Source organism: Schistocerca americana, chromosome X (genome assembly GCF_021461395.2).
Source record: "Schistocerca americana isolate TAMUIC-IGC-003095 chromosome X, iqSchAmer2.1, whole genome shotgun sequence".
Classification (NCBI taxonomy): Eukaryota; Metazoa; Arthropoda; class Insecta; order Orthoptera; family Acrididae; genus Schistocerca; species Schistocerca americana.
Window position 1 is genome coordinate 288,700,922 of NC_060130.1, and position 144,179 is coordinate 288,845,100.

Sequence of the window (144,179 nt, forward strand, 5' to 3'; positions counted from 1 at the left end):
AGATGAATTTTTCGTGAAAACGTTTGTTATATTTATTGCTTACATTAATGCATGAAATAAGGCAAAGAAAAGTAGATTACAGGGAACATTTACGAGTAAACTATGATTATATTTTATACCACCCTTTAGAAATGTTATTAATGTTTCGATATTTATTTCCGAAATATACATTGGTTTAAAGTCCACACCCGTAACTGATTGGTCAGCAAGTGTGACTGATGCAAGGAGAAGCCACTTTTGATCCATGATAAAGACAAGTATTTTTCCTCACTGACAGGACTAGGACTGAGGCTCGTTAGCATGGGATTAGCAGAGCGGTCTCAGGCGCTGCAGTCAGAGACTGTACGGCTGTTCCCGGCGGAGGTTCGTGTCCTCCCTCGGGCATGGGTGAGTGTGTTTGTCCTTAGGATAATTTAAGTTAAGTAGTGTGCAGGCTTGGGGACTGATGACCTTAGCAGTTAAGTCTCATAAGATTTCACACATATTTTTGAACTGAGGCTCGTGAGGACAACTAGGAAGCCACTTGCAGGAGACATAGTGGCTCCGGTCCCGTAAGAAAACATCAGATTACGAGAGACAGGTGGGCTGGCCACAGTTGCCATCAAATGAAGCAGACGCAGCATCGCGTTAAATCCTGTAGACTTGGTTGTCTTACATTTGTTAGCACCTTCTTTCCTAGATCGGACTGTTAAGATATTTGTGTTATATTTCCAAAAAGAAGGTCAGTACTACTATATTGTCAGAATGCGATATTATTCAGACAACGTTATGTAATACTTAATTGTTCGGCTCCTCCTTCCTTCTCATTAAAAAGTGACACTGACACCGAAAATTCAACTGTCCAGTAGTTATGAACGTAGTACAAGACAATTATACTAGATAACTCTGGGAAATACGGAAGCATGTCTACAAGAAAAAATTCTTCACAGAACAAGAAAATGAAATAAAAATTTGGTAATAAATAGTCATTCTCGGTAAGTGACCTGTTTAGCTTTACACAGCCACAAACGTTAAGGCGACGTCTTTATTGTCCAACCTACATCCGTAGTCCTGAAGCCACCATGCGGGGTTTGTCGGACTGTACTTGTAATACCAGCAAAAAAATGGTTCAAATGGCTCTGAGCACTATAGGACTTAACACCTGAGGTCATGCCCCCTAAACTTAGAACCACTTAAACCTAACTAACCTAAGGACATCACACACATCCATGCCCGAGGCAGGATTCGAACCTGCGACCGTAGCAGCAGCGCGGTTTCGGACTGAAGCGCCTAGAATCGCTCGGCCATAGCTGCCGGCGTAATACCAGCATACCTGTTCAAACAGCTGATGGTGTAATGGAAAATCGACAGTGGGTAAAACCCCGTATAGTTCAAATTTGTTTCGTTTCACTGTACTCGTTTCATGAGAGAAAGCAATATGTTGCCTGTCTCCGTGGAATGTATGCTCGCGAAATTTTAAGAGAAAACTTGTGCATCACGCACAACGCAAAATTCCTAGTAAATTGAGACACTGGTTCATGCTCCACTGAGCGACGTATAACGAATGTTGACATTGAAACCGAATAAACATCCACCACTGGTCTGTAACAGTGTGGAAATATCTCCGCCGATAACCAAAAAGAAACTACCAAAATATAGACAGTTACAACTGACCTATAGAATATAGAATGAGAGAGTAGGAAGTCTTAATTGCTAAAGATACTTCATCGCCACAAAACAGTTAATAGTTTACTCAGCACCAGTAATTTTGTCACTACCGTCTATTCCGTGTATTGTTAAAAAGAAGTAGAGGACTGCATTTTACGTAATGTAGCGAGAATGCAGAGGACGATTTTGAAGAATGAGATGATCCCTCAGACGATAAGCAACAAATAAGAGCTGTTGAGCATGTATTCGAAAATGCTTGGTTTGCTTGCTAGAGCTATGCATCACTTTCTACTTTATATTCAAGTGGACGATACGCTACTGTTTTGTGAGAGAGTTCTCTTCCATACGACGCCTTACAGGCAACACTAAAATTTCACCACACCAAAATTACTGCTCGGTAGTTTTGGTACAGTACATAAATATCGTAGTAAGTGGTTGGATTACCGGTAGTCTTGATAGTATTGATAGGGAAAGAAACATAAATGAATGTGTGGGAGAGGAACTGGGAACCGACTCATTTTTTTATTGTTTGCTTGTTTTGCACATAATTAAAACCACACATCGTTCGGTGTTAGCCCTAAGTGTATTTTATATCCTTGGACAATGTAAGTTTCATTTTGTACGTTATGAAAATTAGACGCTCGCGTAACTTCTGCGCTTTCATGTAACCAAGTAATTACTTTTGATGCAAGTACAGTTGAATGCGCAAACACGAAAGACGTCTATATAGTGGTTTTATTTTGTATTCAGTAGAACGTTCCTCATCTTCATCGAAGGATAGAGTTTCCGGTTGTCTTTGTTAAGTGAGAAAGTTGTCTAGCAATAACAAAAACATGTTTTATACAGTTCAACGAAATATCGAAGCGATGTCTTATCTGTTTTTGTTCTGAGTTTTTTTTTTTTAATTTTACCTTTTTTTGAGAAAATTGTGTTTTCTTTCGCCATTTGATAAATCTGTATTTCTTTTTATCCGTCTCTTACACGTCATAAATCAACAATTTTCGAATAAAGCCTTAACCAAACATTGACAGACTTCAATTTTGCTGTAAATGCTTTTATTTTTAAGTAACAGACAAGAGGATAACTATGTGGAACAAATATGTTCTGTAAGTTATGCGGGCCTTTATATATCCTCAATGTGCTCCTAGGCTGTTCATCATTCCGATTTCTAAGCGAATCTAGTAAGATACTGATTTCATGCCCAAAGAAAGCCATCAAAATGAGATAACGCAAGATACGTATGCAGCAAATGGTTCAAATGGCTCTGAGCACTATGGGGCTTAACACCTGAGTCATCAGTCCCCTAGAACTTAGAACTACTTAAACCTAACTAACCTAAGGGCATCACACACATCCATGCCCGAGGCGGGATTCGAACCTGCGACCGTAGCGGTCGTGCGGTTCCAGACTGTAGCGCCTAGAACCGCTCGGCCACCCCGGCCGGCGGTATGTAACATTCCTTCCGAACTGGTAAAGGAGTTATAATCCTACGTAACCAAAGCTATTAGGAGAACTACCAATGTCTACGCTTATTTACGATAGCCTACGGGAGTTTTACAACTATAGGCAAGACATATCTCGTTTTCCTGTTGCTGTTAATTTAGTAGCTAAGAATAACTATTACCCGTCTGTTGCAACTCAATATTGTTTTGTTTCTTAAGCAAAACGTACTGCTTGCATGATTTCTACATCGTCACTGGCCTACGAAATTAAATTGACTCTACTAAATATACAGGTTGTTTCATAGTAACTTCCAGGGGTTGAAGAGCTAGTTAGTAGATGAAGTTTTTATGAAAAACCTATGTCAGGAAATGTACCGTTCGGGTGGAAAATAATTATAAAAATCGGATCACTTTCAGATCTCCTGTTTCGTGGCACGCACACAGCTGACCTGTTCTCTCTACAGGAGCCCATGGCCTGGGCAATATTTCGAGTACTCGTAGTAGGGTTTTTTCCACGTGATGAAGAACGTCCAAAATGGTTCAAATGGCTCTGAGCACTATGGAACTTAACTTCTGAGGTCATCAGTCCCCTAGAACTTAGAACTACTTAAACCTAACTAACCTAAGGACATCACACACATCCATGCCCGAGGCAGGATTCGAACCTGCGACCGTAGCGGTCGCGCGGTTCCAGACTGAAGCGCCTAGAACCGCTCGGCCACTTCGCCCGCCTAACATTCCCTTCCATGCTCTCGCTACCCAAGGTACTGTGGAGAAGTTTGCAATGTAACACACGTTATTCGAATGTAAATGGTAATCTGTAAACGCATCCCACCATCGCACTCTACCTTGCTAACCAAACATTGGTGATGAAAATTTGTCACTTCCAGGATTCGAAGCGACTGCTTCTGGGTATGGAGACCAGATAGTAGTCTGTAAGTGCTTAAAACATGCTGGGTACCAAAAAATAATGAGCCTATGAACTCACATTAACATTGGCGCAACATACTTTGTTAGATGTCGATATAGCAACGCGGGAAGCCCCGCGGCAGTTGAGGCTCGCAAAGTTATAACTACTTGGCGCCACTGGCTATTCCGTAAAATAGTCACTAACTCCAGCCGCCTTTTCCCCAGCCAAGCGTGGTGTTGCTGGCTTTCAAGAGTAATAGTTACTATGCTAAGCGTTCACTGTACTCACGTGATGCTGCATACGCTCCCTTCGTTTTTGGAAGCGCTAACTTTTTTAAAAAAACAGAAAATTCATGGTGGCCAGTTTAGAACGGTTTTAAACTTATTTCATTTTTTTCTTGTTTTCCTTCCAGTATTTCTTTATTCGTTCACTGTCGCTTTTCGTGTTCTTCTGTCCACCGTGAATTTTGTCGAGTAGGCTTCTCCTTCAATTTATTTGTGAATTACAGTTCTAAGTTTAATTCTATCTTGAATGATTTCTTCATGAAAACCAGTTTCGCTTGGTCTTAATTAAAACTACTGTTAGGCATTTGGTGTGATTTTCCGTCGATAAGGGTAAGTTTGTAATTTTCTTTTTGAGACTGTTGGACGTTTCGTATACTGTATGCGACTGTAAAACTGCGACTGCGGTTTCCTATGGTATCTATGATTCGACAGCTCTCCTGTGATTTCTTTTCACTTTGTAATCCTAAATTTTTCTGAGGACTTTAATTTCACGTTTTGGAGTAAATTTTTATTGGGAACTGCAAACAGTTATCATGGTTTCAGATGCGTAATGAGCTTCTGTTTTAACAGCTGTGTTTTGATGTCGTAGTTTTCTCTCTGGTGATACAGAATTTTTGTTGTACCTGATCAAAATGAGTTGGTGTGCTGTAATTCGTTCATAAAAGAGTAACTGTGCTTGTTCCAGTACTTACTATTGTGTATGCCTGACGAGGAATGGAGTACGGTAGCGAAGTAATATAGCGGTAGTTAGCTTTCAAAAGGCCAACGTAGATGGCTTTTAGGTGCATCGTGGACGCTCCTGTTCAAGTGAGTAGCCTTGAACCTGAAGTCGGAGACGGAAACACGCAGATTTAAGAGACAAGTGGATTCCGTGGCACCAGTCTGGCAAGAAACCTTTTCATATCCATCGCTGTATTTTGGCCGTTTGTCTCTCAGTGGTCGACTCGAAGAAATCAAATGCTTTCGATAACGATCTTCTATGATCGTTTCCGTCGGTTTCAGAAGCTCTGAAAACCTTCCATTCCCAACGGCCAATCCGGTTGTAATATTTCTGGCTTTGCAGCCATTACGTTGAGGTACAAGAAGCTCTTCTTGGAGCAGTTTAGAAGGCAGAAGCAGTACGAAGACGTAATGTGGTGTGAGGTACCGATGACAGATGGCAGGGGTATCGTGAGACCGCCGTTATTGTGGTCCTCTCCGCGATTGGCTGCTGCGTTCAGAAGCTGCGCGCCAATAAGAAAAACTTATGTTATTGATATTAGACAAACTAAACAGCGTATTTACTTGCACTTCCATTATTTCTCAAGTATTAATAACCAGCAGAACGATAAACAAGTGCTAAACGAAAAAGGCAGACGAAGCAACTCGGTGATCTTCGGATCGCGTCTAACTTGGATGGCGGGCGAAGTGGTTCGGCTGTAAGATCAGAGATGGTTGGGAAGCATCGGAGGACAGACATGTTGTCTGCCGCGGTCCGTGTTAGTTAAGACTTTATTAGCAATGCATGGTTATTTGGAACATACAGTTGAGAACAGTGTGACTGAACTTTCGGAAATACGCAGTTCATTATTTTGTTAAAGAATAAATATTATTTGTATCTCTAAAGTGACATGTAATTGTGCAGTTTCTCGTGTTCTGCCTATGTAAAGCGAGTGGCATCCCGTATAAACAAACTGTTTGGAAATGTAATTATTTCTAAAATAACGTTTTGTTCCCTAAGAGTTTCTTACAGCCTCAAGATAGCGGATTCACTACCTACGTGCTGTTTTCTGCGCAGGGGACAACTACTATAGAAGACTACAGGTTGGTGAACATGTAGTACAAATGGGATCAGTGACACGTAATCTGTGATAACACAGAGGAGGTATGAAGGAGAGATGTTATCGAGGGAAGGGGTTTTTCGTACGCGTATATATATCACCCTCTCACTTCTTCTCTTGCTCTTTTTTTCAACTTGCCGTACAGGTCTTCGACGTGAGAATCGCCGTTCGTGAAGCGCTGAAACCATTCTCTTCACGTTATTTCGCTAATAGAAGCCTCAGAATATATCTTCTCCAAAATTTTTTGAGCCTCAGCCGCAGATCTCTTCATGTTAAAGCAGAAAATTAACTTCCTGGAAATGACGAGAATAGGGCTCGTAAGTTGACATTCTCAATCGACAATAAATTTATGATGCAGTCACAAGTAGACTAATATTTTGATGGCGTTATGTGTACAGATGGCTAAGCTTATTGATCCGACGTACTATTTTCACCACCACTTGCCACTACTGCCATGTTACGAAACGGCGGCAGCAAAGCTGTAGACATAAAACTAAACGGTTCTAAGCCATATAGTGACAACAACGACATCGAAACGGAAGCTGACATAGAGATGGACGAAACACTTCATTTCCCTGTCCAAAGTAGTTTCACTGAGGGAGATCGTAGTGATCTTCCTCCTTTAAGTCGCATATCGCATTACAAACACGAAAGTGGAAGATGTCGAAATAAGTGACTCAAGGGGGGGGGGGGGGGGGGGGGAGATGGCATAGAAAATGAACTAAAATCGTAACAGAGCATTTAGAATATGCGAAACAACTTGCTCTCTTTTAGCGGCAGTCTGCTGTACTTCGCTTGAGAAACGAAGCGTTGCAAGTCACTGGAAAAACACACAGCTCATTTACATTTTCAAACAGGGTCGTCGAGCTAACGTACTCAACTATACACTTGTATCGCTTTATGTTCTAGAATTTTGGAACACGTTTTATCTCGCACAACCTCGCTGGAGTCCTAAAACGTCGTCCGTAGAAATCAACACGGATTCTGCAAGAAACGATCGTGTAAAACCTAATCGGTCCACTTGTTCGAGGGACACAAAGGGCGGTAAATATCGATGCCAAGAGTAATGTTGTATTCCTAGGTTGCCGGCATTCGATACAGTTCCACACTGTCACCTAATGAACAAAAACGAGCGTAAGGAGTATCGCGCGATATTGGTGACGTGATTGAAGACTTTTATGCAAACTGAGCACAGTATGCCAATCTTGACAGAGAGAAACCTTCAGCAGAAAAAGTAATTTTGCATGTAACCCAAAGGAAAGTTATGACATTACTGTTCATGAAATACATGGTGATTTTTACACCGAGTACAAACTCCAGGGATTGATTGATGAGAGGATACGGAACAAAAAAGGTCTAATGAACTTATGGCCTGAAATGCATGATTTCTATACTAGAGACCATTTATTCAATCGTACAGTGTTACAAAGACTGCGGTCTAATACACACTGTACCATGCAGCCACAGTTACAGTGTGTGTTGAAAATGGTTTCCATGTGCCTCAAAGCATTCTTATACGCACCTTAGCTTGTTCTGTCTCACACTTTCTTTTCGGCCAGGCTGTATCCGAACAGTGTCAAAGGCAGCATGAATACGCTGCTCCAGTGTCTCCACATATGGAATGGGCTCTGCATACACTATGCTTTTGAGATGGTCCCCTAACCAGAAATTGTACGGGTTGAGATCCGGTGAACTACCAGCCCATGCAAATGGACCCCTTCGTCCGATCCATCGATAAGGGAAGACACGATTGAGATGCATCCGAACTTTAACGGCGAAGTGGGCTGGAGCACCAACATGTAGCAGCCACATAACCCTTCTAATCATCAGTGGCAGTTCTTCCAGCAGGGGAGACAATGTCACCCCCAAGAAACGCCGATAGTTCCAGACTGTTAGGTGACGTGGAAGGAAGATTGGTCCCAAAATAAGGTCGCTAACTATCCCGGCTCACACATTCCGGCTGCACCGATGCTGGTGATTCGCTGTCACCATACCAGGGGGCTCCGCATACCATCCCACAGAAGACTGTTATGAAATTTGAAGATATCACTCAGCGTAAAGGTGGCCTCGTCTGTGAATAGGATGGATGACACAAATCCTGGAATCGTGGTTGCCTGGTGAAGAAACGAGTGACAAAATTGCTCCCGATGTAGAAATCCTGTCGCCAGTAAACCCAGCACACGCTGTAAGTGATAAGGGTAGTAACAATTGCCTTGGAGAAAGTTCCGCCCGGTAGTCTGGCTTACCCTGTACTGGCGAGCCAACTGCCTGGTACTGACACGGCGGTCACCGTCCACAGCGTTAATCACATTTTTCTCCAAGTCTGGCGTCCGAACATTTCGGGTACGTCCTTCATGATTTCTTGCTTCCTGAAACGACCCTGTCTCAGACAAACGGCGAAACACTGTTGAACATTGAATGCTGTGCCTTTCCGTAAGTAATCACCATGTCGGCAAGCTCTCGATTCGAATACGTTGTACCACGTGTGTAACGCTGTACCACATCCACTACAATATGAGCCAGCAAGAGAAGTGAATCGCACACAACATTACCAATTACAATGGCAGGAGAGGGCGCTAGGGCATGACGTATGAGGAACAGTACCACCCTCTAGGAGGAAGCCATGCAGATTGTAACTATGGTTGCATAATACAGCGTGTAGTAGACCGCAGTCTCTGTAACGAAGTTTGAATAAACGGTCTCTAGCACGGAAACCCCATATTTCCGGACATAAGCTCATTAGACCTTTTTTCTTCCGGTATCCTCTCATCGATCAATCCCTAGAGTTTGTACACGGTAGAAGAAATCACCCTGTATAAAATGACCTACTGGTTAACTTCGGAAGCTCCATTAGGCCGTTCGCGAACGATGCTATTGTATACAGAGAAGTTGCAATGCTCGAAACTGTAGTGAAATGCGGGAAGACCTGAAGAGGATCGAAGCCTGGTGACGGAATTTTTAGTTGACCGTCAGCATTACCAAATGTAACGTATTGTTCGTTGTTGTTTTATGTTCACATATCCATTAAATATCTGATAAAATGCGCACCCAGCGATTTAAAGTGAAACTACTACGTCCGACTAATCACAGTAAAGGTAGATTGAGAAGGAAGGCGTGTTAGGGTTGTACGTGAAATTGTGCAAAGCCACTGTGCACCAGCCTAATGCCCAGGAGACTGTTTAGAATACGGGCCTTAGTACTACTTTTGATTCATCGTTTTAGTGTCTACACATACATCATAGATTTTTGAGACTTAAAAGGTTTCTGGCACCATATAGTTCCATTTGACTAAATTAGGGTACACTCGAATGTGAAAGTACCAAGAGCCTATGATCGCAGCATAGCTTCCGCCCTAATATCACACTAATCTGTCTTGAAACGACGACGTGCGATTCCAGCGGACCGGCCGTTTTCCCTCCAAGAGGATTTATGAACGAGTGCCCGGATTTGGCTAGTTCAAAACAACGCCCGGAATCTATTGGACATTTGAGTGCGCTCAACCAAATAACTCTGTGGGTGCGGAATAATTGTTGTACTTCTGGTCCACAGTCTTTTTCATTGGTTCAGCCCACTGTACAACTAATTCTAAGCCCTCCCCTCTTGAGACAGCTAATAAATGAGTATCCCACCACTTGTCCTGATAGGAATACCTTCTGAAAATCCATCTATACCTGCGCGTGACTCGCTGACTGCGGTAGTCTCCTGCACAGTAATTAGTGCACGTACATCTACTCTACGGATGTTATCACTCTTTAGGCAACCCGCCTCTACCGGCTTGTAAACAGTACGTTACACGGGTCGTCGGTAGGGAACCTTCATAAACAGAAGACAGGGACAAGGTCCAAAGAAAAACTGCGTGATTCGTGGTCTGTTTGTTTCCTCAGCGCAAGAGCGTCCCAGAAATATTTGGTACAATGAAAGAGTTGTGCTTCGCAGGGAGATTTTCTGTCAGAATTCCGGAGTCAAGAGAACGAGCTCCTCGTCCAGGCCGTGAATTCACAAAGGTTGTCTACCGGCCGCCGTGTCAGCCTCTGCCTTGCGATGTAATTCGGATGTGGAATGGAGTGGCATGTAATCAGCACACCGCTCTCCCTGACGTTTTAGATTATTTCCAGACCGTCAAAATAATAGCAGGTACTAATTTTCAGAAATTGGTCTTACAACAATTTAAATCTATGTCAGTACTGATAAAAACCAATTTTGACTCTTTCAAGGTCAGTTTTTCAATATGTTGCTTTCTCCAACAAACAGCTTCCATAATAACCTGAACAGAAAAATTTGTGAAATGTGTGCTTATTCAAGGGATCATCGACAGTTCTCCTTTCCTAGTTACAACCAGGGACAGATACGGAAAGGGGGAAATGATTCTGATAGCCGCCCGGTGTGGCCGAGCGGTTCTAGGCGCTTCAGTGTGGAACCGCGCGACCGCTACGGTCGGAGGTTCGAATCCTGCCTCGGGCATGGGTGTGTGTGATGTCCTTAGGTTAGTTAGGTTTAAGTAGTTCTAAGTCTAGGGGACTTACGACCTCAGATGTTAAGTCCCATAGTGCTCAGAGCCATTTGAACCTTTTTTTTTTTGGATTCTGATAGACTACGTGCTGTTTTCTTACGATGGCTTGCAGAGTACAGAGGCACAACAGCTCCCTCTCCTCTGATTATTCCTTTTGCGGGTATACATCAGAACAAAGCATATCTCTACGGTTCCGTTTAGGCTTAATATACCGTTATTAAGCGAAGGAAGGACTATTAGGGTTGAAACATCCAACCAGCGTCGAGGTCACTGGACACGAAACACAAACTCGAATAATTGAGGAGGGATGGCAAAGGTAATCGGCCGCGCCCTTTCAAAGGAACCATCACGAGAAACGTAAAACTTTATGGCCGGATGGGGATTTGAGCCGCTGTTCACTGTCCTGTCGTACCACTGCACTACCTGGCTCGATCGTTATTAAGTGACATGTTTAGGTGTAGTAGTATTCTCTTTCTCCTTTCCTTTCCAGTTGAATACCTCTGAGATGTTCGCTCACCGGGCCGTCGACACCGCAAATCTGTGATAAATTCTGCTGCATTTCTTCTCAAACTTCGCTGCCTCTTCCGATAGTAATTCGACGCTCGAGTACCGAAAAACAATACCAAAGAACTGACGGTGAATAGGTTCCATAGCTAACTACTTGGTGAGTTATTTATGCTTCCTTAGGATTCTTTCGACGAATCGAAGTCTCACAACCTATACCTCTGCACTTAGATTTACACAGTCTGATCAAAAGTATCCGGACACCTAGCAGAAGACATTAACATGCGGTGTGTCCATCCTTCCCATTTATGAAGGCTTGAACTGTGCTGGAGACGCTTTCATTGAGGTGTCTGAATGTCTGTGGAAGAATCGCAGCCCATTCTTCCTCAAGAGCCAAGGGCAAAGAAGGTAATGATATTGGATGTAGAGGTCTGGAGAGAAGTTGTCCTTCTGACTCATCCCAAAGATTTCCCACTGTATTCACGTCGGGACTTTGGGTAGACCAGTCACTTTCAGGAATGCTATCGTCCACAGACTATTGCCTCATAGACAATGCTTTATGACAGGTGCACTATTATGTGGTACAATCAATCGTCATCTCCGAACTGCTCTTCTACTGTATGTAGTATACAGTGCTGTAATGTGTGTTCATATTCTTCCGCATTTAGCGTTTTCTTAAGCACAATGAGAGGCCCAGAACTTAACAAAGCAAAACATCCCCTTACCGTAACACCACTTTCGCCATATTTACTGTTGGAACTACACATGATGGCAGCTGACGTTCCCCAAGCATTCACCAAACCCAAACCCTTCCATCGGATTGCCCTAGAGTATAGCGTGATTCATCACTACAAATCGTGCCTGGTCTTGCTTTAGCTGCGGTTGTCCCTTCACGTTTCCACTACGCTATCACATCACCAACAACTGATTTTGTATATACTCGAAACACCAATAACTAGTTTCGAACAAATCATCGGTAAATGGTTCAAATGGCTCTGAGCACTATTTGATTTAACATCTGAGGTCATAAGTCCCCTAGAACTTAGAACTACTTAAACCTAATTAACCTAAGGACATCACACACATCCATACCCGAGGCAGGATTCGAACTTGGGGCCGTAAGGTCGTGTGGTTCCAGACTGAAGCGCCTAGAACCGCTCGGCCACAACGACCGGCAGGCCCTGTCTCGTTTTTTATTTATTGCTTTCTTTGTTACTATGACATATATCTTTTTATACACAATGCTTAAAGCTCGTAAATAGATATGAAGCGTATCAAATGATGCAGTTCAACAATAATTCACTAATACAAGGGCTATTCGGAAAGTAATGATCTTTAGGTCGCGAAATGAAAACGACAGTGAAAATCGGATGGAGCTTTGCACAGATGTGTTGGACAGCGTCTGTAGTGTGCCTGTCGATCATGTCACGTCTTTCTTTCCAACTCTGAGCACACAGTGAGCACGTAAAGATTCCTGGAACAATAGTGCCTCCCGCCAAGTATGGGTGTCCGCTGCGAGGTTTCGCCTGATCTCATGCAACCCCACATAACATATCTGTCATGCATGTCCTTCATCATGACAATTCTCGACCGCACCCTGCAGGGGCAATGAGGATGGCCCCCACAGCGTTTTCGATGAGAAGTGTTTTGATTACCCCCCACACAGCCCAGACTTGCCTGCCTCTGACGTTCTGGCACAGACAACGAACTGCAGACCAGTTTCTTTGACGAGAGTGTTGGAAAGTTGGTACAACGTTACGGCAGATGTCTAAGTCGGAGCAGTGACTATGTAGAGATGTAGCTGGAAGGTGTAGCAAACTGTTGCAAATAGACTATTTATGTTTTTCACTGTGGTTTCCTTTTCGCGACCAATCGGACCTTAGCATCCGAATAGCCCGCGTAGTATTCAAATAAAATTGAACAAATCTCCGATTACATTTACATCTGTAATCCGCAAGCAATGTTCTGGTATGTGGAGGAGGATGCTTCATGTATTGTGTACAAAGCGAAGCTCTCAAACTGCGTTTCTTATTCGATTCACGAATGGTCCACGGGAAGGATGATGGTTAGTGAGCCTCTCTGTAAGCTCGAATCCGCCTAATCTTCCTTCACGGTCTTTTCTCAAGATAAGTGTGAGAGGGCGTAATATGTAGGTTGGCTGTTCCAGAAATGTAAACAACACCATGTTGCAAAGCGGTTCTCTTCTAGCGTTTGCTCTGGAATTGCATGAGCATATCTGCGCCCCCTTAGAGATTACTAAACGAAAATGTGACGAAACACTCTGGTCTTGTGTGGATCCTTTGTCATTTCTAACTATCAGACGATGGTTTTGTAAGCATTCTCCTCCATGGATGGACTACACATCCTTGGAATTATTTCGCGACAGAGTCCTTCAGACGAAACCGACAAAGTTGGTGCAGGCCATCCGGATTTATGCTGTGTGTGGTTCCCATAAAAAGCTTCACGAAAATGTCGGAACGATTCCTGTGAAAAAGATGCAGCCGATTTCCTTCTCTATTTCTCACAAATTCTTGGCTGTGTTCGATCTCTAATGTCTTCGTAGTCACGCAGTATGCTTAGATGTCGTTTGTGATGAATTGTGTCAAGAGCCTTCAGTAAATCTAGATATATGGAACCAATTTAAGACCACCTGTGAACAGCACTTTACTTAATGTGAATAGAGGGCTAGCTCTGTTTCACAATAACGATATTTTTTGAACCCGCTTTGGCTATTAGTCAACAAATCGTTTTCTTCGACGTAATTCATTACGTTCAATACAAAAAAAATGGCTCTGAGCACTATGGGACTCAACTGCTGAGATCATTAGTCCCCTAGAACTTAGAACTAGTTAAACCTAACTAACCTAAGGACATCACAAACAGCCATGCCCGAGGCAGGATTCGAACCTGCGACCGTAGCGGTCTTGCGGTTCCAGACTGCAGCGCCTTTAACCGCACGGCCACGTTCAATACAGTATGTGTTCCAAATCCTACAGCAAAGTCACGCTAGTGATATGGATCAGTAATTCAGGGGATTAGTACTATTTTCTTTTTTTGTTATTGGTGTGACTTGTGCAACTTTCCGGTCTTTAGGTACGGATCTTTCGTCAAGTGAGCGGTTGTATATGTTTGCTAAGTGTGGAGCCATTGTATCAGCATACTCTTCAGTGAACGTAATTGGTATACCTTCAGGACTGAAGACTTGCGCTTTTTAAGTACTTTAAGCTACTTCACTACGCCACCGATATCTGCTTCTAAGTTACTCGTGTTGCCTAACTGCTGTTATTGATCCGAATTCTGGACTATTTACTTCGTCGTCTTTGATGAAGAAATTGCTGAAAAAGGTATTTAGTGACATAGTTTTAGTGACACTCACATTGGCAATATTGCCATTGCTATCACGCAGTGACCGTATTTATTGTGTACGTTCATGTGCAGGAAAAACGGAACACCCTGAATGACTAAAGAGAGGATGTTCGTATTCACAGGCCATGTATATTAGTATGTTCTGCAGAAAATATTAGCATTTGAACCATGTCGGCTCGCGGGTTCACGCTCAAAAAACCATATCACGGCGCAACACCACCTACCGGTAAAATGTGACTGCAGCTCTCGTTGTAACTATAAACCGAAGCAAATGGATCAGTGTGACTTGAGCAGTCATTTAGGATGCCTCGCAGACATATGCGCGAACCGTACCGTCTAATCAGTGAGTTTGAAAGAGTGTCCACTAACGCCATGAGGAGAAACTACTGCTCGTGTAGGGCGAAGTGTTTCGACACCGCAAAGAGTGTTTGCGGAATGGTCATGGAAGGCCTGTAACACGACGAGATAGGTCGGGTCGCACCACCTAGACAATCCCCCGAGAAGATCGACACCTCATGCGAATGGCATTGCATGGCATATCTGCGTCGTCCTCGGCTCTGGTGCAACAGTGGCTCAGAGTAGCACATCGTATCAGGGGTGACATTAGTCGCCGTTTATTACGGCACGGGTTACCTGCCTGTCGTCCACTTCTCCACCTACCTTTGACAAATGAGCAGAAACATGCTAGGCGGCAAAGGTGTATGGAACGACATCAGTGGCGACAGGAATGGCATCAGAAAGTGTTTTCGGATGAATCCATTTTCTGTTTGCTTGAAAATGATGGCCGCACTTTGGTTCGCCACAGACAGGGGGAGGCAATCAGTGACTGCATTTGCACAAGACATACAGCGCCTCAGGGCCTTACAGTGTGGTGTGCTCTTGGGTACAGCCACAAATCACACTTGGCGTGTGTCCAGGGCACTGTGACACGTGTAACCTACGTAAATGACAACCTGCGACCCGTAGCCATACCCTTTCTGCACAACAACCCAGGTACCATTTTTCAACAAGACAATGCACGACCTCATGTTGCTGCTCGAACCGTGCCTTCTTGGTGTCATAGGATGTCAGCCTTTTATCCTGGCCCGCCAGATCACCAGACCTGTCACCAATGGAAAATGTGTGTGATATGGTGAAATGACGGTTGCAGCGCTGTGTCCCAATGCCAACCACCACAGTTGCATGCAGCATGGATGGCTATACAACACGACGCCTTTCGCGCCTTATACGCGTTGATGGAACAAGTGGTCAGGGCCCATGGCGGACCCTGTGCCTACTAGGCAACAGGACACATGCTGCACCGAGGTGATTGAAAAGCTAATCATTTCTGCAGAACACACTAATATACATGTCCTGTGAATATGAACCTCCCATCTGTAGCCATTCAAAGTGTTTAGCTTTTTCTGAGCACGAGTGTATATGTGATGTGTGTTCTTTTGGGCCCGCATCTCGTGGTCGTGCGGTAGCGTTCTCGCTTCCCACGCCCGGGTTCCCGGGTTCGATTCCCGGCGGGGTCAGGGATTTTCTCTGCCTCGTGATGGCTGGGTGTTGTGTGCTGACCTTAGGTTAGTTAGGTTTAAGTAGTTCTGAGTTCTAGGGGACTGATGACCATAGATGTTAAGTCCCATAGTGCTCAGAGCCATTTGAACCATTTTTTTTTTTTTTTTTTGTTCTTTTGGTCATGTCCGAAAGCACAGACACTAATTCATCCTGCAGGCAGTATCAGTTAAGACACAGACAAAGACAATACCTGCCAGTGGGCATTGATTTATGTCAATGGGGCAGATTGAAAATTTGTGCCAAACTGGGATTCGAACCCGGGTCTTCTGTCTACTAGGCTGTTGTGCTGACCACTATGCCACCGAGACACAGTGATCACCGCAGCCACATGGACTATCACAGGACGCCTCCCATCAGACTGAAAATCTCAGTGTACACCACACACTACTGATGTAATGCCCCTGCTCATTAGACTCATTACTCGCGGCATCTTGCTGATTCCCGTAGGAGTTCGAGCTTGGTGTTCATCCACACTGTATGTGATGTCTTTAGTTTGGGACATATATGTAATTAAGGTGATAAACAGTGATCGCCTCAGTGCAGATGCACACCAAGATGGAACTCTTGCAGAATCGGCGAGATGCCGCGAGTAATGAGGCTAAAGAGCAGGGGCATTACATCAGTAATGTGTGGTATAAGTTGAGAATTTGGATCTGACAGGATGCGTATTAGGGTAGTCCGTGCGGTTGTGATGACCACTGTGTCCGAAAGGTGTTTAGCTAGCAGGATACCTGGTTTCGAATCCTGGTGTGGCACAGATTTCCAGTTTCCCCATTGATATAAATGAGTGCCCATTGGCAACTAATGTGTTTAATTCCTTGGCTCCTCTATTTATTGTCTCTCGCGGCTGGTGTACTTTACAAATGACCAAAATCTCTTTGGATCTTCTCCCAGAGACAGGTTCGCTGCGCAGACTATTAATAGCATCTCTCACTGAAGTCTAGCTTCAGTAAAACACTGTAAGCCTTACAGATTTTGCCTTCTTTAAAATTTGTATGCTTTTAGTTGCTCCTACAACACTTTTCCGAGCTGTTTCGTTTACCGTGGTAGATCAGTACCGTTCATTATTAATTTATTTGGCATATATCTCTCATCTGCCGTCGATACTACTACTTTGAATTTAAGCCACATGTGGTGTACTCTAAGACTGGGAAGAGTGGAGACTGTCTCTCAGGAAGGCATCAAGCGAATTTTCATGTGTTTATTTTTGGTGGATTTGGATGTTACGGTGTTCCGTCTTGCTATAGTGACCTTCTGGTCACTAATGCTGCCTATTTGTTCATGATTATTTATTTCTAAAGAGTCGAGTATGTTTTCGCAGCCATTTACACTTCGAATGGGCTCCTGAACCAATTTTCCAAAATAATTTTCGAAGAAAGCACTCAGTACGATTTCGGGTGACGTTTTATGCTTATGCTACGCGCTGTAAATATGTATTTCCGCCAACATATCGAGGGTAGATTAAAATCACCAACTACGAGGCGTATTCCGAAATAGATCGCCAAATAGAAACCACAGTGAAAATCGGATAAATCTTTGCATAGGTGTGTTGCACTGTGTGTCTAGTATGCCTGTTGATCGCGTCACGACTGTTTTTTCAGTTATGAGTGCACAATGAGCACGTAAAGATGCCTAGAAAGCAGCGTCTTCCGGCAAGTATGAGTGCCCGCAATAGATTTCTCCTATTTTATGCAGCCCACACGACATAACTGTCATGCGTTTCCTTCTTCATGACAGTTTTGGGCCGCACTCTGCAGGGGCAATGAGGACGCCCCTACAGCATTTTCGATGGGAAGTGTTCGATCGCCCTCCATACAGTCCGGACTTTGCTCTGTCTCTGCTGACATGAACCGCCGGCTATGAAGTCAACGTTTCGGCAAAGACAACGAACTGCAGACCAGCGCAGAGGATCGCTGAAAAGTGCAGGCGGCTGCATTCTTTGACGAGGTTATTGGAAAGTTTGTACAACGATACGACAAATGTTTCAAACGGAGCGGCGACTATCTAGAGACATTGCGAGAAGGTGTGGCTAGCTATTCCAAACAAAATACTGGGTGATCAAAAAGTCTGTATAAATTGGAAAACTGAATATATCACGGAATAATGTAGATAGAGAGCTACAAATTGACACGCATGCTTGGAATGACATGGGGTTTTATTAGAACCAAAAAAATACAAACGTTCAAAAAATGTCCAACAGTGGCGCTTCATCTGATCAGAATAGCAATAATTAGCATAACAAAGTAAGACAAAGCAAAGATGATGTTCTTTACAGGAAATGCTCAATATGTCCACCTTCATCCCTCAACAATAGCTGTAGTCGAGGAATAATGTTGGGAACAGCACTGTAAAGCATATCCGGAGTTAAGGTGAGGCATTGGCGTCGGATGTTGTCTTTCAGCATCCCTAGCGATGTCGGCCCATCACGATACGCTTGCGACTTCAGGTAACCCCAAAGCCAATAATCACACGGACTGAGGTCTGTGGACCTGGGAGGCCAAGCATGACGAAAGTGGCGGCTGAGCACACGATCATCACCAAACGACATGCGCAAGAGATCTTTCACGCGTCTAGCAATATGGGGTGGTTCTAACAAAACCCCATGTCATTCCAACCATGTGTGTCAATTTTTACCTCCCTATCTACATTATTCCATAGTTTATTAAGTTTTCAAATTTATACTGACTTTTTGATCACCCGGTACTTGTATTTTCACTGTGGTTTCCATTGCGCGACCGATCGGACCTTACTTCCTGAATACGCCTAGTGTAATTGTATTAGTGGGGCACCTATCTGAACCTATTTGAAGCTTTTATTTGAACTGTTCAGCAACTGTATCATCTGAGTCGGGGAGGGGGGGGGGGACGGAGAGTGTTGGTAATAGGAATCAATTATTAATTTATTCATATTGTTAATCATAACCTCTACCTATAGTAACTCTTAGGAACTATCTATTTCGTTTCCACTACAAGGAAAACAACTTCTATTGGCAATGGACACTATATTACTACCCTTTCTGAACACTGTTTGGTCCACTGTAATGAAATTCGGCCGAAGCTTTAGCTAGATTTCAGTACATATAACGATTTAAATTTCAATGCTTTCTGTTAGCGCTCGGACCTCTGGTTCTTTATCAACAGAGCTACGACAATTTACAAGTACAGTACTGGTTGTTGGTAGGTCTACCCTCGTCCTGTGTTTTCCCTGCACTGTTATAGACTGATGCTCGTTCTATAATTTCCTGAGACCGTCTAACCTAAAAAGCCTCCCAGTCCATTCCACACGGCCCCTGCAATCCGTGTAGTCGCCTACTGTGTGTAGTGGGCTCCTTACCTATTAAACGGAAACCGAAACACCACCATCCTACTGCGCAGGTCAAAAATCTGCAACCTGCAATGTAGCAGAACTGTCTGAGCCTCTGATGCATACTCTCCACTCAACTCTGCACCAAAGGTCCGCAGTCGGCCATGTCGACGATGACGCAGATGGTGAGCTCTCTGCCTTCATCTGGCGAGCAAGACAGGCAGTCTTTACCATCTGAGATAGCCACCCGAAAACAGGGAGAATCTCTTTTGATCCAAAGCGGCGCACAACGGTAGTACCGACAGGAGCCACTTCATGCAGGTGGCTGCGCCCTGCGCTCTTAGCGGCACCCGGAAGCATCCGTTCTACTTCTGGTATGACTCCCACGGTACGCAGACAGAGCGCACACTAGACTTCTTCCCCTCCTCCTTCTCAGCTTATGGCACGTGCGGAAGAAGCGCATTTCTGGAACGCTCGTGTCCAGTGCCGTACGAGGCGCGCAGATTGGTTTCGGTGTCGTGTGAGCAGGTGTCGCGTGGTGGCGCCTTCGTGCGCGCTCGGCGCTGCTCGGGCGCGCTCGGTGGTCGCAGCCGGCACGCGTCGCCGCGCCAGCGTTAGTCCGACGGCCGCGCCCGGCGTGAATCGCGCGCGAGTCAGTCCCACGTCCCGCGTCTCGCCCGCCACCGCTGCGCACCGGTCAGTACGCAGGCGACTGCCCGCATTGCTCTCTCTATCTCTTTCTCCCTTCTACTAACACTACCTCCATATATTTCTCTACTTTTTCTTATCTTTTTTGGTTCCGACAATACTCCGCCCGCCAGTTAAGGCAGACAGAAATCATACCACTAAGAGAAAAATTTCTCAAAAAAGCTGGCAGTTATTTGACAAAAAAAAGAAAACAAAAGGCCAGTGTAAGCTACTGTTCGTACTATCTAGCGAAATAAACATGTTCTCAAAATTTTAAAATCCTTTTCATTAGGGTGAAAGTACTTTCGGCCTCTATGTATCAAAAACAACTGTGGTCGGTCGCCGTCAAAGCACGTAATTTTGTCGAAATATCTTGTTGTACTTTATACCAAATTTTTTTGGAATTTTTGTTATAAATTGTTTGCCGATCACGAAGGTGATCACTTAATAGCTCAATTGGGCAGACTGTAGCACTTTGTAAATGTACACAAATAATTCGTCATATTTTAAATACTGACTCGTCTTGTAAGCCTACTCAATAATTAGAAAAGTGTACATGACACTGGAAATTTTTAAAATCGTCGGACCAAATAATTAATGTCAAAAAAAGGCAAATTATTTCGTTTGTTGTGGTATCGAGTAATTTATTACTTACAAAGACGCTCTTGTCGTATCATTCGCATTTGTGTGACTACTCTTAAAACATTTATTTTTCGGTTTGCTTCATTGAGAGTGTACTCGTCCCTGTACCTTAGTTCTCAGCTTGGTGCAGCTTGGCGCCCTGGGAAGAGGGACAGTGCCGTACTGAGCGGCCGCTCATAAGCGGTCGGCTAAGGAGGCGGGCAAGTGAGGCGCGCTTTGACGGCTCTCGACACGGGGGGGGGGGGGGGGGGGGGGCAATTTCCTGGCGCGGGAGCAGTGCGGAACGCAGATGTCAAAGACTAGCGTTGGCTCTTATCGGCTTTACGCGACCCCCTCATCTGCAGAGTTTGGCGCCCTGGAAACACGACCCTGTCGTCCTTCCTTCCGGCTCCTTTTCTTTCTGGCTTCTCCGATTATCGGACCGTTCACCGCTGTTCCTGCAACGGAAGTAGTAGCACAGGGAGCTGCTTGTGACAGATTTCTCATTACGACCTACAACACATCCAAGGCAAAGTTATCAGTGTCAGAGTCTCTCCATCCTTCATTCACTCTTCCGACGTCTGACTGCCCGTTAATCGGAGTACTTGATTAAATTCTAAAATGTGAATTTCTCAAAGTATTTGCGTTAATAACCGTGTATAACTCGATGTTCAGTTTTACAGATACTGTAATTCTTATATTTCTACAGTATATGTTTTATTAGCAAAACTGCGCCAGTTTGTATTTCTGTTTTTACTGGACCTACAAGTATTTCAGAGCGAATGTTCCATCATGTAAGGTCCACAGCTTTTAATGAATGTCTGGTGAAGCAGCCAAACCCGAGTGGGCCATGTTAATAGATAAATAACAGTTTATTGTGACAACGTATGTGTACTAAAGGTGAATACAAATACAAAAAGGAAGCAGTCAGTCTCATAATAGTGTTTAATGGTATTGTAGTATATTTTTCATAATTATATTCCTAGCTTTTATTTGTCGACGTAATCTCTCTTACATTTTACTGCTTCACCATGCTATTACGATGGAGAGGCTCAAAATCCGTGAAACATGAAGGTGAAGCATTCGCTCTGACACACGTACATTTTTTAAAAAGCTGAATTGCAGATGATTAACGTTGTTTCACAAATATAAACACAAGGTCAGCCGGATGTTAGCCAAGTGAAACCAATATGTATTCTTCAAAGAAAAGAAAAAAAGAAAGAAAAAGGCAGTTCTCCCTTACTCCGGATATTTTCTAGTTGATCGATAAAATTTACGAATATCGCATTTTGACCAGCCTGTGAGTTTACTGAGGAATAACGATACGAAAACATCGTCGATAAGAATTTCCCAGTAGCCCCCTTCCCGTCAATTTTAATAACTTTCTGGCTCTGGAAGATTCAAATAACACAAATTCTACAAATGTATAGCACCAAACAAAATGCAGTGTTGCTAATCTAGTTTAAGATGAGACGATGTTTTTTTTTGTTTTTTTTTTTTGTTTTTTTTTTTTTTTAATGGGAGGTGTACTGAAAACGTACTGGTATCAAAGGAGTGATATAAGTGAAAAAATTGTAGAAAAAATTTGTGTTATTGATTTTTAGTTTCTATTTGCTAAAACAGCCTGCGTAAAGAAAGCACACCCTGTTTAACTAAAAGCATGCTTAAATACAATTTGGCTTGGAATAGAAGTTTCTGCTTTGTCGTAGTGTACAGATTTAATTAAATGTAACCAAAATCTATGTAATATGAATCAGCAGAATATTTTTGTATGTATTTTTAAGTGTAATCAGGTTACCTGTAATGTAGTAGCGGTAAAGTAATATGAAGCTAAATGGCAGTGAAAATAAAGTTTAAACTTTTTGGTCCTGCCAAAACTGTAGGAGAGTTCCGTATAGAGTATGAAGACTGAAGTCTGTACAGAACCACTATATTTTCTGAGCGATATGTCGGTATATAGTGCCAGAACAAATATTTTCGAGAAACTTATAAGCTGTAGGATATAACTATGTTTTCTGTCAGTTTGAAAGTAAATAAGGCCGTCTATGGGAACCACTAAGGATTTTCGAAGCAATTTGCAAGATTTAGCTTCACTCCGCAATGATTTGCAACATAGTTTGTGGATGTCTTGAAGTCATAATTGTTTTTCGTTTCGGTGTAAACATAAACGAGGCCGCTGGCTAAGGTATTATTTAATCAGATATAAAATTATTAGTACCTAAAACTTTCTATAAAGCTTTTTAAAATTTTCACTAATTTTCTGTATATTGTTCCCTCGCATTTAACATTAATTTTTTTCATTTTACAAACAAAGCGATGACCAGTTTAGGTAGCTTAAATACCATCTTCAGATCTGAGAACAGACAAGCCAAAAGAAAAATTTTCTTAAGTAACAACTTAAGAAAAAATTACTGTTGACTTACTTTTAAAAATCTACAGGGAAATAACATATGTAGTATTATAAACTCAAGTAGTAGCGTACATCACCGTTGCATCGCGCAGAACATTCTAATATAAAATCATCAGGTAGAATCTCTCATGTATAGCCGAAAACGAACCTAAGGGCAAATATATTATATTATGGCACATAATTAAGAATAAGACATAATTATTTAGACGAAAGAGCAATTCGCTGAATGTACCACGCTGTCTGTGACAGCAATAAAACAAAGAGCAAGTGCAGCGTCGTAAATTTTGTATACACTGAAACGCATGTGTAGTTATTATCGTTACGGCCAGTAATTGCAAACAGAGATTTGCCTAAGAAAAAGAACTGAGTAAAAAATACTTGCTTTTAGGTACCTGAGTGCAAAAGTAATGTGATTATTCAGCATAGCAAAATTTTAATAGTGAATCACACCATATACACTTCGGTTACACGATAAGTCAGTCAGATCTAAAGGCCGTAAATTCAACTAAATACCTACGAATTACAATTACAAACAACTTAAATTGGAAGAACATACACAAAATGTTGTGGGGAAGGCAAACCATAGACTGCGGTTTATTAGCAAAACACTTAGAAAATGCAACAGACCTACTAAAGAGACGGCCTACACTAAGATCGTCCGCCCTCTTTTTGCAGTACTGATTACCAGATAGGATTAACCGAGTACATTGAGAAAGTTCAAAGAGCAGCAGCGCGTTTTGTATTTTCGCGAAATATGGGAAAGAGTGACATTGATATGATACCGCATTTGGGGTTGACATCATTAAAGCAAAGGCATTTTTCGTTGCGGCGGAATATTCTCACGAAATTTCAATCACCAACTTTCTCCTCCGACTGCAAAAATGTTTTGTTCACGCCCTCCTACGTAGGGAGAAACGATAATCGTAAAAATAAGGGGAAGGGTGTTCGTTTTTTCCACGCGCTTTTCGCGATTCGAATAATAAAAAATTATTGTAGAGGTACTTCGATGAACCCTCTGCCAGGTGTGATTTGTGGAGTATCCATGAAGATGTAGATGTACTTGAAGTTCAAATGGCTCTGAGCACTATGGGACTTAACATCGATGGTCATCAGTCTCCCAGAACTTAGAACTACTTAAACCTAACTAACCTAAGGACATCACACACATCCATGCCCGAGGCAGGATTCGAACCTGCGACCGTAGCAGTCGCGCGGCTCCGGACTGAGCGCCTAGAACCGCTAGACCACCGCGGCCGGCCTGTACTTGAAGTCAGAAGTGAAATATGAAATACATCGTCACACTTGGTAACTTGTCCAAACAGTAAAGGTGTATGTATACTGGGTAACACACGACCCACACGTACTCACGGTTACAATTGTAATGACATGAAACTGGCACGTTAACAATTACGGGAAGTGCTCGTAGTTGGCGTTATGGCATGTAAGCGATGAGTGTGAGAAAAGATTTTTCGTTTCCTTCTGTTTTAAAACAAAGTAATTAAATTATAATTATTTTAAAGCATACTGCAAAGGATAAAGAATACAGAACTACATCACAAGATTTGCGCTTAATCAAGTATATAAATTTCGTGTAAATAAAATAGACGAAGTAAACACGGGCTATAATTTACCCGCACTTCGAGCAACTTTTAACTTGCCATTTTCATGTAAACACAACGTTCAGTATTGTTGTAACTATGAGTTAGTGGGGGTCCTGTGTCACCCAGCGTGCATAATTATATCTTTACTGTTTTGACAAGTTAACCAATGTGATGACGTTGTGTATATATTTTGTGTTTTAGTTTTGACTTCAAGTACAGCTTACATGGCATTTCCACTACGAATATTTTACTAATTTGAATAATCATGTTACTTTTATGCCCTGTTAACTCAAAGCAAACAGTTAGTTGCTTCTTCTTTTTCATAGACAAACCTCTGTTTGCAGTTACTGACTGTAACGAAAATAATTACATAGGCGTTCCGATTTATAAAATTTTTACGATCTTGTACTGGGTCTTTGTTCCAATTGTTGTCATAGTTATAGCGTGGTACGTTCAACGAACTAGTTTTTCTTCTAAATAGGTATTGCTTATTCTTATTTTTTCCAGTACACAATATATTTGCCTATATGTTCGTTTTAGGCTGTAATAAGATATTTTGCCAATGATTTTAAATAAGATGTTCTGAACGATGCAAAAGTGTTGTACGCTGCTAGTTGCACTTACGATACCACATGTGGTATGTTAATACAATGTAAAATTTTAAAAGTAAACCGATATCAACGTTTACATAACTTGTTACATTAGGCATTTTTTTCTTTTTGTTTGCCGTTCTGAGATCTAAAGATGGTAGTTAAGCTACCTACACGGGTCATCAATTTACAAAAAAAAATTAATTTTAAATGCGATTGAGACAATATATAGAAAACGTGTGAAAATTTTAAAACGTTTTGTAGAAGGTCTTCAAAATTTTTATAATTTTGTATTTCATTATCTGCTTAAGATCGCCTCCTCCTGCTCTAACAATGTCAAATATATTCTTTATTAAGGTGTTAGTGTCGAGTCGTCATTATTAAGTGCCATCGGAAAACTAGGGTACTGTATTTGTAGATACTCGTGTGCCTGGAAGAGTCAAAGCGGAGGAATTTATATGAGGGCGATCTGAAGAGTAATGCCTCAGAATTTTTGTCTGAAAACTCTTAGAGTTTTTCAAATAAAATAAATGTTACTATCATTTTACATTTTTATTTTTGATATCTAGATATTTATTTCTCAACATAGCGTGGCGACGAACAAATTTCTCCCAACGAGATATCGTCTCTGTAGAATGTATGAATTTGTTGACGGAGCCACAACCTTACCTCTGACTGTACCGTTTCGACACTATCCAAGTGAAATCCTCGAAGATGTTCTTTAAGTTTTGGAAACAGACGAAAATTGGGTGGGGATAGGTCGGGACTGTATGGAGAATGACCAATGATAGTGAATCCAACGCGTCGGACTGTTGCAGACGACGCAGCGCTCAGGTGTGGTCTGACATTGACATGCTGAAGGACAGCGTGTTTCATGTGGACGAACTCTTCGAATTCGAAATTCGATTACAGCACGCTGTTTGCACGCACAGACATAGTACGTTACAAGCAGCTATGTAGTACGGTACAATTCGGAGCACTCTACCGGCACAGAGCTGCAAATCTGTAGATTTGAAGAATAAACATGTAGAACATTGGTAACGTTGTTATATCTAAAGAGATTTACGAGTTTTCACACACAGAATTCGGAGGCATCATTATTTTTTCAGCATGCCCTCGTACAAATCGCCAGTTCTACGCAGTTCGTGCCGTATACTGTCCAAGTGATTTACACAACTCCTGAAAGCTGATACATATCACGGTGACATTTAAGACCAGACAGAGCTGATTTCCCAAAAGTAAAATAGTTGTGAAATAGCGGTTACACATTTGCAACAGGGAAGGTAGTGCACAGCTTGACTCCTGCGAGTATGGAGAAAAAAAAAGCCGTTTGAGAGCCTGACCGAAGACTACAGCATGCTAATTCGTACATAGAGGGCATGCGGCGCTTTGAGCTGCGCATTTCTCTTTGATGTAGCATTAGGCTGCCTGTGACCCAAGCGCAACGCGGTCCGCGCCACGTAGCAGACATGTGTCAAAACCCGGTAAGCTTAAGGAGCTCTCACCGAAACAACTCACTCACAGTGCCGTACGTTCGTAGCCTGATGTTGCTGTGTTTCATAATGTATTAAACCGATGCGATCATCCGTTGTACAACTGAAATTCGTGACATACATTTTCGCCAGATATTTTTCTATTTCAACTCTGAAAACAGTCAGCAGCGACTCTGAATTTCACTGTATTCCACAAATTGCCTATTGGCTCCCGTCTCAGGTTCCTCCACGCAAGTTTAATTGACAATTTTTCCGACGTTCGATCAGCGCGACTGACGGGCATTGTCAAAGCTTCATCCTCCATTACTAGTGGTGGGCTGGAGTCGAGCCCGTGGCCGCAGATTACGTGCACCTGTAGCGCTAATGCCAGCTGGAAAGTCTAGCGAAATACACGTTGCTTTCCGAATACGGACTGTAACCGCACGGGCAGATGAAATAGACGTAATTTGATACTAGGTCACCGACTACTACCCATTGGAATGAAAATGTGGTCCTAAAATGAAGATGTGCCCCCCTGTCCCATCTAATTAAGAAAACAGCTCATAGGAATGATCAATTTTTTAAACAAATCTTCCTGTATATTGCTGTTAATTTAGTTTTCACATTTGCTTTTGATCAACGTTCAGGAAATGACACCCATCTTCTGCAAACCTCCCATCATGTTCAGTAAATCAGGTAAAATGGACTGTTCTTGTGATAAGGCTTTGGAATCGTCTGTTTTATAAAAGATAGATATCATTCACGTTCTGTACGTCAGGTCCCTCATAAAATCAGTGGCAAGCAACCATTAGGTGAAAATTCTTCAGCTTGTCAAACGCACTTTTAAATTAAAGAAGTCGAGAAAATTACTCATGATACTGGCAGGTGCTTGACTATTATTTAGAAATTGAGCTACATTCTGCTGTGGACAAAGTAATTCAAACTTGACTTAGACACAAAAAGAAAGCCCTGACTGCGAAGTAAACGCGAAGAACGTCACAGGAAGATAACGAACGTGCTCATATCACACAATGTGCAATCCAAACGGCAATGCTACATTATTTTAAGTTGGGTATTAACTACAAATTAAAATACATGATCTCTTCTCGAGCGTCGTAGTTAGTTTCCGAATATAAGTTGCGACGACATATATTAAATGGTATACAGAATTTCACTGCAACTCCACATATTGGAGATTACTGTAGAAAGTAAATTTTTGTATGCTTGTGAGATATCTATTGATTATCTGTTCAATGATATATATGAATCTGCAACGTTCTGAAAAAGTTAACAAATTGCATTGAAATAAGAGCCGCCTAATCTAAGAGTGATGGAAAAAAATAATTTTCGGCCAAACAACCTGTTACACGCGCAGGTGACAAAAGTCATGTGATAACGATATGCACAGAAAACGATGGCGGTAATATTACTTACACGGTTTGTAAAGGGGCAGTGCATTGTCAGAGCTCTCATTTCCACTCAGGTGATTCATTTGAAAGGTTTCCGACGTGATTATGGCCGCACGCCGGTAATTGACAGACAACGAACGCGGGATGGTAGTTGTAGCTAGGCCCAATATTGTGCCGAGCGGTAGCTGGCACCACGTCATATTAAGAAAGTGCACCGTCTGTCTGTGTTTGCATTTCAGAACACAATATATGTGTCGTCATTTCAATGGCTCTGGGCTGTAGATGCGGCGTTTGTGTCTGTATTACAACGCTATAGCATGGGACATATCATTTCGGATATCTTTAGGGAGCGTCACGATTGTGCCGAGAGTATCAAATTTCATGCATTACCTCTCACCACGGACAACGCAGTGGTCGACTGGTTTCACTTAACGACCGAGAGCAGCGGCGTTAGCGTAGAGTAGTCAGTGCTAACAGACAAGCAGAACTGCACGAAACCCCGCAGAAATCAATATGTGACGTACGATGAACGTATCTATTAGACCAGTGCGGTGAAATTACTAACAGCAAGACATAGCCTGCAGCTCCTCTCCTGGGCTCGTGACCGTACCTGTTGGACCCAAGTGAACTGGATAACCGTGGCCTGCTCAGATGAGTCCTTGTTTCAGTTGGTAAGAGATGATGGTAGGGCAGACCACACGAAGACATGGATCCAAGTTGTGAACACGGTACTGTGCAAGCTGGTGGTAGCTCCGTAGCTGTGAGGGCTGTTTTTGCATGGAATGGACGGGGTCCTGGCTACTTTCAGCCACTTGGAGACCGTTTTCAGCCCAAAGAAATATGAAATTTTTATGGATGACAGTGCCCATGTCGCCAGGCGACAGTTGATCGTCATTGGTCTGAAGAACATTCTGGTCATTTCGAGAGCATGATTTCGTCACCAAGATCGTCCAACATGGATGCCATCGAACATTTATGGGACGTAATCGAGAGGTCAGTTTGTGCACAACATCCTGCACTGGAAACACTTACGCATTTATGGACGGCTGTGGAGGCAGCGTGGCTCAATATTTCTGCAGGTGACTTTGAGCGACTTGTTGAGTCCATGCCATGCCATGCCATGCCATGTCGAGTTGCTGAACTACGGGGGGCAAAATGAGATCCGACACGATACTGGAAGTTGTCCAATGATTTTCATCACCTCAGTGTATAGGGATAAGTATTTGGCAACACCTAGTGACCAATACAGCCAGTAGAGAAGCTCTAACGCCAGGGTTGTGTGGGGTGAGGAAGAGATCTGTTTGAAAGATGTTCAACAACAGAAAAATGTTACAATGTACATCTTATTGTTGGAGGACGAAATCCACGAACAGTTAGTCATTCATATGAACCGTCCAGTCACCGCTAATAGAGTTGTGTGTCATGGAGTGGTTTCGTGTATGTTGTGGCTCAAATGGCTCTGAGCACTATGGGACTTAACTTCTAAGGTCATCAGTCCCCTAGAACTTAGAACTACTTAAACCTAACTAACCTAAGGACATCACACACATCCCTGCTCGAGGCAGGATTCGAACCTGCGACCGTAGCGGTCGCGCGGTTCCAGACTGTAGCGCCTAGAACCGCTCGGCCACCCCGGCCGGCGTATGTTGTGCTTAGAGCAGCACAGTATTTTGGCACCACAACATATTAAGAAAGTACACCGTCTATCTTGCTCTCTCTCTGTGTTTTCATTTCAGAACACAATACATGCGTCGTCATTTCAATTTCTCTGGGCAGTATGTGCGGCGTTTGTGTCTTATTACAACGCTTTGGCATTATTTTACTTGTCATCAGGTTGCAGGAGTAACCACGCATTGTCTTCTCTGCTGAGGTACTCTTCAGCCTTAATGCAATAGGTTTCGAGTTGCAAAGCTAGCGCAACAGTCGCTAACTAGGCCTACATCTGGGTCACTTGTCACACATTCGTTTTAGATTAGGTGACACCAAGGCGACAGCTGAAGGAAAATCCGCTGCCTCTTTTGATGAACTGATAAACAATAAATTAACCCTATTTTAAAGCAAGATAGAGTTCATCTGTCTTAAAACACGCATGGCCGGCCGGAGTGGCCGAGCGGTTCTAGGCGCTACAGTCTGGAACCGCACGACCACTATGGTCGCAGGTTCGAATCCTGCCTCGGGCATGGATGTGTGTGATGTCCTTAAGTTAGTTAGGTTTAAGTAGTTCTAAGTTCTAGGGGACTGATGACCTCAGCAGTTAAGTCCCATAGTGCTCAGAGCCATTTGAACCATTTGAACACGCTTAAGTTTCTACACATCCTGTAAACTATTGCTAAGCATTCCCTCAACTCCCGTGTCTGGTGTTCGTTGTTTCTAACAAGTTCATTTTCGCAAGTTCATATCCTGTTAGCGAGTAGGTGTACTTTGATGTTAAGTGTAAGAGTCCCCTCGCTCGGTATACACCGGCCGAAGTGAGCTTCGTGAGATAACATAACGTATGGCGCAGATATATTACTTTGAGCCTAAAAATATTGTGTGTGTCTGAAATGATCTTCTCCATTGTATTATCTCATAGGACATCAAGGAACCACAACACGTAATCAAAGAAACACAGGCATCTTCTTTCTGCATATTCTGCATTCTCGCCTCTGTGATAGCGGTCCCAGGGTGGAAGTACCTGGGAAAAAAAGTTTCGTTTTAGTAAACACAGTTTAAGATTTAAACGTAATGAAGTCGATCTGCTAGTAGCTGAATACAAGCGGGACGGAACAGCGTCGTCTTCACTGGCAAACTCTTTCACGAACGTTCAAAGATGTAATATTCGTGACAAGAGAAAAGTGTGATGGGACCTGGTTTTCGTTTATATTAGTACTATTTCCGTTAAGCTATACGAGCACCCTGCTCATTATTTCCACTTGCCTTTAGCGGGGGCCACCTCTTTCAGTCTCTTCTGCTAACCGACTGCAAAAGACAGTGTCTGCGTTCAGTTTTCGCTCATGCAAGCAGATATAAATTATCACGAATCTTGCACGCAGAGAACATCCTGATAGCAAATAAGAATCTAAATCCCTTACGCTAGTGGATAAACTGAAATTGCAGAAAAATTCATCTGTAGGAAACTCTACCCTCATATTCTATCGCGCTACACCTGTAACCTTCGCACTCGTGCTGAACTCGTTGGCCGAGGTGTCAGATTGACTAACAACTAACTTAAATTAACGACATCTTTTTGTTTGTTTGTTGTATGGTCATTGCCGCACTATTCAGTAAAATACAGAGTACGAATGTAAGATATCACCACAATGAATATCCAATTTTAAAATATAATTGACAGATGTCTCATTTGTCACGAGGAAGCCCACAGATCACCAGAACATGATGTTACACAGCACTCCTCTACAATATGTTTGATGTTCTGGTTTGCAGCGCCACATCCGCCACCCCGTCCCCTCCGCAATTCGAGACATAAATAAAGAACTTGTCCAACAGATGCGGTGTCATGCATCTAACACGTCTCACAATTAAACGTAAAGGGGGTTAAATTTATAAACGTGAATGACGTTTGCTTTAATGGAAGCACACATCGCTGGTGTATCTGCGATATTACTCGCAGTTCTCTTCAGTGTGCGCGCTTGGGATGCCTTGGTAATTATTATCAGAAGGGCAATTAAACAGTGATACAGTGCTTGGATGGCTACTGATAACTTACTGTTTACAAAAAATGAAGGCTAGAGTTATCAGATATAAAAAATGGAAGTGTTTAGAACATAATTTTTCTATTATGGACAGCTCATTTTCGGTTTAATTTATCTTCTCGCATGCTTTTACAGAGTTACGTGACACTATTAAACACTGGAATCAGTTTTTCGTGGGAGAAACGATAACAGCGTACGGAAAGTTACTTTTTCTAAAATATCTCCAATGTTTGGATTTACGGCCATCGATTTGGTAGGCCGCCAAATTGTGAACTGGACCGACACAGAGTTCGCAGTATAAACGCTGCATCCGCTGTTGTAAATCAAATATGCATTCAGTATTTCTTTTCCACAGTCTACCGCGTTCATTGGGGCCCATGACGGCTGGTCACTACAACCTAAAAATTCGATTTTTTTTTTCACAAGTTACAGAGACGTGGAACCAAAAGCAGTTCGTGATTAATTTTTTCATAAGCTAGATTAGCCCTAAAGTGTAAATCAAACTCTGCCAGGTATCTGTCAGAGTGTAGCCATTCTCTTCCGGGCCAATGAGCAATTCTAGAAACCAACTGAGACCGGACTTGAGGCTGTGTTTGTGACACCTGGCATAATCTGTCAGCCCGCGACAGCTCAAGCGAACAATGCATGTTAGTGTAACGAATCCTCTTAACGAGGGCTGTTAGCGCTTGCTAGTAACGCAGAAACCAGTAAGCAGCCCCTCATTTAGCCGTTACACTGCAGTGAACACCGCATCAACAGCCTTGTAGCGTCGTAGTAATCTCAGTTCACCTCTGACCTTTTGGAAATGGTGCATGGTTATGCTCCTGATCTGATTCTCGCAGATGTTTTTGGTTTGGTTTTTAACGCTCGAGAACAAGCGCTGTTCCCAGATTAAGCTGCACGCTTTTAACGGCTTAGTGCTGTGTGTCGCAGCGAGGCGTTTGACGATGCATAGAAAAACACTGTGGCGCCGAGCCTCTAGGAAAGTGTTTGGCGCCTGCCGCTATTCCTCCTTGAATTTTTGTTCGATCCTCGTGAAAGAAATGAAGGCTAGCAGGACTGATCCCGAGCTATTTGTCGTCGCGTATTAGTGTGCAAATGTTCTTCAACCTCGAACTGTGTACTTAATTTGGAACAGATCATGTCAAAATCTATCAACTACGTGGGGCTTAACTACAGATTTGTTTGTGCAGTACGGCGAAAAATATCGTGTACTAGCTCAGAGAAAGCGAGACGCACGCTTCAGATAGATGCAGTTGTTAAATTCATTGATGAGCCTAAAAATTAATGCATAAGAGCATGTCGGTCCATCTATGCAAAGCAGTACAACAGCCGTTTTCGTGGCACTGATGCGAAAGCAAAGCGACCTTCACTGCAAGTTTAAACGTAGCCGTAAACTCACAAACATAACTGAACGAAGCCACAATTAGCTTAAGGAGATCCATGCGTGAAGCGGTGAAATAATTCTAAAGTGAAATTCTGTCTATCAGCTTCACAGTAGATCCTGCGGATTTTGTCAAAACTAGACCTATTCGTCTTCGCTGAATTATTGCGATCGTTACTTATGAAAAAGTGTCCAATTTCAAGCTCCGGATTGCTTTTCTGTATTTCAGTACGACCGGTTTCGGGCCAGCTGGTCATCTTCAGATCTGTATTTTTTATAATCCCAATTGGTTCAAATTACAAATGGTTTATAATTTAAGTTTGCAAATTTTAGCCGGCCGGGGTGGCCGATCGGTTCTAGGCGTTTTAGTCTGTTTGAAAGATGTTCAACAACAGAAAAATGTTACAATGTACATCTTATTGTTGGAGGACGGAATCCACGAACAGTTAGTCATTCATATGAACCGTCCAGTCACCGCTAATAGAGTTGTGTGTCATGGAGTGGTTTCGTGTATGTTGTGGCTCAAATGGCTCTAAGCACTATAGGACTTAACATCTGAGGACATCAGTCCCCTAGAACTTAGAACTACTTAAACCTAACTAACCTAAGGACATCACACACATCCATGCCCGTGGCAGGATTCGAACCTGAGACAGTAGCGGTCGCGCGGTTCCAGACTGTAGCGCCTAGGAACCGCTCGGTCACAGCGGCCGGCGTTAACGTATCAATTCAGAGCAAGATACTAGTCTCTTCTTACAGAGTACAACTGAAGATGAACATACGTGTAGAGTTCTGTCTAACACAAGTATCGCACTGCTGGCTCGTTAGAGACGATGCTGTCGTCGTGGCCGAGCACTCAGACGTAAGCAGGCATGCTAATGCGGTGGCGTATATAAACTTATGGGCGTCTCTCCGCTTATTCGTCGCTTTGTCTGGCAGCTACCATGCTTACTGGTGGTTTTTGAACAGGATTTCGAACCCATGTGAAAGATAGAAAGCATGAGGTTAGCGCAATAAGAGAGCAATTGAAAGTGCTACACAGAGCCGAGAAGAAGTTTTTATTTGAATTTGTTGGAGGAACTAGAATTTTAGGCCCACCAAGTGAGAGACCGAGAGAAACTACTTAACGAGCAAAGTGACTTCAGGCATAATAACTACGACGAAATTTTCAAAGAGTTGCTGTTGCCTTCCTTTGGGATGAGGTGGGATGCTTTACCAATCATCAGCTTTAGCGGCCGTCATCACAATGGCAAATTGAAAACGGCGAAGGGAAGTTCAGCGTGGCCTAATGTTCTGCTGGAGCAGTGGTAACTCTACGACCACCACATTAGAGAAAGCGAAGAGAACTTTGGGACTTTCTGTGCTTCTTTTAAAGTTTTAATGATATTAAAATTCAGTCCGAAGAGGCGTCGAAAGGTCCAACGGTACCGACCGACCGCCGCGTAATCCTATGCTGATTCGGTTATGGAGGGGCAAGTTGTCAGCACACTGCAGTCCGGGCCGTTGTCCGATTTGGTGACCGGATTAATGATACTAAAGCCCTGATTTTATGTATGTTATGTACGGGAACTTGTTATGTATGAATTATTGCAGTGCATAGAGGGGCCTCTTGAGCATTAAAAGTTCTGCGATCACCAAATGAAAGCAGGAGAAGATTTTTTTGGAACGTTTTAAAGCACCTTTAAAGTTTTTAATATTAATAATGTCCTCATCGGTGATTCATTTGTTACATTTAGAAACATCTCTTATGTATTTCATCAGTTCACAGAGGCTACTTTCGAGCGCTTCAAACTTTTCACCAGTTAGAATTCTTATATGATAATATTTTATAAATTTTGGATAAATGTTTTCTAAAGCCCTACTAAAAGATGTCAGAGCCATTAAATTTCATATCAGTATTTCGTGCTGCTCTTAGGACCATCTCTTACGATTGCTACAAATACAGGGTGTTACAAAAAGGTACGGCCTAACTTTCAGGAAACATTCCTCACACACAAATAAAGAAAATATATTATGTGGACATGTGTCCGGAAACGCTTAATTTCCATGTTAGAGCTCATTTTAGTTTCGTCAGTATGTACTGTACATCCTCGACTCACCGCCAGTTGGCCCAATTGAAGGAAGGTAATGTTGACTTCGGTGCTTGTGTTGACATGCGACTCATTGCTCTACAGTACTAGCATCAAGCACATCAGTACGTAGCATCAACAGGCTAGTGTTTATCACGAACGTGGTTTTGCAGTCAGTGTAATGTTTACAAATGCGGAGTTGGCAGATGCCCATTTGATGTATGGATTAGCACGGGTCAATAGCCGTGGCGCGGTACGTTTGTATCGAGACAGATTTCCAGAACGAAGGTGTCCCGACAGGAAGACGTTCGAAGCAATTGATCGGCGTCTTAGGGAGCACGGAACATTCCAGCCTATGACTCGCTACTGGGGAAGACCTAGAACGACGAGGACACATGCAATGGACGAGGCAATTCTTCGTGCAGTTGACGATAACCTAATGTCAGCGTCAGAGAAGTTGCTGCTGTACAAGGTAACGTTGACCACGTCACTGTATGGAGAGTGCTACGGGAGAACCAGTTGTTTCCGTACCGTGTACAGCGTGTGCAGGCACTATCAGCAGCTGATTGGCCTCCACAGGTACACTTCTGCGAATGGTTCATCCAACAATGTGTCAATCCTCATTTCAGTGCAAATGTTCTCTTTACGGATGAGGCTTCATTCCAACGTGATCAAATTGTAAATTTTCACAATCAACATGTGTGGGCTGACGAGAATCCGCACGCAATTGTGCAATCACGTCATCAACACAGATTTTCTGTGAACGTTTGGGCAGGCATTGTTGGTGATGTCTCGATTGGGCCCCATGTTCTTACACCTACGCTCAATGGAGCACGTTATCATGATTTCATACGGGATACTCTACCTGTGTTGCTAGAACATGTGCCTTTACAAGTACGACACAACATGTGGTTCACGCACGATGGAGCTCCTGCACATTTCAGTCGAAGTGTTCGTGCGTTTCTCAACAACAGGTTCGATGACCGATGGATTGGTAGAGGCGGACCAATTCCATGTCCTCCACGCTCTCCTGACCTCAACCCTCTTGACTTTCATTTATGGGGGCATTTGGAAGCTCTTGTCTACGCAACCCCGGTACCAAATGTAGAGACTCTTCGTGCTCGTATTGTGGACGGCTGTGATACAACACGCCGTTCTCCAGGGCTGCATCAGCGCATGGGGGATTCCATGCGACGGAGGGTCGATGCATGTATCCTCGCTAACGGAGGACATTTTGAACATTTCCTGCAACAAAGTGTTTGAAGTCACGCTGGTACGTTCTGTTGCTGTGTGTTTCCAGTCCATGATTAATGTGATTTGAAGAGAAGTAATAAAATGATCTCTAACATGGAAAGTAAGCGTTTCCGGACACATGTCCACATAACATATTTTCTTTCTTTGTGTGTGAGGAATGTTTCCTGAAAGTTTGGCCGTACCTTTTTGTAATACCTTCAAAATTTATTAGTAAAGCCACAGCAAGCTGGGATATAGCTAGTTACGACAGTGATCCGTAGACGTGCAACGCGTTTCGTTAGAAGTTCATTTAGTAAGCACGAAAACGTCATGGATATTATCAGCTAACTCCAGTGGTAGACGCTGCAAAAAGGCGTTCTAAATCACTGTGTGGTTTACTGTTCCGAGAGCGTACGTTCCTAAAACAGTCAACAGATATATAGTTTCCTCCTGCAATTATCTCGCGAAAAGACAATGAATGTAATATTAGAGAAATTAGAGGCTTACAAACATCGGTTTTTCCCGAGGATTATTAGCAACTGGAATCGGAAAGCGTGGAAGCGACAGTGGTACTCTAAGTATCCTCCTCTGCACACCGCAAGGTGGCCTGCGGCGTACAGACGTAGGTATAAACAAGTACACGGTGAGTTCCCAGAGTAGTGTTGCTCCAAATGTCTACGCACTGGTAACTCAATTCTGTAAATTACAAGTCGATGGTATGTGGGCGCCCGATAGCGCCCCAAATTTTCGTCCATCAGGTTAAGATGAGACTAATTTTGTGGCCGAAACATAAACGTGAGTACGATATCATACCCTGAGGGGTAGCACAACTCGAACTTCATGACACTGGCGGTTATTCTGACGGAAGATGTCATCGTCGTTGCGGAAGACACGAAGCCAGAAGAAATTCAGGTGCTCCGCTGAAATGTAGTCCACAACTGCTGTAGTGCTTTGGATTCCTACCGCCAGATCCTATGGAAACCCAAGTGAATGTCTCCCATAGCATTATACCGGCTCCATCGATCTGCGCCCGTGGCCCAGTGCCTGTTTCGGGCGTTCGGCGGAATGACGGCGTATCCGGACCGACCATCGTCTGAATGTTACATGAAATGTGTTTCATCCCACCTGGCGATTCCTTACAATTCGCCCACCGTCCAGTGATCATGTGTCCACTGCAGTCTCATGTGACGATGCCGTTAGGTCATCATGGAAACACGTAGGGCCTTCTGCTACGGAGACCCAACTTTAATAACGAGCATTCAACCAGAGCTGTACTCTGACGTCAAATCAGCCACAGATCGCCACCCATCTACATCTGTACTCCGCAAGCCACCTTCCGGTGTGTGCTAGAGGGTACTTCTGTACCATTGTCACCTCTCCCCTTTCCAGTTCCAGTCGCGAATGGTTAGCTGGAAGAACGATTGCCGGTAAGCCTCCATTTGGGTTCGAATCTCTTTAGTTTTATATTCATGGCCTTTTCGCGATATATACGTAGGAGGATATTTGTTTATTCTTCAAGAAACTTACACTCTCAGAACTTTTAACAAAAATCCACACGTTCATGCAGAACGCCTCTCTTGCAGCGTTTGCCAATGGAGTTGGTTTATTATTTCCGTCCGCTTATTCTCTAAGTAAATGAACCTGTGACGAAACGCGCCGGACTTCTTTCGATCTTTTCTATTTCCTCTATCAATCCTATCTGGTACTGACCACTTACTGACCACTTACTGACGAGCAATATTCAAGTATTTGCGGAACGAGATTTTTTGTAGTCTACCTCCTTTTTTGACAGACTACATTTCCTTGAGATTCTTGCCGTGAATATCGATCTAGCATCTGCCTTTCCTGCTACTAGTTTCATTTGACCGTTCCACTTTATATCCCTCCGTACATGTGGAATGGAAATGAAGTCACATGCTTCTTGACAGAGCGTAGGGGAACGATGCGGGAGACCCGCATCCCCGTACTAGGCAACATCCTAATGGAGGTGGTTTTCCGTATCCTTCCTCCGACCGTAATGGGGATGAATGATGATGATGAAGACGACACAACACCACTCAGTCATCTCGGGGTAGGTGAAAATCCGTGACCCCACTGGGAATCGAACCCGGGACCCCGTGCTAGGGAAGCGAGAAAGCTTCCGTACACATATTACTAAATATTTTATGGAGAAACTGTTTAAATGAGAGTTCTGCAATCGTATAATCATACAATCATCTGTTTTGTCTATGTGTACGCGTCACGTTAAATTTATTGATGTTGAGGTTCAATTGTTACTCTCTGCACCAGGCATAGACCCTCTGCAGGTCTTCTTGGATGTCGCTATAATTTTTTAGCTTTCTTCTTCTCTCTATACAGCACCAGCGTCATACAACTTCGGACGGTGTTTCCTACGTCTTTTATGTTGTAAAAAGTAATGGACCTATAACACTCGCTTGTGGTTCGCCCGAAGTTACTTTTACATCTGACGATTTATCTCGGTTGAGAATCACATGCTGTGTTCTGTTTGCTGGAAACTCTTCAGTCCAATCACACAGTTGGTCTGATATTCCGTACACTCTTATTTTGTTCATTGGGCAGCAGTGTGGAACTGTATCGAACGCCTTACGGAGGTCAAGCAACTCGCCGTTTTCAAGCGATCGCTGTTTTTGGAATAGTTGGTTGGTTGATTTAGGGGACGTGACCAAATAGCGAGGTCATCGGTCACATCGCATTAGGGAAAGATGAAGAAGGACGTAGGCCTTGCCTTTTCAAAGGAACGACCCCGGCATTTGCCTGAAGCGATTTAGGGAAATCACTGAAAACCTAAATCAGTAAGACCGGACGCAGGTTTGAACCGTCGTCCTCCGGAATGCGAGTTCAGTGTGCAAACCACTGTGCCACCTCGCACAGTGTTTTTGAAACCCCTGTTGATTTCTGAAGAGGAGATTTTCGGTTTCCAGAACTGTCGTAATATGCGAGCAAGAAACATGTTCGAAAACTTTATAATATAGTAACGTTGTAGATGTAGGCCCATGATTTTTTGCGTCTGTTCAACGACCCTCCTTGAAATGGAGATGATCTTGCTTTTTTTCCAATCATCAGGAACAGTTAACTCCTCCAGGAACCTAAGATACACTCCTGCTTGAAGAGGGGCAAGTTCCTTCTCATACTCTATGTAGAATCGTGTTAGTATCCGGTTATTTCCAGTCCTCACTTTGTTGAACAGTTTCATTTATTTTTCTATCCCATCGTCACTTATTTCGATACCAGCAGTTTGGTAGCTCGTGTGACGACGGAAGGGAGGTACTATAGTGTGAGCGTCTTTTATCGAACGATTGTTGAAAAAGACGGTTAGTATTAGTTTCATTGCCAGTATGGTAACAGATTGTCTGGGCAGTTGGCTCCGATATTGTTGTACCGGGTGAATGGCTCTGAGCACTATGGGACTTAACAACTGTGGTCATCAGACCCCTAGAACTTAGAACTACTTAAACCTAACTAACCTAAGGACATCACACACATCCATGCCCGTGGCAGGATTCGAACCTGCGTCCGTAGCGGTCACGCGGTTCCAGACTGAAGCGCCTAGAACCGCACGGCCACACCGGCCGGCCTGTACCGGGTGAAATAGCAACCGTTGGTACACTGGTGGACTCACAGCTTTACTCCTGGAGGAACCGAGTTAAACTTGAACAACATGAAACACTTAAATTTGCAACAATTCATTTCCACAGATATTTCGTGAGTGTTTGTTAGTGTCACTGACCGATAAAGTATCAATTCAGAACAAGACACTAGTCTCTTCTTACAGAGTACAACTGACGATAAACATACGTGTAGAGTTCTGTCTAACACAAGTATCGCACTGCTGGCTCGTTAGAGACGATGCTGTCGTCGTGGCCGTGCACTCAGACGTAAGCAGGCATGCTAATGCGGTGGCGTATATAAACTTCTGGGCGTCTCTCCGCTTATTCGTCGCTGTGTCTGGCAGCTACCATGCTTACTGGTGGTTTCGACACCGTAGATCCGTTTACCGATTTAACGTAACATCAAGAGATCTTAGTGACATTCTGCCCCGTCGGTAGACATAATTTTACTTCTAAATTCGTTACACGCTTCACGCGTGGCGCTCCTTACGCTAACTTTGGTTTAGTTGAGTAGTGGTATGTTTTCTTTTTTTTTCTTTGCAAAAAAGGGTCTGGCTGCATTTAAATTTGCAGTGAAGCGCTCCTTGGTTCAGCAGTAGCCTGCTAGCATGACTGTCGAACCACGGCGGGTCTTTTCCATTCGTCAGAACTTTGCTCGGCACATAACTTTCTAAAGCGTATTATATAATGTTCGTAAAATTTATACATTGATACTCATTATTGTTAGTGCTGGAGAGTAAATAATCATGCCTTGAGCTCAGGTAACCTGAAATTCGTTTCTTGTGGCTCTCACTAAGCAGGAATGTCTTTCTACCACCGAGCGAGGTGCCGCAGTGTTTAGCACACTGCACTCGCATTCGGGAAGTCGACGGTTCAAACCCGCGTCCGGCCATCCTGATTTAGGTTTTCCGTGATATTCCTAAATCACTTCAGTCAATTTCCGGGATGGATCCGTTGAAAGGACTCGGCTGACTTTCTTCCTCATCCTTCCGTAATCCGATGGCACCGATGCCCACACTGTTTGGGCCCCTCCCCCGAATCAAATGGTTCAAATGGCTCTGAGCACTATGCGACTTAACTTCTGAGGTCATCAGTCGCCTATAAATTAGAACTAATTAAACCTAACTAACCTAAGGACATCACACACATCCATGCCCGAGGCAGGATTCGAACCTGCGACCGCAGCGGTCGCTAGGCTCCAGACTGTAGCGCCTAGAACCGCACGGCCACTCCGGCCAGCTCCCCCGAATCAACTAACCGACCAATCTTTCAACCCTTCCTTTTATTTCTGTTTACAGTCGTATTCAGTGATGCGATAACAACCGTATGATAATTAATTCCCTGTTTTTTGCCGTGTCGAACAGTTCGAGTATGTTGGTAACCAGCAGTTCTAAGATATTACCTTCGCTAGTGGGTTCTCTGATTAATACCTCTAGATAATTTTCGGATGAAGCATTTTGAACAATTTCACACGATTCCCTGTCCCTATTACCCACTCTAATCACTTGAGTCTCTCAACCTATAGCTGGTAAGTTGAAATCGCCACGTAATGCTACAGCATAACTTGGAAAACTAATCTGAATTTTCTCCACGTTTATCTTAAATGTTCCGCCACTACTACTCCTGAGGCAGGGGTCAATAAAAGCATCTCATGACAATGTTTGCTCTAGCTTTAACACTTGTATTCACCCAAATTATGTCGCGTACTGAATGTGTCCTAGTTACACAAGGGCAAACTACCGTACTTTTATGGGTACAAACACGCATCCACCAGCAACGTTCACCCTATCTTTGAGATATACATTCGAAGCAGAATTTAGAATTTCACTGCTTTCAACAAACAGCTTCTGCCAGATTTCTGTTCCTAGTGCTGAGTGGGCATTGTTTCATTTATAAGCGAGACCCGTTCCCGGACCTTCCCATAGAACTTCTGCAGTAACAGATACTGTATTAACATTTTTCTTCTCCGAAATGCTCCGACGAATGCTACCCTGTCTAAGTTCATAATGTATTTTGTGGAGGGATTTCACTACCCTAAAAAACGCACACGTGCACACCATACATGATCCGTTCTCTAGTAGTCGCTTCCTGTGGGTAGTGCAGGCTTGACGTATTATGGTGATTGGGGGGAGAGGGGGGGGGGCGCCTGCTACAATACTCCAGCAGACAACGGAGGGCGATAAATCCGCATCCAAGATCGTAAACTTCGGCTGAGCATTTGGTCTAAGCCTTCCTCTTGGCTTCAAAGAAGAGGCCCGCGATCGGTTTTGGGAAAGATGTTACAAAATGGTAGCTCTGCTTCCAACCCTCGGGATAGGCCAGCTATCTTCACTAAAGCATCCAGCCCCCTGTAGGAACCGAGGACAGCTTCTGAACCCAGGCGGGAGGCGTCGTTCGTGCTGACACGAGCCGCGATTTGCAGCCGGGTGCACCCAGTGCCTCAGTACTGTCGACAGAGTCTTCTCCATGCCTCGGATGAGACCCACAGGTAGGCTAACAGAGTGGGTAGAGCAGACTTGACGTATTATGGTGATTGGGGGGGGGGGGGGGGTACCAAAGCTTCATCTCAGTTGCCCCGATGCCACCATAGCCCAGGGCACCAGCCTGAAGCCTGTCGACCGCAGTCAACACAGTTTCCAGCTGTTTACGGAAAGTGGTCAATTCCTCTCGGAACCATACACAACTGCCACAGTTCTTGTCTATTTTTAATCAAATTTTTTTTGTACTCCAAGTAACGTAACATTAACCCAAGAAGTTGCTGTGTGTAATAAAAGTTGTGCTACTACGCTACTTCTGATTTTTATTTCATGTTATTGATTTACTACCCTCCAGCGTCATCTCACACGAAACCAATGTACATAAATTTACGAAAAAACGTCGAGTAAGTTATAAATCACTAGTGTGCACAACAAAATATGCTTATAGAAGTCACTTTTTTGCAGAAGAGCTTGATAAAAGGAAACTAAACTAAATACTGTGTACATTGTGTATCATAACAGTTCTGGGAACCGAAAATCTATGTGAGAATCAACATGGGTTCAAAAAACAACGATCATATGAAACCGGCGCCCAGATAGATGTCGTGGTGCTCGACTTCCGTAAGGCGTTCAGTACAGTTCCACACTGCCGCCTAATGAGCAAAATACGAGCACACGGAATATCAGCTGCTACTCCGAGTATACAAGCGTTGTATCCAACGGTTACGAGACTTTGCTTCACAGAACAGGCAAGCCGCTAACCTCCACCTTCTGTGACGAAGCGTTGACGTCAACACTGAGGCGCCTATTCGTGGCCTCACCGTCCTTCAAGCACTAACCACAGATACTCGGACACTAGCACGCGAAAAGCCGACCAGATTTGCCGTTTGCGAGGTTCTTTTTCTCACTCACCGGGCCATAACAGTCTACCTTTTATCAGCGTTACGGCCTGTGTCGTCGCTAGAATGATTCCGTATTCGTCTCTAGTCCCTACCCACCACTTTCCTTATCTCATTTTGTGTCCACAACACAACCAGGCGGCATTCATTCTCGCGGTGGACACTTTTCGTATTGTTTTGGCTGATGAGTGGATGCTTAATTGTTAAAGTCTCCTCAAAATAGGACCCCTTTTTTGTGTTGTCAAAAATCTTTACTAATCAGTAACGATTGAGTAGACTTTTAGCGTGTGTCCTCTGGCAGAACGAGAGCAACGAGAGATGATGTAGAAAAATCAGGAAACAATGATTGTATCTTGTATTGGAGGCGAAAAATCTTATTTTATTGTGCTTATCGAACTGCGTTAGTCGGTCGCTGATGGTGTTACTTCATGAGCTACACTGATCAGCCAGAATATTAGACCACCTACCTAATGGCTGGTATGTCCACGGGTGGCAGCGGCGACGCATCGTGGCATGGAAACAATGAGGCCTTGGAAAGTCGCTGGAGGGAGTTGTAACCACATCTGCACACACAAGTCACTTCACTCCCGTTAATTCCGGGGAGGGTAGCGGTGAGCCCTGACGGCACGTTCACTCTTTTTCCAGATGTGTTCGATCAGATTCAGATCTAGCGAGCTGGGCAGCCAGCACGTCAATTTGAATTCGCCACAGTGTCCCTCGAACCACTCCATCACACTCCTGGCCTTGTGACGTGGGGTATTATCTTGCTGAAAAACGTCAATGCCGTCGGGAAACATGATCGTCATGAAAGGGTGTACGTGGAATACAACCAGTGTCCGATACGCTTTAGCCGTCATGGTGACTTGTACGAGCTGCACTGGACTCGTGTATGCCCACGTGAATGCTCCGCAGAGCTTAATGGAGCCGCCACCAGCTTGTGTCCGTACGCAGCACGGGAGTCAAGGCGCTGTTCCCCTGCAAGACGTCCGATTAGCGTCCTCCCATCGGCATGATGAGGGAGGTATCGTCATTCATCAGACCGTGCAACGCTCTACCACTGCGCCAACTTTCAGTGCCGACGGTCACGTACCCACGTGGATACTGATGTCGCGGTGTTAACATTGCCACATGGTGAGTCGTCAGGGCCGGCCGTAGTGGCCGTGCGGTTCTAGGCGCTGCAGTCTGGAGCCGAGCGACTGCTACGGTCGCAGGTTCGAATCCTGCCTCGGGCATGGATGTGTGTGATGTCCTTAGGTTAGTTAGGTTTAGGTAGTTCTAAGTTATAGGGGTCTGATGACCACAGTAGTTATGTCCCATAGCGCTCAGAGCCATTTTTTTCAACGCGGTTCCAGACTCTAGCGCCTAGAACCGCTCCGTCACCGCGGTCGGCATCCGGTAACATTGATTTCTGTAAACATTGCGGTCGATTAGCAGTTCAATTAACGATATATGTGGGGTGCAGTAAATCAGTTAACGCTTTGTGAAATCACACAAAAAACGCCCGGAGGGAATTTTTCACGCCACCTGGTACCATCTCGGAAAAATACACGAACGCTGTATTTTCATATATAAGCTGCGAATCACCATAAACCCTGTAATAGAAAGTAGTTGGTGTTGTAGCAAGTTTCAGAGTTTCTACGTGTACCATTCACGGATGGAGCGCGGCGCTAATTATTCCTTTTAAGCGTGAGCTGTTTTTGGTTTAATTTTGTTTTCTTGATCTTTTCAGGATCGATACTTATGGGACTGAAAATAGCGTTAGCTTTCGCAATTCCTGGTGTTAACTGACTCAACTGCAGCAATAGGATCGCTCGTGAGCTTTTGTGCTCCTGAATCTGTTGATTCCGTTAGAAGACTTAAACAGTGAAATCTGACGTTGTCAGGGAGAAAACGGTTGTCTTAATGTAATTTGTTAAATAAAAAAAATTTAATGTAACAATCACTTTTTATACCTAGACCGCAATTCTCGTATACAATTAAAGCACGATGACTAGTTTCCATTGCTTTCTACAACCGTCTTCAGATCGTTCAAATCCTAAAAAGCTGTGAACATACTTACAAAAGCATTCACATTAGCTGTAGTCATACAACGAAACGCTTTCTTATTATGGACCAACAAACTATGACACTATGTAGTTAAAAATTCATCATGAGCCAGCCTGGGCGCTGGGGATTGTGGAAGTGTTTAAAATGTTGTTTTAAGATCATGCTTTTCCTTTCGTATTTGTTGAAACGTATGAGGAAGTCTTTACAGTTGTGGATTAATCTGGAAATTGTTCTCACCTCCAATAACGTTGGGACCTCAGTTTCTTTTGCGACAAATGTTGCATGGGAGGCCATAATATGACGTTGGTTTTTTGTCGCTAGGCGGGATCGCGTCAGAGATGTGAAGGTCAACTTTTTTTTTAATGTAATGATATACTTTGGTACTTATTGTCTGATAGCTGCTACCGAGACGAATCCATTGATGTGTAACAGTAAGGTCTTTGAAGGTCAAAAAGGTGGTATGAACGTCCATTTACAGAAGGTGTTCGACGTGATGGCTATTGGTATCAATGCAGTGCTGCAATCTTCGTGTCATGGATGAGTGGTATTCGCCGGCCGGTGTGGCCGTGCGGTTAAAGGCGCTTCAGTCTGGAACCGCGTGACCGCTACGGTCGCAGGTTCGAATCCTGCCTCGGGCATGGATGTGTGTGATGTCCTTAGGTTAGTTAGGTTTAAGTAGTTCTAAGTTCTAGGGGACTGATGACCACAGCAGTTAAGTCCCATAGTGCTCAGAGCCATTTTTGAGTGGTATTCCTTATCACTTCGGCACTTACGGAAGCACATGCTCTGACAATTATCTCTCGTATATCGTGCAAGTAGTAAATACTCCGAGAACGCGACGTATCCATCTAGCGTGCCATTGACATGTAAACACCACTCGATGGTTTCGCAATACAACACTAATAGCACCGGTAAGACTAGTATCGTCGAATGAAGTGAATGTGAATGATGTATTACTTCGAAGAACAAGTCGACATGCTTCTCATTTACGGAGAGTCCCAACGAAATTCAGTGAGAGCTAGAGAATTATACACTGAAAGATATCCTCAACGTACTCAACCGACACGTCGTACATTTAAATATGTGTATGATAAATTGAGAATAACTGGATCTTTAACGCATCGTAAACACATCCGGCAAAGAAAAGTTAGTAACGAGGAAACGGAAATTGGTACTCTTGCCCCTGTGATTCTAGATCCTTATGTAAGTTCGCGTCAAACCGCAAGGGAATCTAGCATGACCCAGAGTAATGTTGCTCGTGTTCTGCGATGCCATAAACATCATCCTTACCATATCAGTCTCCACCAAGAATTTACTGGTACGGATTGTATGCGTCACACTGAATTCTACCGATGGGCTCAACTTCAGATTCAAAGGGATAACGCATTTATTAATTTGATTTTATTTACTGACGAGGCTACATTCACGAACCATGGAAATGTTAATTTGCATAATATGCATTATTGGACAACTGAAAATCCATGTTGGCTGCGGCATGTTGCACACCAAAAACCGTGGTTGGTGAATGTATGGTGTGGGATTCTGGAGGACAGAATTTAGGCCCCTATTTCAACGTAGGAAATCTTAATGGTAGGAAGTACACCACATTCCTGCAAGAAACATTAGTTCTGTTAATGGAAGAAATACCTTTAGGAACAAGGAACAGAACGTGGTATCTGCACGATGGGTGTGCGGCACATTTTTTTGTTGATGGGTAGAAATAAGTTCAGAGACATTTCCCAAATTGTTGGATTGGACGCGAAGGAGATGTGTCGTGGCTGACTCGTTCGCGACACTTGATTTGGATTTTTCTTGTGGGGATTGGTAAAAGACATTGTTTATAAAGACGTTCCAACTAAACTTGAAGAGATGCTAGAGAGAATTGTAAGAGCATGTGCTTCGATAAGTGCCGATGTGATAAGGAATACCACTCAATCCCTAAGAAGAAGATTGCAGCACTGCATTGATACCATTGTTCATCACTTCGAATACCTTGTGTAAATGGACGTTCATGCCCCCTTTTTGATCTTCGTTGACCTGTCGCACATAATTGGATTCGTCTCGATAGCCGCTATCAGAAAATAAGTACCAAACTACAGCATCCCATTAAAAAAAAAAAGTTGACCTTCATATCTCTGAAGCGACCCCACTAGCAACAAAAAACTAACGTCATACTATGGCCCCCGTTGTCCCATGCAACTTTGTCCCACAAACTTTTCAGCTCCTATCATACTCTAGGAGTTATTCTTGGTAGTAACTGTTAGTGACTCATCCTGTATATATAAACTCTTAACAGCGGGTTAGTTAGGATTATTATAAAAAGAGATGAGATTTTAAGTAATGTATCAATAAAATATATTTCTGACCAGGAAGATCACAGATTGCTAATAACTAGCGAAAGATCGGTCTCACAGTCGAAATAAATGCTGCAGACAAAATGTGGAAATGAAAAATGGTGGGAGATTATGCGTTTTACGCCAGTTCGACGGCGGAGTACTGCACAGGGGAAGTACACACAGTGTATATAAGTTACCATGACGAAATTCAAGTGTTGTGGGGATAAATGAATAAGTAGGAACTCGTTTCCGTGGTTCAAGAACGAACAAGTAATACAATGTAGGTCACTCTGGCGTATTGACTAACTGGGGAAGAATACTCAATATTACCCGCTTCCGCTGTGACCACATTAGTTAGTATTAACTATCATATGCATCGTTGTTAAATACCAATCTCTCACCAAACAGACGTGGAAGTCGGAAACACATAAGGGGCAGTCAAAGAAGACGAGAGAGATGGGTGATGAAGTAAGTAAACTCTTTCTTATTTCAAAAGTTATCGCTGTAGCTGTTATTACGTTTATCCCACTGCGAGGCAAGACGGCCAATGCCTTCATGGAAAATTGTTTTCGGTTGCCTACGAAAACGTGATTGTACCCATGTGTGCACCTCTTCGTCCGAAGCAAACGAAGGCCACGAAAAATATGGATATCGAGTGGAGAGAGATTGGGACTGTACAGAGGATGTGTAAGGGCTTCCCAGTGAAACTTCTGCAGCGAACCCGAAACAACCTTGGCAACATGTGGCAGTATTTTTGGAGCCGTGAAGAAAGTCATTAGTGGCCGTCGATTTGCTTCGACAAAAAATCAAAGGTTCAAATGGCTCTGAGCACTATGGGACTTAACATCTATGGTCATCAGTCCCCTAGAACTTAGAACTATTTAAACCTAACTAACCTAAGGACATCACACAACATCCAGTCATCACGAGGCAGAGAAAATCCCTAACCCCGCCGGGAATCGAACCCGGGAACCGGGCGTGGGAAGCGAGAACGCTACCGCACGACCACGAGCTGCGGACTGCTTCGGACAATCCTGATTCCGTAGGCAACCGGAAACATTTTCCCTGAAAGCTTTCACCGTCATGTCTCATAGTGGGATAAATGTATTAACAGTTGTCACGATTATTTTTGAAATAATAAGCAGTTTACTTACTTTTTCCATTTGTCTCGCTTTAATTTGACTGTCCCTTATATTTCATTTATTAAATTTGTTCATATGAACTGTACACTCCCAGGTACGATTTCCTATTTGTAATGACATCTACTGTATCCCAGCGACAAGTCGTCGTATTATCGACTGAGAGTTTAGAAATATATGTTTGGGGATATACCGTTCGCGAGCAATGGACTCCCCAATCATCCTGAATGCGTCGAATAGTTTCATAGTGATGAGATAGAAAAATTGTATCGAAAAGAGTGCTGAAACTGAAATATCACCATCATATACCACCAAAAGTAGGCATCTTTAAAAAAATTCTCCCGTGAATTAACACTTTTTGTCATCTGAAAGAATGACGTAATAAGTTTTAAAAAATTCTGTGTCTAGTAAAAGATGTATTATTGACGCTATCTTAACCCCGCAAGGAAAAGTTCCCACATTCTAAATGCTAACGGTGCCCTTACAAGAACAGCTGATCCACAAGAACATTATTTCTGCATGTAACACAATATATTTTAAATTGGTAGTACAATCTTTACACACAGGAAAAAGCTTTCAATGCAATTAGAATGTTCCTTTTAAACAAGTTGGGGTCAGGGAAAAATTAAAATCACGAATGACTGATAAGGAGAACGGCCAGGATAAGACCTTAGATTACCGTTCGGTTCCGTTATGACCCTATCGATAGATATTTGTCGCTAAAATTGAGACACATGTTCGGTGAATTTGTGTGTGTAGTCGCGGTTGGCAGATAATTGTTGCCAGTGTAATTGAGCAGGCTGTTAGCGGGCAGGAAGGCGCAGCGGCGGCAGCGGCATCTGCTGGATACGCGAGGTACGGCTATCCGGCCACCAGCAGTCCAGTTGTGGCACAATCTGCGCTCTCGAACCCAGGACACGTACGGAGGCGAGTCTCTGCTGATGACGCTGCGCTCCGCCGGAGTTTCACAACGGTTGCGGTCAGGCGTATCTTCTCCCATGCTTGGCTGCTGCCCGTATTGAATGGCGCGTTGTTTCCGAGAACTGCCCGCCAGGCCAATGCGTCTTACTGCCGCAGCTCTCCCTCTGAGAACATTTCGTTTCCTCTGCTCAAGTCGATTACGCATACTTCTCTTTCTTTTGCCAGTATCGAAAACATCCGTCTCTGAGACTGCTCGCATGACTTCCGGGTGGAGTGTAATAGTGCCTGTCGGTGAAAGACTACGTTTTTGAGCAAATGTTGTCGCAGTTGCGAGTGTTTTTGACATCATTTATATTACGCGTGGAAATCATACCCACTAAAGACACATGAAAATTTCTGTCGGACCAGGACTCGAAACCGAAATTTATGGTTCAAATGGCTCCGAGCACTATGGTACTTAACTTCTGAGGCCATCAGTCCCCTACAACTTAGAACTACTTAAACCTAACTAATCTAAGGACATTACACACATCCATGCCCGAGGCAGGATTCGAACCTACGACCGTAGCGGTCGCGCGTTTCCAGGCTGTAGCGCCTAGAACCGCTCGGCCACCCCGGCCGGCACCAAATTTTAGTCGGGAACAGACGTAATAATAAACACTACAGTCTAGAAGGGCAAAATGGGGAGAATACAAATTCTGAATACCTTTGTTTCATTAACTTTGTTGCGGGAATCCATTAAGTTGTGAGCAGTGGGGGCCTAAACACTGGCATATGAAGGTTTGGATTTGTGCCCAGATTTTAGGCAGGAACAGACATTGTCATAATAAATATTACATCCTAGACGGACAGAACGACGATAGTACAAATGTCCTGGGAGCGTGCACGGATAGCAGTTGTCGCGATAAACAGAAAATCCAGGTTTGAGTCTCGGTCCGGTCATGTCATTCATAGGTAGCATATCTATATCTAACACGGCTGACGCAAGATATTCGCAATTAAGTTATTAAATCATATGCCCGGACCAAAGCGCTGAATTAAATACCACTGATCATCGCTGGATGGATTTGTATTACAGGTTAATTACCCGCCAATCTATATCCACATTTATGCTCTGCAAGCATTATACCAATGCGAAATATACGATCGACTATCGGTTCTCTAAATTTAACCAGCAGGGTTTCGCGAAAACAACACTAGCATTATTCAAAAGATAAAGATTTAATTTATCTCTGTGAAACCTCCATTTCGCTATACCAATCTGGCACGATCGTAACAGTGCGTCACTTATTTTTGTTTAACGGTTGTTGTCTGAAATATTGCATATGGACACCGAAAACACTAGAGCAGGTGGCGTTTCCGTCTTGCTTGTGGCTTCCTAAACAGGTGTACTACACTGCCTTCGAATACACCCAACAAATCACGCTCTCCATTCATCTCTTCTACTGCTGGTTTCATGTGCTCGTTCATTCTCATCTCACTTTTGAGTATTAGTTCTAGTTACTTAAAAGATAATGAATTGGCTACTGTCGGAGTTTTTCCCCATATAATTATTCTAGTTTATAGATCGCGCCATGTTGTAAATCGAGGAACCGTTGTTGTAAGTGGCTTTCACTGGGGTATGTAATTGTTTCTCTTGTTTATGGGCATTATGTTGCAGCTATCCACATTTAGAAAGAGGTATCATGCACTAAAAACCGGTCATAACCGAAAGGGGCTACAGAATGTTTCTTTTATTTTATTTTTCAATTGCTTATCGATATTTGGTCACATAGCCAGCACGTCTTTGAGAATACTCTTTACGTATTACATTATATTTAGAAAGTTTTTCGATTCAATGATACAGACGAAAAAGCTGCCCAGCGTTTAACGGGAGAAACAAAAATTCTTTATTATCAAGGAGCTGCTTAAAATTATATTTTTAATAGTTTAGAGAAAAAAATATTTTTTTCCTTCCAGTTCTTATATGAAAGAAAAGTTATTGGACACGCTAACAGTAAAAATTCGGGTTTTTTTAAAGCGAGAAATAATCTCCATTTTTACCGTCCTTAGGAGGGCTGGTAAAAGGTTATAAAGTATTGTCCATCGTCCGACTGACGTCGAAGTCATTCGAGACGGCTAAACGCCATGATTGGTCAAAGTTTTGGGATGACGACCAGCCGTGTTCCTTCCAAAGGAACAGTCCCTGCGTTTGCCTTAAATTGTTTAGGGAATTCACAGTAAACTCAGATTGGATGCACAGACATGAATTTGACCCCGATCATCCCCCATGCGAGTCTGTAGCCTTATCTGTTGCGCTACCTCGTTCAGTTACAAATGCTTCAACTCTTATAGTTAGATGAAGAAAGAGCTTACATAACTTTTGAATATGATAAATTCCGTTAATGGCTATCAAAAAGTTTCAGTGCTTGCAATTACTATTTCACCTAATTAACATTACCAAACGTACATAATAGTTTCTACAGCAGTTTAATTAAATACAGGGGACGAGTCCTAGTCTGTGGATGTTAGTATATGAATGACTGACGAAAATAACATCTCAATTTTGCAAGTCATAGTGTCTTTGATACCTTCCCGCAAAATATAAAACCAAGAAAAGTTAAGCCCACCGCCCCTTCTCCCATCTCCTCTCACGTTTCTTTTCTTGTTCATCGACCGGAAAAAATTCATTTCCACGTACTATGCGCAACAAGGGAACAATGAGCAAGGGATACCATTTTCATGATAGGAAAAAGTTATTTTCTACTACTTTGGAAACTAAGAGATTAACTATTAAATGAAAATTATAAATATTTTAGCATTAAATTGGAAATAATGCATTTACTTGAAATAGTAGTTGTAAGAACGTTTTTCTTCACAGTAACATTAAAAATTAATTTTTGAGCACATTCATTATCGTGCAAAATGTTTTATTTTCTTGAGCGTTGCTCAACACGTCAGTGTCAAAATAATTATATTCATTTCATTGAACCTATGCATATGATACCCTGAACACGCTACTACACTAATCACCGTATCATTGGATATTTTGTAGTAAAACTCATCTCCTTCAGTTTCTAACAGATAATATGCGCCTTGAGGTTCACTGTTCCTTTCTTGCTTCAGTACTTCATCCAAAACATCATTTTGTCAGGAAAAAGTCGTTAATATCGCTTTCTAGAAAAAGATTTGGAACCTCAGATATGATGGACTACAGAAATTTCGTTTTAAATTTCTACTAAGTATAAAATAAAATGACAACGTCAGTGTTATACCGTACTGTTTCTCTGGTCACAGTGTTTGTTCTACTAATTTCAAGAATACCATTTAGGTTATAGACCCGTTTCATGACCATGAGCCTACAGCTCCTTCTACATCACGCAGCCAGAAGAGTAAGTAAATAAAAGTTTCTGTCGCCCTGTGTTGGTTTCCTCGCCATTTTGCTTTCACGTAAACGAAATCCTCTGAATCTTTTTCACGTCAAATTCCCCACCCCTTTGCAGTGACACTGTATTAAAGCTTACGTGCCATGTGTCGCAAGAGATATATATCCCAAATACGGTGCGTCGTTTATCACGCCACGGAATGAGCTAGCTCCACCCGCGTGGTAATATTTCTTTTTCAGAAGCAATTCATCTGTCTCGAAGTTTCACAATATCCGATAAGGAAACGTCGAGTCTAAACCTAGAATCACAGAAAAATGTCCAAAATTTACCCGTCATTCTCGTTGTCTTATTTGAAATTTACTAAAGATATCTCCATTTTGTCTTGCCGAAGATATTCTTTGTTCCCCAGTTTGGGAGGTAGGAGATGAGGTACTGGCGGAAGTAAAACTGTGGGGTGGGGTCGTAAGTTACGGGTGGGTAGCCAAGTCGGCAGATCACTTGCCCGCAAAAGGCAAAGGTCCCGGGTTCGAGCCTCTGCGCGGTACACAGTTTTAATCTGCCAGCAAGTTTCATACCAGGATCATTCTTTCTGTAATTACTCAGTCGATTTAGTCATTCAGATTTGCTTAAGCCGTAATGATTATTTTGTTGTCTGGGGTAAAATTGTACACGTCCTCCCTTTCTGACTTCAGAGAATTGTACGTGATGTTTTTGTGGATGTTATCGGCAGTATTAGTACAAACGAAATTGCTTTAAAGGTATAGCTCATGCATCTAAACAGGATGCAAGGCATTAAGTCATTAGGAGAAAGCTTGAGCGGTCAAAACCATATGACAGACATCGGAAGACGTTCTAGCTCAGCTATTTTTGTTGTAAAAATGATTTTCAACTTCGGAATCAATCAATCATTCAATTGACTTACTTTCATTTATCATTGTCCTACGGAATAATGTGTTGTGATAACTCCTCACTTAGGCAAAAAACTGTAGTATTCGTAATTATGTGTGAGGTTTCAAGGTGCATTTCATAGGTATTTGTTTTAACAAATGGGAATATTAACTGTGGCCCTACACATTTATTAACCGATGAATTTTATTTTCGGCAAGCCATTTGAGTTTGTGGGTAAAATAAATATCCCCAATAGCAGTAAAGTTACGCGTTCTGGCCCTAGACGGGGCGATCGGGGCCGACCGACCGCCGTATTATCCTATGCCAATGGCACCATCGGAGTCAGTGACATCAAGGGGTCGGCAACCGATTCCCCAGTTGTCGTCGACTTTCTTGAACTTGGAAAAGCTAATACTCGATCGAGTAGCTCTTCAGTCGGCCTTAACGAGGCTCAGTGCATTACGTATCAGTCCTCCCACCAAGGAAATATCGGACCCGGTTCCCCTGCATGGCAATCATCCGCGCTGTTTACTCAGCTGTGGAGGCGAAAGTCACCAACCCAATATTAAGAGGAATAATTGTCAAATGCTCTAGTCAGCTTCTCCTGAAGAATACGATGGAGGTAATCTTCGAAAGCTTGATGTTTCTCGCAGAAGTGACACGGCCAGAAGAACAAAAATGTTTTACTCAAGTATGTTGTGTTATACAAGGAAAAATGATCTACGATACCGTCTCGCGACCAACTGTGGCAACGAAAGGAGTGAAGTGTACAGTTGTAAAGCTTTTAGGCACACTATCAACGTAAATAAATTTTATGACGGCTAGAAAAAGTATTTTCAAGTGTAGGTTGCAGCTGTTCACACCGAACGATTACTTTTATACTCGAGAGAAATTCCTGAACAGAGAAAAAGGACAACTGCAGATATGTTAAAGGCCATCGTATAACCTTATAAACACTTATTTTTAAGTATTATGTGCAATTTCGAGGCCGGCCGAAGTGGCCGTGCGGTTAAAGGCGCTGCAGTCTGGAACCGCAAGACCGCTACGGTCGCAGGTTCGAATCCTGCCTCGGGCATGGATGTTTGTGATGTCCTTAGGTTAGTTAGGTTTAACTAGTTCTAAGTTCTAGGGGACTAATGACCTCAGCAGTTGAGTCCCATAGTGCTCAGAGCCATTTTTTTGCAATTTCGACTGACCTGACATGTTCCAATTACGTTATTCGCGGATATCACGTATGGAACACAAAAGTAACAAGGGACCACGGGTACTCGTCATCACCGATTTTGTGCAAGGTTATGATGTACGTTGTGCTTGGCCAGAAGTGAAAGTGACAGAAACTGGAATTCCAGATGGTAAAACCTTTAAAAAAAATTAGCCTTCTTGGCTCGAGTGAGGCAAGGAAGGAGCCGTTCATTTTAGCGTAGTTTTCAGGGAGTTGTTCGCGCAGCGGAAAGAGTGCAGAACGGTAGTCCGAAGGTAGTGGGGACAACTCCCTACGCAGATACTTCTTTTTTATTTCCAATTTTTACGTTACTTACATTGCAGATAAACCGGAGTAATGCTCAATATATTGTATTTATTAATATTTACACAAATCGGTGAAAAGGAAAGGCGAAGGAAACTTTGGAATTGCAAATAACTTTCCAAGGAAGTACTTAACAGTGTCCACGAAGACTCTGCAGGACTTCGTATCCCGTTAGTTTCGTTTTGACCTGCCGGCAGCCCTCGGCAGTTTCACGCAAACAGCTACGAAGCTTATTCGCTTGCTAATTCTAAGCCGAGTGACGTCAATTTTTCGGCAGTATTCTATTTCTATAGAAACATTAAAACAACCATCTAACATTTTTTAATTATTTCGTGATGCCTTCAGCTGTCATTCTCTTTATTTCATGTACGATTGTACATGAGTAGCGTGCTCCTAAAACAGCGAAAAGTTTTTCTAATTTATTTTATGACAGTTACATGCAGTCATGGGAACAAGTACGTACATGGCATGATATAAATCATTCAAAGAACTCACCGCAGTTGCAGACCCTATCTCACTGAAAACTATAGAGCCATCTAACTATAAAAAAGCGGTGAGATACTGATAAAGTTACTGTTTCCCCTGTTTTTTGACAAATATCACCGCAGCACATACAAATCATCGACTGTAAAATAATGAAATATCTAGTTTTATATACGAAATTGTCTTTGACACTTTACCATCGCTTCCTGGAAATTTATTTACAATCCCAAATTTCTTTTGCTTTCCATTAATAACTTTTATGGAAATATTAATAAATTACAATATATTTAACATTATTTTGGTTTCTTTACTGTGTAAGTAACGTAAAAATAGCAAATAAAAATAAGTTTCCTTGTAGGGACTTGTCCACACTACATTCGGAATACAGTTCTGTACTGCTTCCGCTGCACCAACCGCTACCTGGAAACTACGCTAAAATAAATGCTTCTTGCCTCACCCGACTAGCGCCAAAAAGACTAATTTTTCATAAAGACTTGGCGATCAAGAGTTCACGCTACTATCATTTTCGTTTCAAGCCATAAATTTGGACGGAATCGGTGACGAGTGGACGCAGTCCCTTTGTAAGAGCAATGTGTGTAACCATTGAAGATAATTTTATATATAGATTCGCGATGTGTCAGCGTGAATTTGTTTGTTGGCGGAACGTTTAATTCGTTCTGTTAGGAACAGTGGGATGAATTAGCTGTAGAAGTCTGTTACCATTTTGTCTGTCTTCCCACCATGAACGTTAAAACAAATAAATATATTACAGTATCCGCTACAACTTATAATTTATTGATACCCTGATTAACTTTTTATTTTGGCAACATATTGCGAGGTGCAGACCTTATCATCAGGAAACTATGACAATACAAAAATATTTTTGCTGCACATAGAATGATTATTCCATGGTATTATTTTCACGGCGGTTGCCACGGAATACTTTGTCGGATTAGAATGTCATATAGAGTAACGGGAAAAGGTAGTTCACACGAGGAAACAGCTGAACCTGACAAAACATAGAATTTCACAGTACATGCCAGGGCAGTAATATCACGGAAATATGATTTTACAATTCGCATAAATGTTTTTGTTTCCTCGTAATTGCCTCCGCATGAGGTTTACATATCGAAATATGTTTGCAATACAACATTCGAGTCTCTTTACCTCGCTACGTGGCTCAAAATTCTTAAAGAGAACATCAATCTCGCGTAGCAGTAAGAATGAAGACATAAATCACAACAGGTTCCATACCTAAAATTTCAACTAATACGGCTATAATGGGTGGAAAAATACAGTCCATTGGGTGGAGAACGATACAGTGCTCCGTAACTTGCATCAAGTTCGAATTCGAGAACACCAGACGTAATCTAAATCTGTCAGTGTGAAACTGAGAGTGTGCTTAAAGCCAGAGCCCGAGTTCGAATACTGGTGTGGAGCAGAGTTTTAGTCTGTCACCAAGATTGACTTAAGATTATTCTATCAGAGTGCATTCCATTGTGGTTCATGAAAATATGCTTAAAAATTTCTTCTACGAAGTCGTTCCGATCGCTCAGTATTCGTAACGGTGATAATTGTCAATCTGACGTGTTCAAATGGCTCTGAGCACTGTGGGACTTAGCATCTGAGGTCATCAGTCCCCCAGAACTTAGAGCTACTTAAACCCAACTAACCTAAGGACAGCACACACATCTGTGCCCGAGGCAGGATTCGAACCTGCGACCGTAGCAGTCGCGCGGTTCCAGGCTGAAGCGCTTAGAACCGCTCGGCCACGCCGTCAAGCCAACAGCAATACGCACATAGTGTACACACTCACTCTCTCTCTCTCTCTCTCTCTCTCTCTCTCTCTCTCTCTCTCTCTCTCTCTGTACTTGCGTAATAGGAGACTAAAGTGTCTCGATACTAATCGCGTTTCGACTGTTCGCGATAACATATTAAAGAATCTGTATTCGATCAGAACCTAACAATACATCTGGTTAATGGGCAACGCCAATCGCTTTCCAACTGTATTGGATGACGTCTGCGTAATCTATCCCTAATTATTTCATCATCGACAGAACCAAAGATCAGGCGAAAAAAGTAAAGGTTGTAAATAATTACAGCTCAGATTTCACTGACGGTTGTACACCCGTTAAGCTAATTGTTTGATACAAGGCTTTGTATGTACGGGAGTTCATTATTATATCAGTATATTATGGCACATTCAGGACAGTATCGGTTTATAGGATACAAGTAAGCTGCCATTATATCAAACTAGTGCACGCCCGCTCGTGATTGTGTGTGAATGGTGGTGGAGGAGGAGGGGACACGTAACCAGCGTTTTGTAATTGCACCATATTGCTACGACATCGTCTCTGATGCAGTTTTTCATAACGAAGGACTTAAGATTAAAGTGCTATGGGCTGGTGCATTTCCATTATATAGGGACAGGGTGGCATTTAATTTTGAGAGAAACTCTTTTGTTACAAAAAAAATCTCGTCCAGTAATCCAATTAACGTCGTGCGTATATAGCGTCCGTTGAGATAATGTTCCAGGCCTCTGTCGAGGGTTAAAGGAGTAATATCACTATTATGCGACTTTCTCGTATGCAAGTAGAAAATTTGCTAGTGATGTGACGTGAACTGAAAGACAAAAAGGCTCATTTATAGTTTTTCACTCGTGTTTTAGAAATATACTGACCCATCGATGTTGTTATTAATATTACCAAAACGCTGTTTCCTAATGCGCTTAGCTGCTAAAGAGGCTGTTCCATTTTCCATCACCTGTCTTTTCACTCTTTCCTCTTTAACCCCGAAAGAACACATTCATACACGCGAAGTTACAACTGAAACTATTTTCGTACAGGCCGGCAGACACATTAGCTCTACTTTCTGTTTGAAAATCAAAACCTGGTCATACTAGTAATGCAAGGTTAAAAGCAAACAATAAAAATAATAGTTTTGGGGTCAGAGATGCACTTGTTCTGCTATACAGTCCCCTTGTAGCTCAGTCTACTGAGCAGGTTACATTCGGGAGGTGCGATTGTGGTGCGTCTTGAGAATACCAGACTACGGTATCTGTATGCTCTCCAGCGGACTCGAAAATGCTATAGCCGTAGGAACATTTGAAAATCAGAGTGTATCAAATTTGATGAACTGGGAAAGTGCACCAACAGTTCATATTTAATATTTCTCAGATTTCCAGTCGACAAGCATCTTCGTGGCAGGTGTATGGTACTGATATGATGGATTCTTTTTCTTTCTAAATCAAGCCAAACTTTTCTTGACTCAGTGGGCCTGCTCTAGTTGCTCTGATTGCTGTTTAGTTTCTGCTGTGAATTGGACCGGCACACGTCGCATTCTGAGTGTTCGTTTTCTATGAACTACAGAAAAAAAAGAAAGAAGTGGCTGTACAGTATTACAGGTAATGCAGCAGAACAAGACACTTGCGACAATTTTAAAATACTGTATAAACTAAACAATTCCGCAGATAAACGTGAAATTTGACGTACGTCATTTTGAAACCTGTAATAACATGTCCGATATCTTCTTTAACGACGTGTAGAAGGGCTCTGGGATGTACAGCGCTCATTGCTGTTTCTATGTATTGCCCCTTGATTTCTGTTTCACACCAGCAGTAGTACACCCGACACTGGTCCATAATGTCCTTCAGAAGTTAATACATACCGGCTACATGTCTGTATAGAAGAACCTCGTAGCTAACAGGCTAGAAACTTTCAACATTCCTCTCTCATTTAATGGCTTGATGTGTGACCACGTCGCAGCTTGACAGGGAGGTGGGCTGAGGGAGACGGGACCTCTAAGCACATATTTTCTGTTGTATTGTAGTTACATTAGTTGTAAAAGCCACTTTTAGTCAGCTCACAATTTTTTGAGAGTAACAAACATCTTATGCCGATCTGATACCTTTCAGATTGCGAATACATAGAAGGAACGCTCCTTTATTGTATGATTATATGATAGCGGAACAAACACTGGTAGCAGTTACTTCTGTAAAATATCTGGGAGTATGCGTGCGGAACGATTTGAAGTGGAATGATCATATAAAATTAATTGTTGGTAAGGCGGGTGCCAGGTTGAGATTCATTGGGAGAGTCCTTAGAAAATGTAGTCCATCAACAATGGAGGTGGCTTACAACACACTCGTTCGACCTATACTTGAGTATTGCTCATCAGTGTGTGATCCTTACCAGGTCGGGTTGACAGAGGAGATAGAGAAGATCCAAAGAAGAGCGGTGCGTTTCGTCACAGGGTTATTTGGTAAGCGTGATAGCGCTACGGAGATGTTTAGCAATCTCAAGTGGCAGACTCTGCAAGAGAGGCGCTCTGCATCGCGGTGTAGCTTGCTGTCCAGGTTTCGAGAGGGTGAGTTTCTGGATGAGGTATCGAATATATTGCTTCCCCCTACTTATACCTCCCGAGGAGATCACGAATGTAAAATTAGAGAGATTCGAGCGCGCACGGAGGTTTTCCGGCAGTCGTTCTTCCCACGAACCATACACGACTAGAACATGGAAGGGAGGTGATGACAGTGGCACGTAAAGTGCCCTTCGCCACACAGCGTTGGGTGGCTTGCGGAGTATAAATGTAGATGTAGATGTTGGTAAATTTGTTCCGTTGTCCAATCTGTATATCCCCCAAAATTTTCTATGTCATATTGTCAACACTACTTTTCTTTACATAACGCTGCTATTGCCGATCACCGATGTTAACACAAGGTAGCAAAACAAAACTGGCCCAGAATATACACGGTGGTGAGAAAAGTCGTGGAATAGCGATATATACAACGCAGATGGTGGCAGTATCGCGTACAAAACGTATAAAAGAGTTGTGCACTAGCGGAGCTGTCATTTGTACTCAGGTGATTCATGTGAAAATGTTTCATGCGTGATTATGGCTGCACGACGGCTATTAACAGACTTTAAACGCGGAATGGCAGTTGGAGCTAGACGCATAGGACATTCCATTTCGGAAATCGTTAGGGAAATCAATTTTCCTAAATTCACATTGTGAAGAGTGTGCCGAGAATACCAGATTTCAGGCGTTACTTCTCACTCCGGGCAACGCAGTGGTCACGGCCTTCACTTAACGACCGAGAGCAGAGGCGCTAGCGTAGAGTTGTCAGTGCCAACAGACAAGCAGCATTGCATCAAATAACCGCAGAAATCAGTGTATCCGTTAGGATAATGCGGCAAAATTTGGCGTTAATGGCATATGTCAGCAGACGCCCAACGCGAGTTCCTTTGCTAACATCGCGACACCGCCTGCAGCGCCTATACTTGATTCGTGATCATATCGATTGAACTCTAGACGACTGGAAAACCGTGGCCTGGTCAACCGAGTCTCGATTTCAGTTGGTAAGAGCTAATGGTAGGGTTCGAGTGTGACCCAGACACAATGAAGCCATGGACCCAAATTGTCAACAAGCAGCTATGCAAGCTTATGGTAGCTCCATAATGATTTGGGCTGTGTTTACGTGGAATGGACTGGGTCCGCTTGCCCAACTGTACCTATTATTGACTGAAAATCGTTATGTTCAGCTACTTACAGACAATTTTCAGCTGTTCACGTACTTAATGTTCCCAAACGACGATGGAGTTTTTATGGATGACAATGCGCCACGTCACCCGGCCGTAATTGTTCGCGACTGGTTGGACAGATCGAGCGAATGACTTGGTCACCCATCGAAAATTTATGGGACAAAATCGAGAGATCAGTTCGTGCACAATATCTTTCATTGGCAATACTTTCGCAGTTATCGACGACTATAGAGGCAATATGGCTCATAATTTCTGCGGGACTTTCAGCAACGCGTTGAGTCCATGCCATGTCTAGTTGCTGCACTACGTCGGGTAAAAGGAGTTATGACATGGTATTAGGAGGTATCCCATGACTTTCGTCACCTCAGTGTATTCAGTACAGCATTTTCTGGTGTTCAAACTCCTTTTTTAGGTGTTTACGGTTTTTATTCTGTCACTAAACTTTTCTTTTCAGATTTTGCTGGAGGTTTTGCCGAAACACTTCCAGTCTTAAACTCCCGTGAACACAGTTGCACACAGGGTACCCACTAACTGAGCTTCGCAAATAACACTCCAAAATGGACAGGCACTTTTTATCGTGAGCAGCAGTTTATGTTGCATTCAGCTGGTCACTAAACACGTCTGCTGCTCTCACTCACTCAAAACTAACGACACAGTGAAGTACTCAAGAAAGAGCATGCGGGAGATGTACATGCGCAGAAATATGACATTAACCGATTTGTGCACCGAACTCAGGGTTTCCGGCATTCTCTGTGATGGGTAGTTCTCCTGTTCATTAAAACCTTAATTTCGTGTCAGTCTCATAAATATTTTCAGAGCCAGTTTTATTTGGCCCACCCTGTACAAAATGCCGTCATGTCATTAGCGTCAGCAACAAGTAAAGATAATGATTTTATCTTACCTGGCTCGCTATTGCAGCTTGTTTTCGTAACACTGTAACCTAGTAGAGGAGATGAATTAGCCAGTAGCAAAGTTTCTGTAAGGTAGTTTGCAGACTCATGGGTGCCTGAACAGAAGTGCTCCGACCACTGGCTGAGTTTAAACGACCGCCGGAATCGCCTTGGGTGGCCAAGGCATTAGCAGACGGCTAACTCGTCGCCTGCAGCGGAAGGACGCGCTTCGCACCAACTCCTGTGGCTGTGTTTAACCCAACACACTAAATTCAGGCTACACATTCTTAACTGGACATAAGTGATTTTCACTACTTAGCTCAGACATTAAAACAAAAGCTATATACTTGAGTATTCAGAGGAAGTCTGTCTCTCTCTCTCTCTCTCTCTCTCTCTCTCTCTCTCTCTCTCTCTCTCATTTAAATCAGTCACGTACAACCCATTAAGCCTCTTCCTACTACGAAACACCAGCGTTAACATACAACCACATTCTGTGCTAGAAGTATTGCTGGGTTCACGAATCCAAGTTGCGCTCTTCCCACCCTTAAGAAAACGCGTTATGAATGAAAGAAACTGTGAACACCACTAGATGATATCGATAAGTAATGCCGTGTATCGGAATACTTTTTATTTCATTTCGTTACTGGATTTTTTTTCATTTGCTAAACCGCTTTCATCCAGTTGCTAATCACGAGCTCCCAATGACTTGCGTCGTTATTGTCATCAAGTGTAAGAAAGCTGACTGTCAAGTTGTGAATACACTGAAAGACATGGTCCAATAACTATGAAGACGTTAAGTTCAACGGTATAATGGGAAATTACCATAGACTGGATGATTCCGAAATTTCGTTGCATATTTTCTAGTATAATTGGAAAGTAACGACGTAACAGTTGTGTTGTAGCTGTCTGACAGTAATATTTGTGCAGCGTCAGTGTGTTAACGTGTTTAAAAACCAAGCTCAGTATTCTAGTCACCATTAAATCATTTAACGATAAATAAATATATCCAAAAACGGCAGTTTTGCTACGATATGTCAAAGACATGAGTGTTTGCATTTGACCAGAACAATGCTCTTTTCAGACTCCGTTTCTTCACCTAAAATCTTTTCGTATCACATGATCACATGGGATTAATGAAGAAAGAAGAGCTTGAAATTTTATTTCTGTGTCCGAAATGTGATATCAATTATGTGAATAATATATTGCTTTATCAACACTAAGACACTGATTTGCCCAGCAAAACTCCAATATGAGGCTCTACCATACAAGCATTACTTTAGCGGTGACATGTCTACTTCCTGCAAGATCTCATGAAAAGATTACGAGACTAGTATAGAAACTACACTGCAGGTTACCGACAACCTTCCCGCGAACTATTTCCGAATGGAACAGGAGGGGGGAGTATTGAGATTCATGGTACATCGCGTAACCTCCGTCATACACCATTTGTTGATGTGGGATACAGTGGAAGGTAACATGGTGTAACAAAAATGTACGACACAAATTGCAGGACACATTCCTCATACAGAGACGAAGAAATTATGTTATATGAAATAGCATGAAAATAGGAAGGAGGTGTACTGAACTGTGAAAAACGAAGCAGAATAGAAACAGTGAACGATCCAAGCTCAAGATGTGTACCATCGATCGAATTACAAGAACCATGCCGTCGTGGTTGTGTGGTCACGGTGTCGGACTGCGAAGGGGGTTATCCGTGTTCAAACCAAACTTTTTTCCGTAAAATTATGAACTTTCCGTCTGGTCATTTGACATGTTTGTTTTCCCCTCTGTAATCTTGTCAGTTATCAAATAGGGGTAATGTGGGTAATGCCAGCCATGGACGGATGGATTCCCAGACTAGCAGTTCACAATATTTCTTCAGTGCAAGGAACTTTACTTTCAATGTATTGACCCGAAATGGGACTACGCCGCCAAAAATAAGTACATTTTCAACTTATAAAGGCAGTCTTTCATTGCCTGGTTTATAACGTTTCGTCTTGTTTCGTAGTATGAAGAACAGAGAGAGAAAGGTAGGGAGAGAGAGAGAGAGAGAGAGAGAGAGAGAGAGAGAGAGAGAGATCTGTAGGCTGAAGAGCAAACCGTCACTTTGTGTAGGCTACAGCCAGCGAAAATAGGTGAATTTTGGAAAATATATTCACAGACTACATGTATGAATGAGTGCATGAGTGAACTTGTCCTGCTGCCAAGGTCGGTTATGCTGTCTTGTACGTTGGCACTCGACACAAAGCTATCTTTAGTACTCGTTGGCAGAAAAAAAATCTGATAGGTTAAGGATGAGAGACTATGGTGTATACGACCTGACTACCAGTCTCTGCACCAATATCCTCTGTTAAGTGGTCTCGTCCCTACTTTATTTCATTGACTGAGGGCTTACTCGTCTGTCAGTGGCCATCCCATTGGATGGATTTGGCCAACTCCCAGAACTTATTGTTTAACGTATTGGGGCTAGCTTCCCTTAATTCAGTGACACAATGTAGTCGCTGCGCGAGTGTGATAGGTATTGCCATATGGATAAATGTTTTAGTACGTAATATACAAATTTTCGCTAGTAACAATCTCGCAAGTATTTCATTCATTACTCTGATTCGAGTTATTTGACAGCGACAACTCTTCGGATATGTGACTATATGGTTTTTAATGTGACTGTCATTTACTCTGCACTTCATAATGGCCAAGGAGGACGAAACTGGTTATGCTCAAATGAAATAAGGGTGTTTCCTCAGAATGTCTTTCATGAAATTCATTAAAGCTATTAGCGACTTCTGTCACGGAAATTTCACTTATTCATTAAACTTACGAATTTAATGTGTTGTTACCAATAAAGCTAAAGTAAGAAACGAGAAATGGACAGTAACGTGCTATTGGAATAGGTAAATTCAGTGAGAAACAGTCTGTATAAATCTGATAAGAAACATTATTTACTCTAACAGATTTCTGTTGATAACGAGATCGTACTGAAATGGCAATTATTGATGAGTATGCACAGCCAGCTTCGTGTGTTTCTCTTTTACTCAGTGGTACTTCGTCATGCCTACGTTTTTGTTTGGCTCAGACGAATTCGAGAAATAAGGGCTCTGACGGGGGCTTTTAGACAGTCGTTTTTGCCTCGCTCTGAATGCGAGTGGAACAGGAAAGGAAGTGCCTAGTTGTGGTAAAAGGTGGCCTCCGCCATGCACTGTGCGGTGGTTTTCGGAATGTGAATGTAGTTGTAGGTGTAGATGTAGTAGTGCCTTTAATGACGTGTTCGTTAGTTTCAGTTACCAATTTCCAATCAACCTCCAATTACCGTAATCATAACCTGTGTTTTCGCGCAGTAAATGTTCTCATGTAACGGCGCTGAATGTGATGGACCCATTTAATGTCGTAGCATCATTGTACGCTGAAACAGAGCTTCACTAAATGTGTAGCAGTAACACAAACTGTTCAGACAAGACTTTTTTTTTCAGGTACCAAAAATTGTAGATTTGACAGTGAAAATGATTTTCTCCTTCGACAATACTTTCTTTGTTTTAAGTGTACCGCCTTATTTCAAGCTGTACTGTAGGTCCCCCTAAAATAGGTTACGTGCACTGGAGCTCAGGTCAGACGCATGCCACGATGTCCATTCGTCCTTCTAAATCCCTTTGTATAGTTAAGGACAATTATGTTAAAACTAGCTTTCCAGTTGACTACAGCTTTACTGTATTTCCATACATCTGCTTCGAAGATATATAATGAAATCGTGTTTCGACGTTTAGAGTAGCTAGCCACGAGAAATGCTGACACGTGTTCTACCTCTATTTTAGCTTCTGCATCCTCGATAGTTTCTCTATGGCAGCAGGCAGTTTTCAGTTTTCATCACGTGAATTTTACCGATGAATTGTGCACAACACGACAATAATTTTTTCAGCATTTTTAAAGAAACAAAGCTGTTGTAAATTAATCATCCAGTCAGTGCGAAATAAAACAGGAAATGAACGACAGAATCATTTTCCCACACAGCAAGCGTTATTGACGTACTGCCAGTCGGCTATACAGGGTACAGAAACCTAATTTTATATATTTGGCTGGTTTATTAGCTACATCACCTAATCATACAGATATACCTAAGGAAAATGCCAAGGAAACACGTAAGATTTCTCTTGTAGGCGTAGTTCTAAGCAGTCTTTATTTCCATATTTGATCCTAGTAAACAATTCTCTGTAGTAATACGAGAGATGTTTGGCTCAAACCAAAACTGGGGAGACAGTACAAGACTTCGCAGTCTCGCGTTCCATGGGCTTTCGAAATCTTCAGCTACCTGACATACATCCATGGTCAAGTTCGACTGACCCTTCTCAGCAGATATACAGGGCTATTACAAATGATTGAAGCGATTTCATAAATTCACTGTAGCTCCATTCATTGACATATGGTCACGACACACTACAGATACGTAGAAAAACTCATAAAGTTTTGTTCGGCTGAAGCCGCACTTCAGGTTTCTGCCGCCAGCGCGCTCGAGAGCGCAGTGAGACAAAATGGCGACAGGAGCCGAGAAAGCGTATGTCGTGCTTGAAATGCACTCGCATCAGTCAGTCATAACAGTGCAACGACACTTCAGGACGAAGTTCAACAAAGATCCACCAACTGCTAACTCCATTCGGCGATGGTATGCGCAGTTTAAAGCTTCTGGATGCCTCTGTAAGGGGAAATCAACGGGTCGGCCTGCAGTGAGCGAAGAAACAGTCGAACGCGTGCGGGCAAGTTACACGCTTAGCCCACGGAAGTCGACGAATAAAGCAAGCAGGGAGCTAAACGTACCACAGCCGACGGTTTGGAAAATCTCAGGGAAAAGGCTAAAGCAGAAGCCTTACCGTTTACAATTGCTACAAGCCCTGACACCCGATGACAAAGTCAAACGCTTTGAATTTTCGGTACGGTTGCAACAGCTCATGGAAGAGGATGCGTTCAGTGCGAAACTTGTTTTCTGTGATGAAGCAACATTTTTTCTTAATGTTGAAGTGAACAGACACAATGTGCGAATCTGGGCGGTAGAGAATCCTCACGCATTCGTGCAGCAGATTCGCAATTCACCAAAAGTTAACGTGTTTTGTGCAATCTCACGGTTTAAAGTTTACGGCCCCTTTTTCTTCTGTGAAAAAATCGTTACAGGACACGTGTATCTGGACATTCTGGAAAATTGGCTCATGCCACAACTGGAGACCGACAGCGCCGACTTCATCTTTCAACAGGATGGTGCTCCACCGCACTTCCGTCATGATGTTCGGCATTTCTTAAACAGGAGATTGGAAAACCGATGGATCGGTCGTGGTGGAGATCATGATCAGCAATTCATGTCATGGCCTCCACGCTCTCCCGACTTAACCCCATGCGATTTCTTTCTGTGGCGTTATGTGAAAGATTCAGCGTTTAAACCTCCTCTACCAAGAAACGTGCCAGAACTGTGAGCTCGCATCAACCATGCTTTCGAACTCATTGATGGGGACATGCTGCGCCGAGTGTGGGAGGAACTTGATTATCGGCTTGATGTCTGCCGAATCACTAAAGGGGCACATATCGAACATTTGTGAATGCCTAAAAAAGCTTTTTGAGTTTTTGTATGTGTGTGCAAAGCATTGTGAAAATATCTCAAATAATAAAGTTATTGCAGAGCTGTGAAATCGCTTCAATCATTTGTAATAACCTTGTACTTCCTGCTGAGTAAGTGAAAGTGTAAATATTGTGCCCAGCCTACAGTAAAAATGGGTCAGTAATAAATATGACTCAAAATGTAACGCTTCGTGTTATTATTTCACATTGCTCTATCACTTCGACTTGTGGGTTCCTAACGAAAAATCTAGTTGTTTTCGAACCTTAATTTCTTACTCGAATTGTTTTCATGCGCTTTATGGCACATAAAAGCTCTGTACCCTGTAGAAGCCCATGAGAGCTGCACCCGTAAATCCATGTTCACTGAAAGATGAGGAAGATTCTTGCGTGAAGATCTGGGTCTGTCTGCGATGCAGTCTATTATAAATACAATAGGGAAGGTATTGCGTTAAAGAAGCAAGGAAACAGGTACCGACTTGGATTAGTAGCGTGTAGTTCAACCCAGCACACAAATTGCTGTGCATAGTAAGTTTTATTCCGGATTCATATCTCCTATGGCCGCCTTAAATCGTCTCGGACGAGTGATGAGATGTAGCCTTCTAATATATTACCTAATCAGTGCTGAACAAGGCAAGAGACAGTGACGTCAGTATGACAACTCAGCCAGATGCTTCATTTGCTTACGGAAAATTTTCTTGCTCTGAGGGGGGAAAATGGAATATCAGCTCCAGTGTAAAGTTGTTCTTCCGAGTACTTCATTCACAGAAAAAGTACAAGTAAGAGCCGATAAGGTGCTGTACCTTCAGTGTGTGAGATGTTACAGCTGTAGCGAGCACGAGGTATCTCTTAGCACGTCTGTCCTTATCTCGGCACCAGACGCTGAGCGTGTTACTCAAACCACTTAACGCTGTGAAGGACGACAGCATCTTCATGTTCACTCGTATCGCTGGTCCGCCTCTATCAGGTGCACGTCGCAGTGTAAATCTGAAAACTGTGTTTTGCATTCGTGAAGAACAAGTGCCCAGTACCAACTTGGTTGAATTGGTGTTTAGAGTACACTGTGTGTGTGTGTGTGTGTGTGTGTGTGTGTGTGTGAAAGCGATATGTACGTACATCCATTAACTGTGGCCGTTTTAATTATCCAGAATTTGCGGTTGGTTGCTGCATCCTGTGAGTTTGTTTTATTATACTGTATGTCATTAGTCTGTACGACAGTTTCCATTGTGCACACCGTGAAATTGTAGTATTTAGCTGTGTAGCAAGCGTTAATGACATATAGCTCGCATGGGAATTTTTATTCATTTGTTACTGAAAGATTACTTATGAAAGAACTTCCATAGAACTTAATAAGCAAAAACTTCGTCAAGGAAGACGTCAGTTAAATAGAGTGCATTCGCGAGACGACAGCAAAACTACAGTATGTCGGCAAGACATCGATTAAATTATGGAGAGTGTAGATAATTAACAGCGAAAGCCTGAAAAGGCTGAAAATATACGATCAGAGAAGCAAAAGCAATAAATATGGAGCTGCAAAGGATCCTTCTGCTTTATAATTGTGAATGTGTGCCACTGACTTCAGTATAGCCGGCCGGGGTGACCGAGCGGTTCTAGACTCTACAGTCAGGAACCACGGGACCGCTACGGTCGCAGGTTCGAATCCTGCCTCGGGCATGGATGTGTGTGCCGTCCTTAGGTTAATTAGGTTTAAGTAGTTCTAAGTTCTAGGGGACTGATGACCTTAGAAGTTAAGTCCCATAGTGCTCAGAGCCATTTGAACCATTTGAACTTCAGTGTGACACAGCGTACAAATGTATTTGAAACCTAAACTAGTTAGGTCCCAGTTTCACTCATTGCGTACCTCAAGAATAAATACTACTTCAGCGCACTCGCGTTACAGATGCACGGTACACTCTCACCAGTGAATGAGATTTCCACACAAGTAAGAGAGCATTTCGATGCTATACTGCACTCGTCTCTGCGGTGATTTAAGAAATATTTGAAACACCCTCCAATTAAATCATGAATTTTGACAAGACTGCACAAATTGCTGCTACAGTTCTGGAACCTTATCAACGAGAGTTTTGACGCGTTAAACGTCGTCTTCCTTCAACAGAAAAATGTGCCGGGACCCCACTATGCATGTATCACATTGCTAACCATGGGCCGTGGGTGAAATTTGAGCCAAATTCTGCGGGACTTAATGTAACCGTTGACTTTTCAAATTCCTTTATACTACCTGGGTTACTACTTCATACTGAAGTCAGTTGCAGCTCATATACACACATTCGCGATTATTCCTCGTTCAGCTAGTTTGCGGCCTGGTGTATACTGGGGTGTTTTTGCTTCTGTTGCCGCTTTAGTGTGTAACGCTGTCAAATAACCTGAGTACGAATAATGACGAGGCATGAGCGAGATCAGCTTCCTTAGCTCAACTATAAAATTTGATTTGTATATCTAGCCTGCTATACTGGTGTTAAACAGGGTGTTACAAAACTCCTACTACAGCCTTCTATCACTTGCAGAGGGGACTTACCCGGACTTAGAAAAGACACCAGCTGTTAAACCACGCTCATGCACACTGCGACAGTGACTGCGTGTAGCAGTGTAAGTTTAATGATGCACGTTACCGTATAATGCGTAGTAAACTGCGTCATCGATGCGCTGACTGACTTTTAATTACGTTCCCAGAACGTCGTGGCGGTGTCGTTAAGCATACTGAAAGGTAGCCTTCAGCCGTATTAACGATGTGTTTATATTCTTTTTTGACGATTGTTATCCGATCTATTTGCTAGTTGTATTAACTCCCCTTGTAGTTTATTTAGATGCTAGCTCCTTATGTAAGGTCAAAGTTTGGTATTTTTTCGATTTTTTTTTTTTTTTTTTTTTTTTTTTACGTGTAGTAAGTTCCTATGGGACCAAACTGCTGAGGTCATCGGTCCCTAGGCTTACATACGACTTAATCTAGCTTAAACTAACTTACGGTAAGAACAACACACACACACACACACACACACACACACACACACACACACACACACACATGCCCGAGGGAGGACTCGAACCCTGGCGTGGGGAGCCGCGCGAACCGTGGCAAGGTGCCGTAAACCATGCGGCTAGGTTTGGTATTAAAAACCCTTGCACCACCTTCACCATCACTAGCTGAGAGGTGGTTACGGATCCTAGTCAACAAATTAAAACGAAGAGGGCTCTGTTTTATGTAAAATGCCCTAAAAAGCCACAGATAAGTGATATGGATATTGGAAAAATGTATAGAGTACGATATACCTCGTCTGTTAAAAAAGTTCGTGAGGGGAGTTCTAATTGTGATAAGGGCGGAAAACCCACCAAAACTGGTGAAAATTTATGTTACTGAAATTTCTAATCATGTGATGATACATATGTACACTCCTGGAAATTGAAATAAGAACACCGTGAATTCATTGTCCCAGGAAGGGGAAACTTTATTGACACATTCCTGGGGTCAGATACATCACATGATCACACTGACAGAACCACAGGCACATAGACACAGGCAACAGAGCATGCACAATGTCGGCGCTAGTACAGTGTATATCCACCTTTCGCAGCAATGCAGGCTGCTATTCTCCCATGGAGACGATCGTAGAGATGCTGGATGTAGTCCTGTGGAACGGCTTGCCATGCCATTTCCACCTGGCGCCTCAGTTGGACCAGCGTTCGTGCTGGACGTGCAGACCGCGTGAGACGACGCTTCATCCAGTCCCAAACATGCTCAATGGGGGACAGATCCGGAGATCTTGCTGGCCAGGGTAGTTGACTTACACCTTCTAGAGCACGTTGGGTGGCACGGGATACATGAGGACGTGCATTGTCCTGTTGGAACAGCAAGTTCCCTTGCCGGTCTAGGAATGGTAGAACGATGGGTTCGATGACGGTTTGGATGTACCGTGTACTATTCAGTGTCCCCTCGACGATCACCAGTGGTGTACGGCCAGTGTAGGAGATCGCTCCCCACACCATGATGCCGGGTGTTGGCCCTGTGTGCCTCGGTCGTATGCAGTCCTGATTGTGGCGCTCACCTGCACGGCGCCAAACATGCATACGACCGTCATTGGCACCAAGGCAGAAGCGACTCTCATCGCTGAAGACGACACGTCTCCATTCGTCCCTCCATTCACGCCTGTCGCGACACCACTGGAGGCGGGCTGCACGATGTTGGGGCGTGAGCGGAAGACGGCCTAACGGTGTGCGGGACCGTAGCCCAGCTTCATGGAGACGGTTGCGAATGGTCCTCGCCGATACCCCAGGAGCAACAGTGTCCCTAATTTGCTGGGAAGTGGCGGTGCGGTCCCCTACGGCACTGCGTAGGATCCTACGGTCTTGGCGTGCATCCGTGCGTCGCTGCGGTCCGGTCCCAGGTCGACGGGCACGTGCACCTTCCGCCGACCACTGGCGACAACATCGATGTACTGTGGAGACCTCACGCCCCACGTGTTGAACAATTCGGCGGTACGTCCACCCGGCCTCCCGCATGCCCACTATACGCCCTCGCTCAAAGTCCGTCAACTGCACATACGGTTCACGTCCACGCTGTCGCGGCATGCTACCAGTGTTAAAGACTGCGATGGAGCTCCGTATGCCACGGCAAACTGGCTGACACTGACGGCGGCGGTGCACAAATGCTGCGCAGCTAGCGCCATTCGACGGCCAACACCGCGGTTCCTGGTGTGTCCGCTGTGCCGTGCGTGTGATCATTGCTTGTACAGCCCTCTCGCAGTGTCCGGAGCAAGTATGGTGGGTCTGACACACCGGTGTCAATGTGTTCTTTTTTCCATTTCCAGGAGTGTAAAAACTTCCAGATTAAAATTTTCACTCTGCAGCAGTGTGCGCGCTGATACGAATCTTCCTGGCAGATTTAAACTGTGTGTCAGACCGAGACTTGAACTCGGGACCTTTGTCTTTCGCAGGTAATTGCTCTAGAAACTGAGCTACCCAAACACAACTCAGAACCCGTCCTCACAGCTTTCCTTCCGCAATAATTCATCTGCTACCTTCCAAGGAAGTTCCGAATGTAAATACTGTTTTGAGAAACAGTGCTTTCCGTACACCATCCACGATGAAAGGGCGGGAATTTTTCAAAGAGCAAAATGAATTTTATATGGAGTTCAAGCAACATATCAATGTAATTTTTTTCCAGGTATGCATATAGCTCACGCATGATACCTACCTAATTTTAGTCCCCTTCTTTTAGTCAGAGTTACATGATTTCAAAACGGAGAGGTCTTTTAAGACTCATTAACATCGGTTGATAGAGAGATCTCTCGTTGTCTTATTGATCCAATGTTTATCGTGTTGTTCAGTTTCCTTGAGGAGGGTGCATGGAGAGGATACGAACAGGCAAACGCTCACAAATTGCACACCGACTCGCTAGCCCCGTCCGAGTCATGCAATCAGACAATGACAGAAACCTTGCTTAGATGAAGTGTGCTACCAACATTCTAATTTTGGCTTCTTTCTCATTAGAAAGGTATGAAGAGTCAAAATTTACAATTATTTCATAGAGCATACGACAGAGAAGAATTTTCGCATAACACTACATGAAATGCATATAAACGCATTTGTGTTGACAATAATGGAGAACTTGCCATTATGTACGCATATAGTACTTAAAATATGGGGCAGGGATCAGATTTATCACCTAAAAGTAATAAGTAAAATCAAAATTAGTTGCGCCCGTGAATGCTCAGTATGGAAGTTATCAAACCGCGACTCATAGTATGTAAGTTAAGACATCTGTGCATTGCACTTATCATGTAATGTATGTTATTTTAGGAGTGAGTGACAACATCCTACACAAAATATTAAAAGTGCCCATTTTTCACCGGAATACGTGTCTCAGCTCGCCGCCGCAATGGGTTCCGATTAGCCTGAAGTCTTCTCACCATGGCGCGTACTCTCTCATGCTCTGCCAACTTGTACAATAATGGCTGCATCATCACATACAAAAGTTTACTTTGCCATCAACGTAACACACGCTACACACGAAGTGTATTGTGCTTACAGTAGATGGTCAGCTCGCCTCGTACCATACGTTATGTATAGCCCTCTGATACCTACCTATCTTCAAAAAATTCAGGTCTCGAATTCTTACGATATAGTCAAAACACGCATAGAAATGAGAAAACGTAGCCGTACTTCACTGTTTCGCAGCTCGAAAACTGAATGTTTCTAGCTAGAACCATACCAATAAAACTGTTCTTACTTTCACGTAAGGAATCCGATCCTTAAAAATTGTCCACTGTTTTAGGTACCCTTAATATATTTAACAGCAAACGCTACCTCAGCTTCAAGACACGAGCGGTATAAGTGAATTACTGTTGTTTTATGCGGGGATGCCATTCTGTCACGTTCGTCGCCACTGCTCTGTTATGTTTTTGCTAATTTCGATTCCTTGCTCCTTGGTAATAAGTACAGCACTGCTTTAGGAGCGTATTTCTATTTAGTGCTGTGAAATGTAATATCATTAGTGTGTACATCTACATTTACAATTGCAAGCCGCAGACCATCGCTAGAATTATAGAGCAAGTGGAGGCGATCCAAAGACGAACAGCGCGTTTCGTCACAGGTTCATTTACTGAGACCGAAAGCTTTACGGAGACGGATCATTCATCTCCAGATTCAGACACTACAAGCGAGACGTTCATAATGATATGATCTAGTACTACATATCTTCCTCCTACTTGTCTCTCTCCGAAAAGACTGCGAACGCAAAATTAGAGAGACTCGAGCTCACACGGAGGGATACCAACAATTGTTCTTTCCGCGTACTGCAGGAATGGTAGGAAGTGGCAGTGGTATTTAAAGTACCCTCCGCCATAATATGATGAATGTAGATGTAGACGATATGTGACAGAGAGTACTTGTATTCCAGTTGATATCCGTAACACTAACGGGTAAGCCTGAACTAACATGTTCGTATTCGAAGCCTTAGTGCCTTACATAAACATTACCGATAGTTAGATTCATCTACTGGTACCTTCTTAAACAACTACTTGAGTTATCTATTAATTTTTTGGCTAAAGAAGTGGAGAGTAAAGTCGCATCATATGTGGCGATGTCTAACAATATAAAATCTGGTTCATTAGAATTCGGGCGTGCATCTTCAGAAGCTCGGTTCCTTCAGTTGATATTTCTGCCGAAAAACTATACGATCGAAATATCAGTTCAAGAAATGGAGTTTCTGAGGCTGCACATTGAAATCTATTGAGTAAATCAGTACTCAGTAAAAATATGAAGATGCATGTCAGTATAAAATGCTTTTGAATATTTACACTCGTTGGTAAATTTGCTTTCATTGAGTAAGTCGGCTGTCAATCTTCGCACGAAGCGCTGGAAACACTGTATACGTTGTTCAGCATATGTTTAGACGCTTTCGTACAACTTAGTCCTGTCAGAAATAGCGTTGCTTAATCGTTTCCATCCACATGTAAACAATCTATACAATACGGTGACTGGTCACTCGCAGTATGCATAAACACTATCATTTTATTCGTATACACATACGCCTTTGCGTGAAACAAAGCCGGGAAACAAGCGAATGTTGAAAACAGTGACTGTTACTGTCACGATGTTCTACTTGCTTAAAGACATCATTGTCTAAAATTACGGGTAAACTTACCTGTCGGTCCAGTGACTTGGGTGCATGTTACTGCTGACAGACTTCGTCTTAATGCTTATGTCGAACGCAGTGCCTTCTGTACAAAGTTGTTCGTTTGCTGAGCCGAACAGTCGATTTTTCTGCGTAATTATATCGGCTTATTGTCCCACATGTAGCATGTTCATGGAAACTAATCGTTTCATAACTCTGAAAATATAAGCATCAAGGTACTCGCGTTGCAGTGCTGTTGTCTGCTAATTACGACCAATAGATTCACAATCATCATAAACGAGGTATTATTTGGTATTTGCAAGACAAAATATATCTTTACACACGCAGTAATTACACATTTATATTTCCAAAAATAGAACTGACTGTGTTGTTGTATGTTCTTACCTTCTTGGTCAGAAGAGCTGATGTGGAGTTTTGATATAGCGATTAAATTATAGGGGGTGGAACAACATGGGTACATCAATTTCGGTGTATACGCACACCACTGGTCTAATAAGAAAAGCTATTGTCATCACATTATCCAAATCTTTTTCACCAACTATTCTATTCCACTGCGTTTCAATCTCTTAAAACTTTATCTCTCCTCTTACATCTACATATGCATGATCGCTATGATGATGTTCATACTCAAGTGTTTTGGCAGACGATTCATGTGGAAAAAATGAAGACCTAGCTCTTTCCATGCGAGCTCTTATTTTTCTTATTTCATTATGACGGTTATTTCTCCCTCTGTAGGATGGAGTCAGCCAAATATATATATACATTCATAGGAAAAAGTTGGTGATTGAAATTATGTTAAAATATCTAGCTCTACGACATTTTTTTCAATGATTATTACCACAACTCGTTTATCATATTCGTGACACTTTCTCCCCTGTTTCACGATAAGACAAAACGACTTTCCCTTCTTTGAACTTTGTCGATGTCCTCCGGAAGTCCTGTTAGATAAAAATCCCACACCGCGCAGCAATACTTCAGAAGATGACGCTTAAGTTTATTATAGGAAGTTTGTTTTACTCGGTTTGCTGCACCCTGTTAGTGTTCTGCCAGTAAAAAGCAGTCTTTGATTCTTCTTCCCTACAACACTTTATTTGTGATGGATCCAATTTAAGACTTTTGTAATTGTCATCCCTAGGTATTTAGATGAACCGATAATGTGTTTCGTTAATCGTCGTTTAACCGAAACATAATGTAATTTTTAGCGCTCGTGCGGAAGACGTCATGATTTTTCGGTCAACTGAAAATTTTCGCACCGTATAGAAATCTTGTCTTAATCGTCCTCTAATTCGTTTTGATTCTGATGACTTTTCTAGACGATAAGATGCAGCATCATCTGCAAACAATCTAAGACAGCAGCTCCGATTGTCTCCTAAATTTTTCATATACAAGGGCTTTTCGTTTATTTAGGCCCCGTCGGTCGCAAAATGGAAACCACAGTGAAAATAAAAAATGTGTTAGTTTCAGCAGTTAACTACCCTTTCCAGCTACCTGTCTACACACTCGCCGCTCCGAGTTAGACATTTTTCGTAGCGATGTACCAAATCTCCAATACCTTCGTCATAGAAGGCAGCCGCCTGTACAAGCCGCCAATTCATTGCGCTGGTTTGTAATTCGTTGTCTGCGCGAAAACATTGTCTTCATAGCCAGCGGTTCATGTTAGCAGAGATGAAACTGAGAGGGAACAAAGTATGGTGGTTATCAAATACTTTCCATCGAAAACGCTGCAGGAACGTTTTCGTTGCCCCTGCAGGGTGCGGCTAAGAATTGTCATGAAGAAGGTAATGCGTGACGTTACGTTATGTGGGCTGCATGAAATCAGTAGGAATCTCGTAGCACGCCCTCACACTTTGTGGGAGGCACTGTTTTCTAGACATCTTTACATGCTCACCGTATGCTCAGAACTGAAAAGAGTGACATGACGCAATCGGCAGGTATATTAAAGGTATTATCCAACATAACAGTGCAAAGCTTCGTGGTATTTTCGCAGTGGTTTCCATTTCGCAATAAACGAATAGCCCTTGTGGATTAAGAACAGGAGAGGGTCTATAACGCTTCCTTGGCGGACCTCCAATACAACTTCAGCTTCACATGCCTTCCTGTCAGTCATTACGAGCTGTGACCGTTCTGACACGAAGCTAATTGTGTAGCCTTGTAGCTGTGAAACGTCCCCTTAGAAAAATTATACATGACTGTGCTTAAACTGACACACAATATTTTTAGCGCAACGCAATCTGACTTTTAATAATCCCTACAAGAGAATGGCCCTGACTAACAATAACCTATACCTTTCACAAATCACTTACCTCACAAAAATCTTCGTTGCTCAAACTACTGCAATACAGCGAGCGCCAATACTGCCAACTTAATAGTGTTCAAAAGTCATAATATATATAGCAGTTCATGACATCCATTCTTACAAATGTACTGTTTCTGATGGGCAGACGTCCAGATCATCCGCTCTCAAAATTCCGCCATTTCTCTCCCCGCATCCACCACTGCTGGCGGCTCACCTCCAACTGCGCAACGATACGCGCTGTTAACAGCCAACTGCCCAACAGTACAATAGCAAATTCCAACAATGCCACCCAGCCACAGACTGCACACAGCACAGCCAGTGATTTTCATACAGAGCGTTAGGTGGCGGTGGCGTTACCAATATAAGAACCTAAACAGCCTACTTACAGCTGTTCTATGTGTACGAGGAGCCAATGCATGTCCACCCGCTTTTTCTTTGGGGTTGTAAGGGGCTTCCTTAAATGACTTCAGGAGAATTCCCGGACAGGCCCTTAAATGAGGCAGCGGCCCTTTCCTTCCCACATCCATGTCCAACTTCCATTAACGGTATCTGCTTTAGTGTGGGCGCCTCATTCTAGAGCAAGGTACGTAATTCGAAACATTTCTTCGTCGGTAATAGTATTATTCAGATATAACTGTCAATAGCTGTTACTCGATTATCCTTGCAAGGCGCACACCTGAAAAGTATTTCCCGTTCCGGAAAAGTGTTTTACCGACTAGAGCCAACGCTACATTTTTGTATTTGTGATGTCTTTGTTACATGTTCTAACATATTACGGTTTCAAACAGCTCAGAGTAATGGAGGAAGAAGAGGAGGACGTTACAGTGCAGTCGCGAGCGAGGCAAGAGATCATCAGTGCTTCGAGCCGCTCGACTTCCAGCACAGAGAGGGGGGAGACAGAAGCAGCGACACTGACATCGACCATCAGCGTGCAGTCGTCTAGCCAGGCCAGCATTAGACAGCACGGCGTGATTATTACTCAGCAGCAACCCTCCGATGACGATTCCGATACAGTAGGGAACGCTAGCGACGGCGACGAAGGCGCCGCCGCACTGCCGGAATTCGAACCCGACACCGACGTCGCTTCCTTCTTGGGAGCGCGTCAGTCTCGCACCACATCCACCAAAAGCTCGCTATACTCCTCGAAATCGACCGAAAATGTGGTGTCGTGGAAGACATCCACTCAGCTGACGTCGTCATCCAAATCCTTCCTGATGTCTCACGCTAAATCCGAAGAAACTAGTCCGAACGCCTCACCGACGAGGGCTCCAGGGGGCGCTTACAAGCCGGGCGGCGGCACCATCTACAGCGCCCGCTCGACCGAGAACGTGGCCAGCTGGAAGGAGACGCAGCAGTTGGCCGTCCGCTCCAGCTCGTCCAAGGGGTCGTCCCTGTCGTCACAGGAGGAAGCGTCGCCGCCGCGCGGCCTGACGCAGGCGCACTCCGTCGAGACTTCGAGCGTCGGCCAGGAAGGCCGCCAATGGCTGTCGGCGGCGGCGAGCCGCGCGGAATTGGCGCGCTCCATGGAGAGCCTGCGCACCGCCGTCACCCAGCAGCAGTCCGGCAAGCTGCAGGCGCACCACCACCACCGCCAGAGCTTCCTCACGTCTTCGGAGCGGGACATGAGGCGCGTCGTCGCCACGTCGGTGGAGGCGCGCTCGCTCGAGTCCCTGGAGCGCGAGATCCGACTGAAGCGGCGCGCCGTGTCGGGGGAGGAGCCACCGTCGGCGTCTGGGGGCGAGGAGCCGCTGTCGGCGGAGCGGCGGCGCGGCCTGTACGCGGTGGGCGGCGAGCGGCGCGCAGCCGTGCCTTCGCACCTCTCTCTGCTCACCACCCCGGTACCGCAGGACCGTCGCCTCACCATTCTGTCGCCGCACTCACCCATGGCGCCCCCGGACCTGCTGCAGCTCGCCTCGCTCAAGAACCGCCGCAAGAAGGCCGTCGTGCTGCCCAAGCTCATTCTGCCGCGCAGCGAGAGCGACGTCTTCATGGAGTGAGTAGAGTGACTCCTTCCTGTCGCTACACGGGGTTTTACACTTCGTGTTACACACGGGTAGAGATTGTACAGGCGACACGCTAGATAGAGTTTTACATAGAAACCCTTGTCCGGAACCGTCATTCAGCGACGCTACAGAGTGTCAAAGTTATGGCCACCAGCGCCGTGATTATGTTAAAGACTGTCAAGAATATTGGAGAAGGATAAATGTATCAATATTAGGTAACTGTTCCTGTACTAGAAACGAAGGAGTCGAAAGTTATAAACGAAAATCGTTCTGATACTTCTGATATTGGAATAGAGGAAAGGTGCCTATTATGAGACACACTTTTGTAAACCAATTTGAAAGACCTAAAAGTAAGTGCAATTGTATTTTTTATGATGGTAATAAGATCTTGCATTATTTAATTTTATCATACAATTATCGTAGTTGCAGTAATAAACAATCTTTTAGAGTAGTTATTAGATCTTCACAGACAAGGCATTTCGTAGAATTCCCAATATGAGACAGTAATAATATTTTGCTTTAATTATTTTATTACATAATGACATATGAATATACAACTTTTACATGTTCATTCATTTCTGTTATCCTTCACTCATTTCACACTACTTAGGTTTATATTTACGACATCCGGGGCAAACAAAATTGTCTTCTGTGACACCGCAATCTTCATGAGCCCTGCGATAACATTTCTTGCACTGTGCCCATTTCTCCCCGTGTTTGCCTTCAGAAGAGCGCCCAGTACAGAACAGACACACTGCGTCATCGTCATCACTGCTGTCTGAATCCCCACTGTCATCAAGATAGACATCGGATTCCGAGTCACTACACGATTCTTCTGCTTTAGGGCTACGATTGGAAGATTTTCCACTCTTCTCCCCAAATAACTTTCTCGCTGCTTTCTTAGCTTCAGCCTCTGATTTCTTCTGTTTAGATTCTTGCAACTGCTTCACATAATGAGTTGAAGTTAGTAACGCAGCAGAGTACTAACGCGATGTTTGACCTATTTGTCTAACTCCAGCTGGTTTTGCGATGTGTGGGAGAGGTCTGATGTCTGCTGGGCTGACAGCTTGACCATCACCATCAGTAGTTTCATTTTCGTTTTTGGCACCACTTTCTTGAAGAGCGTAAGCATGGCGATGAATTAAAAATTCATGTTCCCTAAAGATGTTTCTGTTGCATGGGATGACACCTGTTTTTCTGAAGGCAATCACAGATGCTTCGATTGTTGCTGCTTGGTTGTAAGCTGCCCCAAATAACTTGGCTATTAATAATGGGGTGATAACACGACCTGGGTTACTTGCCAACCACGTTTCTATCTCTTGGGCGTAGGTTTTCAAAGGCCCCAGAAATCCGACGTCAAGTGGCTGCATTTTATGTATGGAGTGAGGTGGCAAACATACAATATGAACATTGTTTTAACGTGCTTTATCTAACACATTGAGATTCTTTGTGTGGGAATAATGTCCATCAAGAATCAAAATGACAGGGTCATTTGAAGATGGCTTTACATGACTCACAAAATGACCAAACCACTGAGTAAAAATGTGAGTTTGTATCCAGCCACTTGGATGTCAAGCTGATATTGATCATGCAGGTGCACCGTCCATCAAGTTCCAGAAAACATTCCAATTTCTGATCATAAGACTAGTCAAAGTAATCCCTCTTTATGATAATTTAATCGAATTAAAATAAACGCAGTTGCCAAAATTTTACTACAATAAGTGATGAAATATTGTTATCTCATGATAATATTGCGTAAATTACATATAAAAAATCGTGAGAGAACGAGTTACCCCAATATGCGATAGGTATCGTAATATGCGACACTGTCACGTATTTTGATCCCCATACTATCGCATATTAGGAATTTCGCCATCTTACACAAAGAGTCACGCACTTGCTAACAACGTTTGTTGGAAAATGAACCTAATTGTCAATAATTATAGGTAATACCATTACAAATAACAACAATAAAAGAGTACAGTAATATCCACTCACCTTTAGGCTGAAATATTGTCTCAGCACCGATGTCGCAAAAACTCCAAACACAAGAAATTTTGTATCAACCTCTACGTGCTGTGTCCAGCTCAACTACGGCGTCCTACTCGCTTTGTCGTCGTCTGGCACGCAATAGACGTGTTTAAGAAACTATCCGCCAGATTTCAATCCGTAACATGAGCACAGTTGGGGTGTCTCATATTAGGGAACTATCGCATAATAGGCACCTTTCCTCTACATGTACCGGTACTGTTGTTGCTAAGATTGTAGGGTGGGAAACTTTCAGAGGTGGTAATATGCTTCGAGACAAGAAAAAATGTCCAGTAAACATGGGCTCCAAAATGCTTACTTGAGGAGCTATGAGCGCTTGTTCATCTTAGCTACTGTGAAACACATCTCTGTGGAAGAAGCTGTCATAGTTGCAAATGCATGCATTTTAGATCTCGTATTTACCGGACACTTTTTTCCTTGTTTTGGTCCATACAACCACCTTTAAAAGTTGCATACCCTACAATCTTAACAACAACAGTAACAGTAGATATTCCACTGTCAGAGGTATCAGAACGATTTTCGCTTACACCTTTCGACTCGTTCGTTTCCAGGACAGGGACCCCAACCTCAAACTGATACATTTAGTCTTCTTCATCATCCTAGAAAGTTTGAGACATCATCAAGGAATCACCCTGTATGTACGCACATTTACAGGCGACGGCGCCTATAACTTCGACGCTCTGTAGCGTCGTCGGATGCCGTTTTCGGACATGTGTTCCTATGTATAACTTGATCTACTAAGTCCCTTCTACAACCTCTAGAAGTGTGTAATACGATTTGTGAAACACCCCGTATGTCACCCAACAGATCCTCCAGTCGACACCTCTAGTTTCGCTAGGAAACGCAGTAAAGACGCCCCTAGGTGCGAAATGACATACTGCTATCAATGATCTACATTAACATTCTTACGATGTTAGAATAATCTCAATCTAAAAAAATCTTTCTAAAATACACTCCTGGAAATTGAAATAAGAACACCGTGAATTCATTGTCCCAGGAAGGGGAAACTTTATTGACACATTCCTGGGGTCAGATACATCACATGATCACACTGACAGAACCACAGGCACATAGACACAGGCAACAGAGCATGCACAATGTCGGCACTAGTACAGTGTATATCCACCTTTCGCAGCAATGCAGGCTGCTATTCTTCCATGGAGACGATCGTAGAGATGCTGGATGTAGTCCTGTGGAACGGCTTGCCATGCCATTTCCACCTGGCGCCTCAGTTGGACCAGCGTTCGTGCTGGACGTGCAGACCGCGTGAGACGACGCTTCATCCAGTCCCAAACATGCTCAATGGGGGACAGATCCGGAGATCTTGCTGGCCAGGGTAGTTGACTTACACCTTCTAGAGCACGTTGGGTGGCACGGGATACATGAGGACGTGCATTGTCCTGTTGGAACAGCAAGTTCCCTTGCCGGTCTAGGAATGGTAGAACGATGGGTTCGATGACGGTTTGGATGTACCGTGCACTATTCAGTGTCCCCTCGACGATCACCAGTGGTGTACGGCCAGTGTAGGAGATCGCTCCCCACACCATGATGCCGGGTGTTGGCCCTGTGTGCCTCGGTCGTATGCAGTCCTGATTGTGGCGCTCACCTGCACGGCGCCAAACACGCATACGACCATCATTGGCACCAAGGCAGAAGCGACTCTCATCGCTGAAGACGACACGTCTCCATTCGTCCCTCCATTCACGCCTGTCGCGACACCACTGGAGGCGGGCTGCACGATGTTGGGGCGTGAGCGGAAGACGGCCTAACGGTGTGCGGGACCGTAGCCCAGCTTCATGGAGACGGTTGCGAATGGTCCTCGCCGATACCCCAGGAGCAACAGTGTCCCTAATTTGCTGGGAAGTGGCGGTGCGGTCCCCTACGGCACTGCGTAGGATCCTACGGTCTTGGCGTGCATCCGTGCGTCGCTGCGGTCCGGTCCCAGGTCGACGGGCACGTGCACCTTCCGCCGACCACTGGCGACAACATCGATGTACTGTGGAGACCTCACGCCCCACGTGTTGAGCAATTCGGCGGTACGTCCACCCGGCCTCCCGCATGCCCACTATACGCCCTCGCTCAAAGTCCGTCAACTGCACATACGGTTCACGTCCACGCTGTCGCGGCATGCTACCAGTGTTAAAGACTGCGATGGAGCTTCGTATGCCACGGCAAACTGGCTGACACTGACGGCGGCGGTGCACAAATGCTGCGCAGCTAGCGCCATTCGACGGCCAACACCGCGGTTCCTGGTGTGTCCGCTGTGCCGTGCGTGTGATCATTGCTTGTACAGCCCTCTCGCAGTGTCCGGAGCAAGTATGGTGGGTCTGACACACCGGTGTCAATGTGTTCTTTTTTCCATTTCCAGGAGTGTACATTTTAGTAATTATCAAATCACAATTCACTGATCTACATCATTCGACAGCACACTTACGTACTATTTTACGTTAATTTAATTTCAAACCGTGTGCAAAGACCCAGTTGTAATAGCGTCCTTAGCCACCTCTGGCTACACAACGTGCAACAGAAGATATTTTCCGTATTCAGAGACATGACAGGGACGATCGTTCGAAGTAAAGTCCTCTAGTAAACATGAGCTCTACAATGCATACCTTCAGAGCCGTGACCACTACTTCATCTTGCATACTGTGAAGCAACTCTTCTCTACTGCAAGCTGCTTGGTTTTCATATTTTGGGAGGCTATAATATGGACCCAAACACGAAAAGATCGTGCAGTAAACATCGGCTCTAAAAAAATAAAAACCGCAAGAGGGGACGTTCATGAAAGTGACCAAAATATTCGATTTTCAATTTAGTTCCCAACGTTCCAGTGCTGAAATCGCATCCGAACTACCTGAAAAATAGTTAAATATGTGACGCGACCTTCCTGCGACATCCACTTTTTAAGCAAAGCTTCAATATCTACAGACTCAGAGGGATAATAACCCCTACATTCACAAGGAGAGGCTTCCGAACTGTTTCCTGGATAGTGTCAAGCCCACTTACAGTTTCTGATTGATGCTGTATTTCTAAAAAAATGTGTTCTTAGTAAAACTCAGATTCCAAATGAGTCTCTAAATCCACTCATATGGAAACAATACCCGAAACCCACATTTTTATCTGCACGGTCGTCAGAATTGAAACTAATGATGCAGTTCTTGCATGTAATAATGGGAATGTAGGGAGGAAGAATGTATTAAAGGGAATGGGAGAATGTCATTTAAGATAAGAAATTTCACTCAAAACATGTTCAGAAACATAGATTTAGAACGCCTCTCTGCCGCTGAAAAATTGGTTGAAGACCTCGTAAAAGAGAGAAGGCAGAAAATAAGAAACCCGAAGAGAAGCCTTGAAGGGAACGAGGACCCTGAGTCCAAACCTTGGGCCTTCTGAATAGGTGACACAAGGAAAAACGTTAGGTTGAACTTTAAATTGTATTTCCTGAAAATTATATTTTTCAGAGTTTATGCACCTTGTTCTCAGAACCTGTGAACGCTAAAATTATGAAATTTTGTACACTGACTTCTGTAAACCCAGTAAATGTTTCCTTAAGAGCAAATTTTGAGATTCGGAGTGTAAGTTGAGATATGGAGCTAAGTGTACGGAATTCTGCGTGAATTCAGTATTATACTTGCAGAATTATAATTAAAAATTATTAAAATTCTCCTACTCGATATATTCAAGAAAACCTCACCCGAGGAAGCTTATTATATGCAAAGAGATTAAACAGAGAAAATTCTGTAGGTATCTCTTGAACAGATTCTGAGAAAAAGGTACATATATCCATGTTCCAAAATAAAATTTTTAAGTCCCATAAAAAAGTTATATGTATAAAATGCAAGGAAGTAAACACTAAATGCATTAATTTCATTTAAAGCACTGTACAAAATTTCGTTGCCGTACCCTTAAAATAGTGGGTTTGGTGCATCCCTTAAACAGTGCGTCTTTTTCATGAATTTCAGCCTCTTTAAGAGCTATGAGCACCACGTCATCTCCCATACCGTGAAACAAATCTTTTCTGCTGCAAGCTCTTTGCTTTCGATATTTAGGAAGACTATCTACCAAAACAAACAAAATATCTCTAGCAAACATTGGATGTGAAACGCATACCTTAAGTGCTCTGTGCACTTTTTCACTAGAAAAGATGTATTTCGCAGTAGCGATGATGAAATAGTGCTCAGAGCTCATGTTTATACGATTTTTCTTTTTTTGGCCCATACTACAGCTTCAAAACATGGAAAGAAAAGAGCTTGCGGTAGAAGACTTCTTTTTCACAGTATAGATGAAGAGGTGCTCATAGCTCTTAAAGTATGCATTTCAGAGACCATGTTTACTAGGCTTTTTTTTTGCCTCGCATGGCCGTTCATGTCATATGCCTGAATGTTGACCATTCCTCATGGTACACCTAGTATAAGGACTTCAAATGGCCAGCCCGAGTCAATTCTGTAGTAAAGGATTCGTGGAAATGTTGATTCAAAGCATGAGTTGGCTCAGCCATCGGCTAAGAAGTTTTTATTGCCTCCCTTGAAATCTTTATATAGTGTAGGTACATTTTTATTTGATTCATTAATGTGATGATTAATGTAACGTTTTTATTCTTCACTTCAGTGTTAATTTTTTCATAGGCAATTCATAATGACAATTTCGTTTCAACCAGTATGGACATTAAACAGTTTATACGAGCATTAACTGAAATAAACTTTGCAGTGGAAAATAAGATGCGTACTGATGCTCTTTGTCAACAACATGGCCAGTGTGCGGGTATCCATACAGCACATCTTCAAAAGCAGCCGCCTTCTGAGGGAAATATTGTTCCAGGTTCCTTTATGGTAAATTATTTTAGAATGTCTAGTGACGTTGCGTTGCTGACGTACTATACATAAATTACTGATATCTCCAGGTAGAGAGAAATCTCCGAAACTGATAATGACAATCATGTTTGCTTTCTCTGACAACGTAATACACACACACAAAAGTAAATTTTGTACAATGAAGAAATCGCACAATAGTTGCTAAATCAACAATATTTTATTGTATATACCACGGTTTCGGATCATTTAAGGTTCCAACATCTGGTGTAAACTGTTACAATGGATTTTATGTAAGTAATGCCACAAAATATGTTATTTCCCTTCCCCTCTTTATTGTTTTACATGTTTCAACATTCTGGAGACTTTCGGTTGCCGGTTGTGATTTCAGTTTCTTTTTTCAGATTTTTCTAGGTCCTCCCGTTTACCCCATTCGTTATAGAATTTTTGTTCAATGAGGAGAACGGCGTGAGAATGACTTCAGATAGTTAAGTAACCGTCTGTTCTCTTTTTGAATTGGTTTTAATTAATTTTAGAAATTTTAGCCGCATTGTTCCTTATCTGACATTTAAAATTTGAAGATCCCCTCCCACTCTACTGTAACATTATATTTTCACTATTACAGTTTACACCAATCGTGTACATAATAAGATTGTTGATTCAGCAACTGTTGTGGGTTTTCATTATTTTACAAAATTGATTTATACAGCTTCGTCTTTCGCACAAGAACAATTCTTTGTACACACACTACAGCTTGTGCGATTGATCCCACAATGTGGAGTGTTCTACGTCGCTGTAAACGTCGAAAATGGGTTTAGGAAAGCTGTGGTCTATGAAAAAGAACCGTCTTATAAGAAATCGTTTCAAGTTTTCCATGTAGATTTAGTTCTGCCATCACTCATGAATTCGCATTGTTAATGGAGGTGAACGCATTGTGATCTATACGACTTACTACTTTTCTTCTCTTTTTATGAATCTCAGTAATCACTGCTCAAAAAATGCTTCCACGTGTGCTTGATGATGATGACCACAACATATTTTAGTGAGTAACTGATAGAGGATCTTCACCATTCGTAATAAAGTAACACAAGACAACTTGCGTTAAATTTTGTAAAGCAGGTAAAAATGTCCTCTAAAATAGTGTACAGTTGTATGTAATTAACTGTAAAACACACACACACACACACACACACACACACACACACACACACACACACACACACAATGACACAAAAAAACAGCTGAACCATGAACCATCCATACATAAACTTGTCGAAATCTCTTACCTGAAAGCTCATCTTTATCTACAAACAGACCAGAGGTACACAATTTATTCAATATCTGCTCTGTTGTAGACTATAAACTGTGCTCCATTAAACTGTTGCGTCCTGAAACATGCATCCCACAAGTACCTCAAAATAGGTGGGTCTCTCGAAATCTCTAAAAACTGAACGATGGAAAACAATGGTCCATACGAAAATAAATCATATCAAACTTACCCGATGAGCTACAGGGAAAACGACCAGATAAGTTGCTTTAACATAGTGTAGATACTTTTCGGCCCTTCCCTGTCAACCTATATGCTGTTGACGGACGACCCTCTGATTTAACGGATGCACAGTTTCTCTTTGTATACCCTGTAAACGTTCAGGGCGTAGTTTGGCAGAATTCCAACACAGAGGAAAATTATTGAAGAATGAGGGTGAAAAGCATTTTATGATTACACTTTTCTCTGAAAAGCTCATCCTATATTTCATTGTGAGTGGACACCTGAATGAGTATAATCGTACCTTTGATTCCCTCAAGGGTTACTAAATCAAAGCACATGTCCTCATCCGTTCCATTGTCGGACCCCCGCCCCCTCTTTTGACACAAATGACACTTCCCAGTATGAGCTTGTCGTGTATCGAATGAAACCTAGCACCCAATCACTTTCGTATCAAAAATACTGCCACTTTCCCAATATTATTACTCACAAATAGAGAGGAAGACTTCTATATCGTTTTTCGCATGGAAAATTTCCCCGAATATCTTTCCGCCAATTTATCTGAATTTTATCTCTGGCCTTAAAGCCCTTCTGTTGATCTTCGCCTTGACCACTGAATCCCGAACACAACAGCCACCGCTTAGAGCATTCGGCTCTTTTTGTGATTAACTACCAGTATAAAATCTTATTTTTTTCATGGCACACCATGTCAGTATGGACTCCCAGTCTCATGTACCAATGAGCCACCTGTAGTCTTTATTTTTTCCCCACAGGTCTATAGTCAAGTTAAAAACCTCTTCCTAGCAGTCCTAAAAGACCTACCACTGACAGCCTTTGGAGTAGCAGATGAAAAAGCAACGATCACCTCTCACAGTGTGTTTATGACTGTACATGTCTGACCAAAACCTTGAACCTAAATCCAGAGTTCGCTCGACCATCAGCTTCGGGTATGTCAAGAGCCGCGTCTCCTTTCTGCAGCTACTGAAGACGATTGTGTTATCATCCAAGCAGTCTTCTGCAGTCAGTCATCTCTCCGTCGAGGGCGCTGGGTATTCACCAAAGCCACACAGCTTACACGCCATTATATGAACTAACATAGCATGAACCACTATGTTGCAACATAACAGCACATTGACAGGTGTGTGTGTCATCTCCCAACCAACCTCCCATCAGCAATTTCGATTGTAGCCTGTTGTTGACGGTGATACATGCAATGTTCCAGTTTACTTTTACGAATATATTACAAATACCCACAACCTCGGAGGAAGCTACCACTGGAGCACTAGCTTAAATTTTCCCATTTAAATGCCTCCCTAAGGTCACAGTCTGGGTAATGAGTCTCATTTCCGACCTCAGGTGTTGAATGAAGTCAATGCGCTGTGTTACCCGTCAACTGCCTTTCACCTCATTCTATCACTTTGCCAGTGGATCGTTAGAATGCCTTGTACAGAAATTCAAAATACACATGGCCAGGATCGTTCAGGATAGTAATTGTGAGACAGGTTTAACAAATTTCTTAAGCATATACTGTACAGTCAAAACAACGGGAAGAGTTCAGCAGAGTTTCTCCTTGAAGGCCAGGCACGGAAAGCTCTTTGCCTCTCCCAAACAGATGGCCAACAACCGACATTACTGGACTGGCATCTCTGCAACAAAACCACCCTGGAAAATTCCACGTTATTTGTTTCGAGTATTCTTCGTAATTTCTGTAACAGTAAACTGAACTGACCGTAGTAACTCGCTCTATTTACTAAACCATCAATGTGTCTTTCCTCGGGTCGCCCCCCATCCCCAAAAGCAAAAAAAAATCCTTTTTCGAAGAAAAGTCCAGTGAAATTTTCCAGTTTCCTGAGTTGAACTGATTTGAGCCCACTTCGAAGACCCCAAATTTGTCTTAACGTTCACATGAGTATTTACACGCCTCACCAACTGTAACAATTTGTTCGTAAAGGCCACGTTTTTGTTCGCACAATAGAGGGAACGTCAGAGCGGAACTCATGTGGATCTCGCAATGATATTTGGAAACACAACGAGAACAAAATTTGTAAGTTTCTGTTGTGTTGGTTGTCGAGTCATACAGAACTCTTTGTGAAGCATGAGGAAGTCTGTCCGTTAATTCCACAATACTCCATCACTGATTTTCTCTATTGCCTTACGTTTAACATAAGTTCATCACTGCCTCGTCACGAACACAACTTCGTCTGTTCTGAAACATACAGCAACTTTGTCTGACAGAATATCAGTCTCAAAATTCTCTATACAAATTTCAAAAATTTGAAGATAATTATCTGCAGATAATCTCTCTCTCTCTCTCTCTCTCCCTCTCTCTCTCTCTCTCTCTCTCTCTCTCTCTCTCTCTCTCTCTATCTCTCTCTGTCTACCTCTCCTCAAAGAAAACGAACTACTGTGCGTGCTTAACAGTCGGCGGGATATGTGATTGCAATGGTCTGTCCAAATCTGTCACACGGAACACAACGTCACAGCGATCATACCTCTCATGATACCTGACGGGTACCGACCTGCGATCCCTACGCATCTTCTTTCCCGTTTGTTCTGCAAACGGAAGTTATTTTCCCAACTGCCCCCGAATAACAGTTCTTTCTTCTTAAGTGATATTTACAGAATAGAAGCTAAATGACACAGTAATGAAGAGCTACTTCGTTCACTTTGATACGTCAATAATAAATCAGATACAACCCTATTGATGAAACTCAAGGTGACGTTAGTGTTGAGTGACAGTGTTCACTCCGACACGATGAAAGATTCTGCAACGTGTGAGCAACGTCATATACCGAAATCGACGGCATTAAGAACCATGAGTGTAGGAAATATGGGCAAAGCCATCTCAGAAACATAAAGTGTAATTACGCGATTCTTGACTAGCACATCTACTGGTGTTCTTTCACATACAAATTCGAAAAAAGTGTTTATGTTGGAGAATGATATAGGTTGATTCCTCACCTGGAATATTGAGGGGTTTTCCGGTAGAAATTGCTAAACAGTCCTAGGCTCAATTGGAGTCCTTATAAAGACTACAATTTCACGGTTAAATGTTTTCTGTCTGTCGTATTACGAAAAAGCAAAATGTATATAATGTTCTCAGTAAAACTTTATCATTGCAAAGTTCTCAAAGAAGCCAAGAAAACTTTCTATCTCTTCATCGTGTCTTTGTGCTTACTGTAAACTGTATCTTTTCTACAATGGTTATTCGGCGAAATTGAGAATTCACAGAAGCTTATTGTGTTAAGTTGGCGCATTTTATATATCTGCATCCGCTTGTCGGTTTGTTGTTGGTGGTACTGGATAAAAGAGAGAGACTGTCTGGCTTCGCTTTTACGGGTCCGCTTCAGCGTCGCGCTCTGTTAAAGTGTGGGCGAGAAATCCGCGAGGAAGACATTTCTCGCTTTACCTCTCCTGCAAAGCCGCTCAAGATGAAGAGCGTATGACAGGTACGCTAGCTCGCACGGAAAGCTCGTATACACCCGCTTGCCACCGCCTACGAATATTGCTGTGTCAGTACCAATACGCTTTCTAAATACGTTACTGGATTACGGTCTTAGACCATCCTTTACTTCGTACTCCCCTACACTGCACTGCCACTGTGGCCGAGCGGTTCTAGGCTCTTCAGTCCGGAACCGCGCTGCTGCTACGGTCGCAGGTTCGAATCCTGCCTCGGCCATGGATGTGTGTGATGTCCTTAGGTTAGTTAGGTTTAAGTAGTTCTAAGTTCTGGGGGACTGATGACCTCAGATGTTAAGGTTCCATAGTGCTTAGAGCCATTTGAACGATTGGAACCAGATCAGTAGCTATTCACTTGCGCGTATTTACTGATAATCTTGATACAAAATGGCTCTGAGCACTATGCGACTTAACTTCTGAGGTCATCAGTCGCCTAGAACTTAGAACTAATTAAACCTAACTAACCTAAGGACATCATACACATCCATGCCCGAGGCAGGATTCTAACCTGTGACCGCAGCAGTCGCTCGGCTCCAGTCTGTAGCGCCTAGAACCGCACGGCCAGTCCGGCCGGCCTTGATACAAAAGAACTCTACATACCAATAGTGGCTTCTAGTTAGGAAGTGGACTAATGGCAGCTATAAATTGCAGTGTAGAAGTTATCTTGTGTTCGCGGCGTGGAACAGATTATTAACGTGAAAACCTCACTCAATTTGTTAGACATTTTCGTACGTCCGTAGATGTATAGTGTAGTGCGATCGACCGTTCATCTGTTATTTTCTTAACACAAACGTCGTAACTCATCATCGAGCTGTTTTGTATGTACGTGGTGGGCATGGGTTTCCAAGCCATTACATTACTTCTTTCCTCGTGCTGTCCTGTTACACTTGTAAGTGGGCTGCTCCTGTGTCAGCAGCGCTGTGGAGCCCTTTGCACTGGATCTCTGACTGCGCTTTCTTTGTGAGAGACTCTGTGGCTGGTTGGACTCGTTGTTGGAAGTTAATCGCCAGTACTGTTGGGCAGTTGGAAGTTAGTCGCCAGCAGTGATGGAAGTACTGTTGGGCAGTTGAAGGTGAACAGCCAGCAGTGATGGATGTTAAATGTGAGAAGATAGCATTGGTGGAGGGTAGAGGTCTGAGGTGTTAGCGTAGGCTAACGATCTGGAAATATCCGACTTGGAGATTGAAAATTACTCATGTGTATATATGTTTGCACTGGATGTCAATGACGATTTATATTCGTGTTTGAGCTGGATGGCAGATTATTAAGGTAAAAAATACATTATTTGGTTTGCAACAAAATCATTCCTTTGCTTACCACATGCCTATTAGTAGTTAGTGGCTTTAGTAGTTAGAATCTTTTGTTTAGCTGGCAGTATTAACACTCGCTGAATTGCAGTGGATTTTTGTGAGGTAAGTGCTTAATGAAATGTATAGATTATTGTCAGGATTGCTTCTTATTCAGGGCCATGCTTTTGTATTAATTATTTGAAGTCAGGTTGCAATTTTTTTGAGCAGTCAGATTGCGTTGCGCTAGAATATTGTGGGGCAGTGTTGACATGATAAGAAAAAGTAAAGAGAAATTAGGTTCAGTACGTTCAGTTTTACTCACCTGTTTCAGAATCAAATAACGTAGAAGTTTCATCTTCCCAGTCATTCAGCAATATAAGTACATACACACACATTTACGTATTTAAATAAAGAAGTTTCACACACTGACTACATTTTTTCTGCTGCTTACTCTCTAGGACAGATAAATTTCTTGTTGACAACACAGCCCGCTCGTACCCCGTCGGTTTTGGCTTCTCCCACTTTGTCCATTATTTTACACCACATTTTTGGTTAACTAACTTTAGGGATTGATCGGCTATGAGAGGGGCGGGCCCCGTCACATGCATAACTCCAGGAGACTCGTGTCTGGCTCCACCCACCTACTGACCTAATAATTTTTCTCGCCTTGTTTTCTTATTTTCGGTCCAACTACCGAGAGGGGTAGCGCAGTGATTAGCACACCGGAGTCGCATTCGGGAGGATGACGGTTCAAACCCGCGTCGGGCCATCCTGATTCAGGTTTTCCGAGATTCCCCTAAATCGCTTAAAGCAAATTCCGCTATGGTTCCCTGGAAAGGGCACGGCCGCTTTCTTTCTCCATCCTTCCCTAATCCAAACCTGTGTTCCGTCTCTAATGTCCTCGTTGGCGACGGGACGTTAAACACGAATCTCCTCCTCCGCCTCGGTCCAACTGATATCCATCACGCTTTTAGCCTTCTCACTTTAACTATTTGGAATCTCCCGGCTAGATCGCCTTGTTTACTGTGTAACTATCCTTGCACTTAATCAGGCTGGCGGGGGTTCGGATGCGTGTGTGATTTCTCTCGCCACAGATGGTCCGGGGAAGCACCTCGTCTGCTCTCACCAATGTACCTGCCCGACCCATATACTTTTACCTCTCCTTAAATTATTTCTCAGCTCTGGCATCAGTATTGCTTTCAGTGCCTCGATATTACCACTGCTACGTACTTTCATAATTCTGTCAGATTTACGTCGAACGTCACTGACTCCAGATGAGCTCTCTCTCGACCGAGGGACTGATGAACCCACTGTTTAGTCCCTTAGTCCCAAACCAGCCCACCACCCATTCATTTTGGATATATTCCTACGACTATGAACCACGGCTCGAGCAGAGCTGGGGCATTGCTGAAGATACTGCTTTGGCATTAGGGAACACCAGGATTCCAATCTTCTCCGATGGTCTTGATGTAGATTTTCTAGATCGCTTTTTCCTAGAGCGCCTCAGTTCATTTCTGGGAGACATCCCTTCAAAAGAACACCATCAATTTTCTTCCTCATTTGTGTCCAGTCTGACTTTGTGCTTCGTCTCGAAAGACCTCGTCGTCGACGGTACGATAAACATACTCTTCCTTCTTCCGTTTTACGATAGATTCACTGGCTACCAAAGTTTCTTAATCTTACTCCACAACATTCTGGTGTGTGTAGATGGACAGCAGTTGGCCTCTCCAGAATAAAAATACACGAGAGCGGTGGTCGTTTACATCACGAAAGTTTGTAGGTTAGGAAAAGGATATGAAAGCGTAACACCGAAGTTTACTTGTCGTACATTAAAAATACCCCGGAAAAGGATATTCGACACATTGGTGGAATGTTTTTAAGTAACGGTCGTTAATTAGTTGTTTTTCTGTCACTGAAATTGTTGGTACATAATTCGTTTGCTCCTCTAAGGCTTAGTGAATGTGGAGAAATAGACACTGAGATCGCAGCTAAAGATACAGTCTGTGCCCGAACTCTGCCAACAAATGTTCAGAGATTATCAGTTTTATTTTTGCAGAACGTTTAGGTGTACAGAATCCATTGTCTCTAGTAACTCGTTGGGGAGTTCTTTGATTTATTGCTCCAGTTACGTTTGTGACTGCATTGCGTTGAAAATATTTGCACACCGACGCAAAATGAAAAACAGTGCGTGGCGTTTGTAAAGAAATAGCTTTGATTTCCTCTTGGTGTTCGCTTTTGGCAACATAATTACGAATCACCCTGCCTCGTCGCCCCCGGGCTTCAAATGGGACCACTGTAGGATGCTGCCGTGTGTCCAGGAGCAGATAATTTAGACTGAAAAAGCAAAGGATGATTACACGACCTATTACAATACCCAGATATATAGAACGTTTCTTTATAAGAAGTGTTGAAGATGTGAACAAGACGGTAGACCGAACAAACTGCTCTTTAACGAGCCACTGATTACGAATGGGCGTTATATGAAAACAATCAGCATGGAGACCTGACCAGCGTTCGAATGTTTTTGTCGTTACTCAAGATATATATCACAGTATTCGAAAGTAGAACTGTTGCCGCTCCCAATATTAAATCAACAGGTTGTCAATATGTAAATACAATTGAGCGACTTCTTAATTTTACGGTGTGCTTCATTTTTTGTACGCTACTTTCTCCACCGTACAGGTACGCGATGTATATACACAAAAAGGTACTAATGCTCTCTGTCCAGGTGCGGATTCGTCGTAAGAAATCAGAAACCATATGAGAGGAATCACCTCAGTTGAGTGTTCGTCCTATGAACATGGCAACGTCGTAAGTAGCGATCAACATGTGGCAATCTGCTCCCAATGAGACGCTCACCTCTCCTTCCTCGTCCACTTTCATCTTCTGACTTGCTGCCGAGAGCGGAATGAGAGAGACTGCACTCTTCATTTCAGAAAATGCGGTGTCGTCCTTAGTATTATTTTCGCATGATTTCCCGCGGCGGCATGTTACTCCTTGACGGGGCGTGTTGCCTGCCCAAGGGATTTTGATCACTCTGCGATAGAAACGCATTTCATCGGCGAAGCTATCAGCAGCCAGCTGTGGGCGTCATATGGCCGGACGTTGCATATAAAGGAACCCTAGCGATTTTTTAGTTGCGAAACAGTCCAAACGTAATGTCGATTTTCCTTCTGATATCAAATTCTCGATCCTAAGCCCTCTTTAAACTTTCAGATCCGCGTCTAATCAGACTAATTTAGGTTTTTCATTATTTTCCTAAACGTAGTCCATCTCATTTAAGGAAGCTCTCCTCTCTGATGTCTATAGTTTCAGTCGATTTAGAATCAGTCAATATCTCCCAGAGAAAGTTTGTTACCAGGAACTTGAGAGCAAGCCTTTATACTTACAATGTCACAGGCGAAGATATGTGAGTTGTTTCATATCATTTCCTTCAGAAACCTGGAGGATACTGTTACTGTTGCATTAATTTTCCAGGAAACAGTCCCATTTAAAATTGACATTTTTGAGTACATTTACAGCCAAAGAGCAAGCGGGACATTAACAGATATATTCTGCATAGACAGACTCTGTTCATCATGATTCTGTCGGACTTGATGTCATCTCAAATTAGAAACAATGTGACACTCGCAGGTATATCATAATTACACGATACCGTTGACGTAACGATCCTTGTATAGAGTGAATCCTAAATCCACAGACAAAATTCCTAACGTTTTTCAGGAATATTTTATGAATATTTAAGCTAAAAGGACCCGTGGTCTCCAGTGCTCGTTATATAGTAATTTCATTTACTTTGATTTCTTCTGCGGCATTTACAACTGTATTTTCACTGTACTTGAAAATATTTGCACTACTGTGGAAATTTCGACGGTATGCGCTGTGTTTTTTGTTTGGAAGCAAACTTGTCCCTTTAACTTACGGTACTTGCCGTTGACAACAGCAACACTCATTTTTTCTCTTCTTCCTCAAGCTTGCATTCGATACTATTCAGTTTTAACTCGGGTTTGTTTTTCCGGCAGTGTTAGTTGTATGTTAACAGCGATAGGCAGCGGTACGGATAAGTTCATCGGTAAAGAGTTGACTGACATGCAGTTCGCGGACGCGTTTACTGACTGCAATGGCAGAACGGCACAGCGACGCTTTTCTGAGCTGTTTCCGGAGAGACGACAGCCACGTCACAGTACATTTGCTGCGTTACCGTGTCTGTTGTGCTATGCTTTCCCGTGACTGGTCATTACAGGCGTTTTCACTATCGAAATGCTGTTTTCCTAGAAACAACTGTCATTGGGGTAAGAAACAGTAACTGTCATGAAACTTCCCGGCAGATTAAAAACATTTGCCGGACCGAGACTCGAAATAGGTCCCGAGTTCGAGTCTCGGTCCGGCACACAGTTTTAATCTGCCAGGAAGTTTCATATCAGCGCACACTCCGCTGCAGAGTGAAAATCTCATACTAGTAACTGTCATAGTTACATTTTTATTCTGTAACAAGGATCCACAGGATACCATGGGTCCTCGTACCGAAATACTCAAAAAATGTCACTGAATTTTGCCAGTAGAGTTGTTTCATACTGTAGACAGAGCAATGGCCCAGACTGGATCATGATGGGGGAAAATCTGTCGTGGTCTTGTTTAAGAAACCATCTATAGTGTTTCAAGGGAAGTCCGGGAAACCTAAATTTAAATACTCGGATGGTGATTTGAATCGTTTTTGTCTTAGATACGTGTCCTTGGTCTTACAGACTGCATCGCATTGTTGTGTTTACGTCTTTTCCTTTTGGCGTTCAGACGCAGCCGTTGATTTCTCTGCCGTGGTTCGTATCTGAAAATAGATAGTCACTCTTTGCAAAGAGAGCGCGTGATGCATCCCGCAAATGTTTAATGATTTTTTTACGAGTTTTCCGGCCTTCACTGTTGGTGGGATTGTATGTGAACCGAAGATGGAAAAACAGTATTGGTGGATGTTGTATCACGTATCGGTACCATCCTGCTGCCTATCAAGGTTGTTAACGGAATGCCAAGTTTCTGTCTGACCCCGACAGTGGTCGCGCGGGACTTGGTGGACCCAATGGTGCACGCCCGCTGGGCCACACCTCCGGCACCTGTGCGCTGTGTGCGCCCCCCCCCCCCCCCCCCCCCCCGAGCATCCGAACGTTGAGCGTGCCGAGTTTCTGACGTCATAGCGTGGAATAGCACGTTCGGGAGTCTTTCCGAAAGTGCAGAGCAATATCTGGCATGCCAGATATTCTGAGCGTGCGTCTGAGCGTTGACCAATGAGATGGCACAACGCCACCTACGGCACACGCACGCCGTCTCTCTTCAGTACAGAGTTGTGAGGCGCCATATTGGCATTCATTTCAAGCTTATGTGTATATATGCCGTTTCTGAGCATCAGCAAATTCAGAATCATTGGAAAACCCGTTGTTAGTTCTGTGATTCGTTCCAATTAATTAATGAGAAAAATCATATTCATGGCAAAAGAATTATTGTAACGAACGTGTTATGACAGTAGGCTATTTGAAAGCAGCGACACACTGAAGATCCACCCAAAACGCATTGTTCTTCCTACAATTTGTTATAATTAAATTTCAATTAATAACATAATTATCTACGAATAACGTATTTAGAAAGAGGCAAAACAATGTTGTTAAGTTGCATAAGCAAGTTGTTGGTTTAGCGTAATGAGTAACGTCTTTGTCCATTAATGAGTAATGGTTAGGGCGGTGGTTTGCGTCGTAACTCTCCCAATTTTTTTTTCCTAACATTCGCGTTTTTATTTAGTTCTGATACTTTATTATTAGTTTAATATAAGTATATGCTATAATATTTGATGTTATGTAAATATAAGTTTACCTTTTTTTGAGGGGTGACTTTGTTCGATTGGCTTAATTACAGGGCAGCTTGCGCTACTCGTATAAAGATATTTTGCTCCTTTTTCTTTTACGCTTCGTAATTCGCATGTTGCAAAGATTCTGCTACTGGGTAGGAACAGTGATCAAGTAAGACTGACCTTGGGGTTGTACTAAAATTTGGAAATGATGAAATAATGTTTATCTTATGCGGTGAAATATTCCAAATTTGTAATGCACTATTTGTAATGGAACTTCTATAAGCCTGTGTCCTTATTGATTGGACATGGTACTTTCCTTTTCGTGGACGATGGAGGAAATGTGCATTTTAATGGAGCTAACGTGGGAATTTTACGCAAGCCCGTTGAGTAAACAGTGTTATTTACGAACTAGAAACATCCCTCAACTGCCGCTGGAGTGCGTTGCGATCGCGCATACCACGTTGGGGCCCACGTACCGTATCCACAAGTCGCATCGTGTCTGAGCGTTCAGCAGCACGTTGAACTCGGCACGCTCAACGTTAACGCTCGACAGCACGGTCCGTGTGCCGACGGCTTAAGCCTACTGGCGCTCAGAGCCACTTCGCCATGTGACGCTAAGCACATGCCGTCTAGTCTCGGCGAACACCATAGTTCGTGCTTAGTACAGCGAGGCTCTTCCTAGCTGTGATTGTATTAAATGGATTCTATTTCTGGCTGCATTATTTGTACAGAGTCTTTGACCGCTGGAGAAATCAAGCTAAGAAAATCCTCTGTTTACTGTGATCAACTTTTTCGCTCATCATTTCCGTTCCTGTCCCACTTTCCTGCAACGACAGTTACCGCACTGAGAAATTAGATATTGAAGCACCTTTTCTTACTACGGAAACCTTTCTGTCTCTTGAAGCAAGCAATTACTCATTCCAGAGGCGCTCTTAGCTCGACGTTAAAAGGGAAGGGATGGTAATAATATTATCGGAACACACTTATTTTTAGCTAATCTTCTAACAAAAGGAATTATCTTAGATATGTAGAATTGTTGCAGATGTACGTGTTGCCTAGTTTAACTGAACTTTAATATTAATGGAAGCCATCTAGTTTATATCTATGACTTAATAGCACTCCTCTTGCAATGCTGTGTTAATACGGATGTAAAGAATATCTTAGAATGTATCGTAACACTATCTTGCTTTTATCACGGATCTGGAGCAGTAATGTATTTCCGCCCCTGGGGTTGTGTCTTGTTACAGTCACTAATTTCTCTTCCCGACGGTATTACGACACCTAAATCCCACTGGACTAAAACGCTGTGACGCATCTTTCGTTTTTTTTTAAAATAATTGAAACAAATCATTTGCTATAGGACGCGTAGCACCATCCCTGTACGTTTGTGTTTTGATACGTAGTAATATGTGTTTTTAGGTGGCGCAAGGGTGTTATCTAGCCCGTGTGAAAACCACTCCCAGGCCATCTCAGAAACTGAGGGCAACATTCACAACCAACATCGTAGTCGAGGTTGCTATCGCATTCCTGTGCAGCAGCCCTCTACTCGGAGGTGGTGAGAATTTTTGTCGCCATTGGTTAGTCGTAGGAGGACGACACAGGATGGTTTACAGTTCCGTATCATAAGACCGAGCAAAGTTTGAATGAAATTCCAAACCTCTCCGCAGTGGCTTTAGGAGTGACTGAACTTGACTCTGTTCATGGCAATTCAAGGCATTGGTCCAATAAAGAGCTACGTCCACTTTTGGCCGAAAATGAGATTTTCCTACAATTGCGTGGTTTGAAAATTGGTCTATCGTGTGGAGCAAGAGTGAGACATGGGACCAGGGACTAAATCAGTGTAACATATGGAATGGACTTGTCGACGTCCGGTGTTTGGGGCAAGAACCAGACATGTCCATGGCTTGCTTTATAATTGCACCAGACATTCGTCAGATTGTAGCATGTTAAACATATACGAGAAGTTCGCTGTGGTTGATGTTAAACAAGATCTGTTTTTAGACTACTTCTTTCACCCAAGAAAAGGTGTTTCGTTCTAAAATTAAGAGTGTCGATAATGAGAAATGTGCTGTTTAAAAGTACAGGTTCTTTGAGTACTTCACTGCAGTATAGTGCATAATGATCTCAACTTGTCTATCATGATTTCATCATTTAGGAAACGCAACTTCATTGACTTCTCCGGAGGAAAAAGTTAACAAAGTGACTCTGCCAATTAAATCAGAGAACTATAAAGATGTTATGAAGCTTGCCAAGAAGTATATGCTAGCCTCAGGCATGGAATTTTGTGATAAGGTAGTCTGTGACATAATTGTTACAGATGCTACGTAAAGTTTATCAGGTGAAGCGCAGTGAGCTTCTTATTAACCTTTCATGCCTATGGCTTTTATTAGGGTACCAATTTTCTTCTTTTTCTTTTTTAATTCTCAGATTCTTCCTCATATTCGGTAACCTGTAAATTACTAATAGTTGTTGTTTTTCCGTTACTTGTTTATTTTTTGACGTCATATTCCGAAAACAAATTTATTTGGTGCAACAGCGAGACATTGTCATTTTTTAATTCAATAAATATCATAATAAACCTTTGTTTGGTTGTCTAACAAGCTGTATGTTTATGGCCTAAATAAAGGTCAGTAAAAGGCAAGACCAGGTAATAAATCTTTCCAAAGTTTTGGATGTTTTTTTTCGTGTTTTGCTCGAAAGGATGTAAACGTGACTTACCTGGTTATTGTACCGATGCCTTCATTTCGTCCATGGGATGGTGGCGTTGAGAAAGAATCACCAAATACTTCACATGAGCTGCAGAAGGATGTAATGCGCTATTGCGTGATAAACGTTCGTTATACCTGCGTGCCGATCTCGAATTTACTAAAAGGCGGCGTTATGCAGTCATGGAAATACCACAGTGACCTGTATGTTCTAATTGTCTGTCTAACACAGCGCAGATCACAATTTTTATTTAATTTTCGATAACGTTGAACAGTTGCTGGGACGTGGTTCTAGATCTGAAGATGGCCTTCACTGTCTGAAACCAGTTATGGAAAATATAACGGTTCAAATGGCTCTGAGCACTATGGGACTTTTAGATCTATGGTCATCAGTCCCATAGAACTTAGAACTACTTAAACATAACTAACCTAAGGACATCACGCAACACCCGGTCATCACGAGGCAGAGAAAATGCCTGACCCCGACGGGAATCGAACTCGGGCGCGGGAAGCGAGAACGCTACCGCACGACCACGAGCTGCGGACATGGAAAATATAATTAAACATATGATCTAGACTGTGTTATTCAGATTTGCAAATAATATTTTTATTAGTGACTAATTTCGAGCCGGCCGCTGTGGCCGAGCAGTTCTAGGCGCTTCAGTCCGGAACCGCCATGCTGCTACGGTGGCAGTTTCGAATCCTGCCTCGGGCATGGATGTGAGTGGTCCTTTGGTTAGTTAGGTTTTAGTAGTTCTAAGTCTAGGGGATTGATGACCTCAGATGTTAAGTCCCATAGTGCTTAGAGCCATTTTGAACTAATTTCGAACTTTTCTTTCATTCTCAAACCATTACCTATATTGGACGATACAGTGTTATATGTATTTCATGTTTTGTTAATAACATTGTATGTCCTAATATACGTAATGGTTTGAGAGGAAACGAAAAGTTCGGAACTAGTCACTAATAAAAATGTTATTTGCACCTCTGACGGAAACTTTAATATATTACAAATACGTTGAGTTGCTGATCCTGATGCCAACAAAATGCTCGAATTACGTAGGTCTCAAATTAGTGCTGCACTTGCGCTATAGAGTGAGATAGCAAACTGACAGAAATTCCCGCTCGAACAAACGCACTATTCCACAATTGAGACTCAGTACACTGCACGCGTAGAGCGTTCTCTCGAGTGACGGCGAGACCCGCAGGAGCTTCCGTTGTGCTGTGGCTGGGTAGCGACGGAGTGTGCAGGTACGAGGCGGCAGTCGACCTAGCGGACGGCGGTCACTTGTCTGGCTCCGCAACAGGGCGTGCGCATGCGCTCTGTGCGCCTGCCATCCTGCCCCAGCCCCAGTCGACAGCGAATTCATTAGCGCCGCGCTGGCCGAGGGAAAGAGCCGCTGCTGCTCCTACTGCTGCTCATTGTGAATAACGTGCTGCCGCGCTCCGCTCTTACGGCATCACTGAAAATGCCAATTTTCCGCCCTGCAAACCTCTCATACTTTATCCTGTCAGGTTCACCGGATCGGAGAACTTAGGAAAGCGTGTCCAACGAGACTACCTCAAAGGGAACACTGCTGAATCATGTAATCTTCTATGCATTCCTAACGAGAGTACACTTCGGCGTAAATAAACTGACGAGAAAATAAACTGCAACAGCAAAAAATAATTAATGTAGAGTAATGAAATTTTGGGAACACATTTGTCTAGGTAAGACATTTAAGCGATTAGCATTGCAAGATCAAAATCAAATGGCTCCAAGCACTATGGGACTTAACATCTGAGGTTATCAGTCCCCTACACTTAGAACTACTTAACCTAACTAACCTAAGGACATCACACACATCCATGCCCGAGGCAGGATTTGAACCTGCGACCGTAACAGCAGCGCGATACCAGACTGAAGCAGTACCGGACTGAAGCGCCTAGAACCGCTGGAACACAGCGGCCGCCACTGCAAGATCACAGGTTGCCGTAAATACGAGATAAGCCATTGCAAATGTGAAATGCTGGTACATTAATAAACAGTGTAGCAGTCAAACTGTTGAATGCGAGCATTGTAACGTGCATGCATTGTGTTGTGGGAGATGGGAGTCCCATGCCTGTCGCACTTGGTCGTCCAATACAGGGACGGTTACTGCTGATTGTGGATGACTGTGGAATTGTCCTATGATGTCCCATATGTGCTCGATTGGAGACAGATCTGGTGATCGAGGAGGCCAAGGCAACCCAGTAGAGCACGGATGTAGACGAGCGTTATCATATTGGAAAACACCCCATGGAATGCTGTTCATGAATGGCAGCGTAACAGATCCAAACACCAGACTGACACACAGATTTGCAGTCAGGGTGCGTGGGACAACCGCGAGAGTGCTCCTGCTGTCATACGAAATCACACCCCAGAACATAACTCCAGGTGTAGGTCCAATGTGTGTAGCATGCATACAGGTTGGTTGCAGACCCTGGCCTCCTCCTAACCAACGCACAGCCGTCACTGACACCAAAGCAGAACCAGCTTTCATCAGAAAACACAACAGACCTCCACCCTGACATTCAGTGATCTCTCGCTTCCCGACACCACAGGATGTCACAAGTGACGGTGGTTTGGATTGGGTCGAATAGACGCTACAGGGCGTCTGGCTTGGCGCCGTCATTCGATTTGTAACAGTTCGTTGTGTCACTGTGGTGCCAACTGCTGCTCAAATTGCTGCTGCAGATGCAGTACGATGCACTAGAGCCATATGCCGAACACGAGGGTCATCCATCTCGATAGTGCCACGTGGCCGTCGGAAGCCTGGCTTCTTGCGACCGTACATTGGAGAAGGAACATCCAGCTTCTCATAATCCTGTTACACGTTCTCGTTCAAACTCATTCAGGTGTTGATAATGGCCGGCCAGAGTGGCCGAGCGGTTCTAGGCGCTACAGTCTGGAACCGCGCGACCGCTACGGTCGCAGGTTCGAATCCTGCCTCGGGCATGGATGTGTGTGATGTCCTTAGGTTAGTTAGGTTTAAGTAGTTCTAAGTTCTAGGGGACTGATGACCTCAGAAGTTAAGTCGCATAGTGTTCAGAGCCATTTGAACCATTTTTGTTGATAATGCCGTCTTTGTCACCTTAAAGGCATTCTCGACTAACGTCAACTAACCACGTCCAATCTCAAAGGTAATCTCACGACCTTCACAGCATACATGTAAAGCGAACCTGATTTGCATCCTCATAGTGGTGCTACTAGCTCCACTTTTAGGCAACGTGTGCGAAATTGTAACGGACCTCGTTTTTTAGATGTAGAAACACGCCGACTAACTTTAGTTACGTCGCACAACTCCTCCTTGGTGTTGCGATTCCTTTTCCGTCAGTGTATATGTGAGGTAACGATAGATGTTAAAAATTACAGACCAGGTCGAGTGCAATAAAATCTCAACTGACAAGGAGACCGCTCCTACTTGTCCTCACCGATCTCGTCCAAATTTATGGTATCTGAAGGACGTGGTCAGAAATAAATTTGACAGAAATGGGAGCTCAAGACTGTCAAGCATTTCGAAAAAATAGCAGTTTGCCACGGGTCGACTGAGAGATGAGCCACTCATGTTAGCGTTGTTTCCGGGCAGCGGTTTGTGCAGTACAGAACGGAAATTCGAGGATCGCGCCGCCGCGTCCCTACGGAAAAATATTTTTTTTTATTGTTCATTTTCACGTTACTTACGCTGCACAGAAACTTAAATAATGTTCAGTATATTGTATTTATTAATATTTTCGTAATAGAAATGAGAATGAAAACATGGGATTGTAAATAAATTTCGAGGCAGGGACTCTAAGGCGTATACGGGAACTACTTATGTAGAATTACATACTTTTATTATTTTTCAGTTGTTGATTTACATGCGCTGGGGCGATATGTATCGTAAAATCAGGGGAAGCAGTAATTCTCTCGGCATCTGCACCGAGAACCTATTGTTTGCGTGCAGATTCCTAGGGTTACTCGAAGGTCAAAATTAAACTAACAGAAAATGGAATCCTGTACGCTTTAATTACAATTCCTTCTTGGAAAATTATTTAAGAATCCTCGTGGGCGCTGTAATTACAATCCCTTCTTGGAAATTCATTTGCAATTTCAACTTCCCCTCCGCCTTCCCTTTTCATGCCTTTTATGAAAATGCTAATAAATACAATATTTTGATCACTATCTCTGCTTACTTGCTATTTAAGCAACGTAAAATTGAAAATAAACCGCATATAAACTTGATCTCAAGAAGAATAGATTACCGTTCTGTACTCTTTCTACAGCGCTAACGGTTGTTTAGAGATCTGCTAACGTAAGTGGCTCACGCCCTGCCCGACGCGCACCAGAAATGGTAGTTTTTGTAAACGCTTGACCGTCTGGAACTCCCACTTTAGCCAGTTTCATTGCTGGCCAAGAGCCGCATTTGCCATAAATTTGGACGAAATCGGTGAGGACAAGCAGGCGCAACTCCCTTTTAAGTACTCAGCTGCTGCACGTGTGTGCACGAAAACTGCCGAGGTTTGATGTTACAAGCGAAAATGTTATTCCTATAGCGATCCCTTTTTAGATAAATCGATGTACCGTCACATATTGCCAAGAACTGAGTAGAAAGTTTAATGTGGCCGTTCGTAACGAATCCTACATGAATCTTCCCTAAAGAATACGAAAAATAAGTAAAATGGCAGATAAGAATTGCAGGCACTGCCAACTTTATATAACTTATCTTTATTGGTTGAAATATAGATACCAAGTTTCACAACACCTTTGGATGAAATATTCTGGAACGTCTTGTCATTCACGGAGAACTCGGGCATTCGACTAATTCCTCCAACGTTAGGTGGAATTGGCTATTGTAGCTGCTAATGTGGTGGCCTTTTATCGCCAACAATCGCTCTGCGGTTGACATAAATATGCCGTTTTTGTATCGTACACATGTAAAGCAATTTTAATGTGCTACCAGAGAATAGGTGGATGTCTTTAGTGGAACAATGCTACTGCCATCATGGTTCCTATTGGTGTATTTCTCTGTGGCCTCTCATCCTTGAGTGTCTGCTTCCATACACCTCTAAGATTGTAACCACTCTTACAGTTAAAATTGTTGTTGCACATCTTCCTAGATGACGCAGTCCCAATCGCTGGATACGTGAGACAAGATTTTTCTTTTCTCTAATGCATTTTCTTCTTTTCCTATGAGTGCCAGCTTACCTGTGTCTGATTTGATCAACTCCAGAGATTTAATTTGCAGTTCTCAAATATATACAGACCAATGTACGTTAATGTTACTGCACTTCTATTTGTGTCTGTAACGTTTCCGCACATAATCAAATGTCTTGTATTCCTGTCCAAACGCGTAAAATATCTGTCCGCTATTAACCTTAGGTGGCAACAAACATAACACTGCACATCGACGAACGTTACCTAGATACAGTGTGTTGTATCACGTATTGGTACTACCTTACGGACACCAATGCTGGCAAAAGAACTGCAAGTTTCCGTGAGGCGCCGATAGCGGTCGTGCAGGGTCCAGCGGACTCAGTGATGCAGACCTGCTAGGCCGCACCTCAGGTCTGCTGCCGCTATACAGGACGGCCGGCGACAGCCTCACAGCTCCCTCGCGCTGGAAGCCTCTTCGGTGATGCAAGGCAGACGCCGCCTAGTCGCGTTTCCATCACCATCGTTCGTGCTGTAGTGCACGGAGCCTCATCCTTGTGGACACTGCGAGCAGGAGTTCAAATGGCTCCAAGCACTATGGGACTTAACATCTGAGGTCGTCAGTCCCCTAGACTTAGAACTACTTAAACCTGACTAACCTAAGGACAGCACGCACATCAATGCCCGAGGCAGGATTCGAACCTGCGACCGTAGCAGCAGCGCGGTTCCGGACTGAAGCGCCTAGAACCGCTCGGCGACAACGGCCGGCCTATACGTATGAGGAAGTAATATGTTGCCTGAGATTTCTTAGAATAAAAAGAAACTGGAGTTAAACGCCCAGTCAACGACGTGATAATTGGAGAAAGGCTGAGAGAGGCTCGGGTAGGTCGTGAGAGGAAACGGGGGGCGTGCTTTCAAAGGTATGGTCCAGGCATGTGGCTTAAGTGATTTAGTGGAATGGGAAATCTGTATCTTGATGGCCAGACGGGGATTTGAACCGGCGTCCACCTGAATGCGATTTCGGTGTCTTACCACTGCGCCACAGCGCTGCTCCACTCACCTTGGAACGTCCGCTTTCGGAATTTTAACAATAAACTTACCTGCAGTGCATACTACCTTCCTTTTAGCGACCAGATTAACCCACCACGAAACGCGCCGGTCTTCCCTGGATCTTCTGCGTTTACTCTGTTAACAGTATCTTGTGAATCAACGAACTCGAAATGCATTAAAAATCTGAGGACACTAAAAAGACAAAACACGTGCCACGAAATGGGTAACGCTCCGGCTTCTACCTAAGACGCGATAGAGAAGACAAATATATGCAGGAAGTTGTTTTTTTGTGTGTCACAGAGCACAGAACTAACATACAGGTCACAGTGCACGTCGAACTGAACCGTGACAGCTCTCTTGCTGTTAAACGTTTCAATGCTGGCATTCATTCGTATGAAACACAACTATTTAGAAAAAGTTCGCAGCTTTTCTTACGATAATTTAATCACATAAGGAATGCTTTCGAGTTTTTACATATTTCATGTGTCCTGTGTCATGTGCTCTGAAACGTATTTTTGTCGGCTTGGATTAAATGCTGACATCCTGCAACACGTAAATTCGTCTAGCATATATCAGCAGGAATGTACATGATAAATAGCTTCGTCATTCAAAACCGGTGATAATATCAAATAACGTCTTTTTTTTAATGATCTGTTTCTGTAGCCGGCCGTGCGGCCGTGCGGTTCTAGGCGCTACAGTCTGGAGCCGAGCGACCGCTACGGTAGCAGGTTTGAATCCTGCCTCGGGCATGGATGTGTATGATGTCCTTAGGTTAGTTAGGTTTAATTAGTTCTAAGTTCTAGGCGACTGATGACCTCAGAAGTTAAGTCGCATAGTGCTCAGAGCCATTTGAACCATTTGTTTCTGTACTTCGCTCGTCATCTTCTATCGTACAGTCACGGACATTGTTTCTACAGTCTACTATAAACACACATGAATAAACTGAAACATGCCGGATACGTTTAAAAAAAAACTGTTTTCCCTTCACAAATAGTAAGTCTCTTCCTTCAGTCTCTTAATTCTGTCTTATATTGTAAAGTATCGGATATATTTAAAGAACGGCGTAATAGAACATCTAGAAAGCTGCTCTAACGTGTGTTCACTTACAGATAATCTGTTGCGGTCAAGCGAACATATTCAAGACTCAGATTAATCAAGTTAAAGGAAGGTTCAGAGGCGTCAAATACATAAATATTTTCGGTTTCCCCATCTGTCATACATGCATGCATCCATTATCTTGTAAGCATGCAGAAATCACCGGCCCACTGCGGTATTTAGCATTGTGTCTGGTCAAGGCGTTTTTTACGATACGACTTTGGGTCGACGATAATCTTTACTTCTGTTATCGACGCTATCACATTTTCTATTTCTGATCTTAAACGCTATTTGTTTGAATCTTTACCACATGCGCACAGCGCAAACCACATCAAGATGTGTGCTGAAGGGTACTTCTAGCACTACTATCCCCCAACCCCCGTCTCTGTTCCTTTTGCGGAAGGTACGTGGGAGGAACACTGTCGGTAAGACTGCGTGTGAGCTCTAATTGATTTCTCTGATTTTCATTCGTCGTGGTTACCTCACGAAATTCGTGGATGAGGAAGTATATGTCGTCCGACTCATATTGCAGTATACTCGTATTTCAACCATCCAGTGATACACAATGCCTCTCCTGTAGCGTCTCGTGGTCGTGCGGTAGCGTTCTCGCTTCCCGCGCCCGGGTTCCCGGGTTCGATTCCCGGCGGGGTCAGGGATTTTCTCTGCCTCGTGATGATTGGGTGTTGTGTGATGTCCTTAGGTTAGTTAGGTTTAAGTAGTTCTAAGTTCTAGGGGACTGATGACCATAGATGCTAAGTCCCATAGTGCTCAGAGCCATTTGAACCACTTGAACCTGTAGCGTCTGCCACTGGACTTTGTTAAGCTACCCTGTAACTCTGGCGCGCATACCAAACGATCTGTAGTTGAAACACACGGCTCTTCACTGCACCTACTCCTTCTCTTATATTAATCCAATCTGGCAAGCAATCCAGACTGATGAAGAATACTCGAGAATAGAAGATTGAGTTTTTCGGTGGCCAGTTTTTTTTGGTTAAGTTACATTTCCTCAAGATAATTCGAACTAATCTCAGCCTGGCATCCGCTTTTCCCACAGTTAGTTTTATGTTACATTTATCTACGTTCAGGATAAACTGCTAGTGCCTGTATTATCCGTCGAGCCTCTGAAGATCTCTCTACTTTTTGCTACAATCTTTTGCTCTTGGGCCCCGCCTACAGACAACAATTTAGTTCACGAAAAGCCTCAAAAGCTTCCGAAGTTATCAACTACATAAAATGTATTTGATACAGTGGCGGCCCCACAGTTCTAATTCACCTTCATCTTGTATTGCTAGCCAGTTCTGCATTGTTGCCTAATGAGCAAATTACGTGCGTACGGAGTATCAAAGCAGCTGTATGACTGAGCTGAAGAGTTTCTAGCAATCAGAACACAGCAATTCATTCTTAACAGAGGGAGAGAGGGACATCTTCAGACGTAAAAGTAGCTTCGGGAGTACACAAAGGAAGTTTCGTAGGGCCATTAGCATTCTGTCTCTTATAAATATACTAGGTGCAGTGAGCGGTGTTTCCCGGGATGTTTAATATCTGACACACAAATTGATTGGCCCTGAGCATCGTTGATACAGTGAATGCAAGCAGCATGGGAAACTGCAATCGCTTTAAATCGAAGGGAATATGTAAATCACTGGATATCAATGAAATTCGATGAATGAAAATACCTCGACCTGCGGCATACCCTATGTAACAACGCCAACTAATCTATGAATAAGAGTTTGCAATCATATTTCTCTCAAATTTATGAGCTGTCGTTCGTCCGCGATCTGGTAACATCTTTTGGTACTAGCTCCAAGACGGAATTTTGCCACTGTAATTTATTTTTGCGATAGGAATTATAGTCCGCTTACAACGATGTATTTCTTTTGTTAGACATTAATATTTTACTAATTTTCGTCATTGTTTCATTTTAGCTTATGTCCGTTCAAACGTTCATTAGGGAATCGTGTAGAAATCCGAAGTAAATCGGCAAAGAACTTCTGAAAAACTTTTGTAACAACCTTTCCCCTTTATATATTACATAAATATATGTTTCAAGACAAATTACGAAATATTATGTAGATAGTGATCTGGCTTTTGTGTTGAAGGCAGTGTGTGCAAAATTTCATCAAGAGCGGAATAAAACTGTAGATTTGTATGAAGTGCTCGCGCACTGTGTGTTAACCTTCAACATAAACAAATGACGTATCGCACATTAATAGGCGCAAGATAAAGTATTTTGCGGTTACAGGACTGCCAATGGAACACTGGAAGCATTCATATCCATTAAATACCTGGGAGTGTGCGTACGAGGCGATTTGATTTGGATGAACCACACAAAGTCAATCACAAGAAAGGTAGATACCAGAGTAATAGTCATTGAAAGAATCTTCAGGAAGTGTAGTCCACCAGCGAAGAAGATATCTTATAAAACCTTCGTTCGATGTATTCGCGACTACAACAGGGAAGGCGGTAGATCGCAGTGGTACATCAAGTACCCTCCCTCTCCCCCCTTCCCCACTCCCCCCTCCCGCTCCCACCTCCCCCTCCCCTCTCCCCCTTCCCTCTCCCTCTTCCCCGTCACCCCTCCCCCCTCCCTCCCTCCCTCCCCCCTCCCAACGAATCAGAAAGTGGCTTGCGGAATACAGACGTACATATTACCTTCTGCTTTCTGAGGTCTTCAGTCACTGTGGCAATGGGACAGTGCCATATGCACGGTTGTGTTTTTACTCCGTTTTCACTTATTACTGGGTCCCTGTTATTTTGAGCTTTTTCGACGAATGCTCCTTCATGCAGCTATTGGATAGTACGAATAACTAGGACGACATTTTGGCGGATGCCTCGCGATACTGAGGAAAGTTACCATTTCCAGAGTAGCGGCGTGTTCCGCTGCAGTGGCGCATAATGACATTACGAACGTGATAGAGTAAGTCAGAGCGAGGAAAATGTCGAACCGCCGGAATCCGTGTGTGCGCTTTTGTGACGCACGGGGGGCAGCGCAGGATTGGAGAGAGATGAGTGGCGCACTTAGCACAGACGGAGCTTCCGCGGGCACGTAGCGCCGACGTTGAATTAGCAGCCGGACAAAGGCGGAGCGGAGTTCAATCCAATATTCATGCGGCACGCCGGGTCGCACGCCCTGACCACGAGTCGCGCACGCGCCGCGCCGTCAAAGCCCCGCGTCGCGCTGCGTCACAAGTCACCGCAAATTATTTAGCGCCTAGCCTGGCCCGGCGCATCTAATTACTTTCCTTTGCATCCTCTCTAAATCGCGCAGTCACAAAAAACACCGACATTTTCTGTTATTTCGCCGTGCCCCGAAGTCGTGAATCGCTGCACTTCAATATCGGAGGATTTTTCGCCCATTTATTTTATTGTTATTCTTTTTTTTAATCATCGAGCCCTGTCAAAATATCGATTGCCTGACTGGTACTCTAATTCAGGGATGGCGGTTATTGCTGAAACAACCAGTTTTCGGTTATACAGATATTTTCGTCTCCACTTTAACCTGAGCGTTGAAGCCGCTAAAAATAACCGGTATCTGAAGTAACAGATGTTTTTGTTTTTTATTGCCGTTAGTTCCAGTAATAAAAAAAAAAGTTCAAATGTGTGTGAAATCTTATGGGACTTAACTGCTAAGGTCATCAGTCCCTAAGCTTACACACAACTTAACCTAAATTATCCTAAGGACAAACACACACATACCCATGCCCGAGGGAGGACTAGAACCTCCGCCGGGACCAGCCGCGCAGTCCATGACTGCAGCGCTTTAGTTCCAGTAGTACGCGTAGACTCTGAACAAAGACTGAAAAATTCTAATGACGGTGATGAAGTAGGAAATGTCGATCGATATGGGTTTGAGACTGTAGCAGAAACTGGTTTCAATGACTCTAACAAAGATGATGAAGGTGAAAGATGGGAGCGCTGACGGCGAGAGTGAAAGGTCATAATTTGATGACTTTCCTGCGTCATCAATTTTGGGTGGTATCAATTTTTCACCGTAAAGTAACCATCATATTAAGAGTTCAGTTGTTATCCCAAGTTTACAGCTCGTCAACAAAGTTACAAGTATATCAAAAAACTTTACCTTCTCTTCCAAAAACATTGTGGATGTGATTCTTGTGCCTCCTCCCGTTTTTAATCTTTTAAAGCAAATGGAGCGCTGCACTTCTTTGCTACCACACTTCGTAAAATACCCCCAAACTAGGGATGATGCAATACAACCGATGTCCGAACACTACAGTGAGAAACTACCGTATCGACCAGGTGTACCGTCTAATAGGCCACTATATACAGCAACAGGTACATTATTGTCTTACCAGTGTTGTACAGATTCTATGTCCTACGTTTGTTGCTCGTTTCTAACTGTCGGCGATGTTTTTGAAAGAGCACTTATCGATTTTCCCATTTCCTATAATACCCAACATTTCAAAGCAATGGAGATGTTACGAATAACATACTAGTTTTTTTTTTTTTTTAAAAAGATAGCTTTATTTAAAAAAAACGGTTTTAGAGCAACTGCTATGGAAAATCGATATGCCGGTTTTTTTGCCGAAAATGAAAACAACTTGTTAAAACCGAGGTTAAAAAAATCCCGAATTATACTGGTTATTCAGAACTAAAGTATCGGCACTGGTTTTAACCGGTACGTTTTTGTCATCTCTAACTCCGTATCTCTCGAACGCGAGACAAGTTTCTTCATCAGCACGCGATTTCACTTAGTTTTTAACTCTTTCAGACGTGAATTTATTTATTTATTTATTTTGAGGATGGAAAATTTTTCTTTATGTGGTAAAGCTCCTAGGTGATTTTTTAATTATCTTAGATACAAGATTTATACAAAAATATGTACCCGTTTTCTAAACAGTTCGTACACTTGGCTTCATTTTATGGATTAAAATAACTAACTAGAAAATATGTTCTATTGTAATAAACAGTAAAATGACCATTCTATAATTACCATGCAATATAACAACAACAATATAATAGAATATAGCGGACCAAGCACATCAATGTATTCTTATGCTCACGAGGTGCTGCGCACTGCTACATTGACTTGCTGATACTTTCATAGTGATACCCAATAGCTTTCAACACTTGCGCATGATGAAAAGGTTGAACATTCACAAATGTGTATCTCAGGTGTTTACTGAAGAGAAAAAAAACTTCTATTGAGCTAAGATACAGTAAAAGTTAATGTGCACGGTACTAATCTCGCGAATCCGCGATACGTTCGGCTTGACTTACTTCTTGGCTCTTTGTCCCTCGGTTATTCCGAACTTCTTATGAAAATGTCACCTGTGACGTGCTCTAGGCGGTTACTTCAGCGCACAAATTTCTACAGCTAGTTTCTCGTGTCCCTCTGGACGCAGTCAGCCGTCCTCAGAGACGCCACAATTACCGAAATGTCTTTCAAACTTAGTGTCACCTGCACGAAAAAGGTAATATTTCATCGTAAACGAGTTATGGAGCTTTCCTTAAAGTTCCCGTAAGGGCTTTTCTTCAGAAGTATAGTTTTAACGAACTCACGATGTAATACTTTACTGAAGGAAATGAAAGAAATCTCTCGAAATGTCAGAATATTCCCTCCTCTACGCTCAGGGTTGTTAACGTACGCTAGTGCGACGGCTCATGTCAAGGCGGTAGATGATTCGGATCATAGTGGTGAAAGAATTTTTCATACCTCGCATTTGGCTGGAAAGTGGAAGATAGCTCTTGACAGAGAGAATCTCATCACCAGACTTAGGGGCTAATGTTTCAGGCTGACTTCAAAACATCTGTGCAGTGTCACACTGAACCTAGATATGAGACCCAGTGCGTTGTGTGATCTGCCATTCAAAGATTAACAATACACTCCACAGCACAAAAAATATGATTACATTTAAGATGTAGCACTCGTACTTCGCGCCAGTGTCCACGAAGAAAGGAAAAACCTTTTCATTAAGACGGCGAAACATATCTCTCGTGTTTCGCCCGTGCAACAAGTGTCGTAAGATAGGTGAAGCCATATTTGTTCGCGTTTCCTCCGGTTTAACTTATTGCCTTTGATTTGTCTGTTGGTTTGTTTCTCAGATTGGTCGCATACATTGCTTAGTATTGCAGTTGTGCGGTATCTTTGTAACACCTCTCCTTAACCCTCGAACAAAGGTAACGCGGCCGTGCCGGAAGCGAGATTGTCGGTTATAGTCACCATATTAATAATTCAGTATCTTCGATTCAGTAACTGAGCGTTCAGTTGCGTGAAAGACGTTGCCTGCAGCCTACGTCGCAGTCAGGAATTCTGTGGACTCTGTGAATCAGTGTGGATAAATAGTAGTGTGATGGCGTAATCTAGTCCAAACCCAATTCCTTCTACGCCGGCCTTCGGTGGCCGAGCGGTTCTAGGCGCTTCAATCCGGAACCGAGCGTCTGCTACGGTCGCAGGTTCGACTCCTGCCTCGGTCATGGATGTGTGTGATGTCCTTAGGTTAGTTAGGTTTAAGTAGTTCTAAGTTCTAGGGGACTGATGACCTCCGATGTTAGGTCCCATAGTGCTCAGAGCCAATTCCTTCTACTCTTTTTCAAGCGAATTATTGCTTATTGTGTTATCGCCACCAACATGATACTGAGATCCAACATTTCTTCCTGTATAGACTCCAGAAATACTGGTATATTTCACATAAGTGTGTTCCATACCAAATCCTCGACCTATCGATAGCAAATTCACATAAATCATCCGTAGTGTGAACTAAAAAACTGTGATTCGTTGCACCGTGGACTACCCTTTAGTCGTCGACCGTCTTACTGGCACGCATGTTCGCGATACATGAGTTGTTCTCGCTGATAAAATGTTGTGGTTCAGGTGTGGGAAAACTAACCTGAACAGCTACGTAGAAAGAAGTTAATTAATTTTCTATTAGCATGTGCTATAGCCAAAGTGAAGGTGGCTGGGGAACACATTGAGCAAACCAGACAAAGAATTGAGAAAAAGGCATAGGAATGGGGCCCTAGGTAACATGGAAGGGAGACAGACCTAGATATTCTTGAATGCGGACTGTGGATGGGGAAGCGCGGAGAGTTGGCAAGCCCTGGACGGAATTGAGGAAAACGGCCAAAGACGGGCGGATGCCGAGTTGTCCTGTTTATCTTAAACCTCCATAGGCGCCAAAAGAATTAACGTGTAGTACAGAATACTCATATTTACAGTGCAGAATGAACGAAGGCTATGACAAATTATACACATTAACTAACAGTAAACACAGAGAAGTAAGCTTATCCTGAAGGCTCTTTAAATTGTTGCAAGATATTACAGAATTGTTCTCTCTTACGTCCGGTCTACCTATGGCGATGTGCGGGTAAGGAGCTAAGTAAGAGGGCTGTAAGAGGGCTATTCGGAAAGTAACGTCTGACAAATCGCAAAATGGAAACGACAGTGAAAATCTGATGCATCTTTGCACAGATGTGTTGGGCAGTATCTCTAGTATGCCTGTCGATTACGTCACATGGCTCTTTTTAGTTCTTAGCACACAGCGGGCACGTAAAGGTGCCTAAAACACTAGTGTTTCCCACGAAGTATGAGAGCCCCGCCGGCCGCGATGGTGTAGCGGTTCTAGGCGCTCAGTCCGGAACCGCGCGACTGCTACGGTCGCAGGTTCGAATCCTGCCTCGGGCATGGATGTGTGTGATGTCCTTAGGTTAGTTAGGTTTAAGTAGTTCTAAGTTCTAGGGGACTGATGACCGCAGATGTTAAGTCCCATAGTGCTTAGAGCCATTTGAACCATTTGTGAGTGCCCGCTGCGACGTTTCGCCTGGTTGCATGCAACACCACATATCGTACCTGTTATGCATTTCCTTCTTCACATTTCTCGGCCACATGCTGCAGCGGCAATGATGTCGTTCGTGCAGCGATGTCGATGGGAAATGTTTGATAACCCACCATACAGCTCGTACTTGGCTCCCTCTGATGATCATATCTGCTCACATGAACCACTGGCTATGAAGACAACATTTTGGCTGCGGACCAGCATGGAGAAGCGGCGGAAAATGAAGGCGGCTGCCTTCCATGACGTGGGTACTGGGAAGCTGGTACAACGCTGTTCAAATTCAAATGGCTCTGAGCAATATGGGACTTAGCATCTGAGGTCATCAGTCCCCTAGAACTTAGAACTACTTAAACCTAACTAACCTAAGGACATCACACACATCCATGCCCGAGGCAGGCTTCGAACCTGTGGCCGTAGCGTTCGCGCGGCTCCAGACTGTAGCGCCTAGAACCGCTCGGCCACCCCGGCCGGCTACAACGCTGTGACAGACGCCTAAGTCGGAGTGGCCCCTATACAGAGAGATAGCTGGAAGATGTAGCAAACCGTTGCAAATAGAATATTTTTGATTTTCACTGTGGTTTCTATTTCTAAACTGATAGGGACCTTAGCCCTCACAAGTATTGCCGGCCGCTGGTGGCCGAGCGGTTCTGGCGCTACAGTCTGGAACCGCGCGACCGCTACGATCGTAGGTTCGAATCCTGCCTCGGGCATGGATGTGTGTGTTGTCCTCAGGTTAGTTAGGTTTAAGTAGTTCTAAGTTCTAGGGGACTTATGACCTCAGCAGTTGAGTCCCATAGTGCCCAGAGCCATTTTTGAACCTCACAAGTATTCTCATGAGCTATCTACGTAGAAACCTAAGGACAGTGAGTAAGACCATTTCATGCAGTAAATCTGTAACTTCGTGATACTTTTCCGTTTTCTTTCGCGCTTTAAATTCCTCCGAAATCTAGGTCACTGCGAAAATAGTGCTCAGAGGATTCACTACTTGTTTAAAACTATAACGAGAATTTTAATTTTGAGAGACTGATTTTGCAACGTCTTACGTACCTGATTCTCCCTAAATGAAATCTGTAAATACTGTGCATTACTTACTGTAGGTTTGTTTCCTAAAATTGCTGTTTTTAGCTGTTGATTAAAAAATCGGAAAATAGTAATAAGTATAAAAATCTGCGAAAAAAAGAATTGAATTCTTGAGTTACAACCAGACTACTTGAAAATGTTATTTTGAAACACACGCTTTGAGTTTCTTTATTCCTTTCATTTTAATTTTTACTACCAAGTTAATCAGCTATCCCCGATGTAATTTCGCTAGTCCACTCCATAATGCGGAGCTATGTGGGCGGTGACGATACTTTTATTGCCCTCGGATGCAACGAAACACAAATATTAATGCAGTCATCAAAATTTAGGTTTTGTAGTTTCCCTAAAACCCCTGAGAAAAATGGTGGAGTGGTTTCTTCAAGGCCAAGGCCGATTCATTTCCTTTATGCTTTCCGACTGACAGATTACTCCGTCTACAATGACCTCTATGTAGCCAGAGAATTAAACTCTAATGCTCTTATATATTCCCACTATTTTATTATTGCAGAGTGTAGCGAGTGTCACGGTTTATGCAGCTTGTAACGTAACATCTGAAAAAAAAAACATTAGTCGCCTTGTTAAAGTTAAATATAGGTTTGGATCTGCGCCAAGGCCGCCTAGCTCTCTATTGTCTCAATTTTCTTTGGCGCTTGGTGTGGCCACCTCTCACTGCACTTTCCTTTGTGCTGCAGAACTCCACATTATACAGTGATCTGGGCGTTGTCATACGTAATTTGCCAGTTAATTAATATCGTAATTGCAACGTAGTTCGTACGACAGAAGAGACGAGCTGTGGAATCACACGCTTATAATTGCAGGATATAATACCAGCTGTAACGGGCCAGGACGCAAACAATCAATATACGACAGGAACTCGGCCAGTGTGGCCCTCATTTCTTTTCAAGGTGACTCCTGTCAGCAGCAGTTATTATATTTGTGGTTGCTCATACTTCATAGAATCATCATTGGAGTTTTCGCTGTTACGGACTCCCTGAGACAGGAAATAAATTCTAATTTGCATGACTAGGATTCGAGGTCGACTCTGAACTTTTTGGCGAGAGCTGAGTTAACTGTGAATAGGCTTCACGGATAGTCACGTAGTTATACTCTACACCTATAGATTAGGTGTCAGTATTCTCGCCCCTATTTCTCCCATTAGTGCAACTCCTGCTTCATGTGGGGAGTGGTAATTGAAGCATTGGATCTGTCAGAGAGGTGTATTTGGAGATCCCTTGGTTGGGACTTCGATACAGAGTTTTCATTTGTATAACGGGTCGTACCGAGTCGTAACACGCCTCACGAATTTCAGCACATTTCGTGTAATGTTGTAGGTAATCAAACATAGTGTAACAGTGCTGAATTTGATCTGTAAAAAGTTTAGTTGAGGTTAAGTTCATGTTTAATATAATCTCACTTATTAACAGAATCAGTAGGAAACCCACAGACGTGGGACCCTATACCTGAAATAAGCAGCAGTCCTAATTCGTGATTAACTCTCCTCACAGAATAGTTGAAATGAGGTCGATTATTATCTGGGCGCCACAGCCTGGAACCGAGCGACCGCTACGGTCGCACGTTCTGATCCTGCCTCGGGCATGGATGTGTGTGATGTCCTTAGGTTAGTTAGGTTTAATAGTTCTGGGTTCTAGGCGACTGATGACCTCAGAAGTTAAGTCGCATTGTGCTCAGAGCCATTTGAGGTCGATTATGGCTTGTTGGCATCCCCTGCCATATGAGGTTACGTAACACACCCAGGAACATTGTAGAAGATGATCGTTTTGGTGGTCTAGGTATTATGGTGTGGGTAGGTGTAATGTTGCATTGGCGAACTTACCTCCTAATCTTCGAACACTTCATCGGTCACCGTTATTGTGACACTAGACTCCTTCCCCTGTGCATCTTTCCATGGCTGTATTCGGCCCTGACTTCATTTTTATGGATAAAAATGCACTACCAGACTGAACAGCGCAGGTGTAGGAGCCCATGTACCGGGAGGATATTCGGTGAATGGACTGGCCTGCCGGTTCCTACAACTTAAATCCCATCGAGCACGTATGATATGCGCTGGGGAGACGTATTCCGGCACGTCCACGTGCATCACGGCCCTCCACAAATTGTCAACGGTGCTGGTGGGGGGAATGAAACGCCCTATCACAACAACTCTTTACCAACCTTGTGGCCAGCATAGGAGCACATTGCAAAGCGTGCAGGGCCGTCCGCGGTGATCACACTTCCTATCAAGAATCGCGTCCCGTCTTTTAATGTCCAGCGGACCATCGTGTATCTTGGTGGCTTAAGTGTAATTATTGTTTTAAATAATGGTGTCGTTTCTGTTCGTCTCGTTGCGTATTTCTTTCAGTTACCTGCTATACGATACTGTATCAGTTCTTTCTATCTACGGTCGTAGTGTCGTCGGGCTATCTTACTTGACAGTGACACGTCATGCGAAAGTTACTTTCCTCCTTATATCTACACTACTGGCCATTAAAATTGCTACACCAAGAAGAAACGCAGATGATAAACGGGTATTCATTGGACAAATATATTATACTAGATCTGACATGTGATTATATTTTCACGCAATTTGGGTGCACAGATCCTGAGAAGTCAGTACCCAGAACAACAGCCTCTGGCCGTAATAACGGCCTAGATACGCCTGGGCATTGAGTCAAACAGAGCTTGGATGGCGTGTACAGGTACAACTGCCCATGCAGCTTCAACACGATACCACAGTTCATCAAGAGTAGTGACTGGCGTGTTGTGACGAGCCAGTTGCTCGGCCACCATTGACCAGACGTTTTCAATTGGTGAGAGACCTGGAGAATGTGCTGGCCAGGGCAGCAGTCGAACATTTTCTGTATCCAGAAAGGCCCGTATAGGATCTGCCACATGGAGTCGTGCATTATCCTGCTGAAATGTAGGGTTTCGCAGGGATCGAATGAAGGGTAGAGCCACGGGTCATAACACATCTGAAATGTAACGTCCACTGTTCAAAGTGCCGTCAGTGCGAACAAGAGGTGACCGAGACGTGTAACCAATGGCACCCCGTACCATCACGCCGGGTGATACGCCAGTACGGCGATGGCGAATACACGCTTCCAATGTGCGTTCACCGCGATGTCGCCAAACACGGATGCGACCATCATGATGCTGTAAACAGAACCTGGATTCATCCGAAAAGATGACGTTTTGCCATTCGTGCACCCAGGTTCGTCGTTGAGTACACCATCGCAGGCGCTCCTGTCTGTGAAGCAGCGTAAAGGGTAACCGCAGCCATGGTCTCCGAGCTGATAGTCCATGCTGCTGCAAACGTCGTCGAACTGTTCGTGCAGATGGTTGTTGTCTTGCAAAGGTCCCCATGTGTTGTGGCTGCACGATCCGTTACAGCCATGCGGATAAGATGCCTGTCATCTCGACTGCTAGTGATACGAGGCCGTTGCGATCCAGCACGGCGTTCCGTATTACCCTCCTGAACCCACCGATTCCATATTCTTCGAACAGACATTGGATCTCGACCAACGCGAGCAGCAATCTCGCGATACGATATACCGCAGTCGCGATAGGCTACAATCCGACTTTTATCGAAGTCGGAAACGTGATGGTTCGCATTTCTCCTTTCACGAGGCATCACAACAACGTTTCACCAGGCAACGCCGGTCAACTGCTGTTTGTGTATGAGTAATCGGTTGGAAACCTTCGTCATGTCAGCACGTTGTAGGTGTCGCCACCGGCGCCAACCTTGTGTGAATGTTCTGAAAATCTAATCATTTGCATATCACAGCATCTTCTTCCTGCTGGTTAAATTTCGCGTCTGTAGCACGTCATCATCGTGGTGTAGCAATTTTAATGGCGTGTAGTGTATACACTGTGTCGAATGCCTTTCTGAACTCGAAAGACAAATCGTTAATCTGATCCCACTATGTATACTACCTTCTTGCTCTCATGGCTGAATAGGGCGAACTCAGTTTCATACGATCGCTGCTATCCGAATCCTTTATGATTCCGTCCGTGGAAATTTTCAATCTTCAAAAATATCATCACACACAAAACTGAAAGTCATCCGCTATTCGAGAACAATTTCATATCAGAGATGTTGGCCATAACGATACAAAATGAGCAAATGATTCGTAATATGAAATCCCATTAATGGTTCGTGGAGAAGCTCGCATCACCGATTCGGAATATTTGGAACCGTTCTGCAATTGATTGTAATACCGGAGACCTTCACTCCTGAGGCACTGAGGTTAACAACACAGAAATGAAAGCAGCAAATCCCCGTCCAGCTGCCGGCCGGTGTGGCCGAGCGTTTCTAGGCGCTTCAGTCTGGAACCGTGCGACCACTACGGTCACAGGTTCGAATCCTGCCTCGGCCATGGATGTGTGTGATGTCCTTTGGTTAGTTAGGTTTAAGTACTTCTAAGTTCTAGGGGACTGATGACCTCAGATGTTAAGTCCCATAGTGCTCAGAGCCATTTGAACCATTTTGAACCCGCCCAGCTACCCTGATCCAGGAATTCTGTGAACTACCTGAATCAATTAAGGTAGATAGCGGTGTGATGCCGCAATCAAGCCAAATACCTGCTTCAGCACTTTTCGAACTGAATTATTACTTAGTGTGTTACGTTTTCACTGCTGTCGGGATACTGAGACCCAACATTTCTTTCTGTATGGACTCCAAAAATCCAGGCCCTTTCACGTAACTATATTCCATAGCAAATCTTCGTCTGATCGATAGCAAATTCACACGAATTATTCTTAGTCTGAACTAAAAAGCAGTGGCACTTCGCTTCAATATACTACGCTTCAGTCGAGGACTGTCGTAATGGCGCGCATGCTCGCAACACGCGAGATGTTCTCGCTGATAAAACGTCGTGGGTCAGATGCGCATGGCAGAGGGCGTCTGCTGAAGTAGCCCATATGCGCGGTTGTACAGCACGTGGTCGCCAGCGATACGGTGTAGAGCTGGCCACTTGTATTGCACGGTCGGTGCCGCATCTGCTGACGCGCACTCGCCGATAGGTGTGACCATCAATCTTCCGCTGTCCTCCACTTGTGCTGACGACTTACTCTTTTCGCTCATTGGCATTAGTTTAGATGTACTTTAAATGCATCAGCTATTAAACATTATATAGCTTCAGCAGTCTGCAAGGCTCTTCCAATAATATGTCCTTCACCAAATACTTATAAATGTTGTCGTTTTCTTGGCAGGTTAGAATGTTCACAGCCTACGGACTGTTTAGTCACATCACTGTATGCAGTAGCGTTTCGCGGTAACTATTATTGAATAGATACACTGACTAATTTAAATTTCGTTAGACGATCGTACTGAATGATCTTCATCGTATTTTTGGCACCTTACGGTGCGTGGACGATAAATGTTATTATTAATTTTATGATCTGCTTGGCTTCGTAATTTATACCAAATCCTTTGCATAATTAAATGTGCCATTTATTTCTTCAATCCTGTGATTATAATTTTTCAAACTGTGGTCCATGTTGTATTTGCTTAGGTTTACATAGAAATGGCTGTCTTCTTCTTTTTTTCATAGAACATTACGTCTAAAGTAACTAGCCTGCCCATTCGTATTTATTCAGCTGCTTTTATATAAAAGTATTTCACATTATTTTATTTGTAATCAGCGTATCTGTAATCGATTTCTTGCATGCATCGCAGATATACCTAGTAGAGGTACATAAACATCACAGAGATATTGTTCTGATTGTGAAGTAGTTGACAGTTTTCACAAGCCGTAATACATTTCTGTTCATTAGCTGACTTATCAGTGTTAGTTTAAATTCGTCAAGGATCAAGCTGCTAGACTGTTACTGTCAGTCGTTAGCGTCCTTGAAACAGTAATTAGCTTGACCCCGCATTTTAGTCAGAAAAAATGCCCACGATGAGGGTTTCCGCTAAGTCAAGACTCTAGCGCAACGAAAACGTCATTCTGTTTCTCCAAGACGTCTTTACTGCGTAATCCACTGTATGACGTGGAAAGGAAAGGGAGGTAATGACAGTGGCACGTAAAGTGCCCTCCGCCACACACCGTTGAGTGGCTTGCGGAGTATAAATGTGGATGTAGATGTAGGCTTGTCGTGGCTTCCATGGTTCTTGCGGAACATCTAATTAATTTTGTTGTTTTTACCAAAAAATCTTAACTAAGAGCGCAGCTCTTGCATGAACTAACTATAATACAACTTGGCAAGGATCCTAGATGGACGAACAATATTCCAAAACTGGAGGGTGAATTACACTTAATTTTTGGCATCTGCCGCCCCACCCCATAGCTTTATGTTTTCGTTCAAGTTTTAGTTTGCCATCGATAGATACTCCCACTTACTTCACAATTACAACTGATTCCAGTGACTAATTTCCGATCGATGTAAAGGGTACCGACTCTTTCCACTTGTTCGTGCCCATTGCAATAAGGGTCATTTTGCAAGTCTTTGTACAAAGCGCTGATCTTTGCAAGTTCTACTGAATGTCGTAAAGATTTTCTAACATTAGCTTCCCATTCAATTGCGTAATCTTCAAACAGTGACTGTGTTTATCGGTTTCTTTCCTGAGTTCTGTGACAACATTATTTGCATCCTGGGTCGATTTAGCTGGCCAGGTACCGTGGTCTGTGCGTGGAAGTTTTACTGTTCCACTCGACTAGCCGTCTCAGGGATTTACTGCCGCAAAGTTGCGGTAATTATCTCGTCGTAACTAATTACCCACGCAAATGTAGCAGCAGAACTAACGCAAACACTCATCCGAGACAAATTCCTTAATCTCATCTCTTGCTGAAACCTCGTTCATTTGTGTTACATAGTAGCCTTAAGCAAATCCTTAGCAATAAGCAAACAGTTTCTGTACGGGTTCACGTACTGGAGCATCGGTGCTAAGTTACTATCGATATATTTTCACGTTCCTTCTAACTATAACTATAAATCTATTTAGATGGGAAAATACGTTGACTAAATGACGCGTAACTCATACTGTTTCAGTTATTTATGTAAGCTGGTACCAGTGTATTGTCGAACAGGTCTGCCCTGTCTTGATTTTTAATAATAATAATGTTACCTTAAACGCTCCAGACGGGGTCTAAATTATTGGCTATTACTGATGCAAATCTGTTGTAAATTACCTATAAATATGAAATTATAGATGATTTTATACATGGCCGATCCAAACCAAAAGTGTTGTGAAACTGAAAGTGGATCGAGGCTTACATGGACAAAGGCGCAACAGATTTATTATCTTAAATAACTACTGCTAGAAACGAGGCCACGATGAGAAAATCACGGCGCGCCACGAAGATGGCGAAGTTTTGAGGGTACGTTCTAGGTAATAAAATTAACGAAGTGTTGTCTAGACTTGTCAAATATTTTCATTTATGCAGCTTCTGAAACTAGAATTTTAGTACACATTGCTTTACTGTATAACCCTGAATACCGTTTATTTTACGACGTTTTAACACCTAGGGAAATTCATTCACAGTTTGTGACAGTTTACAAGGAGCCTTCCCCTATATTTTCAACGCTTAAAAGCAGAAAGCTGCATGAACGCGGAAAAACCTGTCTTGAAGATGATTTAAGTGAGAAACCTCCCAAAATCGCAACTGCTGACGACAACGTGGAGGTAACTTACAATATAGTGTTGCTTAGATTGGCAGTTAAGTATGTGTGACACTGCAAGCTTATTATAACGAAAAGTACGGCCAATTTTATACAAGTGATTAACTTTAAGACTTATTTATGCAAGACGAACGTCGCAAGTGCGAATAAGAATTTTTTAAGACTTTTGGACTGTTGTAAAGATAATCCAGTTGATTTCGTGAGGCCAATACGCTGATATGAGGAGCGATTGGGCCGCGGAATTTTGACAGAAGCGAATTAACAGTCAAAGCAATGCGTGGATGCCGATGGCAGTGCACCAAAAAAGGCTGTAGTCGATTTCGTCTGCAGGAAAAATTATGGACACAATGCTCTGTCCACAGATGTGCTTCTACTGCTTTTGGTGATGAATTTGCAGGACAGGGTTTTGGACAGTCTATCCTATTCACCAGATTTGCAAATCGTGTCACTACTGCAGCAATAGATAAGTTCCATAGGAGTACCGCAAGAATGGAATCACCTTGTTTGAAAAACACTGGACAGAGTGCATTGATCTGAAGTGGAACTGCGTGGGAAAACACTCCATATTCGATTTGAAGAACGAAGGTTTTTACTGCGGCGAACGTTTCATATTTCTTACGTACAGATGATGCAATATCGAAATTACATTTGTGGTCATGTAATGCTCGTTTACAGCGACGGAAGCATTAGAGATGCCACATACGAGTAACAGGCGCAATTATTATTGAGCTAAAATTCGTTTTGGTACTGGCTAACAGTTTTAAGGAAGTTGTGGAAAAACAGTACATTAGGGCCGCGGGTCAATGTTTCAAACAACATTCCCCCAGCTCTGCACAACGGTACGCCATCGTTCTGACCTCTCTTTTGGAGAGCTGGAGGTTAATTCCTCACATGCAGCGAGAAAGGCATTGAACTCACGTTCCATAGTTTGAGCGGTCTATTCCTGTCCTTAGGAGGGGGGGAGGAGGGGGGGGGGCGCTGGCAAGGCAGGGATGCGCAGCTGCAATACGGACGCCAGAAGATCTTAGACCGCTTTTAGGCTGATTTGCACATTCATTCTACCTTTGCCTCGATTATAAGGCCCCATAACACTAGTTTGTTCTTAATTAGGTAGACATTCACTTGTATCATTTCATTATTTTATAGAATTCGAAGTCGTACTGACAAAGAGGCGTTCAGAGACGGAGCACTGCGTCAGATAAAAGAAGCAGAATGTAATAAAACTGAAGATATGATTGGTGTCGATTATCGCTTTCGTCAACACAGCAGGCGTTTCCATTAGTTGACATTCAAGCTACCATCGACATGTATTAGTCACTACTGTGTGCTTCAAATTTTTGGTGTCATTTACTTCTCTATATGTGCTGTATTACTGAAATCTGGTTCTTAACATTTGACCGCAGATACTGTGGTAACGTGTTTCATATAAGCGGATGAGTATAAAACGCCACTGAAACTGAATCTGCTTTATCGAACTTTGATTAGTCCATCAAGGTTATCACTTCATCTAAACTTTACAAGGTAACCAAAAACAGCAAAAACACCCGATTTTGTATTACCTCTGATAATTCACAAATAAGTTTTAGGCTCCCGGATAGCATCAAATGTTTACATTATATAAAGTGCAACTCGTTCAGCAACATATTGAGCAAATAGCCTGTACTCACACACATTTAAGTTCACCTACCGATAAAACGAGCTTACATCCGTGCGGAGTTGGAGTTAATAGGCCGACCAGTATAATCGATTGTGCACAATCTCTTCTTTCTGCTGAAAGTCTTAGTGTTCACGAGGACTGGACAGTAGGTTCCCACTAAACGTGAACACCACAATCTTGTTAGCATGTTTCCAAGCTAAGGAGCCACATCGTTTTCTACTTCAAAAGAGACATTTAAACCACTCCGTTGTCTCGCTTGTTTATTGCACTCAGCAGGAAAAACCTCTGCCTTATTAACTTAAAAATTTCGGATTTTTCTTCCTGTGCTTGTCTACACACTATTCATATGCCATTGAGTTAGAAATTCTATCGAAATTACTCACCGCACATTTCCTCTATCTTTTAGATTCTCGGTCAATATATTTTCTCGCTGGAAATGCGCTCCCTTGATAGTAATAGTTTCTCTACAAGTACTTTTAGTTTGCAGTGTTCAGACGTTCTTTTGTGAAACCTGTTACCTGTCGTTACCTGAAGTTGCACAAACCTGCGAGAGCAAAGTGCAAAGATTTGGGCTTCTAAATGGCTGTAGTTCATAATAATGAAGGTTACGTTGATATATGATGGGCAACTTGGTTTGCGGAATAGCTGTATTTCTAAAGGCATTGTATAAATAAATTAAATGGAATTCCACGCCATCATAAAGTATTAGTTTTGGTTAGTTTGTATTCAACAGATACTCATCCGAAGTTAGTTACGGTTTATAACGAGTCCATTCCTTTGTTTTCAACAGTTAAGAAATAGACAACGTAATTCAAATGTTACAGAAGGAATTCACTTGAAGGATATTGCAACCACAGGTGATCACACCAAGGAAGCAACTAATATGGCATTTGACGAGTGTCGATGGAAGTTGTAAGAAATAGCCAACGACGTAGCCACGGCAGAGGAAACAGTGCAACACACTTCACACGAAGAATTAACTGTAAGATAGATTTGTGCAGGGCTGGCGCAGCATTTAATGAAATCTGACCAAATACGAAAACAAATTTTTTAGCAATGCTTGTGCAGTTTTAAAAATAATCCCCCTTATTTGTTACTAGGTTTGACAAATGGAAGGGTTCGGCTGGTCGTGCACCAAAAGAAAGCGAAGTCCGTTTCATATGCCGGAAACGTTATATTCAGTATTTTCGGGGCTACAAAACGGAACAGCGTATTAATTACCTAGAAAGGACTAATTGACTTGTTTGAACGAAGTACATATCTACCTTCAATATTATTTCACTGGTAGTGTGTCATAGTCTAACCTTGTGAGCTGAGGGTGAAACTATCTGCAGTAGTGTCTTTCGTAGAAAGAAACGTTCGTGAATCTCGGGAAACACAAATCCACATTTATGTCCAGCTACCCCACCGGTCGATAAGCACACTCATATTTGAAAATTTGCATAGAATGAAAATTATGTTATACGTGCACTGAGAGAAAAACGCCATTTTATAGAGTTTCGAAGTGCAGCTTATAGACATGATAAAATGAAGTGCTTAAGTTCTTTAAATAGTTGCCTCATGCTGACTGAGGCTCTGGTGAAACACAAAGACAAAACGCGCACAGAATAAAATTACGCGTGTTTTTGCGTTTGCTGTTGGCGCAATATTTAAATTGTTCTTCAATGACCACGTTATAGTTAGTTAAACCTCAAGCCGTAAAAAAGAGATTATCTTTGATAAATCCGTTTTTAATCATCAGATACCAGCGATAAAGGGCGGTTTCCATGGCAGTACTCAAAGTGAAGCGCCATCCCTGTGAGGTCGCTCGCTGTTGCTGGACGGCGACAGGTGTTCAAAGGTAGCCGGGTGTCACAGCACACCAGCCTCCGGCAATGCACTATGCAAAACAACCGCTTGTTTGTGATCGCAGGGTAAATGCCGCCATGATGGCAGCTTTAAAACAGGCCTAATACACGGTCGCGCTGCAGACAACGCCCACGTTGACCGACCCTGCTGTTACTAGACTAGATGCAAAGCGCGCCGTTGCCTGCTAGTTGTTGTCTGTGAGCCACACTTGGTTTTGGAGGCAGGCAGCCCATGTGGCCAGTGCCTTAGTGTTTCGGTTTGGTGTGATAATATGTCTGTGCCGAATACGAAACAGTGTAACAGAAATTCACTGTTAACAAAGAGTGAAGCAGACTTTGTAAATTACAGGAAAGACTGCTATAACAAGACCCCCATAGACATCCTCGTTTCAGAGCAGTGAATCCTTTAGACAGAATCTTCGCTGTATACTGTTTATAGGTGCAATAACCGAAACATAGTTCACTGAACGAATTTTATTAATAGAATATACATTTCTTTTCTCATATCCTTAACTAGATTAACTTTTCACATCTTCCGACTTAGCGAAATACCTTTAATGACAATGGAGATCGATTTTCGTTATTACATTGAGTTTTATGGTCACCTGATAATAGTGAAAAACAATTGCGAAACCATTAACGGTAGGAAAACAATTCCCGAAAATAAAACACGAATCACGGGATTTAAATTACTGAAATCATTATTGGTAGAGAAAGTAGTTCATTTACAATCATTCAAAGCATTTACAAGACACAGTGTTAGTTTATGACACTGAATCAGACCGCGCGTGCTCCTTATTTAAAAGTCAGATTGCCTTCTGATACTTAATATTCTCGTTATACGCAAACGAAAGTGTGACAGACAGTTTTTGGCGACGTTTTTTCTCGCTAAGCTCTAGTGAGGATATTTGGTTCAAATGGCTCTGAGCACTATGCGACTTAACTTCTGAGGTCATCAGTCGCCTACAACTTAGAACTAATTAAACCTAACTAGCCTAAGGACATCACACACATCCATGCCCGAAGCAGAATTCGAACCTGCGACTGTAGCGGTCCCTCGGTTCCAGACTGTAGCGCCTAGAACCGCACGGCCACTCCGGCCGGCAAGTATATTTGGAAAATCGGTTTCTGCGTAATACTGTACAACACTTCTTACTGCTGTATGTGAGGTGTCTGTTCTTTCTGACACGTTCGAAATAACAGAAACCATTTTGATCCTGCAGCCACTAAGAATCAAGACACAAATGAATTAAAGCCATATATCAGTGACACCACATATACGTAATTAAGGCGGTGATCTCTTCGGTGCAGATGCACACCAAGCTCGAGCTCTTACGGGATTCGGCGAGATGCCCCGACTAGTGAGGCACTACATCACTAGTATGTGATACAAGTTGAGAATTAGGGTATGGCGGGAGGCGTGCTAGGGTACTCCTTTGGAAATTTGGAAACTTGTGGTAAGGTCTTCTGGGACCGAACTGCGGAGGTCATCAGTACCTAAGCCTACACACTATTTAATCTAACTTAAACTAACTTCCCCTAAGGACCACACACACACACTCACACACGCCCGAGGGAGGACTCGAACCTCCGACGGGGAGAGCCGCGCGGACCCTGACAAAATACCTCTGACAGCGCGCCTTCCCGAAAGGGTGCGGTGACCACAGTGTCTGATATTTGATATTGTTAATAAGTTTGATAATGTTAATCAGTCTGATCCGCTAAGAAAATCGTCACTGTAGTAGATGAAGTTATTGGTTTGTTTTTGTTAAGTGACTTAACATGCTCTTCCAGATTGTCATATTTCTAGTATTGTTGGATGAACTAAGCTGTTTGAGAAGAAGATACATATACCAGAATGAGATTTTCACTCTGCACGACAAATTTAAATAAGAAATAAATATAATGGGAAACAGCGCTTTGCATCCCTCGTAACTCTGAAGAGGTGCCGCGTCATTTAGCCTTCTCAGGTATGAGCGAAATCCACGTGTGCCTGTCCTGTTATCTAACAACTTCAAAAACTGTATAGTGAGTGCCTTCCTTGATGAGCTACACGTAGATATGATTATAGATTCGATCTGATTGTAATCTGGTGGCTGGGCGATCTATAACTTACGGAGATAACACCTAAAAAAAGTAAGGCAATAGACACTGATTACATTCTCATAAATTTTTTTGTTATCAGCCTTGTCTCCCGTAGGAAGTGAGAGTGGTGGGAAAATAATGAGGGCGGGAAATTTTCGTCGGCGCGCTGCGCGGTCAGGCTGTGTGATGTCTGGATTCCACAACGGCACCGGAATGCCGGCTATGGACAGCGCCCGAGGTCCGATCTTCGTGGCCCCCTCCCACGCCACATCCTTCTGCTCCCGCCGTCTACTTAATTTAGCTCTTAATCACTCTGCCCGGAACCCGGAAGCGGTGTTCCTGGCTATTTCTGCTAGTCGAGTACTAGACGCATCTCTCCCAGTTCCCGAGGGCCATCCTGCGCTTCCTTGCCGAAGATATTGCCAATCAGCCAAATGGAAAGCCGAGCGCCATGTTCTTTCTGTGTAGAAGACAAACAAATAATTGCTCTAGGGGCCAGTATCGAGTGGCGGTCACTCGACTTACTAGGTGGGAACACTATTGCTGTCCGTCTGATTTTTTGTGAAAGAACGTTCAAATGGTTCAAATGGCTCTGAGCACTATGGGACTTAACATCTGTGGTCGTCAGTCCCCTAGAACTTAGAACTACTTAAACCTAATTAACCTAAGGACATCACACACATCCATGCCCGAGGCAGGATTCGAACCTGCGACCGTAGTAGTCGCGCGGTTCCGGACTGAGCACCTAGAACCGCTAGACCACCGCGGCCGGCGTGTGAATGAACGTACCTCCGTTCCCGAAATACGACGGTTTCTCTCGAAACCTGTCAGTAGCGCTTCAGATCTGCTCGCGGACGACCTTGGTTTTTAACTAACGCCGCTTTGACTAGACAACTGTCACGAAATCGAGAAAGGCTCACATAAATCAGCACCTAATGCGTAGATACCTGAAACTAAAATATAACGAAACCGTAGGAAATACTGGGTGGTTATAATTAAAAGTGCAGCAAGTCGCAGAACTCCAGCGTGGACTGTAGTTACGGCATGGCAGCGAAACTTGATAGGTATTCTAAAACGTTAATGCGGAACCAGTTGACGCTGGGAAAAATATGGCGCTGTGAATGCAAGAAGACGTATAGAAATATTTCCATAAGTAGTGGATTGGTATCGGGACGTGGGCAGAAAAGTCAAACAAGTGAGGTAGGCGTAATGTCGATTTTACTGTTAACCGCCGCTTACACAGATTTTTTCAATTTGAAGGTCGGAGACGTCGACGTGATCCTGCGTCCGTAAAACGACGTGATCAATAGTTGCTCGCAGCAGTTCTGATGGAATCTCAGCAAGACGTTCTGTATTCTGGCCTTCAGATGATGTCGAGACCAAACGTGCCACTGGTAAACGCGTTCTTTTAGATAGTCCTAGAGCAAATGTCACATGGATTCAGATCAGGTGATGTTGCAGGCTATGCATCAGGAAAACCTCTGCAGTTAACACGTTCGTGGAATGTGGCATTAAGCAGATCCTTCACTGGACGAGCTACATGAGGTGTCGGCTCATCTGTAATGAAAACAATGGTTCACACATCTGCGCTCTTCCAAAGTAGCAACCACATGCTGCACAAGCGGTGTCGATAATGTGCAGACGATGCGGTACTCTTGACATGCCCTCTGGGTGTATTCTCTTGAAAGGAGAATGGACCGAGAATAAAGTTGCTTATGAATAGACACCACAGTCACATAAGGCGAGTGCAGTGGTTCCTCGTACACAACACGCTGTTTGACAGTAGACCAAACTCGGCAGTACTGTGTGTTCTCTGCATCCTGTTGTGTAAAATGTGCCCTTTTACCTCACAGAATATTGCCCGCCCACATGTCATCAACTTCGATCGGTGCCAGACACCAAAGAGCAAATTCAGAACGTTGATGCGGATCATGAGGTTTCAGTTGTTGAACGGTCTAGATCTTGTACGGGTATCAGTGTAAAATAAATCGCAAAACTTTCCGTACTGTTGACTATTAGATTCACAATGCTGGTTACACTGCACGAGCACTAGCACTACCCGAGGAATGTGCTGCATGGTCAGCAAAAAGCAACCTCCTAAATAACTTCTGTCCGATAGGACGCCTTCGTCTTCCAGGTGGCACGCCAAACTCACCTGTGTTTTCAAATTTCATTAGCTTTTTCTTCAATCCATTTAATGACATCGGACCTCTCTTCAGATCTTTCAGTCGGCGATACTCTCTCTGTTCAGCACCGTAATTGCTGCCGTTCACGTAAAACAATTTGACTAACAGCGCAGTGTAACTGTTCTCGATAGCCATACTGTTCACTCACGCTATAGCTTGACAAATGACAGCGTGCATGTCATGTCGTCATACAAATCGTGTAAAAGGCCAGATATGCACCTGGTAACCACAATTGGAACCGATGTTTTTTTCCAGCGTAGATTGGTTCCGCAAAACCCGTTAGCATATCTACCACGTTTCGCTGGCATAAATATTAATAGCTCACACTGAACCTCTGAGAGTAGCTGCACTTTGTAATGGTACTTGAATTACGTAACCATTATGGTACCTCACCTGAACCTCTCGATACCAGTAATATTCTACTTTATTTCAGTTAACTACTTAACATACTTCTGAGACAACATTCAGATTTCATTTAACTTTTGATACATCGCTATGTTTATATTGCAATGATATTATTCTTATGTGTATTCCTTCTTTTGTCACTATGATCTCTGACGTAGTTGTAACTCAGATTCTTGGGCGCGTAAGCGATTGTTAGTTAGTTGTTGTGTTAGAGAGTCGGACCTTGAAAAGCTCAAGTCTTGGACGTCATGTTGGAAAGATGCATATTATAGTTGGCTTATAAAATGTGAGGAAGATGTTTTCAAGTATGTTTTGTGTGTTACGTGATATTGCAATAAAAGCAATTAAAAGGAAGTGTAACTTAATTTCGGAGTGCTGATTATTATTTTACATCACCATTGTCCAGAAAAAGTGTAATCTTCAAGAATGGTTTGTGAAGCGCATCCACAAAACTTTTGAATATTGCAGAATAAAACCTAGGCCTCTTTGGATCCGAGCTTGGAATCATAACCACCTAGATTTTCAACGATTGAGCCATGATTTTACGACGAGACCAGTGTGGGAAACACAAAAAGATGAGTGCCTAGTTTTTTTGATTATTACATGAAATGACTTTATTAACTGTGCTCTAATGACACCTGCCACATAATATGACTGTTGTTGCCCGAAAATGCAGTATTTAGCAGCGTGAGCAACACCACAATCATTAAATTTTGACCTTTTTTGTGGTAGGGTTGTTAGAACTTCCATTATAACCACTCGGTACATACAGAGTGATTTTGAACAACTGTGGACTACATCAGGAGGCAGTCCTTGAGAGGCTAAGAAAAACTATGGTCCAATACACGTATCTCCGGAAATGCATGGTCTCCTTGCAGGAGGCATTTTATTCATATCGTGCATCTGTATCTCTCTGCAGCTCATTCCAGTGCACTCGATGCAGCTTTGAAAATCGCGTTGTGGAAAGAAATGATGCCGTTCAAAAAGGTGGCCCCATCTGTGAAAAATGTGGATGACAGAGATAACTGAATGGTGGTGGCGTAATGAACAAAGCGACGACTAAACTGTTCCTTTACGCTATAAGACAGAATTTCGTCCACTGGAGTGCTGTGAAACGATCTTTAGCATGGAAGTTACACAGTTTGTGACATGTGTTCGGTTTATCTTATTTTTCCTTTATCTTCTCACGGATCCTCTCTCGCAGTTTGTCGACATTGTTCAAAATCACAATGCGCAAGTATAACGAATAGTCCGTTCTACGTGAGCTCTTCCTTGTTTATACAGACTATAATCTGTTACGTGAGGGACAGTGTTATTTGTTACTGTTCGAACATGAAATGCACACGCCTTGCCAGATCTTCACCGGAACCGTTCTGCTTGAATATGATAAGTAGAGATAAGTGACGTTCGCTGACGGAGGGGCAGTGCTTCGGATTCCATTACCTCCTTGATATAATAAGAACTGCTTGAATTGCCCTTAAAAGGTGAAACGTCGAGAAAACGTGTAATTTCCCTTGGCCCATTTACACGTATTCCGCCTTCGCAGTAGGACAAGTTGAAGCGGGACGTCTATGAGTATTACTGATAATCATCTTCTCTTTTGCACTTCATTGGGTGCTCATCACGAGCTGAATTTGGCGTTGCATAGACCTTTCCAACAGAGACAAAGATTAGGTTTGTGCGTTCCGTCAACGACGAGATCATTACAGACTGAGGACAATTTCTGACACGAGAAGGACGAGTTAAGAAATTTGCTGTTTTCTTTCAAAGAAGCCATCCGTTAGCCTTGAACGATATATGGAAGTTACGGGAAATGTAAATTTGGATTTGTACCACCGATCTCCAGAATATGAGTCCTGTTGTTACCACCGTACCACCTCGCTCATTACTACCTTCCCCCTCACACGACAAAGGATCTTGTGGGTCGTTCCGTGTTCACTTTCTCTTTCTCTCTCACTTATTACTGTTACACTCTTCTATACATCTCATTAGTTTTCATTCATTAGGGGTATTTTGTTGCAAGTTTCTCAAACGTCAGTCTGTTTTGATAGAAGATTAGCTTTCCTTTTCATCCACGCACGACTGTCAGTATACTAACCTTTGTACCAAGCGCATTTTAAGCAAGAGCCTGACATGATTTAAAGGCGTTGAAACGGTTTTGTGCTGCCTCATAGTGCGAGCCATACCACTTTCAGCGCGAATGAACGGAGCCGTCTTGCCTGGAGACGTAGAACGCGGCCGATTGCGAGTCTTACGTGAGAAAGACGGTGGTGGGGGGAGGGAGGGGGTGAAAACTGCTATCCATCAAGAACTTAGGGTCAGCTGTCGTTTGCTGAGCGTTGCTGGCGTAGAAGCTCGCTAGAAGTTTGACAGCGCGTAGACTGGCTGCCAGACCCACACATCGCCCCTGTAAGCGTCCTGCACCTTCGGAGGAATCGTTACAATTATCCTCTCAAATGGTTTTGGAAAATCACTAATCTGAATGGTAGCCCTTCGGTTAAAATACCTGATCAGTTTTTGGGAGGAGTGGGGTCTTTATTTTCCATTCTGACTAACTTATTGTCTAGCATGATTCCACAACACTATGAGTTACACTCATAAACAGCTGCTATGATGCCAGTGTAGGATGTCAGTTGCTCCACAAGACGCCTTTCCACCAGATGGATAGGAACCTTTGGAGAAATACTGAACCACACCATTGCAGTATCTTTCCGTACCTCCACGTCGAACGACGTAGCGCAGCAATGAATCAACTGGACTCCTACTTGAGACAGAGATCAGACTCCCGTGTGACTATTTAATTTGCTCGTTAAGTTACTTCGTCTAAATAAATGTTGCAGCAGGCCTCATCCAGCTGCTACAGAGACACACTTGTCCAATGACTTTGACATCGGCGAATCGTTAAACTGTAATTTTGCTTCCTTTCTTCGAGGTACAACAGTGTTAGTATGAGCATGAAAGTGCGCTTGACTTAACCGATTCGTGTGCTAGGGAAAACGATGCGATACATACAGGCAGCAATCTGGCCGCCTGAGATTCCTGGACCGAAATTTTATAGGCTGTTTCGAAACGTCATCTTCACCTCAGATTATATATACCCAAATAGATTGCTCTCCCGAAAGTTTGTCGACATCCGAGCTTCAGTAACACGCGAGAGTTGAGGTTATCATAAAGGCTGCTCCGCGGGATTGAGAAGTCTTTGACTGTAATGTCGGGTGGGTGTTCTTGTCGTTATGTGTTGTTCATGCCAGTGTTTGGTAGCGAGTCCCCTGTTGTTACACTGTGCCACATAAATCTATTAATGTTTAATAGGTCCTGGCCGTTTTCTTTAAGCAAATATCGTCATTATTCTAGCAAAGGGCTACCGAGCAGCAGCCAAGAGGCGGGCACTTCTCTTCCTTCGACTAATTTTGGGAATTTAACTTGCTAGTTTACTTTTTTATGACTGTAAATGTCTTCCTAACGTGCATTACAAAGTTTCCAAAATAACAGCTTGTTCTATGAAGATATACGGAAAAAGTGTGCAGATGATGTGGACGTTCCAGCACTTGACGAGGTAAACTCGTGATGTGTAGGAAAATTTTTTGTTGCACTGGGGAGCTTTAATATTGTGTGCTTCGTCGTGAATAGATGTCTTCTGAAACACAGATTTCGGTTTATGACCTTAAGGTGCTATATTGTCTGTTGCTGTAGATTTCAAATTACTCTGCAACTTATTTTCATGCACAGAAATAGTTCATTAGTTAAATAAAAGCAATGAGTAACGTAACAGTGGTGAATTCAATGTACGAAAGTAATTATGTGGGTCATTACATTCACTGTATCTGAGTACCTCGTTTAGTCTTCCGAACACAATTGCTTCTATATATCACTTTGATATCCAATACTAATATAACTTAATAGAACCCTGCGCATGAAAATAACAGCACTCATGCCATTAGTAGGTTGCACAGGAATAGCCCACATGTTAACTCCTAAAACATAAAACATTGCTCAGCATCGCCACTACAGTTTAGCAAAACACTTCGTCTACGCCGTTTGAGGAATGGCAGTGGGTATCAAAAGATGAACTGGTTCTATGTGACGAAAGTTCGTTAAATGGGTCATTTCCGCGCTACGACAAACAGTAAACAACAAACTGTATTTTTACTCGATGCTAGGTTATTGGAGCAAGAATGCAAGTCCGACAACAAAGTAAGTCCACTGAGTAGTTTCACTCCCATTTTGGCCGGCCGCTGTGGCCGAGCGGTTCCAGGCACTTCAGTCCGAAACCGCGCTGCTGCTACGGTCGCAGGTTCGAATTCTGCCTCAGGCGTGGATGTGTGTGAAGTCCTTAGGTTAGTTAGGTTTAAGTAGTTCTAAGTCTAGGGGACTGATGACCTCAGATGTTAAGTCCCATAGTGCATAGTCCCATTTGAACCATTTGAACTCCCATTTTGTATGTCACTTGTGGATACTTCTCTTTAGAAGAATCGGTAGAAAATAAATTGGTTTTTGTTTCATAATGTCCCTCCTCCTCTCTCTCCCTCTCCTTTTTTGCAAAAGAAGTGCACTAATAATGTTGTATCGTGTGGAAAATGATTGTATAGTCCGCCTTCGTAGCTGAGTGGTCAGCTACAATGGGGAGGACCCGGCTTTGATTCCCGGTCCAGATTGCACTCAGGCTCGAGATGACAACTGAGGATCTATTTGATTCAGAAGCTGCGGCTCCAAGGAATGGAAAGTGGGCAAAACGGCCAGGGCAGCGGCGTGCCAACCTCATGTCCCTCCATATCGCATGTTCATGACGCCAAATGGCAGAGGTTAATTCGGCGGCCGGTCGACACCTCTCGGGCCTTCAAGGCCTGGGCGAGGAGCTCATTACGCTTAAAAAAAAAAAAAAATCTGTAACACGCCACACAGGTGACTCAGTACCGTACAGATACTCATAAAGCTGTTGTGTGTTTCGTTATGTTAGTAGTCTTCAGTATTTCGTTAACTAATTGCGTCTCCTTTCCTATTTCCCGTGACAGAACTGTCATGGAATATCAACTTCCAAAAGTTCTGAACGTTGAGTTCAGCAATAAAGTTTTGATTTATCTTACTTAATATTGACAGAATTTTGCTATGGAACATCTTGCACAAAGAGCAATACGAATTTCATTAATTTTTGTTGTGAACATTCAAAACTGTAGCACTCCGTTACCCCCTAATTGTAACAGCAACTATACTAAACCAAAAGTACAATAGCCATATTTAGTACTAAATCACAACATATTTCTGAAGTTTATAAATTTTTATTGAACGGGCTCTTCCTTTCTCTAAACGTCTGTTACACCAGATAGTACACACTGAAGTTAAGATAAGTTCGTGTACGTACATCACGCTTGCGACTGTAACGAAAATATTTGTTATAGTATAAAATGTCAAGAAAGACATTTTATTCTGTAGTAACTGCAATTTATTTTATTCGTCTTTCAGCAGTTAGTTACGAGCTCTACCCATATTACAGAATGACAGTTGTCTAGGAAACATGCATGTTAAATAAAATTACCAATTATTATGTTGCTGGTTACAATGGGCGATTATAGGTAGTATGCGTAGTTCATAAGCAGCTTTGTATTATAACGCTAGTACCATCCGAAATGAGCTTCAGTTCAGAGGTTCTACTGGAAGATAAATAAACTGCAGCAACTGTGAAAAAAAGGTGTGCTGCTTGAAACTTATGAAAGCTGCCAATTCCAGTAAGCAGAAGCTATTAAACAAATGAGCCCTAGCTTTCAGCTTCACTATTAAACATTCGTAAGAGTTCTTAGCTATTGAAGAGCTGTAGAACAAAGCAACAACTTGCAGTATTCGACTCACGACAGTAAATACTCATATTTGAGTGTACCTAGACGACTTCTCAGCCAACAGAATACGCGATATTACTGAAAGCAGTTACTAATACATTTTTAGTGTTACTACGAAACTAAGATAATTTAGAGAATGTACGCCGAGCTTCGCGATTCATCAAAACAACAGCTGAGTTTTCATTACGAGCCAGATGCTTCAAAAGGAGCAGCGAAAAGCGTGGGCGGAGGCCAAGCAGAAAACGTCCACGAACAATGGTCTGGGCTTTCTCAGCCTCTTACCACAATGGATGAATGTTGGGTCATCATTCTGACACACAAACGAGAGAAAAGAGCAACAGCGAAAATGCTGGACCTCCACTCCACCGAGGAAAGGACAGGCGTGTTCCTCGCAAGGGTTGATGATGACAACGTGTTTTTAAATTCACTGCAAAAAATAAAGAAAATTAGTCTTCAGCAGGCTCATGGTATGCCAAGGAATCGGGACTTGAAATCATTAAGATTCCGTTATTACATGACATGATTTCCCCGTTCTCCATTTAAATCCCATATGACATCACTTCTCTCCATCTTCGCAGTTGTTGCACATCAGGTAAATGTAAGAGGCGCATTCAATTAGTAATGAAAAGTATTTTTCTTTTTTATCAGCCAGTTTAGGTTGAAAAAATGCAGAATTCGTTTTGGGAAATTGTGGAGTATTCCCACTTCAGACCCTATAGTTCGATGAAGTTCCGATAGATGGCAGCGTTATACGTAGCCTTCAAAATTGCGCCTGTAACGGATAAGCGTTCCAAGCAGAGAGTTGTCATTGAGTTTCTTTCAGAGGTAAAACAGAGCATCGCAGATATTCATAGGCACTTGCTGAATATCTGCGGAGCCCTCGTAGTGAGCGTAAGCACGCTGTGTCTTTGGACGAGGCGTCTCGGATCTTCCCCGTGCCGGCTTGCCGTACACAGCTGTGAATCCTGCAATGTTGGAACGTGCCGACCCTCTCATTCGAGTAGCAAAGGAACATCACCTTCTCCGCGATAACACAATGCCTCATACAAGGACGCACCCAAAAGGAGCTGACAAGACTTCATTGCCGGCTGGTGTGACCGTGCGGTTCTAGGCGCTTCAGTCTGGAACTGCGTGACCGCTACGGTCGCAGGTTCGAATCCTGCCTCGGGCATGGATGTGTGTGATATCCTTAGGTTAGTTAGGTTTAAGTAGTTCTCAGTTCAAGGGGACTGATGACCACAGATGTTAAGTCCCATAGTGCTTAGAGCCATTTGATAGGTGAATCAAGCAATCGTAGAAAGTGCGTTCAGCTGTTGTAGAAATCAAGCCCCGGGAGAGGGATGAAAAAAAGGCCGATATCACATTATACATATTAGATCAGTCAAAATGACAGTCACAATCGCATTATTTATTTTGTCGCCAATCGGTTTCAACCCGCGATGGGATCATCTTCAGGGCAATTAGCACCATTTGGTCACTCGATGGAGTCGTCACCCTGTCTGTGCACGGCTGGTAACTATCAAATTGCACTGAAGATGACCCCATCGCAGGTTGAAACCGGTTGGCGACAGAATAAATAATGCGACTGTGACTGTCATTTTTATTAATCGCTGTTATCTCCACGCAACTATGTTGTCTAAAAATTTACATTATACATAACTTCATACATAGCATTTCTCAAAAGATTCATCCTATTTCACAAGTCTTTATTCTATGTGAATAAAGATATAAACTTGAGCGGATTTCAGTTAAGCATCGAAGCTAAAGATTTATTTTGACGCCAGTTGTAATTTGCTGGTTCATATGCTGAAATCTTCTGTGAAATCATTGAGACGGTACGTACGAAAGACGTCCCTTAACTGAAACGGCGGGTGAAACAATTTAAAAAGTGCGTAATATGGAATTAGACCATCAGCGACAAAATATTTATGAAACAGGTGACGTCATAGCACTAGTGGTACGGTACATTTTCTGTGAAGAATTTATTTTGAGAATGCTTTGTGTAAGATGGGCGCTACATTTATTGAATGCTGAACAAACTTAAATTCGAAAACAAGTTTCTCAGTAGTATCTGTCCAGTTTTAAGAAGAATACAACAGATTTTGCGATCCAGATCGTACTCCTGAAAGAATACAGCATCACAAAGCAGTGGACAATGCCGGATACCGAACACCAAATACGGCTAAGTTAATTTCATTTACCGGAAAAGTTACGCTCACTGTTTTCTGGAATTCAGACAGACTTCGTCGTATCGATTACCCTGCAAAGGTTAGCACAATAGCTGTTGAATACTAAGCAAGTCTTCTGAATTATCTGGAAGAAGAAACACATGTGAGGAGGCCTGGGTTTCTGTCCACAAAACTGCTTTGGCAATCAGAAAATGAGGAATTCGAATTACGAATTGTTCAACATACGTTGCGTTTCTTAGACTTGGAGCCCTCTGACTTACAGCTATTTCCGGATTATTTTAGGAAATTTGCACCTGGGAAATGTTTTAAGTGCATTGCAGAGTTTATGACAGCTGTAGGTGGATATTCTGAACATCATTTAGTATCGAACTATAGGGAACAAATCTTCTTACTATGAAAATTTGGAAAATGAACTGGCCTAAAAGGAAACAAAAGTGTACCTTTGGTGAAAATAAATCCGCGTATAGCTTTAATGCCAAACTCAGATCTTTTCACGTTGCCTAATAATAAACTTGGTGTTTGCATAGAAGTTTTCATAAAACGTGAATGTCAGCCTAGGTCATTATGAGCTTATCTGTGGTAGTTACATCATAAATGGGACATTAACCACGTACAGAAGGTACGGAGCACCCTGAAAGGTATTTACTTCTGACGGGGTGGAGGGAGGAGAGATTTTCGTGAGGGATTTCCGTGCTGGCGTAGCGCTGGCAAACACTCACCAAAGACCGCATGCGGGATGGCTGAGTCGACCGACAGAAAAAACGAGCCGATGCATAATTCATATTCGTAAGAATAGATCGCGTAGCGGTGCTGTGGCGAGAGCAAACATTTAGCGCGTCGCTGCCGCCGCTGCAGCGCACACCGCCAAATATCCACTTAACACTTCCAAATATTTGGTGTCATGGACGCGCAAATAACCACATTCATGCAAAGCTGCGCGCTTTCGATCCGTGAATGGGCTCTCGTATCGCATGACAAGTGGCAAACATATGGTGGGTAACTGTTTCATTTTTTGCGTAACGATTGATTTAAATATTTTGGTTTCGGAATAGCGAAGATATTAAGACACAGAGTATTTTTGTGTGCCTACCACTGAAATGGTATGTACGTCAGTGAAATTTTGTTTCGGTTGTGTTGACACGTCTTACGCAAGAATATAAATGTCAACGTGATATGCAGTGTAGTTTTGTTTACATGTCTTTTGATTCACATCGCTGAGGTGAAGTATTGTGTAGTCCTAATATTAGTTATTTCTATTTTATTTCCAACAGGAATTCATCCAAAGTCATTAACAGTTTCTAAAAAATCTGCTTCTTCGATTTCAGTAGTGAAGAAATGTGAGAGTGAATTCACACTTCATCTCATAGTTATTGAAGATGATCCACGAAAGGACTTTGGAAAAATGTGTGCTTGGATGAAAACACATGTATGACCGGTGTTTTAATGGTTCCGTAAGAAAATCAGGAGAAAGAACACTGGAAGTTGGTTGCAGCAGTTCTTGGACGCTGATCAAAAATAAATACGAAAATGAATTTCTCAGCGGTAATAATTTTTAAAGAGATTTTAACTGTAAGATTACCTGTGGTGAATATGCGTAACTTAAGTGCAGTTCATGCGTCAACATACGATTCGTAAGCCGGGTTGGATAAAAAAATGGACATTTAACCCAGCACACCTACATCATTAAAAATGCAGTCGACAAAACAACGATAAATATATAAGTACTGTCAGCTAGTCGAAGATGGTTGAGCCCGAAACGTGTCTTGGCATAAGTTTGAAAGTTTTATTTCTTAGAGTGATGCGGTCAGCCGGCACGATGCTCGACAGCTACAAACATGGACAAAATAATGAACAGTGAAAGAATTTTACTCTGAAGAGTCAAAGAAAATCCCCACTTCATTGCTACTTCGGAGATGTTGTGTCCCATCGCTCGTGCGCCGACTGTAACACCACGTTCAAACCCACTTAAATCTTGATATGTGTAAATACATTTTGAAGGGATTACGGTTCCTGATACCGCAAATAAACTGACTAGAGTAATATTCATATATAAATTATTGGTATAATATAAAATATCAGAATCTTCGTCAAGCCCGTATCTCGTGGTCGTGCGGTAGCGTTCTCGCTTCCCACGCCCGGGTTCCCGGGTTCGATTCCCGGCGGGGTCAGGGATTTTCTCTGCCTCGTGATGGCTGGGTGTTGTGTGCTGTCCTTAGGTTAGTTAGGTTTAATTAGTTCTAAGTTCTGGGGGACTGATGACCACAGATGTTAAGTCCCATAGTGCTCAGAGCCATTTGAGCCAATCTTCGTCAAATCAGGAGCGTGTGGCATCAAAGTCAGAATATAATTTTTCCTGCGTGTCTACTTTCTTT

At 43.1% G+C, this 144,179-nt stretch overlaps 1 protein-coding gene across 1 annotated transcript; it reads left to right on the top strand.

The window, feature by feature from the left end:
- Positions 1–19,981: 19,981 nt before the first annotated feature.
- Positions 19,982–80,185, top strand: LOC124555965. The gene is made up of 2 exons (XM_047130012.1): positions 19,982–20,042; positions 78,977–80,185. The coding sequence occupies exon 2, from the start codon at positions 78,986–78,988 to the stop codon at positions 80,183–80,185; it is 1,200 nt and encodes a 399-aa protein (XP_046985968.1). The 5' UTR covers positions 19,982–20,042; positions 78,977–78,985.
- The last annotated feature ends 63,994 nt before the right edge of the window (positions 80,186–144,179 follow it).

Excerpts from the sequence above, each read along its gene's own strand:
- LOC124555965 (XM_047130012.1), top strand. The coding sequence starts at position 78,986 with ATGGAGGAAGAAGAGGAGGACGTTACAGTGCAGTCGCGAGCGAGGCAA.